Below are 144,179 nucleotides of genomic sequence, written 5' to 3' on the forward strand. Positions count from 1 at the left end.
AAGACCAACTACACTAAGACATATCACCATGAAGTGATGCAGCTTACTTTCCATTTCAACGTAAATTGCATCCAAACAAAGTACAAATACGAGGAATAAGTGCACTGAGTTAAAGAACTTACCCAAATGTACCCATTACTCTTGTGGAGACATGTGTATTGAGATCAGAAGAGAATTTTGCCAGTCCAAAATCTGCCACCTGAGAAAAAGGTTTCAGTCAATGATGATAGAACCACATACTTGGATATTGTTAAACAATCCAAAAAAATAAGAAAAAGAGGAGGCTAGGGTTTCATTGATACTGCACAATGCAATCGAATACAAAAGAATGATTTAACCTAAATACAAAGAGACTATATATAGGCTAAACAAAGGAAGGGAAATAATGAAAAGACTATTCTACCCTTAATAAACATAAAACAAAATAACCCTATATTTCTTAACAGATATCTATTTAAAAAACACTTCAAAAAATACCAGTTTTTCTAGTAGCATATAAATTAAGGTTGGACTTGTGTCTGTGCTGATTCAGATTTTGCAATCTCAAAAAATTAAATTGTGCAATCAAGTACCTTTGCCTCAAACTTGAAATCCAGAAGTATGTTAGCTGCCTTAATATCACGATGAATAATCTTAGGATGACCTGCAAATATGGGTAGATATTATTAGAGTGTAAATCTAAATCAAGTCAACCATCACAATATCATTTGATTAGGTGTACAAAGATTGAGAGAGGTCTTACAATCTTCATGAAGATATGCCAATCCTTTGGCAGAACCTAAAGAAATTTTCAGTCTGGTGGGCCAATCCATGGTCGGTCGCCCCTTTCCTGCAAAACTTTCTATCAGATCCTTGTTACCAGAAATTTTTATATTGGTTAATAGTATCGTGTTAAATAAGCATCCAGAAACCATTAACTTAGAGCATTTGGTGCCTTGAGCATGACAAAGACCAAAACAGTGGTCACAAGAGGATGGAACAAAATACAATTTAAAAGCAGCAAAATTAGTCAGAACTAGTAACTAAATTAGTAACAAATCATTTACCAGACAATAGAAAGAACTTGACACAATAGTTCACACAAACAGTTAATCCAAACTTACCATGTAAGTGAAACTCCAAAGTGTTATTTGGAACAAACTCATAAACAAGCATTCTTTGTGACCCAGCCATACAGTAGCCAACCAAGGAAACAAGATGTTTGTGATGTACTCGGCTGATAATTTCAACTTCTGCCTGAAATTCACGTTCTCCCTGCCCACTTCCAGCTTTCAGTTGCTTGATTGCCACTTCTTTTCCATTAGGTAAGACTCCTTTGTGTACATACCCAAAACCACCTTGTCCAAGGAGGTTGGCATCTGAGAAGCCATCAGTTGCCCTTGATAATTCCTCATATGTAAATGTGCTCTTTGAGAAACCTAAAGAAATGCCTGGTGAAGGTGGTGGGAGTGAATTGTCAGGCCCTGAGTAATTGGAGCCAGAGCCTCCACTACTGCTCATGAAAGGTGGTGGTGGCGGCGGCTGAGGAGAAGGAGAATGAACTGGTGAGTGTGGTGGACGTGATGCAACTGGAGGTGGAGGAGAGGGTTTTGGCATCGTTGTGACAACATGAGCAGCAGGCGGAGGGACATTATGCTGCCACTGATGCTGCTGGCCACCATAAGGGTCAACTGGCAATTATCAAAAGAAAAAACACTAAAAATATTATATATACCACTCAGAGTAGATAATTTAGGTAAGGAACTCTAAAACATTGAAGTCAGGAAATCATGTACACAGAATCTCTAAACTTCTTCAGAGTTCATCAAAGCAACTGGATAAATGATTATAACTTCTTCATAGTATTTGATTTAGTGTATATCTACGCACAAAAGATACTGAATCAAAATCAGTAAGTTATAATTTTAGAGTGATGTCCAAATGCCTTGTAATCTCATGAAAAACTACATGGTCAACTCGAAGAAAAAATAATTATTAGGGGCCCTCAATGGAGGAAAATAGTTAAATGTCTCAATAAATGCAACAAACTGAAAGAGGAATTAGAGAAATGCAGCGGAGAACGATGATTAGCTGATAGTTTAAAATTTATTTGTTTCCACTAACTAATTGAAGGTGGTAAATTTCTTAACAAGAATCACGGGATGTCTTAGAAGAAATAACCCCATAAAAAGCAAGATTGCCTCCATTCCAACCCTTAGACACTGCAGGCACATGCAGCTTCAATCACCAATTTCTATAAAACTAAATTTAAAAGAAACAAATAAAAGTCAAAGGTATGACCGTTTCAGAGATCTATGCATCGAGACAATCAAAAACGATTTTTTTAAAAGAAAAAATAACAATTAAAATTCAGAAATCAAAATAAGACAATGACGACTCAGAACTCCAAAATTCTTAACCAGAAATGAACATCACGGTAAACAAATGTTTTAAATCAATTAAAACTTGAAGCCATTTGAAGGAATTAATGAAAAATATAAACAAAAACTATGTAATTGAAATGACAGGAACCAAAGCACAAACACGAACCTTTAGGGCCAGGAGGTGGTGGAGGCATATAGTAACCAGCCTCATCATCTCTCCTCTTCTTCCTCTTACAACAACAAAGAAACAACAAGCTGACCACCACAAGTATAGCCAGTCCTCCTATCGCTAACCCCACCACTAACCCAGTACTTATCCCACCACCACCACTAGAAGACGACGAACTAGGTGGAGGCGGTGGACTGCGAGCAGTCGGCGGCGGCGGTGTCCCCGAACTTCTTGGAGGCGGGGGTGAGTTTCCACCCGAAGGATTTGACGGTGGAGGAGGAGATGGAGTAGTAGAGGATGGAGGCGGGGGGGTAGAGGAGGGTGGTGTTGGAGGTGAGGAGGCGGCGGGTGGAGTAGCGGCTGGAGTGGTTGGTGGTGGTGGAGATGCGGGAGTGGTGGGTGGGGGTGCAGCTGGAGTGGCAGGTGGTGGCGTAGCTGGAGTGGCTGGAGGAGGAGATGCAGGAGTGGCAGGTGGTGGAGCGGCGGGAGTAGTTGGTGGCGGGGATGTAGTGTTGGTTGAGGGTGGAGAGGTGGGCGCCGGTGTTACAGGGGCGGACCCCGGCGGCGGTGACGACGACATTGGTGGTGATGTAGACGATCTCTCTCAAAATTAAAAGTTTAACTTTTAATTAGAGAGAGAGAGAGAAGAGTTATGGAGTTTGGTTAGTTGGAAGGGATTGTGTTTGGTGTTAGTTTTAGGACAAATGAAACCTATTTCACATGGGAGAGAGAAAAGAGATTGAGGAATTATCGTCTGCTCTGCTTCTGCCTCTGCTTGTTGGAATGTCCAGTCGCCAGTAAGACAAAGTGCTCCAGTGGGACCCACACGATTGGCCCGCGTTTTTCGCAAATATTTACTCCCTTTTTTGGATATTTAATCAAATATAATATTTTTCTATTTAAATTTTAATTGGAAATAAATGAGAGGACCCGACCCGACCCGATGTCTAATCTTCTAAGGTAGAGATAGTGGTTGATTTATTGTGAGGAAAGAAGATCCATCAATATCAATGAGAATCTAAGTCTTTACCAACTTTACCCCATCCATTACGGCATGTGGAAACAAGTTTGTGATTTTAACATTACTGGATTCTTTTGTGATAAACGTGTTAAAACAAGTTTGTTGAATACAGTTCGTTACACACGCTGGTCAAATATTTATAAAATGAAAAAAAAAAAAAAAAAAAAAAAAAAAGGTACAACTGTATAGATTCCAAGTAAAGGTTGATTGTATATTAATATGTATATGTAATTTAAAAGGTTAATTAGCAGATTAGTCAAAAGATTGGGTGGAGTTTAGTTGCAGTGTATGTTACTCTTAAGTAAAAGGCAAACCAGCTGGATGTATTGACGTCTTTCCTAATTATTGTTTTAAAAAATCCCAACTTGATATAATATTTTTTAAATAAAAGGAAATTTTAATACGATAATAGTTTGTTTCAACATTTTCGATTGGGCACCGAAACGGTTAGGTTGGTCCACGTATTCTAAGCTGTTACATTCTGTAATGAATGATTTATTATTAATATTTAAAAAAAATAAATTGCAGAAATGTTATTAGCAAGAATAATTGTTATTGCCAGAATTATTAATTTAGAATTGGGGCACACCTGTTCTGATTCATACCAAATGAGATTAGTGTAATTAGTGAATAAGTAGATTCGAAAAAGTATGGAGAAGATGAGACTTTTCCTTTTTGGAGTGCCGGCAAAAAGGATGGTATAGAATTAGCAGGCTTCTGTTGAACATAAACATAAATTTACATTTGACTTGGACAATATCAACCATACGGTTAATGCTTTGTGATTATTTTTTTAAACATGTTTAGTTATACAAAAACCCAATAACTTTTAACATTTTCTTTTGTTAAACACAAAAAACAGTAATTACAGCTAGACCTGGCAAATGGGCGGGTACGGGTAGGGAATACTTGTTACGAGTAAAATGGGCACGAGTCCGCGAGTCAAATTTTTCTACGAGTCGATATATGCATGACCCGTACCCGCTCGTGCGAGTATAGGTCGACCCGCGGGTTACCCGCATATAATGCTCACAATGCATCAAAACTCAATACTCTCAATGCAAATAATGGTAGTTAAGTGTATTGTCTTGTTTGCCCAAAACGTTTGCTAACTTGGTAAAAGCATTTACCTTTGAGAGTGATTGTTGCTGCTGAGAGTTAGGTGACGTCGTAGTGAGAGAGAATGAGAGTGAGAGGAGAGCAAAAGTTGTTTCGTCGTCGGCCTAGGTTTGGGAGTTGCCGTTCATCGGCGTGACAGGGTGAGAGAGTTCAGACTGAGCTGAGAGTTGCGTCAGAGCAGAATGAGAGTGAGAGGAGAGTTGCAGCAGCTACTTTTTCGTCGGGATGGCCCATGTTTGGGAGCTACCGCTTGTCGGTGTGAGTGAGCACGAGAGAGTTGAGACTGAGCTGAGAGTCGCGTCGGAGTAGAATGACAATGAGAGGAGAACTGCAGCTGTTGTTATTTCGACGGAGGCGGCCTGGGTTTGGGAGTTGCCGTTCGTCGGCATGAGCAGGGGCAAATCCAGCCACTTTTGGCCCACCCTCAAATTTTTTTTTTTAAAATATTAATATGTATAATTTATATATTTTAGCCCACCCTAACAAAAATATTAATGGACAAAAATAGTAATGTATAATTAATTTTTATTTTGGCCCACCCTAAAAGAAATTATTGGATCCGCTATTGGGCATGAGTGAGTGTGAGAGAGTTGAGACTGAGCTACGAGTCGTGTCGGAGCAGAATGACAGTGAGAGGAGAGCTGCAGCTACTGTTGTTTTATCGACGATGGCCTGGGTTTGGGAGCTGTCGTTCGTCGGCGAGAGTGAGCTGTAACCGTGGCTGCGTGAGTGAGCTGTGAGTAGTGTGCTTCGTGAGAGAGTTAAGTGTGTAGTCTGATTAAGTTACGTTTAGACTTTAGGGTTTGTTAATAAATTGTATTTTAAATTTTTTTTTTTTTTTTTTAAATTCAATTACGAGTACCCGCGAGTATTACCTAACCCACCCACAAATTTCACGGGTGGATCAGATAGCTTTGAAACGGATATTTTAGAACGAAGTGATACCCATTTATCCGCGAGTGTGAGCACCCTTTTGCCAGGTCTAATTACAACCTTTTCTCTGTTCAAAAAATAATAATATATTTTACATTTAAAAAGTACATTGAATGACTTTTTCATTTCAAAAAAATTAGATATTTTTTAATATTTATGTAATCAAAATAATTAGTTTGTGGGGTGTAAAATGACGACAGTATCTGAAAAGTGAGAATTGTGGTTGACAGCAAATAAAAATAGAAGAAATGAATAGGCCGAACGACACACCCAAGGTTTGGCTAAACGACAAGTTGATACATAAAAAGTTTTAAAATAACAAATAGGTACCTTTTATCATTTTCTGTTAGTGATTTTCATTTGATAATAGTAAAAAGACTAAAATACCCTTGAAAGTTCAATATTTTAGTTTTTTATAAATTTTAAAATTTCTAAAAAACCCCCTAAGTTTGCTAATTTAACTAAATACCCTAATATATAAAATTTTTATAAAATAACAAAAACACCCCTACCACAGCAGTGTTAGATTCCGACCACCACCGTCGGAATATGGCCGAAAAATTATGTTATGACACAGACCCGTTGGATCTGTGTCGTAACATATTTGGCCAGAAAAGGCCAGATCTACTTCTGGCCTTTTTCGGCCTCGACGGCCAAATCTGGCCTAGATCTGACCTAAAAATGCCAGATCGACGTGTTACGATATAGATCCGACGGGTCTGTGTCATAACACGATTTTCTGGCCAAATTCCAGTCTCGACGGCCAGATCAGCTACGGATCTTGCCAGAAAATGCCAGATCTACGCGTTACGACACAGATCCGATGAGTCTGTGTCGTAACGCAATTTTTCGACCAGATTTTGGCGGTGGTGGCTGGAATCTGGCACTGCGATGGCAAGGGTGTTTTTGTTATTTTATAAATTTTTTATATATTAGGGTATTTAGTCAAATTAGCAAACCTAGGGGGTTTTTTAGAAAATTTTAAATTTATAAAAAACTAAAATATTAAACTTTCAAGGGCATTTTAGTCTTTTTACTATTATCAAACGAAAATCATTAACAGAATCTGACGGAAAGTACCTATTTATTGTTTCAAAACCTTTTAGATACCAACTTATCGTTTTGACAAACCTTAGGTATGCATAAATCATTCTGCCGACATGAATAATGTGAACGTGGGTAGCGTTATTCTTAGTTTCAGAAAGAAAGGGTCCATCCATCACCAGTAATGAGATGGTCACATGCCTTCTTCCATTCTCATAATATTAATCACTGCCATGACATTCGCCTGTCTTGTCTTTACCGAAATTTCATCTCATCTCAACCCTCCAATTATTAAATTACCAAATCAACCCATCCGCTCTTTCGTCATCCGCCTATAATTCTCTTTTTACTTAATAAATATAATCATCTACATATATCTTTTCCTTTATTTTAGAACTAATTAGTAAGACCTATAATTTTATAAACTCCAATATAACAGACAAAAAAAACAAGGTCTAAGCCGTCCATTATATGTTTTATAATAAATTAGCCATGAACTCCTCACTAATATAAATAAAAAATGTATTGAAATCTGGACTAGTCTTATATGGTGAAAGTATTATAATTTTTAGTAATTATAAATCTTTTTCACATTATATTCAGATTCCATAAACGTTATTCTGATTTCTGACCACGTGCATTCATTGACGCCACTTGGCTCCCCCCATTTTTCAAGGCTCAATATCGCAGTCACTACGCCGGGGTGCACAAAATCATCTCACTGCGCTTCAACACAAAAAAAATTAAGTGATTGGGCCATGGGCCTTGAGCCATGTGATATTGGATTGGCAGCCCATATGGAGATGGCTAGTTGCAGTAAAGTTTGTCCAAGATGGAATGACTAAAATTGATTTCATTACTATTTCATCAGGCAATTACATGTTACAAGCATTGGAGTAAAGATTCTTGACTAACTAGAGTAGTGTTCTGGTTTGTATAATCACCTAAAGCAGCGCCTCACCTGAAGTAAGACATTAGGCACTGCATACTTACAATTGGTGTTTTAAGTCTCTAGACCTAAACTTGGAGGTGAAAACACAAATCACCAGCCACTAAAAGCAGTGCTTTGATGTATTGTGAAGGGCATGGGTAGACTTTCAGTGCCTGGGATGTGCTGCTGTGCTTGAGAGAATTATGAAGGCACAACAACAGAAAGAGAGAACACTGATACCCAAGTGGTCTCTGTGTACTCTCCATTGCATCGGTGAATGCAAACTGAGTTCTCTCTCAGCCCAGTTCCGAATCTATCTCTTCAGCAGCTATAATGCCCTCCCCTGGAAAAAAAAGAAAAGAACAGATTGGCTCCTTAGAAGATCTTTTACTACAGGACATAACGAAATTTAATATTTCTGTTTAACTTGATTTCCACATCCATCATTGTCATTCCTCTTAAAAAGGAGGCAAATCCTTAGAGAAAAAAATATGATTTCCCCTACAAATTTGTGTCAAGGATCGAATTATTAATTCATATACGCGTGACAGTTAAGCAGTCAATGCAGCTTGAATGTATAAGCCAGTGTGTCCATGAAGTTGAGATCCCAGCAAATCTCTTTGACAATGCCAGATAGATTCATCACTGAAATATGATCTGTTTTAGTCCTACAGCATCATATGATGTATTTTCCAAGAAAAGATTGCTACCCTGGTCATCAACCCATCGCCCTCGTCGCAACCTGCAGTTACTAAAGCAAGTAATATCCTAGAGGGTCCAGTATTTATATCCTTCCCTGAACCTTTACAACCCGCATCCGAGGAACTAAAGTTCTAGCCACAGTTTCAGATGCCACAATGATGTTAACTTTTGTTTTTTCCTTTGGTTGAGCCACTGCAGAAAAACCGTTTTTCGAAGTTACTGTCGGTTTTAAAAGCAAGAATCATTTGCACAATAAACTATTAATACAGACTGGTGCTTGAACTTACGAAATACGAGTTGACCGTGATGAACTCAACAAACATGAGTGGTAAAGAAATGCCTTTCAAAAATCCAATATGCTTGCAGAATATCGGCTCATAGAGATCTGTGGACCATGCCTGAGATGCTGTGCTGGCACTCCAACTTTAGACGCTTACACCTTCAAAGTGTAGCTTGAATCTGCTAAGACCCACTAGTGGCGCCATAGCTACAGGTTTGATAAGTCAAAAATCATTAATATGTCAAAAAACATCAAAATTCATGAGTTCAATAGCAATTACCAAAAAAAAAAAAATTAAAAATTTTTGAGCCTATTCTCGCAAATAGTAAACTCTAGAACTAAAAATTAACATAACTTACACAGCTGTGAGAGAGTACTAATCCCCCAGACCTCACCATCCATGTTAATTGTCCCCCCTTGGCTTTTTTAGCATCACCACATGCTCTGAGTTGCAGAGGATAGATCCAACTAGGTTTGTTGACAATCTACCATAAAATAATCAGGTGTGAGCTAAATATACTAAGGTAAACTAACCTCGACTTAATCATGCATAGGTAATCACCGTGAAGTAAAATACATAGAAGCATGTCTGAGAACATGTGTTGAAGCATGTATAGCAAACATGCATTAGATACACATATTGTGTTCCACAGAGTCACCATACCGCACAAAGCTAACAAGAGAAACCACAAGGGTTTCATTAAACTTGGATGAGATTGATTAGCCAATGTCTATTATTTATTTATTTTCCCGATAAAGGAGTGGGTTTAGTGCAAGGGTTTCAGACAGGCGATGATTCATTCATCTAGGTAAATAAATGGCAATTAAACGTCAATTGACGTTTCCAGCACTCAAGCCAACTTGCCAGGTTTTGAAGAGAAATCGTATTCACTTAAATATACAAGGAAATGATTTCAAAATGCCATGTCAAATTTAAAATCTAAAATATCGTTCCAAAATATATTCCATACCTGTTTATATATCTTCCAGTAAACTGCAGTAAGGGTCTAAAACCTTTATAGTGCCTGCGTTATTGAGCTGCCAAATTGTTGAAAAACTAAGTAGTAATCAGGAGCCAAGAAAAATTGAGAGACTCAAGCCTGAAATACAGAAGGAGCCAACCTAATTACAACTGCAATTTGCATGTCACATTGAAAAAAAAATATAATCATATAACTAATGCTTGCAGATTGAAACAGATTGGACAAAGTACAATCACTGGAGTCAAACTCATATACCAATTACAGAAACCCAAAACTTCTGGAGATGAAGTGTTCCTGAGCTTGAGTTTAGTCAACAAGAACCAATGAGTAGTTCCCGAAGCTTTGAATAGTTTCAACAGACCAATAAATACTTTGTTTCTTCTCCCATTGGAACAGAATAATATTTTGCAGTGAACACTACAGCTGAAGCATAAAATTGCGTGAAAGGAGGAGAATGAGGTAGGGGAACGAATGAGTCTTGAAGCAGCTAACAATTTGTGAAGAGTCTAAAACAAGACAAAGGCACAATCACTCACCCAAATGTCACAAGCCAAGTTCACTGACAGCGAAATTTGCCACATTTCTGCACAACTCAGCCGGTGGCACAACACATGAAATGCCAACCACCTTGGAATGTGCGAGAATTCTTCCGAGATGAACACCGCACTGTTCATACATTCCTTCAGGTTCTCCCAAGCTCTCTGACAGTTGACTCTACAGACCATGGCTGCTTTCACATTCAAGTGCGGATGATAAGTAATTAGAAGATTATGGTTAATACACCACAGACAACTCAAACATCATGTACTATCAACGCAAATTATAATGTTTTCTAACAACCGCGAGAGCAAACCACTCGATATCCAGAAAGAAGAATTCTCGAGCCAGTTGCTTTCCCTAGTCCTCCTTGTACTAAACCAGCCAGTTAAAACAAGCAACCAAAACATAAAACTTAATTCTCCACTTATCAATCAACTATCAAATATCAATGGAATTAATAACCGTATCCAACTTAAAGTTTTAAGTGTATCACCAATGGCTGTATGACTTATTTTTAGTTTGAATACACTAGATCCACTAATTTATTTGGTTTAATGCACCAGACTCAGATCCACACCTTGTTTTAACTTGGTTCCACAGTTCTACAACTACAATTTCCTTTGGTTTGGTTGACCTTCACCTTCTATAATCCCCGACTACCCAACAGACGAAAAATGGAATGCCATTTTAGAGGGGGCTAGCATAAAAATGGACAGCAGCACCAGAGACTATAAGGGAGGGGGTTCTCCTAATCTTCATCATGTATCCTTAATTCCTATTTAATTAATATTCTTTCGTGTACCAAAGGACATTATGTAAGATAGAATGGCAAATCTATGGAATATCGCTAAACATACGAAATTTATTTTATAAAGAGTGATTTACTAATTATACGAATTCACATAGAATATGTCATTTCTTATTGATCTATATTATGCCACGCACAATAGCAGTCAGCACGTCCTTCGGTTTGACGATTCTGGCAGAACTTTTAGTGCATTTAGCACTCCTAAAATCTGTTGGGTTTCAACACATTTTTTTTTTCTTTTTGGTGAACCCCTCTCCGGAAGCTTACCAAGATTAAAAACACAATCAATAATAACATAACAGCACATGATAAATAGTTGATACTGAGAGTAAGAAGAAGTCGCTTCCGGGAAGACCACATTTTCTTGGTCCCCTTCGACAGTGCTCATCAAGAACCATATTAGCACCTATCATAGTTCCGATAATAAATTCCGCCAAGCCGTCTATACCAAGTCAATGTATTCCCTGGCTGTCCCACCTTCCACAAATTTGCAGACAAGTCGATTTGTCATTTTTTTATACCAGGCCTCTATATATGGTGAGTCGGTTTTCTTAAAAAAATCGACTCACATCAATACAACTATCACACATTACAAAGTGCGTGTAAGCAACCTGACAACAGCAAAACCCAACAGCAACTAATACCCAGTGCTCATCTTGGTCACAATATATCTCCACAATTGTATGCAATGCTGGTTCACAAGAGATGGTATAAAGTTAAAGCTGTAGTGTGAAGCTTCGTGTCAATTAATAAACAAGAAACAATTCTTCAGCATCAAACCAATTTCAACGTCTCTGTTTCTCTTACGTATGATGGCTCGGTGGCTTATGTGATAACGTTAGTAGGTTCTTCACACCAAAATGCCAAAGCTAAGATTATAATTTCTTTGTTTAAAACCAATTCAGCTACATATCGAACTTCAAGTAAACATGCAAGTCAATAAACCGCTAAATCACACAAAAGAACATTAATTGGAAGTAGAAACACTAACTTACCGGATGAAAAACCCCCTCGACTTTAGCCACAGCTTTGCTATACTCATAATTTGACTGTGAATCAGACCCACCAACCCGAAAAATAACACCTTTTAAAGAACTCCAAAACCCATATTCCTTCTTCAATTTCATGTCATCTTCCTTTGTGTCTTTGTCTCCATTAACATCATCACTCTTAAAAGACCTGCACGGCTGCACGTACAACCCATAACGGCCTTTGTGTACATCTAAACCGGAGCGGTAAAAAGCCGGTCTAAGGCTGGTTCTGCGGTGGTCCTTGAAACAGAAGAGGTCTGCGGTTTGTAATTGAGGGCATAAGTGAAGCTTGGTAAGTGTAGCAGTCATAGTAGTAAAATATTAAGCTTAAACAGAGAGTTCATGTGAGTGTTTGATATTCCCAGTATTCTGGAAATGCTATTGATTGGTTTGTAAATATAAGCAAATATAAAATATCTGTAAGAAAGAGGGAAGTTAGATTCGGTAGGAAATCTCGACGGGTGAAGAAACGTGACAACCACACGTTAAGGCAACCTCATCTTTGCACACGTGGCTTTGTGTCGCTTTTGGAGAAGATGACGCTTTTACGCATCAGTTGAGTAATCTTCCTGTGTACTGCCAAGTACCAACTATTTTTGGATGTTCTTACTGTTTAACAAAATTTGATTAGTTTTACTTCGATTTGGGCGTTAAAACCGGTTACCTGATCAGTGTTGAAGAATTAGTGCTCTTCGGAAGTCCATTATCACTCAGCCATGGATAAGTCGAGAGGATGGTATTACATAATACACATATAAAACAAACATACCAAACCCCAATTGCCAGTTCCCCTTCATGAACAATACACCAAGCCATGAATACGAAAACAGGCTTTAATGTAACGCTAAGTTGGTAGAGTAGTTAATGAACTTGAGATTAATTGAAAAAAAAAAAATTAACAAGTTAAGTTTATGATTACGAAAACAGATATGTAAACTTTGGTAAATCACATAAAATTGGTGGTTTTTAATTTGTGGATTTTGTCATGTTGTCTCCAAATTATCAAGATAGCTTGGATTCATAAGGTAGCTTTCTAATTTTCTTGACAGCATCACCATTTGTCCATCCACGTTCACTCAAATTTTATTTATATAAACCAAGGGGAATATTAATTTCATCCATTAGGTTTGCTATAAATATATTTCACCCAATACAATTTGATACTGACAAAAACATCCGGACATTTACTAGACACCACTATCCTCTTAACACAAATAAAATCCATAATCTTTCTAGGAGTAAACGTAAAATTCCCACCCAAGGTTTGACGAAATCCCAAGTTAGTATCTCAGGTTGCATTTATTCCAGATTCTCACCCTTAAAATAAGGGTGTTATCAATTTTTAGGGTTTAGAGGGTACAATTACTATAATGCCCTTAACCCTAAATTAATAAATTATATTTTAATCCCTAAATTAGTAAAATTATAAACTTACCATTTTATCTTCAAATTATGTCAAAAAAACCCTTGGTCACTACACACCCTAGTCAGAAACAGCCTGACCTGGGCTGTTTTCAACAGCGTGAACCCCTTGGTCACCTCCATCACCTTCCCTGTAGTCCATTGTCCAAAACCCCTCTAGTTCTAGACTCATTGGCCCCTCCAATCGTCGGCGCCGTTAGGCTTAGGGTTTCGATGTTTTTCAGCGGATTCCGGTTGATTCCAGTGGCGAAAATCCAATTGGACACCACCATTGCAACCACTGTCTCCAAATCTATAAAATCGCTATGTCCCTAGCAACCGTTTCGTCGCCATTCGCCGGCCGAGAGTTTGTGTTCATTGGCCCTTTTTTGGTGAAGCGGTGGACAGCAAACGGTGAGCTGTTGTGGTTGGGAAGGTTAAGGGTTTTGTAGGGGATGATGCGAGGAGTCAAATGGTGGTGGTGGTTGAGGTTTCGCAGTTCAAGACGATCGACAACCGACAAAAACCAGTCACATATCGCAGCTACAATGGCCAGCGATCAGCCAAGTGATGAGGGGTTGTGAAGGGTATGGCTTTGTAGAAGGGAGGATGGGGGTTCAAATGGTTGTGACAAGGGTGATTTTGGGTTGAAGAATTGCCAAAAAAAGGGCAAAAAATATCTAGGACACCGTCTGCTAACGTGCATCGCCCATGTAAAATGACCAATTTACCTCTTTACCGTTACATCAAATATTTTTTCGTCATTTTAAAGGTGAGAATCTAGAATAAATGTAACCTGGGATACCAACTTGGGGTTTCATCAAACCTTGGGTGCGTTTGGTTCAATATTTCTATCCATATTATCAATCATATTCCCCAAATATTATTTGGCACATTATTCCAGAAATATTACTATATTTTTTAATTACTTTTAGACCCCTTAAACTTATTAATTTCATAGAATACCCCAAAAAAAAGTTTAAAAATTAACAAAAACACCCCCATCAACCCATAATTGCCAGATTTCGGCAACCACCGTCGGTGGTAGCTGGAATCTGTACAACGATCTACACCACAACGGCCACTGGCCTATAGTTCACCGATATGGTCTTTTCCGGCCAGATCTACAGTGGATATGGCCGGAAAAGGCCAGATCTGGCCGTCGTTGACGGTTCTTGGCCATTGTTGACCGAAAACGACGGCTATATCTTTAGCCATCGCTAACGGCCAAAGATGGTCTTCTTTAGCCTTTTCCGGCCGTTGACGACCACATTTGGCTGTAGATTTGGCCTTTTCCGGGAAAAGGCTATATCGACGCGCTACGACACAGATCTGATAGGTCTGTGTCGTAACGCAATTTTCTGTCCAGATTTCGACGGTAGTAGCCGGAATCTGGCACTACAGGTGGTGAGGGTGTTTTTGTCATTTTATATGTTGGGGTGTTTAATTAAACTAGTAAACCTAGGGGTTTTTTTTTTTTTATAAATTTTTGAATTTTACTTCGTAATACTCTCCTATTCAACTACCCAATATTATTCCCAAAATCCTATCCAAAATAATGAACCAAACGCACCCAAGGATATCCTTTGATATAAGAAGTAAAATCATAATTAATTAAAGAATCTAATAGATAAAAGAATATGAGTTGAAATATGCAATAAATATGGATAAAATATGGTCCAAATAAGGAAGAGGATCTCATATTCTCCTAAAATACTCCAATTCTCTTTCAACATGAGTGATATCTCAATATTCATTCGGAGAAGACTCGCACTTGAACACTCATCACTGTATTTAGCGTAAATCTTTTCCGTTACGTTCTTTTACAAAGATAGAAATAGGTGCTGCAGTCAAAGATCATCTTAGAGACAAGAAGTTAACAAATCGAAGACAAAATCGTGAAATTATAGTGTTGTTAAGGGCAAGACAACACTTTCCCAATTTGGAGCAAAATTTGGTCAACAAATATTGAGGATGAAGGTTAAAATGGTATTTTAATAGAAGATTCTCTCTCAAGTGTTAATGTTCAATATTTATGCGTAAACGTAATTGGTTACTTCCAATTATAGATTGATTTGTAAGTATCAATGTATCATGTTGGCTGAAAGCCTGAAACCTTACCAAGGATAAACGGGGTAAAATGGTATTTCCTCTATGGTACTTATTATTATAAATGGAGGACATCCACCGAATGCCGGCGAATGGCCATGTTTTTGGCCTTATGACACATGGCAGAAGTTACATCTCTAATTGACACATGCACTTGGGCCTGGCCCAGTTATTGATTAGCCCAATTGGGCGGTAGACTACTTAATAGCCGCCAATTCTTTATAAACACACACATTCACTCGACTTGGGTTATTACTTATCAGAGAAACAAGGGAAATAACACTCTAGCCCTTTACTCTTGTAGTCCGTATCATATAACACTTAAATAATCTCTTTATTAATTAGGAAAAAAATTTACAGCCAAACAACCTACGCATATCCAAAGTTTGTCGAAACGATAAATTGGTATCCAAAAGATTTTGAAACGACAAATAGATACCTTTCGTCATGTTTTGTTAATGATTTTCGTTTGATAATAGTGAAAAGACTAAAATGCCCTTGAAAGTTTTATATTTTAGTTTTTTATAAATTTAAAAATTTCTAAAAAACCCCCTAGGTTTGCTAATTTGACTAAATACCCTAATATATAACATTTTGATAAAATAACAAAAACACCCCCATCACCCGCAGTGCCAGATTCTGGCCACCACCGTCGGAATCTGGCTGGAAAATTGCTTTACGACACAGACCCGTCGGATCTGTGTCGTAACGCGTAGATCTTGAATTTTTTGGCAAGATCCGTGGCTGATCTGACCGGAAAAGACCAAATCTATGGCCAAATATGGCCGTCGAGGCTGGAATCTTGCCGAAAAATTGCGTTACGACATAGACCCGTCGGATCTATGTCGTAACACGTCGATCTGGCATTTTTTGGTCAGATCCGTGGAGGATCTGGCCGGAAAAGGCCAGATCTAGGCCAGATCTGGCCGTCGAGGCCGAAAAAGGCCAGATCGACGCGTTACGACTAGACCTGGCAAAACGGGTGGGTGGGCCGGGTAAAACGGGTACGGGTTTTATACGGGTGGATTTATACGGGTCCAATATTTTGGACCCGTGCCCTACCCTATACTGGTACGGGTGGACCCGCGGGTGGACCGTTTTTTCTCTCTCCAGCTTTCGGTTTTGACAGTTTCACCCCTAACAGAAGTTGCACAGATGCGCGCTTTCAGAAGTTGCACAGATCAATTACTCATTGTGGACCCAAAGAGAGAGAGAGAGAACGAACTTCATCAAAATTTCATACCAGAGATTGAAACTTTTATATATTTATCAATAAAAGAAAAGAAATTGAAATGATACTCTAAACCAAATACTCATAAATGTATCGCGTTTCAATTCACACATCAGTAACCATTCTCAGCAGCGGTTTTTATGATAGTGAAGATCAGCTCAAGAATCAAAATGATGGATAGAAACAAATGCAAATGCAGAAGATGATAGACAGCTAGGTGAAGGCTATCAATGTGTTTTCTTTTCGCCCATCAATTTAACAAAGTAAGTGGACACACGAAAGAGACAAACCAAAGTACATATTGGATCAGAATCAGATGATAGATAGAAAGAAAAATCAAAGTTGGGGTTTTAGAGAGCTTTCAATAAAACGTATTGGATAAACCGATTCCTTCACTCTCTCTCTTATCTTCTCTGCACCTGCTGCAAAGCAATCAAAAAGAACTGGCAAGAATAACCCTAGCCACGTTCTCTACTGCCATACGCTTTATCAATTCAAGAACCCAATACACAAAATTAAAGTTATGAACCAGAATAACATTTATCTTCACCCACTGCTTCTGCTAATTCCTTGCAGCACTCGAATTGTTTACCAGCGTCAGAGAGAGGAGATGAGCCGACAAGGATACTTGAGTTGCTGAGAGTTGAGAGATGAGATGCGGCCGCCATAGAGTAACTGAGACTGAGAGTGAAAGATGAGAGATGCGCGTGATAAAAAGTAAAATTAGGGATTCCTTTGAAAAACAGGTGCCCGCGGGTACCCGCGGGTTCACCCGTATAACCCGTCAGTTGTATGGGCCGGGCCGGGTACGGGTCCAAAAAAATTGGGTATAATATTTTAGACCCATACCTTATATTTTTTACCCGGGTACGGGCCAATCCGCGGGTCTAAACCCATTTTGTTAGGTCTAGTTACGACACAGATCCGACGGGTCTATGTCGTAACACAATTTTTCTGTCAGATTTCGGCGGTGGCCAGAATCTGAGTCTGTGGGTGGCGGGGGTGTTTTTGTTATTTTATAAAATTTTTATATATTGGGGTATTTATTCAAATTAGCAAATCTAAGGGGTTTTTTAGAAATTTTTAAATTTATAAAAAGCTAAAATATTAAACTTTCAAGGGTATTTTAGTCTTTTTACTATTATCAAATGAAAATCACTAATAAAATATGATAAAAGATACCTATTTATTATTTTAAAACTTTTTGGATACCAACTTATCATTTATGCCAGTTTTGCCAAAAATTTACTGGTTATTCCCCTGAAGGTAAACATTTCCATTGTTTGGTGTCCAAGCTGGACCGGGCACCCCGTTAGTTACCCCAAAAAAAAAAAAAAAAAAATTTACTGTTGATATAAAAGGGAGTTTATTGATATATTTGTTTTAATTGGAGGGATTGGACATGCCAGCTGGTTAATAATTGTAAGACGAGGGGTGTGTAAAAAAAAAAAAAAAAAAAATTTACTGTTGATATAAAAGGGAGTTTATTGATATATTTGTTTTAATTGGAGGGATTGGACATGCCAGCTGGTTAATAATTGTAAGACGAGGGGTGTGTATAATACAGCAGACAACAGCTAATTATCCGCAAATGGCAAATGGGAACACGTGCTCAATATTCTTCCACTCTAACCGAAGTTTCTAATTCTAAACAATAATAGGGGCAATTTGGTCTTTTCATAACTATGGCGGAAGAAGACCGCCCACTGTGTGACAGGAAATTAAAGCAGTGTAAAGATTTGGGCAGAACGTAAGAGTCGGAATCGGAGGCGGAGGCGGGTGATTTATAATTCATTTCCTTCACTCCTCCAACAAAACAACAATTATCTCACTCCCAAATCATTTCAACATAGATTATACCATTAGACATGCAGAGGCATCAGGATCAGCGCTCAAGATCTATCAAGCCCACTACCATTCATACTTGTGCTCAGTCTGGGGATCTTCTTGCCTTCCAGAAGCTACTTCGGGATAACCCCACGTGGTCTCTGTGTACATCTCCATTGCATCTGTGAATGAAAACTGAGTTCGATTTGAGCCCAGTTCCGAAGTCTATCTGCTAGCAGCTACAATGCCCTCCCCTGGAAAAAAAGAAAAAGAACAAGTTTGCTCCTTAGAAGATCTTTTACTACCAGGACTATAACGAAATTTAATATTTCTGCTTAAATTGATTTCCAACACCATCATTGTCAATTCTATCTAAAAAGGAGGCAAATCCGTAGAGAAAAAAAAATGATTTCCCCTACAAATTTGTGTCAAGGATCGAATTATTAATTCATATAACGCAGTTGACAGTTAAAGCAAGTCAACTTGCCAGCATAGAATGATATAAACAAGTCCATGAAGTTGAGATACCAGCAAGAAATCCTTTGACAATGCCAGATAGATTCATCAACTGAAAATATAATCTGTTTTAGTCCTACAGCATCATATGATGTATTTTCCAAGAAAAGATTGCTACCTGGTCATCAAACCATCGACCTCGTCGCAACCATGCAGTGACTAAAGCAAGTAATATCCTAGGAGGGTCAAGTAATTTATAGCCTTCCCTGAACCCTTACAACCCGCATCGAGGAACTAAAGTTCTAGCCACAGTTTCAGGATGCTCACAAATGATGTTAAACATTTGTTGTTCTTTATGGGTGAGCCACTGCAGAAAAACCGTATTTTCGAAGTTACTGTCGGTTTAAAAGCAAAGAATCATTTGCACAATAAAATAATTAATACAGACTGGTGCTTGAAAACTTAATCGAATACATGTGTGACCTGATGAACTCAACAAACATGAGTGGTAAAGAAATGCCTTTCAAAAATCAATAATGCGTGCAGGATACCTCAAGAGTAGATCTGTAAGGACCATGCCTGGAGATGCTGTGTGCACTCCAACTTTAGACCGCTTACACTCCTTCAAAAGTGATGCTTGAAGCTGCCTAAGACACACACTTAGTGGACCCATAGCTACAGGTTTGATAAAGTAGAAAAATCATTAATATGTCAAAAAAATCAAAATTCATGAGTTCAATAGCAATTACCAAAAAAAAAAAAAAATTAAAATTTTTGAGCCTATTCTTGCAAAAGTAGTAAACTCTAGAATTAAAAATTAACATAACTTACACAGCTGTGAGAGGAGTACTAGATCCCCAGAACCTGCACACCATGTTAAATATGTGGCCCCCCTGGTCTGTTTTAGCATCACACGCATGGCTTCTTGAGTGCAGAGGATAGATCCAACTAGGTTTGTTGAGACAATCTACCATAAAATAATCAGGTGTGAGCTGAAAATATACTAAGGTCAACTACCTCGATTAACTGCTAGGTAATCACCGTGAAGTAAAATACATAAGAAAGAATCTGAGAACATGTTTTGAAGCATTGTATAGCAAACATGCATTAGATACACATATTGTTCCACAGAGCACATACGCACAAAGCCAACAGAGAAGAAACCACAAGGGGTTTCATTAAACTGGATGAGATTGATTAGCTATGGCCTATATATTATTATTTTCCCGATAAAGGGATGGGTTAGTGCAAGGGTTTCAGACAGGCGATGATTAACATTCAGTCTAGGTAAAATAAATGGCAATAACGTCAATTGACGTTTCCAGCACTCAAGCAAACTTGACAGGTTTTGAAGAGGAAATCGTTATCACTTAAAATATACAAGGAAAAATGATTTTCAAAATGCCATGTCAAATATTAAAATCTAAAATTATCAGTCACAATAAATATATTCCATACCGTTCAATATCTTCATCAGTAAACTGCAGTAAGGGTCTAAAACCTTATTAGTGCCTGCGTTATTGATCTGCCAAATTGTTGAAAAATAAGAGAATCAGGAGCCAAGAAAAAATTGTGAGACTCAAAGCCTTGAAATACAGAAGGAAGTCAAATACACTAATTACAACTGCAATTTGCATGTCACATTGAAAAAAATATATTAAATAATATGAACTAATGCTTGCAGATTAAAACAGATTGGGACAAAGTACAATCACTGGAGTCAAATCAGTATACCAATTAACTAGAAACCCAAAACTTCTGGAGATGAAAGTAAGTTCCTGAAGCTTGAGTAGTTAGTCAACAAGAACCAATGAAAGTAAGTTCCTGAAGCTTGAATAGTGGTCAACAAGAACAATAAATACTTTGTTTCTTTCTCATAGGAACAGAATAATTTGCAGGATGACACTACAGCAGAAGCATAAAGATTGCATGAAAGGGGGAGAGTGAGGTAGGGGAAACGTAATCAGTCTTGAAGCAGCTAGCAATTTGTGAAGAGTCTAAAATCAAGACAAAAGGCACAATCACTCACCCATAAGTCAAAGAGCCAAGTTCACTGACAGCAAAATTTGCCAATTTCTGCACATCAGCCGGTTGGCAAACATCACATGAAATGCCAACCACCTTGGAATGTGCTAGATTCTTCCGAGATGAGCCACCTACCGCTGTCATACATTCCTTCAGGTTCTCCTCAAGCTCTCTGACAGTTGACTCTACAGACTCAGGGCTGCTTTCACAATATTCAAGTGCGGATGATAAGTGATTAGAGATTATGGTTATAAACCACAGAATCAACTCAAAATCATGTTCTATCAACTGCAAATTATAATGGTTTTCATACAACCTGCGAGAAGCAACAAACCACCGATCTCCAGAAAGAAGAAATTCTCGAGCCAGTGCTTTCCCTAGTCCTCTTGTACTAAAAAGCCAGTTAAAACAACAACCAAAACATAAAAACATCATTCTCCATCTTATCAATCAATATTCAAAGTATCAATGGAAAAATTAACCCGTATCCAACTTAAGTTTTAAGTGTATCGCCAATAAGTTGAGGAATAATATTTTATGGTTTGAATACACTAAGATCCAATAATTTATTTGTTAAGCACCAAGAATCAGATCAAACACATTGTTTAACCTTGGTGTTCCACAGTTCTACAAAAAAATTACAATTTCAATTTGACTTGACCTACCCTTTATCCATCCACGACCCAACAAGACGAAAAATGAAATGGCCATTTGAGAGGGGGTAGCATAAAAATGGACAGGAGCACAAGAAACTAATAAGGGAAGGGGGGGCTCCTAAATCTTCATCATGTATCGCTCTAATTCCTGATTTATTAAATATTCTTTCCTTACCAAAAGGACATTATGTAAGATAAAGAAATGGCAAATCTATGGAATATGCTAAACATACTGAAATTTTTTATAAAGAGTGATTGGTATATTAATACAGAAATTCACATAGAATATGTCATTTCTTATTGATCTTAATACGCCACGCACAATAGCAAGTCAGCCAAGTCATTCAGTTGACGATTCTTAGCAGAACTTTAGTGCATTTAGCACCTCCTAAAATCTGTTGGGTTTTCAAACATTTTTTTCCCTTTTGGTGAAACCAATCGTCAAGCTTTACCAAATTATTAAAAAAACCAATAAAAATAATAACAGCACATGAAAAAATATTGATAAGAGAAGAAGAAGAAGAAGAAGAACCTTCCAGTAATGACAACATTTCTTGGTCCAGCTCGACAGTGCTCATCAAGAACCATATTAGCACCTATCATAGTTCCAATATAATTCCGCCAAGCCAGCTATACCAAGTCAATGTGTTCATCTGACTGTCTCCACCTTCATCAAAATTTGCAGACAAGTGATTGTCATTTTTTATACCAGTGCTATATAATGTGTGTCGGTTTTCTTAAAAGAAATCGATTCACATCAATACACATATCCACACATTACAAAGTGCTTGTAAGCCAACCTGACAACAGAAAACCAACAGCAAGTATAACTCCAGTGCTCATCATTGTCACAATATATCTCCCAATTTGTATGGCAATCTGGTTCACAAGAGATGGGTAAAGTTAAAGCTGAGAAGCTTCGTGTCAATTAAATAAACAAGAACATATTGCTTCAACATCAAACCAAATTTCAACTCTCATGTTTCCTTACTTATGATGGCTCGGTGGTTATGTGAACGTTAGTGGAGTTAAAAAACCAAAATGCAAAGCTAAAATATATATTTCATTTCTTTTAAAAACTCAATTAAGCTAAATAATCGAACTTCAAGTAAACATGCAAGTCAATAAACCGCTAAATCACACAAAAAGAACATTAATTGGAAGTAGAAACACTAACTTACCGGATGAAAAACCCCCTCGACTTTAGCCACAGCTTGCTATACTCATAATTTGACTGTGAATCAGACCCACTAACCCGAAAAATAACACCTTTAAAGAACTCCAAAACCCATATTCCTTCTTCAATTCATGTCATCTTCCTTTGTGTCTTTGTCTCATTAACATCATCACTCTTAAAAGACCTGCACGGCTGCGCGTACAACCCATAACGGCCTCTGTGTAAATCTAAACCGGAGCGGTAAACAGCCGGTCTAAGGCTGGTTCTGTGGTGGTCCTTGAAACAGAAGAGGTCTGCGGTTGTAATTGAGGGCATAAGTGAAGCTTGGTAAGTGTAACAGTCATAGTAGTAAAATATTAAGCTTAAACAGAGAGTTCATGTGAGTGTTGATATTCCCAGTATCTTGGAAATGCTATTGTGTGTTGTAAATATAAGCAAATATAAAATATCTGTAAGAAAGAGGGAGTAGATTCGGTAGGAGATCTGGAGGGCGAAGAAACGTGACAACCACAAGTTAAAGCAACCTCATCTTTGCACACGTGGCTTTGTGTCGCTTTGGAGAAGAGATGACGCTTTTACGCATTAGTTGAGTAATCTTCCTGTGTACTACCAACTATTTTTGGATGGTCTTATGTTTAACAAAATTTGATTAGCTTTACTTCGATTTGGGCGTTAAAACCGGTTCCCTGATCAGTGTTGAAGAATTAGTGCTCTTCGGAAGTCCATTATCACTCAGCCATGGATAAGTCGAGAGGATGGTATTACATAAATACACATATAAAACAAACATACCAAACCGCCAGTTCCCTTCATGAACAATACACCAAGCCATGACTACGAAAACAGGCTTTCATGTAACGCTAAGTTGGTAGAGTATAATGAACTTGAGATTAATTGGAAAAAAAAAAAAAAAAAATTAAATTACGAAAAAAATATGTAAACTTTGGTAAATCACATAAAATTGTGGTTTTTAATTTGTGGATTTTTGTCATGTGTCTCCAAATTATCAAGATAGCTTGGATTATAAGGTAGTTTTTTAATTTTCTGACAGCATCACCAATTGTCCATCCACGTTCACTCAAAATTTATTATATAAACCAAGGGGAATATTAATTTCATCCATTAGGTTTGTTATAAATATATTTCACCCAATATAATTTGATACTGACAAAAACATCCAGACATTTACTAGACACCACTATCCCTAACACAAATAAAATCCATAATCTTTCTAGGAGTAAACGAAAAATTCCCACCCAAGGTTTGATGAAATCCCAAGTTAGTATCTCAGGTTACATTTATCCAAATTCTCACCTTAAAATAACAGGTGTTATCAATTTTTAGGGTTTAGAGGGTACAATTACCATAATGCAATTAACCATAAATTAATAAATTATGTTTAATCCCTAAATTAGTAAAATTATAAACTTACCATTTTATCCCAATTATATCAAAAAAAACCTTGGTCACTACACACCCCGTAGAAACAGCTGACCTGGGCTGTTTTCAACAGCGTCGAACCCCTGGTCACTCCATCACCTTCCCGTAGTCCATGTCCAAAAACCTCTAGTTCCGACTCATTGGCCCCTCCAATCGTCGGCGCTGTTAGGCTTCGTGTTTCGGTTTCTTCGGCGGATTCCGGTTGATTCCAGCGGCAAAAATCCAATTGGACACCACCACTGCGACCACTGTCTCCAAATTATAAAACCGCTATGTCCCTAGCAACCGTTTCGTCGCCATGCAGTAAGAGTTTGTGTTCATCGGCCCTTTTTTGGTGAAGGGTGGACATCAAACGGTGAGCTGCGTGGTTGGGAAGGTTAAGGGTTTTAGGGGATAATGCGAGAAGTCAAATGATGGTGGTGGTTGAGGTTTCGCATTCAAGACGACGACAACCGACAAAAACCAGTCTCATAGTCGCAGCTACAGTGGCCAGCGATCAGCAAGTGATGAGGGGTTGTGAAGGGTATGGCTTTGTAGAAGGGAGGACGGGGGTTCAAATGGTTGTGACAAGGGTGATTTTGGGTGGAAGAATTGCCATAAAAAAGGGCAAAAAAATGTTGGGACACCGTCTGCTAACGTGCATCGCCATGTAAAATGACCAATTTACCCTTTATCGTTACATCAAACATTTTTCGTCACTTTAAGGGTGAAAACTAGAATAAATGTAACATGGGGTACCAACTTGGGGTTTCATCAAACCTTGGGTGCGTTTGGTTCAATATTTCTACCCATATTCCAATCCTATTCTCCAAATATTGTTTGGCACATTATTCCAGAAAATTACTATATTTTTTTAATTACTTTGGACCCCTAAACTTATTAATTTCATTAAATACCCCAAAAAAAGTTTAAAAATTAACAAAAAACACCCCATCAACCCATAATTGCCAGATTTTAGGAACCATCGTCGATGGGTAGCCGGAATCTGTACAACGGCCTACACCACGATGGCCATGGCTAATAGTTCATCGATCTAGCCCTTTCTGGCCATATCCACAGTGGATATGGCTGGAAAAGGCCAGATCTGGCCGTCGTTGATGGTTCGGCCATCGTTGACCGAAAACGACGGCCATATCTTTAGCCATCGCTGACGGCCAAAGATGGTCTTCTTTGGCCTTTCCGGCCGTGTGACGGCCACATTTGGCCGTAGATCTAGCATTTTCCGGGAAAATGTCAATCGACGCGTTACGACACAAATCGATAGGTCATGTCGTAACGCAATTTTCTATCCAGATTCTGACGGTGGTAGCCGGAATCTGGCAATGCAGGTGGTGGGGGTGTTTTTGTCATTTTATATGTTGGGGTGTTTAATTAACTAGTAAACCTAGGGGGGTTTTTTTTTATAATTTTTAAATTACCTCGTAATACTCCCTATTAACTACCCAATATATTCCAAATCCTATCCAAAATAATGAACCAAAAGCACCCAAGGATACCTTCGATATAAGAAGTAAAATCATAATAATTAAAGAATCTAATAGATAAAAGAATATGAGTTGAAATATGCAATAAATATGGTAAAATATGGTCCAAATAAGGAAGAGGATCATATTCTCCTAAAATACTCCAAATCTCTTTCAACATGAGTGATATCTCAATATTCATTCGGAGAAGACTCGCACTTGAACACTCATCACTGTATTTAGCGTAAATCTTTTCCGTTACGTTCTTTTACAAAGATAGAAATAGGTGCTGCAGTCAAAGATCATCTTAGAGACAAGAAGTTAACAAATCGAAGAACAAATCGTGAAATTATAGTGTCATTAAGGGCAAGACAACTCTTCCCAATTTGGCGCAAAATTTGGCCAAAAAATATGAGGATGAAGGTTAAAATGGTATTTTAATAGAACATTCTCTCTCAAGTGTTAATGTTCAATATTTATGCGTAAACGTAATGGTTACTTCCAAGATTTGTAAGTATCAATGTATCATGTTGGCTGAAAGCCTGAAACCTTACCAAGGATAAACGGGGTAAATGGTATTTCCCTATGGTACTTATTATTATAAATGGAGGACATCCACCGAATGCGGCGAATGGCCATGTTTCGCCTTATGACACATGGCAGAAGTTGCATCTCTTATTGACACATGCACTTGGGCCTGGGCAGTAATTGATTAGCCCAATTGGGCGGTTCTACTAAATAGCCCCAATTCTTTATAAATACACACATTCACTCGATTTGGGCTATTAGAGAAAACGAGGGAAATAACACTCTAGCCCTTTACTCTTGTAATCCGTATCATACACACAAATAATCTCTTTATTAATTAGGAAAAAAATTTACTGGTTATTCCCCTGATTCCTGAAGATAAACATTTCCATTGTTTGGTGTCCAAGCTGGACCAGACCAACAAAGCTACGGACACCGAGGAAACTTGCATCGAAATTGTATACCGGCCTACGTGTACCAGGTGCTGAATTTTTTATCAATTTTTTTTTAGTGAACGGCATCCATCAAATTTGGACGGCCGTTCACTCACATGGACTCCATCCATACTATATGGACGGGAGTCCATATACTAGGGACGGCCATCTCCATTTAAAGGATCCCGGTCTCTGAATAAAATACATAAAAAAAATTTGTAAACATTAGGGACGACCGTCCATCCATTATGGACGGGCGTCCGCAAAAAGGGAAGCCCGTCCTTAATCAAAATATGAAAATAAAAAAAAAAATAAAAACTTTAGGGATGGCCGTCCAACTCATGTTTGTATGCCAGTCTCTTACGTTTGGACGGGCTCCATTCTTAAAAAAAAAAATTCTAAACTCTTCTTTTTCGTCTTCATTCCCAATCCTCTCTTCTGTCCACTTTACGTTTCCAGAAGATAATCCATAACATGGAAAGCAATCATCAACATTAACTGCAGATTATATAGGCACACTCTGTCAACTACAAAATTACATATTTATACAAACGGTTTTGCCATTATTATGTGATGTCTCATTGTCTATTTTAATCTATTTTAATTTATTGAATTTGTATGTTTTTGTAGCAGTTTACGTGTAATGAAATTATATGTGAAGTACTACTCAATCATTGGAGCATGCATTATTCGAAATTTAAGGAGATAAATACGTCCACTTACTTGTCTAGGATGAACAATGTAGTATTTTCGGGGTCCTTGAACTTCAAAGACAGCTTCTTCAAGAACCCGCTTATCTTCACCTTTGTAAACAATTGATACAGGCTTCTTACCCAAACCTCGGACATCAGAGACTACCCACTTGCCTAAACTGGTGGAGGTTATATCAGCAACTGGGCACTCCCATCTTCACTATCTTTGCATAAGCAGTTTTTGCAGACTCAACACACCCATGGTTTAGGCTTCTTTAGAACCAGAGAAAATAATGGAACTGCCAAAATGGTAACGCCACCAGTTATAATTGCAGGATTATCAGTTCCAAAACTGATAACGCTATCAAGAATCCCACTTACATCAACATCGGATGTGGAAGAACGTTGACTGCTGCAGTGCTTCTTCATATGTTAAAGCTTTAGCTAAACCAGTATCAAGAACTGCAGATACTAGCACTAAACCCCCATGAACGCTCCTTGTTAAAGACTCTCGAGAAGTTGAGAGTTTGGATAAAGAAGTTGTGGATAGAGATTGGATCTTCTGGGTTCTGTTCTTCTTTCACAAAGAACTGATATAGGATGTGACAGAGCTGGCCTATAATCTGCAGTAATGTTGATGATTGCTTCTATATTATGGATTATCTGCTGGAAGCGTAAAGTGGACAAGAAGAAGAGAGGAGATGGGGAATGAAGACAGAAGAAAAAAAAAGGAGATAGGGAAATGAAGACGAAAAAGAAGAGGTTAGAATTTTTTTTTTTTAAAGTATGGACGGGCGTCCATTCCGGTCCAAAGTAAAGGATTAGCATCCATTCTTAATGGACACCAGTCCAAACATAAGGGACAACCGTCCCCAAGGTTTTTTTTTTAATTTTATTTTTATATTTGATTAAGGACGGGCGTCCCTTATTTGCGGACGTCCGTCCAAAAAAAGGACGCCTGTCCATAATGATGAACGACTGTCCCTAATGTTTAACAAAAATTTTTATTATATTTATTCAGGGGCGAGCGTCCAAATGGGGATGACTGTCCCTGGTATATGGACCCCGTTCATATAGTATGGACGGAGTATGACGAGGGTCCATGTGAGTGAACGACCGTCCAAATTGATGGATGGCGTTCACTAGAAAAAAATTGATAAAATTCACTCGTCTCGTACACGTAGAACGGTACACAATTTCGGAGCAAGTTTTTTGATGTCTGTAGCTTTGTTGGGACCGGACACTCTGTTACCCAAAAAAAAAAAATATTTACTGTGATATAAAAGGGAGTTTATTGACATATTTGTTTTAATAGGAGGGATGGGCATGTTGGTTGATAATTGTAAGACGAAGGGTGATTATAGCAAGTAGCGTTATGAAACTTGTAGGGTCGTTTGGTTCATTATTCTGATAGTTTTTAGAATAATATTTTGAAAAAAGTTAAATTGTGTGGGTATTACGATGTATATTTAAAAATTAACAAAAATACCCCTTATGTTTGGTTATTACTAAACACCCTATAATAAAATATTAAAAGTTAACAAAAATACTCCCAACTTACTCATTAAATACGGATAGTCGACCACACCGTCGAAGGGTGGCTGGAGTCGCTGTATCGGCTCATGACCGGATTTGCTAGTCGTACGTCGATATGCCTTTTTCGGCCAGATCTACGGTGGATCTGGCCGAAAAAAAGGCCATATCTACGACATATATGGCCATTGACAGCCAAATTGGCGTATTTGGTCATCAACGACGACCAAAGATACAGCCGTGTTGATGGTTAATAACGACTATATCTTAGCTGTAGATCTAGCTAGAAAAAGCTAAATCGGCATACTACCGACCAGATTCAATTGATAGGTGAGCTATTATACCAGATTTCGGCCAACTTTCGACAGTAGTGGCCAGAATTTGGTAAATGTGGGTTGTTAGGGTATTTCTTAAAAAAATTTTTAAGGTTGTTTAGTTATAAGAGGGTTTAAAAAGAAATTACTAATTTAGAAGAGACTTTTCCTTTTTGGAGTGCCGGCAAAAAGGATGGTATAGAATTAGCAGGCTTGTGTTGAACATAAATATAAATTTACATTTGACTTGGACAATATCAACCATACGGTTAATGCTTTGTGATTATTTTTTTAAACATGTTTAGTTATACAAAAACCCAATAACTTTTAACATTATCTTTTGTTAAACACAAAAAAACAGTAATTACAACTAGACCTAGCAAACGGGCAAGTATGGGTCGGGAAGACACGGGTCACGGGTAAAACGGGCACGGGTCCACAGGTTGAATTTTTCTACCGGTCGATGTATGCATGACCCGTATATAATGCTCACAGTGCTAATAATGCATCAAAACTCAATGCTCACAATGCAAATAATGGTAGTTAAATGTATTGTCTTGTTTGTCCAAAACGTTTGCCAACTTGGTGAAAGTGTTTACCTCTAAGAGTGATTGTTGCTGCTAAGAGTTAGGCGACATCGGAGTGAGAGAGAATGAGAGTGAGAGGAGAGCAAAAGTTGTTTCGTTGTCGGCTTGGGTTTGGGAGTTGCTGTTCGTCGGCGTGACAGGGTGAGAGACTTCAGACTGAGCTGAGAGTCGCGTCATAACAGAATGAGAGTGAGAGGAAAGTTGCAGCAACTGCTGTTTCATCGAGATGACCTGGGTTTGGGAGCTGCCGCTTGTCGGTGTGAGTGAGCGCGAGAGAGTTGAGACTGAGCTGAGAATTGCGTCAGAGCAGAATGACAATGAGAGGAGAACTGCAACTGCTGTTATTTCGTCGGCGGCGGCCTGGGTTTGGGAGCTATTGTTTGTCGGCATGAGTGAGTGTGAGAGAGTTGAGACTAAGCTAAGAGTCGTGTTGGAGCAGAATGACAGTGAGAGGAGAGCTGCAACTACTACTGTTTCGTCAGAGGCGACCTGGGTTTGGGAGATGTCGTTCGTCGGCGAGAGTGAGTTGTGACCGTGGCTACGTGAGCGAGCTGTGAGTGGCGTGCTGCATGAGAGAATTGAGTGTGTAGTCTGACTGAGTTGCGTTTAGACTTTAGGGTTTGTTAATAAATTGTATCTTAAATTCATTTTTTTTTTTTTAAATTCAATTGTGGATACCCGCGAGTATTATCCGAATTTTACTGTTGAACCAGGTACGAATAGCTTTGAAACAGATATTTTAGAACGGATGAATACCCATCTATCCGCGAGTCTGAGCTTTCTTTTGCCAGGTCTAATTACAACCTTTTCTCTGTTAAAAAAATAATAATATATTTTACATTTAAAAAGTAGATTGAATGACTTTTTCATTTAAAAAAAATTAGATATTTTTTAATATTTATGTAATCAAAATAATTAGTTTGTGGGTTGTAAAATGACGACAGTATCTGAAAAGTGAGAATTGTGGTTGACAGCAAATAAAAATAGAAGAAATGAATAATGTGAACGTGGGTAGCGTTATTCTTAGCCATCACCAGTAATGAGATGGTCACATGCCTTCTTCCATTCTCATAATCACTGCCATGACATTCGCCTGTCTTCTCTTTGAAACGCAAATATTCATCTCAATCTCAACCAATCCCAAATTATTAAACTTACCAAATCAACCCATCCTAGTCTTTCGATCCGCCTATAATTTCGCTTATTTACTTATATAAATATATCATACTACATATAATCTTTTCCTTTATTTTAGAAACTAATTTAGTAAGACCTTATAATTTTATAATATAATCTTACAGAAAACAAAAACAAAGGTCTAAGCCGTCCAATTATATGTTTTATTAATAAATTAGCCATGAACTCCTCACTAATAATAAATAAAAAATAGTATCGAAATCTGAACTAGTCTTATATGGTGAAGAATATTATAATTTTAGTAATTATAAATCTTTTTCACATTATTAATTCAGATTCCATAAAACGTTATTCTGATTTCTGGCCACGTTGCATTGAATTTGACGCCACTTGGCTCCCCACTCATTTTTCAAGGCTCAAATATCGCAGTCAATGCGCCCGGGTGCCAAAATATCTCAACTGCGCTTCAAACCAAAAAAAAATAAAGTGGATTGGGCCATGGGCCTTAGAGCCATGATGATATTGGATTGGGCAGCCCATATGGAGATGGCTAGTTGCAGTAAAGTTTGTCCAGACATGGAATGAAATGAAAATTGATTTCATTTACTATTTCATCAAGGCATTACATGTTACAAGCATTGGAGTAAAGAATTCTTGACTAACTAGAGTAGTGTTCTGTTTTGTATAATCAACCTAAAGCAGCAGCCACCTGAAGTAAGATATTAGGCAACTGCATATACTTACAAATGGTGTTTTAAGTCTCTAAACTCTAAAGTTGGAGGTGGAAAACCAAATACACCAGCCACCTAAAAGCATTGCTTTGATGTAGTTGTGAAGGGGGATGGGTAAGACTTTCAGGTGCCTGGGAATGTGCTGCTGGTGCTTGAGAGAATTATGAAGGCACAAACAACAGAAAGAGAGAACACTGATACCCAAGTGGTCTCTGTGTACATCTCCATTGCATCTGTGAATGAAAACTGAGTTCGATTCTCAGCCCAGTTCCGAAGTCTATCTGCTTCAGCAGCATATAATGCCCTCCCCTGGAAAAAAAAGAAAAAGAACAAGTTTGCTCCTTAGAAGATCTTTTACTACCAGGACTATAACGAAATTTAATATTTCTGTTTAACTTGATTTCCAACATCCATCATTGTCAATTCCTATCTAAAAAGGAGGCAAATCCGTAGAGAAAAAAATATGATTTCCCCTACAAATTTGTGTCAAGGATCGAATTATTAATTCATATAACGCAGTTGACAGTTAAAGCAAGTCAACTTGCCAGCTTAGAATGATATAAACAAGTCCATGAAGTTGAGATACCAGCAAGAAATCTCTTTGACAATGCCAGATAGATTCATCAACTGAAAATATAATCTGTTTTAGTCCTACAGCATCATATGATGTATTTTCCAAGAAAAGATTGCTACCTGGTCATCAAACCATCGACCTCGTCGCAACCATGCAGTGACTAAAGCAAGTAATATCCTAGGAGGGGTCAAGTAATTTATAGCCTTCCCTGAACCCTTTACAACCCGCATCCGAGGAACTAAAGTTCTAGCCACAGTTTCAGGATGCTCACAAATGATGTTAAACATTTGTTTGTTCCTTATGGTTGAGCCACTGCAGAAAAACCGTATTTTCGAAGTTACTGTCGGTTTTAAAAGCAAAGAATCATTTGCACAATAAACTAATTAATACAGACTGGTGCTTGAAAACTTAATCGAATACATGTGTGACCTGATGAACTCAACAAACATGAGTGGTAAAGAAATGCCTTTCAAAAATCAATAATGCGTGCAGGATACCTCAAGAGTAGATCTGTAAGGACCATGCCTGGAGATGCTGTGTGCACTCCAACTTTAGACCGCTTACACTCCTTCAAAAGTGATGCTTGAAGCTGCCTAAGACCACACTTAGTGGACCCATAGCTACAGGTTTGATAAAGTAGAAAAATCATTAATATGTCAAAAAAATCAAAATTCATGAGTTCAATAGCAATTACCAAAAAAAAAAAAAAAATTAAAATTTTTTGAGCCTATTCTTGCAAAAGTAGTAAACTCTAGAATTAAAAATTAACATAACTTACACAGCTGTGAGAGGAGTACTAGATCCCCCAGAACCTGCACCATCCATGTTAAATATGTGGCCCCCCTTGGTCTGTTTTAGCATCACACGCATGGCTTCTTGAGTGCAGAGGATAGATCCAACTAGGTTTGTTGAGACAATCTACCATAAAATAATCAGGTGTGAGCTAAAAATATACTAAGGTAAACTACCTCGATTAATCATGCATAGGTAATCACCGTGAAGTAAAATACATAAGAAAGAATCTGAGAACATGTTTTGAAGCATTGTATAGCAAACATGCATTAGATACACATATTTGTTCCACAGAGTCACATACGCACAAAGCTAACAGAGAAGAAACCACAAGGGGTTTCATTAAACTTGGATGAGATTGATTAGCCTATGGCCTATATTATTTATTTATTTTCCCGATAAAGGGATGGGTTAGTGCAAGGGTTTCAGACAGGCGATGATTAACATTCAGTCTAGGTAAAATAAATGGCAATTTAACGTCAATTGACGTTTCCAGCACTCAAGCAAACTTGACAGGTTTTGAAGAGGAAATCGTATTCACTTAAAATATACAAGGAAAAATGATTTTCAAAATGCCATGTCAAATATTAAAATCTAAAATTATCAGTCACAATAAATATATTCCATACCTGTTTAATATCTTCATCAGTAAACTGCAGTAAGGGTCTAAAACCTTTATTAGTGCCTGCGTTATTGATCTGCCAAATTGTTGAAAAATAAAGAGTAAATCAGGAGCCAAGAAAAAATTGTGAGACTCAAAGCCTTGAAATACAGAAGGAAGTCAAATACACTAATTACAACTGCAATTTGCATGTCACATTGAAAAAAATATATTAAATAATATGAACTAATGCTTGCAGATTAAAACAGATTGGGACAAAGTACAATCACTGGAGTCAAATCAGTATACCAATTAACTAGAAACCCAAAACTTCTGGAGATGAAAGTAAGTTCCTGAAGCTTGAGTAGTTAGTCAACAAGAACCAATGAAAGTAAGTTCCTGAAGCTTGAATAGTTAGTCAACAAGAACCAATAAATACTTTGTTTCTTTCTCATAGGAACAGAATAATATTTGCAGGATGACACTACAGCAGAAGCATAAAGATTGCGTGAAAGGGAGGAGAATGAGGTAGGGGAAACGTAATCAGTCTTGAAGCAGCTAGCAATTTGTGAAGAGTCTAAAATCAAGACAAAAGGCACAATCACTCACCCATAAGTCAACAGAGCCAAGTTCACTGACAGCAAAATTTGCCAATTTCTGCACATCAGCCGGTTGGCAAACATCACATGAAATGCCAACCACCTTGGAATGTGCTAGATTCTTCCGAGATGAGCCACCTACCGCTGTCATACATTCCTTCAGGTTCTCCTCAAGCTCTCTGACAGTTGACTCTACAGACTCAGGGCTGCTTTCACAATATTCAAGTGCGGATGATAAGTGATTAGAGATTATGGTTAATAACCACAGAATCAACTCAAAATCATGTTTCTATCAACTGCAAATTATAATGGTTTTCTATACAACCTGCGAGAAGCAACAACCACTCGATCTCCAGAAAGAAGAAATTCTCGAGCCAGTGCTTTCCCTAGTCCTCTTGTACTAAACCAGCCAGTTAAAACAAGCAACCAAAACATAAAAACATTAATTCTCCATCTTATCAATCAATATTCAAAATATCAATGGAAAATTATAACCGTATCCAACTTAAAGTTTTAAGTGTATCGCCAATAAGTCTGAGGAATAAATATTTTATGGTTTGAATACACTAAGATCCAATAATTTATTTGTTTAAGCACCAAGAATCAGATCAAACACATTGTTTTAACCTTGGTGTTCCACAGTTCTACAAAAAAATTACAATTTCAATTTGACTTGACCTTACCCTTTATCCATCCACGACCCAACAAGACGAAAAATGAAATGGCCATTTGAGAGGGGGTTAGCATAAAAATGGACAGGAGCACAAGAAACTAATAAGGGAATGGGGTTCTCCTAAATCTTCATCATGTATCGCTCTAATTCCTGATTTAATTAAATATTCTTTCCTTACCAAAAGGACATTATGTAAGATAAAGAAATGGCAAATCTATGGAATATGCTAAACATACTGAAATTTATCTTATAAAGAGTGATTAGGTATATTAATACAGAAATTCACATAGAATATGTCATTTCTTATTGATCTTAATATGCCACGCACAATAGCAAGTCAGCCAAGTCATTCAGTTGACGATTCTTAGCAGAACTTTTAGTGCATTTAGCACCTCCTAAAATCTGTTGGGTTTTCAAACATTTTTTTCCCCTTTTGGTGAAACCAATCGTCAAGCTTTACCAAATTATTAAAAAACCAATAAATAAATAACTAACAGCACATGAAAAAATATTGATACAGAGAAGAAGAAGAAGAAGAAGAACCTTCCAGTAATGACAACATTTCTTGGTCCAGCTCGACAGTGCTCATCAAGAACCATATTAGCACCTATCATAGTTCCAATAATAATTCCGCCAAGCCAGCTATACCAAGTCAATGTATTCATCTGGCTGTCTCCACCTTCATCAAAATTTGCAGACAAGTGATTGTCATTTTTTTATACCAGTGCTCTTATATATGTGTGTCGGTTTTCTTAAAAGAAATCGACTCACATCAATACACATATCCACACATTACAAAGTGCTTGTAAGCCAACCTGACAACAGAAAACCAACAGCAAGTATAACTCCAGTGCTCATCATTGTCACAATATATCTCCCAATTTGTATGGCAATCTGGTTCACAAGAGATGGGTAAAGTTAAAGCTGAGAAGCTTCGTGTCAATTAAATAAACAAGAACATATTGCTTCAACATCAAACCAAATTTCAACTCTCATGTTTCCTTACTTATGATGGCTCGGTGGTTATGTGAACGTTAGTGGAGTTAACAACCAAAATGCAAAGCTAAAATTATATATTTCATTTCTTTTAAAAACTCAATTAAGCTAAATAATCGAACTTCAAGTAAACATGCAAGTCAATAAACCGCTAAATCACACAAAAGAACATTAATTGGAAGTAGAAACACTAACTTACCGGATGAAAAACCCCCTCGACTTTAGCCACAGCTTTGCTATACTCATAATTTGACTGTGAATCAGACCCACTAACCCGAAAAATAACACCTTTTAAAGAACTCCAAAACCCATATTCCTTCTTCAATTTCATGTCATCTTCCTTTGTGTCTTTGTCTCCATTAACATCATCACTCTTAAAAGACCTGCACGGCTGCGCGTACAACCCATAACGGCCTCTGTGTAAATCTAAACCGGAGCGGTAAACAGCCGGTCTAAGGCTGGTTCTGTGGTGGTCCTTGAAACAGAAGAGGTCTGCGGTTTGTAATTGAGGGCATAAGTGAAGCTTGGTAAGTGTAACAGTCATAGTAGTAAAATATTAAGCTTAAACAGAGAGTTCATGTGAGTGTTTGATATTCCCAGTATTCTGGAAATGCTATTGATTGTGTTGGTAAATATAAGCAAATATAAAATATCTGTAAGAAAGAGTGGAGTTAGATTCGGTAGGAAATCTCGACGGGTGAAGAAACGTGACAACCACAAGTTAAAGCAACCTCATCTTTGCACACGTGGCTTTGTGTCGCTTTTGGAGAAGATGACGCTTTTACGCATCAGTTGAGTAATCTTCCTGTGTACTGCCAAGTACCAACTATTTTTGGATGTTCTTATTGTTTAACAAAATTTGATTAGCTTTACTTCGATTTGGGCGTTAAAACCGGTTCCCTGATCAGTGTTGAAGAATTAGTGCTCTTCGGAAGTCCATTATCACTCAGCCATGGATAAGTCGAGAGGATGGTATTACATAATACACATATAAAACAAACATACCAAACCGCCAGTTCCCCTTCATGAACAATACACCAAGCCATGACTACGAAAACAGGCTTTCATGTAACGCTAAGTTGGTAGAGTACTTAATGAACTTGAGATTAATTGGAAAAAAAAAAAAAAATTAAATTACGAAAACAGATATGTAAACTTTGGTAAATCACATAAAATTGGTGGTTTTTAATTTGTGGATTTTGTCATGTTGTCTCCAAATTATCAAGATAGCTTGGATTCATAAGGTAGTTTTTTAATTTTCTTGACAGCATCACCATTTGTCCATCCACGTTCACTCAAATTTTATTTATATAAACCAAGGGGAATATTAATTTCATCCATTAGGTTTGTTATAAATATATTTCACCCAATATAATTTGATACTGACAAAAACATCCAGACATTTACTAGACACCACTATCCCCTAACACAAATAAAATCCATAATCTTTCTAGGAGTAAACGAAAAATTCCCACCCAAGGTTTGATGAAATCCCAAGTTAGTATCTCAGGTTACATTTATTCCAAATTCTCACCTTTAAAATAACAGTGTTATCAATTTTTAGGGTTTAGAGGGTACAATTACCATAATGCAATTAACCATAAATTAATAAATTATGTTTTAATCCCTAAATTAGTAAAATTATAAACTTACCATTTTATCCTCAAATTATATCAAAAACACCCTTGGTCACTACACACCCTCGTTAGAAACAGCTCGACCTGGGCTGTTTTCAACAGCGTCGAACCCCTTGGTCACTCCATCACCTTCCCCGTAGTCCATCGTCCAAAACCCCTCTAGTTCCCGACTCATTGGCCCCTCCAATCGTCGGCGCTGTTAGGCTTCGTGTTTCGGTGTTCTTCGGCGGATTCCGGTTGATTCCAGCGGCAAAAATCCAATTGGACACCACCACTGCGACCACTGTCTCCAAATCTATAAAACCGCTATGTCCCTAGCAACCGTTTCGTCGCCATTCGCCAGCTAAGAGTTTGTGTTCATCGGCCCTTTTTTGGTGAAGTGGTGGACATCAAACGGTGAGCTGCCGTGGTTGGGAAGGTTAAGGGTTTTGTAGGGGATAATGCGAGAAGTCAAATGATGGTGGTGGTTGAGGTTTCGCCATTCAAGACGACCGACAACCGACAAAAACCAGTCATATGTCGCAGCTACAGTGGCCAGCGATCAGCAAGTGATGAGGGGTTGTGAAGGGTATGGCTTTGTAGAAGGGAGGACGGGGGTTCAAATGGTTGTGACAAGGGTGATTTTGGGTGGAAGAATTGCCATAAAAAAGGGCAAAAAATGTTTGGGACACCGTCTGCTAACGTGCATCGCCCATGTAAAATGACCAATTTACCCTTTTATCGTTACATCAAACATTTTTTCGTCACTTTAAGGGTGAAAATCTAGAATAAATGTAACATGGGGTACCAACTTGGGGTTTCATCAAACCTTGGGTGCGTTTGGTTCAATATTTCTACCCATATTCCCAATCCTATTCTCCAAATATTGTTTGGCACATTATTCCAGAAATATTACTATATTTTTTTAATTACTTTCGGACCCCTTAAACTTATTAATTTCATTAAATACCCCCCAAAAAAAGTTTAAAAATTAACAAAAACACCCCCATCAACCCATAATTGCCAGATTTTAGCAACCATCGTCGATGGTAGCCGGAATCTGTACAACGGCCTACACCACGATGGCCACTGGCTAATAGTTCATCGATCTAGCCCTTTCTGGCCATATCCACAGTGGATATGGCTGGAAAAGGCCAGATCTGGCCGTCGTTGATGGTTCTTGGCCATCGTTGACCGAAAACGACGGCCATATCTTTAGCCATCGCTGACGGCCAAAGATGGTCTTCTTTGGCCTTTTCCGGCCGTTGACGGCCACATTTGGCCGTAGATCTAGCATTTTCCGGGAAAATGTCATATCGACGCGTTACGACACAAATCCGATAGGTCATGTCGTAACGCAATTTTCTATCCAGATTCTGACGGTGGTAGCCGGAATCTGGCACTGCAGGTGGTGGGGGTGTTTTTGTCATTTTATATGTTGGGGTGTTTAATTAAACTAGTAAACCTAGGGGGGTTTTTTTATAAATTTTTAAATTTTACCTCGTACTACTCCCCTATTTAACTACCCAATATTATTCTCAAAATCCTATCCAAAATAATGAACCAAACGCACCCAAGGATATCCTTCGATATAAGAAGTAAAATCATAATTAATTAAAGAATCTAATAGATAAAAGAATATGAGTTGAAATATGCAATAAATATGGATAAAATATGGTCCAAATAAGGAAGAGGATCTCATATTCTCCTAAAATACTCCAATTCTCTTTCAACATGAGTGATATCTCAATATTCATTCGGAGAAGACTCGCACTTGAACACTCATCACTGTATTTAGCGTAAATCTTTTCCGTTACGTTCTTTTACAAAGATAGAAATAGGTGCTGCAGTCAAAGATCATCTTAGAGACAAGAAGTTAACAAATCGAAGACAAAATCGTGAAATTATAGTGTTGTTAAGGGCAAGACAACACTTTCCCAATTTGGAGCAAAATTTGGTCAACAAATATTGAGGATGAAGGTTAAAATGGTATTTTAATAGAACATTCTCTCTCAAGTGTTAATGTTCAATATTTATGCGTAAACGTAATTGGTTACTTCCAATTATAGATTGATTTGTAAGTATCAATGTATCATGTTGGCTGAAAGCCTGAAACCTTACCAAGGATAAACGGGGTAAAATGGTATTTCCCCTATGGTACTTATTATTATAAATGGAGGACATCCACCGAATGCCGGCGAATGGCCATGTTTTCGGCCTTATGACACATGGCAGAAGTTGCATCTCTTATTGACACATGCACTTGGGCCTGGCCCAGTAATTGATTAGCCCAATTGGGCGGTAGCCTACTAAATAGCCCCCAATTCTTTATAAATACACACATTCACTCGATTTGGGCTATTAGAGAAACGAGGGAAATAACACTCTAGCCCTTTACTCTTGTAATCCGTATCATACAACACTTATAAATAATCTCTTTATTAATTAGGAAAAAAATTTACTGGTTATTCCCCTGAAGATAAACATTTCCATTGTTTGGTGTCCAAGCTGGACCAGACCAACAAAGCTACGGACACCGAGAAACTTGCATCGAAATTGTATACCGGCCTACGTGTACCAGGTGCGTGAATTTTTTATCAATTTTTTTTTAGTGAACGGCCATCCATCAAATTTGGACGGCCGTTCACTCACATGGACTCCCATCCATACTATATGGACGGGGGTCTATATACTAGGGACGGCCGTCCCCATTTAAAGGACGCCTATCTCTGAATAAAATACAATAAAAAAATTTGTTAAACATTAGGGACGACCGTCCATCCATTATGGACGGGCGTCCGCAAATAAGGGACGCCCGTCCTTAATCAAAATATGAAAATAAAAAAAAAATAAAAACTTTAGGGATGGCCGTCCAACTCATGTTTGTATGCCAGTCTCTTACGTTTGGACGGGCGTCTCCATTCTTAAAAAAAAAAATTCTAAACCTCTTCTTTTTCGTCTTCATTCCCCATCTCCTCTCTTCTGTCCACTTTACGTTTCCAGCAGATAATCCATAACATGGAAAGCAATCATCAACATTAACTGCAGATTATATAGGCACACTCTGTCAACTACAAAATTTACAATCTTTATACAAACGGTTTTGCCATTATTATGTGATTGTCTCATTGTCTATTTTAATCTATTTAATTTATTTTGAATTTGTATGTTTTTGTAGCAGTTTACGTGTAATGAAATTATATGTGAAGTACTACTCAATCATTGGAGCATGCATTATTCGAAATTTAAGGAGATAAATACCGTCCACTTACTTGTCTAGGATGAACAATGTAGTATTTTCTGGGTCCTTGAACTTCAAAGACAGCTTCTTCAAGAACCCTGGCTTATCTTCACCTTTGTAAACAATTGATACAGGCTTCTTACCCAAACCTCGGACATCATGACTACCCACTTGCCTAAACTCTGGTGGAGGTCTTATATCCAGCAACTGGGCACTCCCATCTTCACCTATCTTTGCATAAGCAGTTTTTGCAGACTCAACACCCCATGGTTTAGGCTTCTTTAGAACCAGAGACAAAATCAATGGAACTGCCAAAATGGTAACGCCACCAGTTATAATTGCAGGATTATCAGTTCCAAAACTGATAACGCTATCAAGAATCCCACTTACATCAACATCGGATGTGGAAGAACTTGTTGACTGCTGCAGTGCTTCTTCATATGTTAAAGCTTTAGCTAAACCAGTATCAAGAACTGCAGATACTAGCACTAAACCCCCATGAACGCTCCTTGTTAAAGACTCTCGAGAAGTTGAGAGTTTGGATAAAGAAGTTGTGGATAGAGATTGGATCTTTCTGGGTTCTGTTCTTCTTTCACAAAGAACTGATATAGGATGTTGACAGAGCTGGCCTATATAATCTGCAGTTAATGTTGATGATTGCTTCTATATTATGGATTATCTGCTGGAAGCGTAAAGTGGACAAGAAGAAGAGAGGAGATGGGGAATGAAGACAGAAGAAAAAAAAAGGAGATAGGGAATGAAGACGAAAAAGAAGAGGTTTAGAATTTTTTTTTTTTTAAAGTATGGACGGGCGTCCATTCCGGTCCAAACGTAAAGGATTAGCATCCATTCTTAATGGACACCAGTCCAAACATAAGGGACAACCGTCCCCAAGGTTTTTTTTTTTAATTTTATTTTTATATTTTGATTAAGGACGGGCGTCCCTTATTTGCGGACGTCCGTCCAAAATAAAAGGACGCCTGTCCATAATTGATGAACGACTGTCCCTAATGTTTAACAAATTTTTTTATTATATTTTATTCAGGGGCGAGCGTCCTTTAAATGGGGATGACTGTCCCTGGTATATGGACCCCCGTTCATATAGTATGGACGGGAGTATAGACGAGGGTCCATGTGAGTGAACGACCGTCCAAATTTGATGGATGGCCGTTCACTAGAAAAAAATTGATAAAAAATTCACTCGTCTCGTACACGTAGACCGGTACACAATTTCGGAGCAAGTTTTTTGATGTCTGTAGCTTTGTTGGGACCGGACACTCTGTTACCCAAAAAAAAAAAAATATTTACTGTTGATATAAAAGGGAGTTTATTGACATATTTGTTTTAATAGGAGGGATTGGGCATGTTGGTTGATAATTGTAAGACGAAGGGTGATTATAGCAAGTAGCGTTATGAAACTTGTAGGGTCCGTTTGGTTCATTATTCTGATAGTTTTTAGAATAATATTTTGAAAAAAGTTAAATTGTGTGGGTATTACGATGTATAATTTAAAAATTAACAAAAATACCCCTTATGTTTGTTTATTTACTAAACACCCCTATAATAAAATATTAAAAGTTAACAAAAATACTCCCAACTTACTCATTAAATACGGATAGTCGACCACCACCGTCGAAGGGTGGCTGGAGTCGCTGTATCGGCTCATGACCGGATCTTGCTAGTCGTACGTCGATATGCCTTTTTCGGCCAGATCTACGGTGGATCTGGCCGAAAAAGGCCATATCTACGACTATATATGGCCATTGACAGCCAAATCTGGTCGTATTTGGTCATCAACGACGACCAAAGATACAGCCGTCGTTGATGGTTAATAACGACTATATCTTAGCTGTAGATCTAGCTAGAAAAAGCTAAATCGGCATACTACCGACCAGATTCAATTGATAGTTGACTATTATACCAGATTTCGGCCAACTTTCGACAGTAGTGGCCAGAATTTGGTAAATGTGGGTTGTTAGGGTATTTCTTAAAAAAATTTTTAAGGTTGTTTAGTTATATAGAGGGTTTAAAAGAAATTAAATAATTTAGAATAATATTTTAAAAATAAGTAAATCAAACACAAATTTTTTGTTTAAACCAAACGGAGCCGCAGTGTGTGTATAATACAGCAGACAACAGCTCATTATCCGCAAATGGCAAATGGAAACACATGCTCAATATTCTTCCACTGTAACCGAAATTTCTAATTCTAAATAATAATAGGGGCAATTTGGTCTTTTCATAACTATGACAGAAGAAGACTGCCTACTGTGTGTGACAGGAAATCAAAGCAGTGTAAAGATTTGGGCGGAACGTAAGAGTCGGAATCGGAGGCGGAGGCGGGTGATTTATAAATCATTTCCTACACTCCTCCAACAAAACAACAATTATCTCACTCCCAAATCATTTCAACGTAGATTATACCATTAGACATGCAGAGGCATCAGGATCAGCGCTCAAGATCTATCAAGCCCACTACCATTCATAATTGTGCTCAGTCTGGGGATCTTCTTGCCTTCCAGAAGCTACTTCGGGATAACCCATCTCTTCTTAATGAAAGAAATCCCGTTGTAAGATCACATTTTCTTTTCTTTTTCTTTTTTCGTATTATCACCTCCAAAAATTTCACTTTTCTTTTCTCTAAACTATGAACCTTTCATTCTTCAATTGCGTTTAATGGCGCCTGTTTAATTTGTTATGGGTGGATTTTAGGTTGAAATTCTCCAAGATTAGTTAACCTTTGATTTTCTTGTACGTACTTTTATGTTGTTTGACCGGTCAAATGAATTTGATAGGGATTTATGATATAATAAATAGCTTAAACTAGAGGGATTTTCTGCAATCAAGCAAAGACCAAGCTTAGATCTAACGTGAACTCAATTGGGATGGTGTTGGTTTTAGTTTGTATTATTTATGCCATTGTTCTTTAGTTATGGTATAACCAGTAGGAGCCTGTGTCACAAATTTAGTTAATGAGACTGTGGAGGAGATAAATGCCATTGGAATCTTGGTTTTGTTTTGCCTTAGCTTTCATTCAAAATGCGGAAAGGCCTAAATGATTTGGGATATGGACTCCTTATGTTCTTTTCTGTGGCCCATATGGTAAATATGCGTTTCATGAATTCAGATTAATAACTTTTGATAACCTTGTCTCATGGTGATGTGTGATAATTCTGTTTTCATTAGCTATCTGGTTCTGATGTAATCTTAATGCTTATAAGCATATATCGTAATATTTTCCTGTCCTCCAGTTTCTTGGAAAATAAAAGACATATGAACTACATGCATATTATCTTCCAATTTATGTATTCATTTCATTTTTGTTCAAGTGCAGATGTCACAGACACCCCTTCATGTTTCTGCTGGTTACAACAAGGCTGAAATAGTTAAGTTTCTGCTTGAATGGCAAGGAAATGATAAGGTTGAGCTGGAGGCAAAAAATATGGTGAGGAAATTTTTTTTGCTGTATCATTTTTCGGAGTAGAATCTGCGTTCTATATGTGACTTTCTAAAGAATATCCTTTTGAATTAGTTGAGCGTTTATTACATTAGCTTATTTATTTTGGGAGTTAATTTGTTGAATTTTGCAGTATGGAGAAACTCCTTTGCATATGGCTGCCAAGAATGGGTGCAATGAAGCTGCATGCTTACTTCTTGCTCATGGTGCTTTTATTGAAGCCAAAGCTAATGTAATTCCTGGAGCTACTTAGGCCCCCTTTTTGGAGAATTTTTAATTTATTCTGAAATATTGTGGTCAAAGTTTTTATTGAATTTGTTATCTTTTACATGCAGAATGGAATGACACCACTACACCTTTCTGTTTGGTACTCAATCCGAGCTGAAGACTGCTCAACTGTCAAGACATTGCTTGAGAATAATGCTGATTGCAGTGCTGTGGACAATGTAATATGGATTGCAATTATGCAGTGTGTTTTAAGTTTATAGAATATTCTGTCCTGCTAAATAGTAGTAGTTGGTGTAACCTTTGAATTGTAGGAGGGCATGACTCCTCTTGATCATCTTTCAAAAGGCCCAGGAAGTGGAAAGGTGCGTGAACTGTTACTATGGCATCATGAAGAGCAGCGAAAGAGAAGGGCACTTGAAGCTTGCAGCCAGACAAAAGCCAAGATGGATGAACTTGAAAATGAACTATCAAATATTGTTGGTTTGCATGAACTCAAGATACAACTTCGGAAATGGGCAAGGGGGATGCTTTTGGATGAGAGGCGTAAGGCTGTTGGACTGAAAGTTGGCACTAGAAGACCTCCTCATATGGCATTTCTTGGCAATCCGGGAACAGGTAATTGTTTGTTAATTTCTTTTTGATTGCATGAATGCTGATACGTTCGTATTAATTGTCTCATTCTCCATCCATTAATTGTTGTTACAAATTATGATTTTTTGGGTTGTTGCTGGTTTTGCTTTGCTTTTTTTTTTCTTCACTCATTTTTTCTCTTTATTACTTTCTGATTTGATTCCACTGGTGCATTGGGAAGTCCTTGAGACAGTATTTGAAGTTCACTAACTGTTCCTCCTTTTCAACAATTAATTCTGTAATGGTTCATAGACCTTTCTATCTTAGTACTAATCTTTTCTGTTTGTGGTGAAGTTCAATCCTTTTATGTTCTTATGTTAGTATAACTTCGAGGAGTGTGCCAAGTATAATGTTGATGTGTATTTGATGCTTCTCTTCTTTCTTCTGATACCCTCAACTGTATCTTTTTAAGAATCAAGTTTTGGTTTGAGGAGTGGGAAGAATGATGAATAGACATCTACTGACTGATTTATCTTTTCAATTATTTTTTCATGAAATATACATTTTATTATTTATGTCATGTGTTATACTTGTTTGGTTAAATGGTCAGATGATTTTTTCATATCAAACAGGTAAGACTATGGTAGCTCGAATTCTTGGAAGATTACTTTATATGGTGGGAATTCTACCTACTGACAGGGTAACTGAAGTACAACGGACAGATTTGGTTGGAGAATTTGTTGGTCATACCGGACCAAAGACTAGAAGAAAGGTCTGCCACTTAACTTTCTGAAATCACGTTTTTACCTTTTATTGGTACAGAAAACTTTTCTTGACACACTAATATACAATGTATCGTGCACAGATCAAAGAAGCGGAGGGAGGAATTCTGTTTGTGGATGAAGCATATCGCCTCATACCCATGCAGAAATCAGATGATAAGGACTATGGGTTGGAAGCCTTAGAAGAGATCATGTCTGTTATGGACGGTGGAAAAGTTGTGGTCATATTTGCTGGCTACAGTGAACCAATGAAACGTGTAATTGCTTCCAATGAAGGCTTCTGCCGAAGGGTTACTAAGTTTTTTTATTTTAATGATTTCAATTGTGAAGAAGTAGCCAATATCCTCCATATCAAGATGAATAATCAAGCGGAGGATAGCTTGTTGTATGGTTTTAAATTACATTCTTCCTGTAGCATAGAGGCCATTGCAGCTCTTATAGAGAGAGCGACAACAGAAAAGCAGCGTAAGGAGATGAATGGAGGTTTAGTGGATCCGATGCTAGTTAATGCTAGGGAGAATTTGGATCTTAGGCTCAGTTTTGACTGTATAGACACTGATGAATTGCAAACTATCACCTTGGAGGATTTAGAAGCAGGTTTACAGCTTTTATTACGATAAATGTTTGGGATAAAACCGATAAGATAAAGCTTGTAATCATTCTTTTGGCAGTCTGTTGAGGTTACGTTGATGATTGAACTGAAGCAGGAGGTATATTATCCATATACCTTAATTCTTTTACTAGAGTTTGTTGCTATAGTTGCTGCTGGAAATATGGAAGTTGATTCTTTGGAGATTTTTTTTTTCCCTAATATATTGTAATTGATAAATTCAGTTTGTCTATTCACTATTGTTACCCATAAGAATTTTAATATTTTTGAGTTTATTTGACATTGTTGTGATTGTTTTTGTAGACATCAATAAATTTGAAAATTTCTTTGCCAGGATATATGTTTGGCGGTTCATGTAGTTGTTGTAACATGTAACTAAATAAAAGATCATTGCCTAGTTCTTTCGGTAAATCTTCAATATATTCTGAGTTTTACTCATCATTCATCATTCGCGCGTGTGTGTGTGTGTTTGGTGACACATTTTTTACTAACTTTATTTTACAAACGCGACGTGATAGTTTGTAATTTTGGTTGGTATAACCTATTCTGGGTTGACGGAATCTATTGCAAGTTGACATGTCGCATTTGTGTAGAAATGTTTGTGACCGTAATCTTTGATGATTGCATAGTATGGTTTAAGTTTTATACAAAATTGAATCAGCTTTCAGATCATCATCATCTAGATATAAGTCATCTCATAATTTCATATATTATTTGTAAGTGTATTAACTTCGTAAATCACATTTAATTTCAACTATAAAAATGTATTTTGTAATATTTTGGTCAATATTTATAAGACTTGCGTGCAAGCGAAAATCATGATAATAACAAAAATAAATAAATAAAACCAAATAAAAAATTTGCATGGTAGTGAAAGAGTGTGAGAAGCCCAAGCCAAGCCCCTAAAATCTGGTAAAAACAGAAACAGAAGCCAATCCTTTTTGTGTGTGGAGCGAAGCAAGAGTAATGGTCTCAATACTTCCATTTCCTTCCAATTCAACCACGGACTCATGTTCCACCTCTTCTCCTTGCAGGCTCAGATTCAGTTTTTCTTCTTTTAACTTCAAGCCCTCAAACCCAATTCCTTCAAGATTCTTGAAACAAAAACCTTTGAGATTTCCGTCTTTGAATATACTTGCTTCATCTTCATTGATTGAAGATGGCTCTGCGCAGGAGTTTTTAGACAATAATTCAATTGCCGATTTTATGAGATTCAAAAGAGGGAGCCGGAAAGGTAGCGCTCAGTTGCAGACTGCTGTCGTTTCTTATAAAAAGAAGTTCCCTTGGTCTCTTCTTCCGCCTTTTCTTCAGGTACATACACATACAATTTCTTTTTATTTTATTTTATTTCTATCTTTCATTTCTTTTCTTATATATTTTTTAAAATTTGGGCTTTTCAGGTTGATTTAGTTTCAACAATTCACATCGCGGATAAAGAGTAAGTCTGTTTTTTATTGTCATTTGTGCTGGTTTTTCATTTTTTATTTTTTTTTGTTACTTTGATAAATTTAACGTTGTAGATTAAGAAGCTTACCTTTTCAGTTTCAAATTTTAGTAATTGTTTGTAGTCTTTCTTAAATCTTTATAACTTAAAATTAATATAAAAATTCCTATGCCAAGGTATTTTGAAACTCTCCAGAAGGAACTTGAGGACTATGATTGTATCCTTTATGAAATGGTGGCTAGCAGGGAGAGCTTAGAAAACAGAAGAAACCCTGCTGATACAAAGAAGCTCAGAAGTTCGCGCTCACGGGGTTTCAACATTTTAGGATGCATTCAAAGGCAAATGGCTCGAATTCTCATGCTTGATTTTCAATTAGACTGTCTTGATTACCAAGCTGAGAATTGGTACCATGCAGATCTTGATTACGAGACTTTCAAGTTACTTCAGGTTACTCATCTTTGCTTTTCTGATTTCTCTCGCTTTCTATTAGTTTTTAGAAGTTCAGGTTACATTCATTGATTCCTATGCTTACATTGATCTTATGCACAGAGATTTGATTAGGAAAGCTGTCAAAAATACTTGAACTTCTGGCATTCTTAATTCTTATTATATTGGTGGGCTAGGCAGTCAGTGATGTTTCAAGTGCAATGCAGTGCCAAAAACGAATTAAAAAGAATTTTCCCTTTCTTTAAACATATTTGTCCTACTACTTCTGGCTATTTAGGAAGGATTTTTTTTTTGCTTTTAAGGTTATATATGTTCCTCAAGTTTTGGTGATTTTGTTTATCTATGCTCTGTTTGTAAAGGTAGCTGACTGCCACATCTTATTATACTCTTCTATTGTTCTTTCAGCTTGAAAAAGGTGAAAGCTTCTTCACATTTGCAAGGGATATGACTCTCAAATCAACTAAAGCTATGGTGCAGCCTTCGATTCCAGAAGACCTTGGTCCTTGGAGATCCAAGCTTCTATGGGCTTCACGTGTGCTTCCTATGCCCCTTGTTGGCCTACTCATCATTGGAAGTGTCTGCACGGATGTGGGAAGTCAGCCATCAGAATATCCAGAGCTGGAAGCATTATCTAGGCTTGACTTTGGTGCAGCTATGAAGGTTTTCCTGGCAAAGCGACTTACGTCTGAGTAAGTATTGACCAGTTAATTTATTTCACTTACATAGGTGTGATAGTTCCTTGCTTCAAGGTGTGATTATTAGAGCGATATATATATACCAATTTTTCTGGTTTTGGAATGACATATTGCTATAAAGTCATTCTCTTCGCTCATTATTACGTGGCCTTTGTAGTTACTGATCTAGAATTGATGCTTGCTATTGCTGAAAAACCATTTTTAGAATGTTTAAATTTGTAATTAGTTATCCGAAAGGAAAATTTTATTATGGTGATATTCTGATTTTACTAAGAACATTTTTTCCTCATCTATCTGTAGTTTGGTGTTTAGGTGGGATCCAACAGTTGATCATTTCACCAAATAAATGTGTTATCAATTTCAGATTCTAACCCATTTGATTTCTCCCGTCTGCCACCTTCAAGGTTTTTTATGTTTTGATTCTTTGGTTTAAATGCTGCATCAATTTTCGATTGAGGCCGCTAATTTTCATTTACATTATACATTGCATCAATAGCTAGAAAAAAGGATGGGGAAGGAAATTGACTCCAATTGTGTGTTAGGATTTTGTTATATTTGGTGAATCTTTTCCGATTAGAGAATTGAGCAGAAGTATTCATTATACAGGTTCACTCAAGTGACAGCAGAGGTAGAGGAGAGTTCAGTTATTATTGGTGAGAGAAATAGGGCTGCCATTGAAGCACTTAGAAGAGCAATTGATGAGGGCCACAGTAAGATTGCCATACTGTATGGTGGTGGCCACATGCCAGACTTGTCGAGGCGGCTAAGGGAGGAGTTTGACTTGTTTCCTTCCCAGGTTCAATGGATAACAGCTTGGTCCATCAGAAACCGAGACTTGAATAGCAGTTCTCTCCCATTTCTGAAGACAATGGCCGAAGTTTTAGGTTGGCCATTGAATCGCTACCAAACTTTAGCACTGCTCATTTTTTCATCAGTCCTTGCGTTGGATCTCTGGTTTTGGGAACTGTTTTTTGGCACTACAGTTGACTGGATCTCCCAAATTGCATCCGAAGTTTATCAATATGTTGATAGTGCACTAATGATGTGAAATTTTACATCGACTTTATTTGTATATTTATAATCATTAAGGCAATATGAGTATGCCTCTGTACATATTTTAACCATCCGTAATTTAAGGTACAGTTCATTATTTTTCAGGCCAAAGTTATGAAAAGTTGCGTAAATTGTCTGATTCAATTGCATTCATGCGTCTTGTCGATGGAGTTTGTTGGGTTAAACTTGAACAGCCTTCAAATATTCGATTTTGAGGATTTTACCAGAATCATAATTGTCTTAAATAAGCACAAAACATAAATGACATTCGTTCGAACAAGAAACACAAAGATATATGTTCATTCAAATGCGTACGGTAACAAAGAGAAAAAAGCATAATAACGAGAAAGCATGTCATACTGCAACTCATTTCAGCTGAGGCAACGACTAAAACTAGAAGCCAAACTGCATAAATTTCTTCCAACCTAAGACAAAGCTGAAGCTCTCTTCTTCCTGGAGGCTGCCTNGCTATTTTTAGAATGTTTAAATTTGTAATTAGTTATCCGAAAGGAAAATTTTATTATGGTGATATTCTGATTTTACTAAGAACATTTTTTCCTCATCTATCTGTAGTTTGGTGTTTAGGTGGGATCCAACAGTTGATCATTTCACCAAATAAATGTGTTATCAATTTCAGATTCTAACCCATTTGATTTCTCCCGTCTGCCACCTTCAAGGTTTTTTATGTTTTGATTCTTTGGTTTACATGCTGCATCAATTTTCGATTGAGGCCGCTAATTTTCATTTTACATTATACATTGCATCAATAGCTAGAAAAAAGGATGGGGAAGGAAATTGACTCCAATTGTGTGTTAGGATTTTGTTATATTTGGTGAATCTTTTCCGATTAGAGAATTGAGCAGAAGTATTCATTATACAGGTTCACTCAAGTGACAGCAGAGGTAGAGGAGAGTTCAGTTATTATTGGTGAGAGAAATAGGGCTGCCATTGAAGCACTTAGAAGAGCAATTGATGAGGGCCACAGTAAGATTGCCATACTGTATGGTGGTGGCCACATGCCAGACTTGTCGAGGCGGCTAAGGGAGGAGTTTGACTTGTTTCCTTCCCAGGTTCAATGGATAACAGCTTGGTCCATCAGAAACCGAGACTTGAATAGCAGTTCTCTCCCATTTCTGAAGACAATGGCCGAAGTTTTAGGTTGGCCATTGAATCGCTACCAAACTTTAGCACTGCTCATTTTTTCATCAGTCCTTGCGTTGGATCTCTGGTTTTGGGAACTGTTTTTTGGCACTACAGTTGACTGGATCTCCCAAATTGCATCCGAAGTTTATCAATATGTTGATAGTGCACTAATGATGTGAAATTTTACATCGACTTTATTTGTATATTTATAATCATTAAGGCAATATGAGTATGCCTCTGTACATATTTTAACCATCCGTAATTTAAGGTACAGTTCATTATTTTTCAGGCCAAAGTTATGAAAAGTTGCGTAAATTGTCTGATTCAATTGCATTCATGCGTCTTGTCGATGGAGTTTGTTGGGTTAAACTTGAACAGCCTTCAAATAGTCGATTTTGAGGATTTTACCAGAATCATAATTGTCTTCAATAAGCACAAAACATAAATGACATTCGTTCGAATAAGAAACACAAAGATATATGTTCATTCAAATGCGGACGGTAACAAAGAGAAAAAAGCATAATAACGAGAAAGCATGTCATACTGCAAGTCATTTTAAACATCAGCTGAGGCAACGACTAAACTAGAAGCCAAACTGCATAAATTTCTTCCAACCTAAGACAAAGCTGAAGCTCTCTTCTTCCTGGAGGCTGCCTTGGTACTGAAAACAAATTCCAAAAAAAAAAAAAAAAAAAAAAAAAAAAACCCACTTGCTAATATGAGAAAATTTATATAAAAAATCAAACATCATGGTCTGGATATATATATAATGCTACAGACACGATAATTTACACCAAATTTTTATACTAACGTATGTGTCATCTAGTTAGACGCAACTACGTTAGAGATCACTTGTCTTTTATGAATAAACAGTCATCTAATAATTATGGACGATTATATATTATAAATAAACGACAATCTACTAATTTAGACAAATTCTTATAACAGACTCCCCTCTATACCCATTCATAAAATTGTTAATATTAAAAGACGCTAAGATGATGGGGCGGTCATCCATCATCATATGGACAAGAGTCGATTTACTTTGAACGAAGATCTATAATTATTTGGAACCTCATTCATAAAATTGTTAATATTAAAAGATGGACGCTAAGATGATGGGACGCCCGTCCACGCGTCCATCTTTTAATATTAACAATTTTAAATTTATTTAATGTTTAAATATTTCTCTATATGACATATTGAATACAAGCATTAATTGCACTAACCAGCATTGAATACAATATGATATAACAAGTTTGACACCAACCAACAAGGCATTAATTGCACCAGTTTTACTGAAAATACTGTATGCAGAAAAATAGATGCTTGTCAATTTCCTTTCTTAATTTTAATATGCAAAAATTTCAGGACGGTAGACATCCATTATTATATTTTTAAAAATTGATGGACGGACATCTGTTCGAGTTAGACATCTGTTTATTAAATTTTCATTCATATAATATGGATAAAAGCCTATTATTATTTTTATACGAGATAGATGAACGGTCACTTATTTGTGATAAACGATTGTTTATTAAATATAGATAAACGTCCATAATTATTAGACGATCATTTATTTATAGAAGATGTATTTTATCTCTAACGTGATCACCTCTGACTGAATATAATATCTTTTAGTATAAATATTCGATACAAAAAATCAATGTCCCTAGCATTATATATATATATACCTTCTCTGAAGTTGGCCTTGAATCTAATGGCAACATAGCGAAGATACCTCATTCTTCCGGTCCCTGTAGTCTTCCTTCGAATTGCCTTGGTGTTCCAATTATCTAATTAAACAAATAAAAAAAATAAAATTCTAAGAATTGAAAAATAAAAATAAAACAAGTGAGTAAAGTATGAGAAGATTGGGTCACATTTTCTAACACGACTAGAAGGAAAACCACAAGCTGCACAGCGACTCTTCCGAAGATGGAAGCTACGACGGCTACACCGCACGCAGAGCGTGTGAGTTTTGTTCCTTCTCTTCCCGAAGCTTGCAGTTCCTTTGCCCTGCGTCAATCAACACCCAGAAACAAATTAATTAAATCAAAATTTATAACTTGCTTCTTTACATATATGCTACTAGTGCATTTGTTTTAAGAACAAAAGTAGAAGACGAAGAGATTACCATTTTTCTGTTCTTATTATTATTATTATTTTTCGGTTTTTGAAGAAACCACACAAATTTTGAGGTGATTTTGTGTTGGGAGAATTCAGTTGTCAGCCTTGAGAGCTGACTCGTGTACAGTTAATATTGTTTGTGGCGACACATATTGAATGAGTTAGTCTTTAAGACTTCGGGACAATAATTCGTTTGTGTGATTCATAGTGCTAAGATGGAGACATAAAATACGGCCACTCGTCCTAAAGCCAGAGAGAATTCAAAGCCTTGCTGTTCTGAGAAGTTTCAAGAACTACTCGATGGACAATCGATCGTCATTGACAATATAATTTAATATACATACACTTGTTAGCCTGTTAATTGTTAAATTGGGTCATCTTTCTTATGACTTAATCTACAATTATGGGTGATGGTGGGGTGTAGCAATTAACAAAAATACTCGTAAAGTTGACTATTATTATACCGATTAACTGATATTAATCTAGTGTTTCGGTTTGTGGATATTTTGTTCTGACTTTTCTTGTTTTCATTCTTTGTTTGTTCGTGAAACCAGAGATAAAAGTTTTTTACCCCAACAGCAGTGAAATAACATTTTTTTTTAATTAAAAAAAAAAACTACAGTCTCATGTCTTTCTGTGTACGTGGCACACGAAAACTTCGTAAATAAATAATCTTATCTGTTTTGTTTACCAATAATGCTACGGATATCGGGATTCTACATCAAAATCTTATACTGGCTTATGTGTCCCGTGACTCACACCAGATATATTTCACGTTCAAATTTTTTTTTTTTTCTAGTGAATGGCTATTCATCAACTATGGACAGCCGTTCACTTATATGGACTCCCATCCATATTATATGGATGAACATTCCCATTTAAATGACGTCCGTTTATTAATAAATAGAATAAAAAATATAAACAAAAATTAGGGACGTCTGTGGCCGTCCCTAAAGATTGGACGGTCTTTCATATGTTAATGGACACTCGTTCATTAACAATCGTTTTTAAAAATTAAAAAACATTTAAGGACAGTCGTTCATCAGTTATGGACGGCCGTCCCTTAATTTTGGACATGTGCCCGCAAATAAGAGACACTCGTCCATAATGTAAATATAAAAATTAAAAAAAAAAAACTTTGGACGCCTGTCCATAACTTGTGGATAGGCGTTCCTAACGTGTGGTCTTTAGGGACGGGTGTCCCTAATGTGCCCGTCTTTAACGTCCATAACTTTCGGATCTAAAGAGCTACTCAAAATTATTAACCGCATGTGGGGTCAAGAAGATCGGCCTTCTTCAAGCATGTCCCTTATCTCAGCCTTACATGCTGAGCTAGAGAGAGCACGCTTGCAAGTCAATCAGGTTATCCAAGAACAGCGCTCGGACCAGAATGAAATAAACTATCTAATGAAGTGTTTTGCTGAAGAAAAGGCAGCATGGAAAAACAAGGAGCAGGAAGTGGTTGAGGCTGCTATTGAGTCCATTGCAGGGGAACTTGAGGTAGAAAGAAAGTTGAGGAGACGGTTTGAAAGCTTGAACAAGAAGCTTGGCAAAGAGCTAGCTGAGACTAAAGCATCGTTTCTTAAGGCAGTGAAAGAACTTGAGAATGTGAAGAGAGCGAGAATGGTTATTGAACAAGTATGTGACGAGTTAGCCAGAGACATTGATGATCAAGCTGAAGTGGAAGAACTTAAGAGAGAATCTGTTGTAGTTCGTGAAGAGGTTGAGAAGGAGAGGGAAATGATGCAGTTAGCTGATGTATTGCGTGAAGAGAGAGCTCAAATGAAACTCTCAGAGGCTAAATATCAGCTTGAAGAAAAAAATGCCGCTGTTAATAAATTGAGGAGTCAACTTGAAGCTTTTATGGGAGCCACACGTTGGGGACGCCCGTCCAACCAAAGTTCTTTTTAATTTTTATATTTACATTATGGACGGATGTCTTTATTTTTGGGTGCTCATCCAAAATTAAGGAACGATCATCTATAACTAATAAATGGTAGTCCTTAAATTTTTTTAATTTTTAAAAACGATTGTTAATGGATGGATGTCTATTAACATATAAACGTCCGTCCAATCTTTAAAGACGACTATCCATAACTTATGAACGATTGTTCTTAATTTTTGTTTATATTTTTTAGTCTATTTACTGATGAACGAACGTTCTTTAAATGAGGTTGCTTGTCTATAGTAAATAGACTCTCACCCATATAATATGAATAAAAATCCATATAAATGAACGATTGTCCATAATTGATGAGCGATCATTCACTAAAAAACAAATTTTAAACATAAAACATGTCTAGCATAAGTCACAGGACATATAAACCGGTGTAAGATTTTGATATAGAATCCCGATGTAACATTATTGTTTTCATGATATATAAGGACCTTTCATTTCGTTTCTCATTGGATACATTTTTCTTCTCCTCTGGTCCACATTATTTAATTTTATAAACAATTTAATACACACCCATCAACCCTCCACGTCGCAACATCTTCGATGACACGTCACCAATCACTGACGCAGCAAACACGCGCCACTTTATCACGCATCCTTGATGACTAATTATACTCCCATAAGCCTGGAATTTAGACGCCAATAAAACGGTAATTTTGTTGAAAACAAAACAAAGGATGTATCCCTGCATCCGTTATCAACTTATTCTTTATTCACTTAATCCTGACCCTTGATTTCTCATTATAACCGCAATGAAAAGGACAGTATCTCTTCACCGTAGACATTCCAACTGCCCTCCTTGCAATTACTACACGCTCCGATGTTCTCGGTGATTCGTTTCAGTCCATTTTTAGTCACCGTTACATATATTTTCTAATCTTGTAAAATCACTTCAACCTACCATTCATCTCCACCGTCAAATCATTACGTGCAATTCAAGTAACTCTGATTCGCGAAGCGTGTGATAATACCCCAACCTGAGTAAAGCCTGCTGAACTCTCCTGTAGAAAAAGAAGAAAAAAAAAGGGGATATTCTAAAGATTTTCTCATCTACTATTCTCAGAGAAATGGAGTTTGTAAGGACGACGGTGATTCGAGGTCTGTTAAACGGAGGGAGAGCCGGCAACCGGTACATTTGGACGGCGGTTGCGAGACGGCAGCCGGAGGTTATGGAGAGAAACGGCATGTCGTCTGCAGTTATGCAGTGGAGGAGGATGTTGAGCAGTGGCGGTGGAGCTGAAGCGCAAGTGAAAGAGAAGAAAGAGGAGAAGAAAGATATGGTTATGTCCAGTTATTGGGGAATTTCAAGGCCAAAGATCACCAGAGAGGACGGCACTGAGTGGCCATGGAACTGCTTCATGGTATCATCACGCTCATTTTTCGATTTCTTCGTCTAAAAAATTAATTGTCATAATTATTCTCGAATATTATTCGAAAAATAATTTTAAATATTAAATATATTAAGATATAATTTAAATTTTCTTGAAAATTATTTTGCTTACAAATTAAATGACCGTCAATTTCTCATTTAGTTGTGTAGATTTACCTAAGGCTCTTTGGAAAAATCAAATTAACATCAAATTATGAGGATTTTTATGTTTTTATCAGTAAACGTAATAATGTGACTAAGACGACAATTGTGGTATTAAAAAGTTACTCTTATTATGGAAAATTTTAGAGTGATTAATGATAAGATTAACCTCAAAACTCGTAAGGTAATGACATGTAGTAGCACTATTAACATTGGACATTAAATTGATCACTGTTTAGTAGGACATTTTACAAATTCTTTTAATCATATTCTTGTTAATCAATGTTGAGTTGATTTTATTGGTGTTGAATGTAGCCATGGGAAACTTATCAGACAGATTTATCAATTGATTTGAAGAAGCATCATGTACCAAGGACATTTCTGGATAAATTTGCATACAGGACTGTCAAAATCCTTCGAGTTCCAACTGATATCTTTTTTCAGGTCTCTTCTTATACTACCATAATTATTATCTATCATGTGTATCTAGTTTCATTATGTGTTTTATATTTCTGGGAGTAAGCTATCAAAATATTGTAACTTCATGTATATGATAAACAAATTTTGCCATTCATATTCTTCTATTGTGCTAGATACGGCAGTTTGATCACTTCTATAATGTATATGTTTTACTTTGATTTCATATTTTTTATGCCTCTTAAACTACTGCCACTCACTCCAAGTTGATGCAATTACTCAAGCAAGACAGTCCTTTTTTAGATTTGATTAGTAATGGTGAGCTGTGATATGCAGAGACGTTATGGGTGTCGGGCGATGATGCTGGAAACAGTGGCTGCTGTGCCTGGAATGGTTGGAGGGATGTTGCTGCATCTGAAGTCTCTCCGGAAGTTGCAGCAAAGTGGTGGTTGGATCAAAGCCTTGCTTGAAGAAGCAGAGAATGAGAGGATGCATCTCATGACCATGGTGGAGCTTGTGCAACCAAAATGGTATGAGAGGCTGCTGGTACTTACTGTGCAGGGAGTCTTCTTTAACTCATTCTTTGTGCTTTATGTACTCTCTCCCAAACTGGCACATAGAATTGTTGGGTATTTGGAGGAGGAAGCTATACACTCCTATACAGAATTTCTCAAGGATATTGACAGTGGTGCAATCGAAAATGTTCCAGCCCCAGCTATTGCAATTGACTACTGGAGGCTTCCTAAGGATGCCACTCTCAAGGATGTTATCACTGTGATCCGTGCTGATGAGGCTCATCATCGCGATGTCAACCATTTCGCTTCTGTGAGTTTCCTTTCACACTGGTCTTGCATTTTTGTTTCTTATACATAATCTAGATTCTAATGAAATGTTATTTATCAGCTATCTTGACAATGTTTTAAAAACGAAATGTTGGGTGGGTGCCAATTTTTTGATAAGTGGCAGATTTGGAATGGTTTTTCATTGAACTTGGGTCTGGGTAGATCTTGCATCACTTTCATTGACCTTTTTGCTGATATGAAGTATATGTCACCTAAAAAATAATAAGCTAAATTACCAAAAATTAAATGGTTATGCAATATATGTGTGCTTGTTAGTTTTGGTTGTTTTAGGATTTGACAGTGTGGTTGGGCTTGCAGGATATACAAGTTCAGGGGAAAGAATTAAGGGAAGCACCGGCCCCTCTCGGTTACCATTGAGGCATATATCGCTGCACAGAGTACAATGTCACTTTTGTTTATGCTGAGAATAGTAGTACTACTGTAGGAGTCTGGAATATAAACATAATTACTGAATAGTATTCTGTATTGTATCTGCCAAACAAAAGAAAACAATTGTTGTATGTTGTGGACTATAACTTGATTGAATTTTACAAGCATTAAAGCTATAGACGGTGCTTCCTTTCGGCTTCTTAAAACATATTTGTGAATGTGGAAGAGAATCAAAATCGGAGAACAATTGACATATTGGATGTGGGATGGAAATGTCCCAACAAAATTTTATCTTTGTAAGTCATAAATTAGGGCTATATATATTACAAAATGAATCACCCCTAAGCAGAGATCAGTGCTTTTGCATATTGTTACTCTTTGATTACTGATGTTTATGAATATAAAATGATAAGGATAAGCATAAAGATTGATAGATAGATAGATCTAGTTGATGAAATCTATCAATTTATGAAACAAATTATTCTTAAAACCAACGTATCAATTCTAGTCTCAAGTTATTCAAAAACCCCAACAAAATGATTTAACAAAAAACTTCTCGTGCAATCTCTCAAATCCTTTTGTATTCCATTTAACCAATTCTCTAAATCTGAAACATAAATTAATAAAATTCAGTCTGACACTATCATAAGCATAGTCACAAATGTAAATCAATGAAAACAAACCAATTTAATATCATTTATTATATATAATCTATAATGGAAGAATTGATCTACATGGGAAATTAGAACACTTACCCCACTAGGAAGGAACACAGGCCAAATGCACTCACTAATTTCTTCTTCATACTCGTCTTCTTTTCAACCTTTCTACCATCTCCAAATGTTTCCTTTCAACCATGATACAAACCATTGTGGTTTTCTTGTTGCAAATATATTATATCCCATAGAAAAGCCGATCACTAATGCACATCCATAACCCATTAGATTGACTTTCTAATCAAACTACACTGAAATATTGTCTGCTTTAAAGAATACCATCGGCGTTGGTTCTGATGCCTCTAATGCTACATATTTTTTTACAATGGAAATCCACACAACCCCAAGTTCCCAACATAAGAATCATTTTTGAAAGGTATTAAATTGATTTCCTTGAGGTATAGGTCCAACAAGTTGTTTATAAGAAATGTTCAACACGGAACGAAATGTCAAACTTGTGAATTGTTTGAGAATCTCTCCAACTAGATTGTTTGAAGAGAGATCCAATGATTCAAGTTGAGTCAATTTTTCTAAAGGATGATGGAATGTGATTTCTAAGGCGGTTGTGAGAAAATTGATCACTTTGAGTGAGTTAAGCTGATGTGAATCGGGTCATTACACTTGTTAATATCATGAAGGAACCAAATGGGACTAATGGTATTCTTTTAGCCCAAGAATGGAGGACCAAAGGATAGGGATGGATCGGCCCAAGAGTGTTTGTGTGCTCAAAATGAGTTTAAGAAGCCCAATTATAGCCCCAATTCCCCAATTGGTGACTTTCTCAACTCTTGGACGGGACTGGATACCCCTTGGCCCAGGCCCAAGCCCGACCTCATGGCAAAGGCCCAAGCCCATCACGGGTATGACAGGTAAAGCCCAAGTCCGGTCCGACGGGCTTTTTGTAACCTCAAGCCTGACCCAAGCCCGCCCATTTTTATAATGTAAATTTTTAAATATTAATAAATTTTCAATTTTTAATTCTAGAAACAATTTTTAAATATTAATTTATTTTTTAATACTCACCAAATATATGAATAACTTTCCACAAAGTGCATCCATCCATCCATGTAGGGTTTGAGAAAAATGAGTATATATATGTAGAATAATCTTGTAATTAAATATATAGTATAAGGGTAATTTAGTATAATTAATACTAAAATTGTCGGGTCGGACCGGGCCTGGCCTGAAGACATACCTAGGCCCGGCCTGAAGACATACCTAGGCCTGGCCCCTACCCAAGGTTGGGCTTTAAAATCAGGCCCATGCCCCAGCCCAAGCCTGCGAACATCGGGTAAAGCTCGACCTTTTCGGGCTGGGTACCCGGAAATTTCAGGCCCATTGCCATCTCTAGATAAAACTAAGACATATATAACTTATTTTATAAAGGGTAATACTATACTAACAAACGAATCTCATAAATTTTTTTTCACAAACCAATGTGACACCTAAGTTAGGACGAATAATAATTTATTCATAAGGAAAAACTGTTACATTCATAAGGAACAAATGTTCTCATAAGGAACATCCATTCCTTATGGAACAACCATTCCGGAACGATTGTTACTTCTTATGGAATGATGGAATGACTGTTCCATCTTATGGGAATGGTTGTTCCATAAGAAGGAACACCCATTCCTTATGGGAACAGTCATTTTTTTATGAAAGAGCGATTGTTCATCCCTAAGAACGGTTGTTCCTTCATCATGAATGGCTGTTCTTTATGAGAGAACGATTGTTCATCCCTAAGAACGGTCATAAGAAATGACGAAGAAATGATCGTTCGTCCCTAGCCATTCCTTTTATGGATGGTCATTTCTTGAGTCTAGTCAAAATCATTTTGTGCCTTGGGTGTGGTGGGGCTGTCAAAATCATTTTGTATCTTGGGTGTAGTGGAGCTGCCAACTCAACTGTCACGTCAAAGTTTTTGAGAGAAGTTTGCTAAATTCATTTGTCAATCTATCTTTATTCTTTTATAAGTTTCCTTTACAATTTTGGGTTTTTTGTTGAAATTTCTTGAATTATCTTGTCTTTTCGATTTTGTTGGGATAATGTTCATTCTCGTATATTAAAAAAAGGAAAAAAAAAAAAAAAAATGTGTGCAAGTGCAACCACCATTATAGTTGATAGTTTTAAAAATTAAGACACATGTTGACATTCTGGAACTAAATTCAATTCAAATTAATATTGCATTAGGATTTGGAATTTTCTAATATATTTCTATATAGAATTGTTTTTCTTTAGGAATAGGAAAATAAATTAGAAATAGTGTCTCATGTATACCTATGAAAAAGGGATAAATCCTAGAGTTATTTAATTGAATAAAACAGAACGCAAAACTATAATTAAAGAATGAGAGCCACCAAAGAAAGGTTAAGGAAGAGAGAGAGTGCCAATCAGTGAGGCTTGTGAGAGACTAACTCTTGTAATTATTATTCTTCTTCATAGTGAAATTTTGTAACGATAAAATAGATCTAATTCTCATACGAAGAGTGAGTATCACTATAAATCTTATGCTTATGTGTATGATTTATTTATTTGTCATTTGTTTACTTTATTTTTGCTTTTATGAAGATTTAAGATTTGAAAGTACTGTATCTAATTAAATCCTCACTGCATAATGTGTACCAGGCCAGGATGATAATCCTCAGGTTATTGTGTTGTTGTTACTGACTGAAATTGGGATTATTAGAAAGTTTTGTAATTGTGAACCAATTTATTTTCAGTGGCGGAGGTGCTCAATCAATTTCCATTTCCTACCTTCCCATTTCCCAACTCCCAATCCCAATATCCCACTTAATCCTGCTATAATATTTATTAAAATAAACCCTAAACTTCTTGTTCTGCTTTTTCACGTGGGAGTTTTCAAAAATATCTGTAATAAACTCCAATAGAATCTTGACTTGTCTTTTGTTGTATGTAAATATGTAATCGCCAGAACGGAATATTTTTCTGATTAATGTCAGTCATCAACCAAGGCTGACACCAATCTGTGTCGCGCTACCCTCTATTGTGCTTTATTATTATTTTTTATTTTTTATTTTTTTATAATTAAAGTGTTTAAATCAGATTATACTCCTTTTAACTAATCTTTCGAACACTTAAAACTATTAATTGGATAAAATTTTTAGTTATTATCTCTATTAACAATAGAAAAAAGACACGAACTAAAAATATCTTAAGTAATGAGTAATGTTACAGTTTTCGAAAAAAACACACCGAATTCATGCATCGAATGACCTGATATAATCCTGACTATCGATTAATATTAATTCATAATTAATCAACAGTTAGGATTATATCACGTTATTCAATGTATGAATTCAGTGCATTACTTTCGATGACTATATTATTTTCTCTTAAGTAATATATCAATAAGTTTATATCAAATCATTAAATCACCCAAATATAATTGTTAAAGTGTTTATTGCAACAAGAGAGAATGAATAATCTTGAAAAACAACTATTCAAACGACGTCAAAGTTACGTTTGAAAAAGTTTGGACGAAAAATATCACTATCACAATCCGATTCACAATATTACCTACTCTGTGGATTAGATGAATATCTAAAGAGAACATTGTCTTTGATAGTTGTGTTCATATTTGATGTTTTTGACAGATTGTGACATTAATGATTACTCATCTCAATATAAAAACTTTGTCGCTGTGCATATAATGACGTATAACTGCTACTCTGGAAGAATCTAAAACTAGGTTAAGTTTAATCAGTGGGGGGATTACCTCGCCGAGATTGAAATACCAGACAGAGAAGCAGCCTGGGCCTAATGTTAAAAAGAAAAGTGGGATTGGATTGGAACACACTTGAACAAAGTCGACTTGGAAAGAGGATACAGTTTAAGGCTTAGAAAAATGCCACCTTGCATTTCACATTTAAATTGATCCAGATGGCAACCAATTTGATGCAGTAAAAGCCGACGCAAATCCACATGAGTTTCTTCATGATGACGAGGGTAAATATTATCTGGAATTTGCACAGTTAGCTCGGTTACTGATAGATAGTGTGAATCATGAGGGACTGAGAAAATGCTGATAACTTTGTCGTGTATGGTTGGATAAATATATTTAGAAATGAACTCATGCTGCGCTCTTGGTAGGTCCATATATATCCTTTTGCATTTATTTATAGATTCATGAAATTAGGAGGCGTGCCTGGTTTTCCAACTTTTCCAGAAAGATGCTTTAATAAAGTAAGAAAAAAGTTGGGTTTTCCTTTTATCTTCTTTTCCATTTCTTCTGGACGAGTATAAAGGGCTGACCCTGAACAAATTCGTGTTCAGCACACGCCCTCAACATTTTCTTTATTTTGAATTCAATGTTTTATATTTAGCCTTTTGATTCCAGTCATGCAATTCAATTCTGCTAAACACCCAGAAAAGTGCCACTACTACCGCCTTCTTCCGGATTCAGAGAAGAAAAATGAAGAATCACTGCACGAGGAGGCATCTCAAGTTAAATCTCGAAAACAGAAGCCAGTTAGACTATGTGATCCTGTTAATAGAAAGGATCGTTTCAATAGATATGCTCTTTCGGCTGCCATTTTGGCTTCCACAAACTCTATTCTATTGGGCTATGGTGAGTTTTATTCCTTTGAATGTTTCTGTCAAATTTAATATATTTTTGAGAAAGAAATACAACTCAGTATGCCCAAATAAAATTCTATAAATTTATCAATGTGCAGATATTGGGGTAATGAGTGGCGCAGTTCTTTACATCAGGGACAACCTCAAGATCACATCAATTCAAGTTGAGATCTTGGTTGGTTCCCTGAATGTATGTTCATTGATCGGTTCACTTGCAGCCGGTAAGACTTCTGATTGTATAGGAAGGCGTTACACCATTGTCCTTGCAGCAGCCACATTTCTGATGGGTGCATTACTAATGGGATTTGCACCATCTTTCTCGTTCCTTATGGCTGGAAGATTAGTGGCAGGCATCGGAGTTGGCTACTCCCTCATGATAGCTCCGGTTTACACAGCAGAGATCTCTCCTTCCACCGCTCGAGGCTTCCTCTCTTCCCTCCCCGAAGTCTTCATTAACATCGGAATTCTACTGGGTTACATCTCCAACTACGCTCTATCAAACCTTCCAGAAAATATAAACTGGCGACTGATGCTTGGATTTGCAGCATTGCCTGCAATTGCTGTTGCATTGGGTGTCATGGTGATGCCAGAGTCCCCTCGATGGCTCATCATGAAAGGCCGGTTTGCGGAAGCAAAACTGGCTTTGATAAAAACTTCAAACTCTGAAGAGGAAGCTGAATTCAGACTAACTGAAATGATGAAAGCCGCTGAACCTACCTCTTCGTCAAACAATTGGCGCGGTCAGGCTGTTTGGAAAGAGTTATTATTAAGGCCTTCTCGGCCCCTTCGCAGAATTCTCATCGCCGCCGTCGGTGTTAATTTCTTCATGCAAGCTTCAGGAAATGACGCTGTTGTTTATTACAGCCCGGAAGTATTCAGGAATGCCGGAATCAGCAGCAGGAAACAGCTTGTAGGCGTTACAGTTATCATGGGAATTGCCAAGACATCCTTTGTTTTTATATCGGCTCTTTTCTTGGATAGATTTGGTAGGCGACCTTTAATATTACTGGGCTCTAGTGGGATGGCTATCTCATTAGCTTTACTGGGCCTAGGCTCGAAGTATCTTGAGCAGTCAAATGGCAATCCCGAATGGGCTATTGCTTTGTGTGTGGTGGCTGTTTGTGCTGATGTTTCTTTTTTCTCAATTGGGCTTGGGCCCGTTACATGGGTCTACTCATCGGAGATATTTCCGACGAGGTTCCGGGCCCAAGGTTCAAGTCTAGCAATTTCGGTTAACCGGTTGGTGAGTGGGATAGTGGCCATGACATTTCTAAGCATTTCAAGGGAGATAACATTTGGAGGAATGTTCTTTGCCCTTGCAGGGATAATGGGAGTGGGTACAGTTTTCTTTTATTTCTTTCTACCTGAAACGAAAGGGAAGAGCTTGGAAGAGATTGGGGTACTCTTTGAAGACAATGTCAATTGAAATCAAAGAGGATCTTGCTACTTAGAACAGGCCTTTTCATTCATTGAGTTGGATGTTGTAAGTGAAAAAATGCTGCAAAGAGAAAGATTCTTTCTTCTTTTTGGGATACATGAAATTTACTCTTTCCATTTATATGATGATTTTCTCCGTATATGTTAAAATGTAAATGATTTCTTTTCACTGTTATACTGTTTTAGAAATGATTTTGATAAAGGAAACACTAGAAACTGACCTAAAATAAATATAAGAGGGTCCCTAATTAAATTTGGAACGAGGCCTAATCCGTTAAAACTAAGGAACAAATTTTTATTTTTTTTGGTAACCAAGACATCTAAGTTAGCTTACGTACACCTCAACTAATCTTTGAGGTCTATTGAATACCCTATAAGTCAAAAGGGCTAGATAAGCCACAATATTATTGTGGTAGGTGATTTCAAAGTTTGAATTCAATAACTCAAGAAAAGAAACAAACCTCCTTAATCATTATGCCAATCTTTTGGGGTTAAAACTAATGAACAATTGGCAATTTTTCTTTCATTTATTACAAATTTTAGACGAATCTCTTGATTTAGCAAAACTGATTCTTAAGGAAGATTACAGATTTTAGAGGAATCTCTTACTTTAGCAAAACTGATGCTTGATCGCGCAAACTTCTATAAATGTATTCTCTAAAGTTAACCTCTAATTCTTGAAAATCAAATACCATCCTTCTTTTAGGTAACGAGTATAAAAGTTTTGATGCTTGATCGCGCAAACTTGTATAAACATATTCTCTAAAGTTAACCTCTAATTCTTGAAAATCAGATACCATCCTTCTTTTAGGTAATGAGTATAAAAGCAATCAAATGGCATATATATATATATATATATTATATATATATTATATATTTATATATATAATATATAATATATATATATTATATATATTGTGTGTGATTTTTCCACCAAGTTCGGGATATCGCGAGGATATAGCTCGAACTGGTATCAACTCGATTTCATCGGTTGTCTGAATCAGCATAAGCTCGTCGATATTCAGCTCGACCCAGCACAAGTTAGTTGCGAACAACCCAAATGATCACTCAATCAATTCCTAGATAACTTCAGATCCTAGATATTGCAGGGAAGACTGGATCAACATCAATCTCTGCGCGATCATAGCACCCAATCGTGAGAATATCCGAATTGCATTTCGAATCAATTGTAATCTCTTTATTTTTGCTCTTTCCTTTCTGCAAATCTTGTATATAAACCTCTTACAACGATGAAAAAGGGGTTACAAAATATTCATATAACTCTAATTGCAAGCTCTCATAGCAAATATAAACACAGTGGACGTAGGCTCAAGAGTTTATCTCACCGAGCCACTTTAAAAATCTCTTTGTTATTTACATTATTGCATTCGTCATTTTTCATCGCTGATTACCCGTAATCACGCACATATCGGTTCCGATCCCACCAAGGTCGATCAGACCACTCTAGTTGGTGCAGATATCTATATCAACATTTTGGTGCTAGAAGGAGAGCCGAAGCTCCGTCAACATCTCAGATATTCTGGCAAACAGTCACAGCAACCAACCCAATCCAGGCCCACAATGGTGCACACCAGATCAAAGACCACCACCGGAAACCTTGAAATGTGGAAACCACCCACTAGGAAGTGCAACATGATGCCATTGGATGCCGACCTCCTGTGCCGCCAACTTAACACGTCACAAACCACTAGGGGGCAGGGACGTCAAACCCCAAGAACGGCTAGCTGGTGGAGATGATTAGAACAATGGTTGCACAGGCAGTGCAACAAAATGTCAACGAGCTTATGTTGGGTCGAGCAATCATGACATTCAGCTTGACCCAGCACAAACTAGTCGCGAACAACCCGAATGATCTTTAATGTAACGCCCCACTTGAGGTACGCATTTAAGATTTGTTGTATTGCTTAAATGTTCATTGAGTCAGCTTCAATTGAGTTGTATGTTGAGTTGGTTGAGTGTTTGCCTTGAAATTGGTTGAGACTTAAGGGATCTTGGAAATACAGTCTTCGCCACGGCGACGTTGACTTTGTAATTTCGGTGTCGGTTCTGTCAGTTTTCGCTGGGGCGATAGAATTGCTTCGCCGCGGCGACGAGACGGCAGAAAAGTTTTCTTGAGGTTTCTAGAGAATTCTCCATAGGGGCAAAATAACCATTCTACCCCTAATTAGCAGGAAAAGTGGGGAGTAAAATGTAAGAAAATTTCATAGAGAATAGGTTAGTGTGGGGGTGTGAATGTAATGAATAAAAGGATATAGATGAAATTTCTAAGAAATAACAAGGGCAAAATGGAAAGGAAGGTTATAATATGAGCTAAAAAGGGTTAAGTGACATAAACCCTTCATTTTCATTCAGTTCCACCGCCATACCCATTCTCTAACTTCTCTAAATTTTCCTTCAGTTTTCCCACGATTTCTAAGGAGTTTAAGAGAGCTTTTGGGTAATTTTAGTAGAAATTTCATCTCAAGCATCCTAAGGTAATGATTCTTGCTTTAGATGTGAGTTTTGCTTATAGTTATATTGAAGTCTTATATTGTTATTATTGTTCTTGTTATTGTTTTAGGTTGAAGAGAGAAGACAAGACAACAAGGGGAAGGATAAGTGATAGAGAAGTCACTTTTTCACAAAGTAAGTAAATCCAACCAAGTTGAGATTTGAATAAGCTTTTGAGTAGAGATTGAGTAGAGATGTATGCATGTATAAGTATGTAGTATGCTTGATGAGAAATTTAGTTGAGATAAGTAGCTATTTTTTGGTTGTTGGATACACTTCATGTATGAGAAGTGTTTTAGTGTGTATAGAGAAGTAGAGATTTAGATGAAGTTTTGGGAGATGTTGTGTAAACCGATTTGGAAGTGTTTTCTTTGACAGGGATTATGGTAATATGAGGGAGTTTTCTCCCATTTTGGATGGCTAGAGAATGAAGTAGAGTAGTAATTAGAGTAGAGTTTTTTATATGCACATGAGTTGTTTGATGAAAAGCCTAAGAGAAATATGAGTATGATTAGTCAACCTTAATTCTTGCAACATGGCATCTTGGCATCTCCTAATTGCATTAATGAGCATATACCACCCATGTGCATTTACTTGTGTTTTGGGTAATAGCTTGAGAGAGAGTAAAGACTTTTGAGTATAAGTTACATTATGAATACTAATTGGAGAAAGAGTAGAGAATGTTGAGAATAAGCAACTCTAGTAGTAAAGAGAAAGAGAGATTGAGCACTAGAGAATAAAAGAGAGAAAAGAGAATAGAGTAGGTTGTGCGATGGGGAACTCGTGAGTAATGGGTAGAGTATTCCCGCATGTACGTAGCATTGAGAGAGCGGCATGAGTATGAGAGAGAAAAGTGGTGTAGCCCGTGAGAGTACATGCGGATGAGGGCTATACTCGAGAGTACCCGAGAGAGAGAGAGTTTATACACTCACATGGCCAAGGGTTCTGAATCCATGCATAACCTAGTCCGATCGACTAGAATGAGGAGAAGTCACGTAGAGCGGGAGCAAGTCCCGACCGTGCCTCCGGTAAGATGAGGTTGTGACTACTAAAGAGAGTTAGTAGAAAAGAGTTATGAGAAAGAGAAAATAGAGAGAAGTATAAGAGAGAGAGAGTAAACGAGAATTATAAGGAAAGAATTAGAGAGAGAGAGCTACGGGGATAAATGAGTAGAGGATTTGCTTACTGAGCATTAGTTGTGCTCACCCCGTTGTTTTCCATGTTTTTGCAGGATCTAGCTGAGGACACAATCGGATAGGCGTCGGCAAGCGAAGGGAAATGGCTATACTGTCCACCTTGGTTTGATCTTTTGTACATGATACAACTTTTTGTAAAAGAATGTATATGTTTAATAAAAGAAAAATTTGGGCCCAACCTTTTTATGCTATTTTATATGTCTTTTATTATGTACATGTTTTATGAATATTTGAGTAGAAAAGCGGCTATTACATTCAATCAATTCCTAGATAACTTCAGATCTCAGATATTGCGGGGAAGACTGGATCAACAGCAATCTCTGCGCAATCACAGCGCCCAATCGCGAGAATATCAAAATTGCATTTCGAATAAATTGTAATTTCTTTATTTTCGCTTTTTCCTTTCTACAAATCTTGTATATAAACCCCCCATAACGATGAAAAAAGGGTTACAAAATTTTCATATAACTCTAATCGCAAGCTCTCACAGCAAATACAAATACAGTAGATGTAGGCTCAAGAGTTTATCTCGTCGAACCATTTTAAAAATCTCTTTGTTATTTACATTATTGTATTCGTTATTTTTCATCGCTGATTACCTATAATCCCGCCCATATCGGTTCTGATCCCGCCAAGATTGATCGGATCACTGTAATTGGTGTAGATTTCTGTATCAACATTATATATATATATTGTAAAACCAGTTTGGTTTACAACAAGAAGTTAAGTCATTTTTAATGTTTTCAAGGCAATATTACACTTATAACCTAATTTTATAAATTTTTTTCTTACAATTTTGGCATGATAGTTTGCAATGGATCTCACCTAATCAATTACGAATTTTACCTAATTAATTACGAATTACCACGTTAAAACTGTGAGCCAATATTTATTAATGTTTTAAAATTCTGAAAATGCTTTTTCAATGAATCAACTTAATTTGATTAAAAAAAAAAAAAAAAAGATAAGATTAAAAAGGTATCTAAAATGGATAAAAGAAACGTTTGGAAGAGTGCCACTCATTAATGGCAAATCCTGCGTGCAGATGCTGTGTGCAGTTAGAATGTACGTGTTGTTCAATCCTAATGCGAAGCCATCTATTTACAGGTCATGCAATTTATATTTAATCCTATGCCCACATCACATATACTCCATCTCTCTCACCCAACTGATATCCTACCCTCCATTTTCAAATCTTCTTCGGCAGAAATTTATCTCAATTTTATCCAGAGAAAGTTGTAGTTGATAGAAGTTGTAATGGAGGTGAAGCCTAATGCACTTGAATCCAACCAACCACCCCGAAAATCTGGTTTCAACAAGTACGTCCTCCTCTGTTCTCTTTTGGCCTCAACAAATTCCATCCTTTTAGGCTACGGTGAGTGAACGCAGTTTCCTCCTTTCCTTTCTTGTCTTCTATCAATTCAATACGCCTATAAAAAAAAATTATTAACAATTTTATTAATACTTGTTTGACTGGGTAGAAGTAGATCTCTGTTAATTTTAATTAATTAAAGAAGTGGTATATTTGCAGATACTGGAGTGATGAGTGGTGCAGTCCTTTATATAAAAGATTACATGAAAATCAATTCAGTGAAGGTAGAAATTTTAGTTGGTAGCTTGAATGTATGTTCACTAATTGGGTCATTGCTCTCAGGAAAAACCTCAGATTTGATAGGTAGGCGATACACCATCGTTCTTGCAGCAATGACATTTTTAGTAGGTGCAATTGTAATGGGACTAGCACCAAACTATGGAATTCTTTTAGCCGGCCGTCTTCTTGCTGGAGTTGCTGTTGGTTATGCCCTCATGATTGCCCCCCTTTATACATCTGAAATTGCTCCCCCTTCCAAACGTGGCTTCCTCACTTCCCTTCCTGAGTTCTTCATTGTGATGGGTATCCTCCTTGGTTACATTGTCAACTATATCTTATCAGATCTCCCACCAAACATCAATTGGAGATTAATGCTCGGAATCGCTGCTCTGCCTTCCGTTATTATTTTATTTGGGGTTATTATAATGCCGGAATCTCCTCGTTGGCTTGTGGGTAAAGATAGAATCGATCAGGCAAGGGAGGTTTTGATCAAAATTTCTGATAGTCCGCAGGAAGCTGAATTCAGACTTGAAGAAATTGTCAAAGTTCATAAAGAATCTAAAAACAAAAATACGAAAGGAGTATGGAAGGAAATTCTGATACCAACTCCCGCCGTTCGTCGGATGCTTGTGGCGGCTATTGGTATAAACTTTTTCATGCAAGCTTCAGGCAATGATGCTGTTATATACTACACTCCTCAGGTGTTGAAGGCCGCCGGGATTCATAACAAGAAATTTATGTTTGGGGTGAATGTGATAATGGGACTATCCAAGACTGGATTTGTGTTGATTTCAGCTATATTTTTGGACCGTTTTGGAAGGCAGCCCCTTTTGTTCATTGGCACAACTGGAATGGTTGTGTCATTGGCTGTATTGGGCGCGGGCTCAAAGGTTCTTGAAAATTCTACCGATAAGCCATTGTGGGCTATTGTGATGTCCATAATTGCTGTTTGTGCAGATGTTTCATTCTTTTCTATCGGACTTGGGCCCATAACTTGGGTTTACTCTACAGAGATATTTCCATCCAAAATACGTGCACAGGCTTCGGGCCTGGCTATCTCGGTGAACCGGTTGGTGAGTGGGGCGGTGGCAATGTCGTTTTTGTCAATTTCGGAGGCTATCAGTTTTGGAGGGATGTTTTTTGTGCTTTCGGGAATAATGGTGGTGGCTAATATACATTTTTATTTCTTTTTACCTGAGACCAAAGGCAAGACTTTAGAGGAGATGGTGAAAATCTTTGAGAAGAATGATTCAAAGCAAGAAACATAGTGGGTGTGTTTGGGTTGATCATCAGCATTTCCAACTCAATGGCAACAACACATTTAAGGCTATTGTCTTCATCAATAAGATTGCTCATTTCAGTATTTTCTTTTTCTTGATAATTAACTAGGTTTAAAAGTAGCTGAGTAGCTATTGTAAATGTACTAGATCATAGAAATTCAGAATCTAGTGAAAATTTGTGCTAATGTTTCCTTTGTGTTTTAAATTCTTTAATACCATAACAAGCATAAGCTAAGAACTTATTCATATGATCATCTAGTGAATGTAAATAATTTGGAAATGAGATCAGCATTATTATTATTATGTGATTTCTATACTTAATAGATTAGTATTTTATTTCAATTGTCAACTACCTTTATAATTCAACTGAGCTACCTCAGTTTTTGGGCTCTAGAACTGTTGGTTGTGTAAGAGTCCTATTGACGACTCCTATTAGTTTTTAGGGGTTACTCAAACTCAAGAACTCATTAAACCTCTTTTTATTCTTTTATCATCAGGTCACATAGTGATAGTTGAATTATTTTTTCTTTCAAAGTCTGAAAACAGTGAAACTCAATATTTTGCCATTATTTGTACTTCTTTAAATGATTAAAGACAATTATTTCTGTTATAAGTTAATTATTATTTCTGTTATAAGTTAATTAAACTCATCAATTTTCGTATGTATTAAAAAGATAAATCAATGTCATTAATTTGTCAACTTCTAGCAAAGTTGGATGGGCTGATGATGCACTACAAAAGAATAGTCATCTTCATGACTATATAAATCAATTAACTAGGAATTATATTTATAATTTTCTTTTGCTTCACCCTTGGCCTTCCGAGTTCCGACTGTGAAATTGTTGACTGCACAGAAAGCTGCAGAGATACGTCTATGCAATTGCTTTTTCCTAACAAAGAGACGAGAGCAATGAAGTACCCGGTCCGAAGCTGAAAGCTCTTTGTTGAACTGCCCAGTCTGTACGCATATGTTAAATCATGTCTTCTTTTACAATACTGTTGTGCTTTTTCTTCTTTCCCTCTCAAAACATGCATGTTGAATTTCTTTCTAAATAGTTTTTATGAAGGAACGAATGTACAAGGGAAAAGAACAGGAACATATATATGGTCGACAAAGAAAGACAAAAAACTCTTGGGCACGGGTCCTGAATCAATTCTGATCCATTGCAGTGCTTGCACTATATTGACTTGCTGCATTTAGCAATGCTGTCATTCACTTTCTTTTGACCCCATCACTTTTCCTTTGTGTAGTGCTTAGCTTAAAAAGGAATACTCACCTGTTTGTTTCAGCACAGTTGATTCCATGCACATGTTCCTTTCGTTGCCCTGAATCTCAATAATCAAAACATAAGGGCCAATCATTCCTGGCTTTCATTTTGAAATTCCATTATACGGCCAAACCCTCAATCTTATTTTATTAGTCTTCAAATCAAGATGCATGCATTGATGAAGAAACTGATTATTAGTGTCTTACATTAAAAGCTTGCCTCGCTTAAAATTTGGTCTAATGCCGTTGTCTCGTCCTCGCAAAGTATATTTATGTACTCGTGTAATTAATTAGTGTCATATACAGAGATGGTTAGGTTAATCTTATAATTAACGAGGTGATCATGATGAGTGGTGGAAAATCATGTTGACCAGTCATAACCCAGGTGGCAAAGCACAACTCTTTGTCAAACTCTATCTCTAAAAAGCAAGATTGGAAAATCAAATTATGGGTTTGAAATTTTCAGAGCCTCCGAGTAATCATAGCCAAAAAATCAAGGCAGGAAAAAAGTAGGTCAGGAAATCTATATCCAGACGCATTTGTTTCTTCTTGTCATTATGCAAACTTCAATCTTGAAAAGCTGAATCCAACAACCCAAATCTGTCTGTTAGCTCTTGGTGGGGCGTGTCAAGTAAATGAGAACGAGCTTCACTCTATCATATGGTGTTTTTGTATTGTTGGAAGCTTCTGATGACTTAGAGATGCTATTGGGGAAGTAGCAAACCCAAAGAGAGAAAGGGCACTTGAGGCTTCCTTGACAATTTAACGTTGTATTACTTATAAGGGTTTACTCGACTATGAGCTCTTTGTTTATGGGGAATAGAGATTAGAGATCTTAATTTATATATAAGGAGTACGCTCTAAAATTCAACTTCTCGGTGTAGCCAAAACTTAAAGCTCTTTATTTGTCATTTAATTAACCTGCATCTTCGATCCAGACATGAGTGTTTAGACAAGTTTTTGCATATAATAAACTATATAAATATATATAGATCATTAAAACATTGAAAAGGTGACTCAAAAATTTTGACAGTATCAAACAAGGAAAAGGGGACAATATTGCCTTTGTCATTCACTCTAAATCTCACATTTCAAAATATAATACTCTTTTTCCTGCACTATTTCAATACACCAGTTCCCACAAACATGCATACATCATATTTATATTCTTTTCGTGGGTTATCAATAAGAGAATGGGGATGTAGAGAGATGATTTACTCGCATGCTTAAGACAATAAATAACACCGAGGGCAAGTTGCTTTCATCAGTTGATTTTCTCAAGCTTCTTTTTAGTGCTTTTGGTTTTGGGCACAGCAACTTATGCAGACCCTCGCTTGCTAGTTGTGTTTAATAGGCTATGCAATGTAAAACAGTTGAGTCTCTTCAACAAATATATTTTACATCGAATGAACATGTATTGACGCATGATTTCGATGTGATTAATACAATGGTGAAGTAAATTTGTAAGCTAGCAGCTGGGATGACAGCAATGGGCAACAGTGCTTAAGAAAATACCCCCATCTCTATGCTTAACTTGATGCATGTATAAGCGTGTCACTTTCACTGGAAGAGGTGGTTCACCTCCCAAGGAGAATCCACACCCATAATTACACAAGAGAAAAGGCCAATATATTTCTGGCAGCTTATATTTTAACAAGAATGTTAATTGTGCATATATGAATATAATAATAAAAGATGTCATCAAGTCAAGGCCCGTATGTCAATTGTTATACTATTATTAGAGACTGTAAATAGCATTAAGTGTGAAGAATATATATATATTATTCTCCCTTTTAATGTTGTGTGACAGAACAAATTAAAGGTTGCTTTACATCTCGTAACCCGCATTTTATTATTTTCATACAGACAAAAATGATATTTTATTTATTTTTAGTCAAATAGAAATTTACTCTTCTTCTCGAAAAAGTCTTTAACATATCTTTTAAGAAGCATTTAATCGAATGTAAAGAAAACAAATAATCAAATAAATTGAGCTAAAAAGATACAATTGGAATGCTTTCTATAAAAACAAGATTGAGTTATCAGCATTCTTTTTTATTTTTGATGACCCCGTAGTTTTAGTTAGCTTATTCATACTTCAACTAATCATTCAATATCTTAGAATCATTTATCAAGTAAGAGTTTCAGTAACTACCCATATTAGTAACCAAGAAGAGACTCGAACTCATAAACCTCTTGAGTTATCAACATTCTTCGTTTCTTCAAATGAAATAAATAAAAACGAAATCAGGTAGTTTTAATTTACATGCCATCCATTCATTTTCTTGACTTTCAAACAGTTCAATCACATAAATTTTTTATTTTCTACGTTTTTTCAACGATAATTTTCAAAAGCTAGCTAGCTGCATGTTCATACGCTCTCTATAAACTAATGAAATATGAAAGCCGCATTATAATCTAGCATCCTAGACTTATTATTGGGTTAATTATAGTGACACATGGATACTACAACTGTACAACATGCATGCGTTTCTCCGCAATTTGAATTTCAAATAAAACCCTAAAGTCTAAAGCCCCATTAGCAGTTCGCTTAAATACTTGGTCCCTCCCTCTATGTATTTATGTCAGTAATGAAGCTAGTCTTTGGCATTTAGTGAATTACGATGCATTGAAGCAGAAGATATCTCTTGAGTCATGCATTTAGGTAAGCAACCCTTCTCAGTATTATGTTGCTTCACGATATATAATATATTGAAACAAGGATTCATTCATTATCACATTATTAGAGCCTCAAAAACAGGCATTTCCAATAAAAGTTTCGTTCGAATTGGAAAGTGAAAAAAGCTTAACAAATTGTGATTTTTTGTATAATTAATAGTGAATAGTGGAGAAGAATAATTTCAAATATAATTTTATTTTAAGAAAAACTGACCAATGTGTTTTCTTTTCTTCCACTTTGTTTTTCCTCAAAAAAGGACAAAGGAGAAGACGAAAAACAGCAGAAAAGCATAATTAAATACTCATTAAATTATCATTCAAAGGACTTCCACTTTCGGTTTCTCTCTTATTTATATATCCTTAATTTTATTTCCCTAACAGGCCGCCATCTCTCCCTTCAAATTTCTGTTTCTCTGTTTCTCTCTCTCTCTCTCTCTCTAATGGAAAACCGATTCAAGTTACGAATCTCCCGCATGTTTCGTGCCTCATTTGGCTCGTGCCGGTCCCGAAACATATCGGACGTGATCGAAAAAGCCGTTTTCTCCCCTCAAAAACACAAAAACTTCCACATGATAGAGCCTTTATCTCCAAAAGCTCGACCCTTCCCTTCCATTTGCAAACCTAGATGCCCAGAAGCAACTAACATGATCGTTGATCAAGGTTGCTTTGACACTCTTCCCAGACGTAAAGTGTCAGAGCAATACTCTCCTTTCGTTTTAGCAGCTAGTGATGGACGCATGTGCCCTCCTGCCTCGCCCATCTCGCCACTGAATCCATTTTATTATGAGTATAAACAGTTTGGATTCAAAGAGAAAGAGAAAGATTCTTCGAAAAACAAGAAAAAGAAAAGGAGCCACGTGAAAAAGACTAGTAAGAAGAGAGATAATAACATGTGTACTTTTAGCTCATCTTCTCAAGATAGTTTTAAATATGGAAGTTGGTGGTTTAGCAGTGATGATGAAAGAGAAGATGAGTCTGAGACGCTTTTCTCTTCAAGAAGTCTCTCTTCAGACTCCTCTCATGAGTCTATCCAGCACCAACGTTCTCGCCGGAAAAAGCGTGGAACTCGCCGTCAAAGAGCCGCTTCGAAGAGTAACGATCAAATAGGTATGTTGCCACTATCAGAAGGAAAAGTGAAAGATAGCTTTGCCGTGGTGAAGAGTTCAAGTGATCCATATAATGACTTCAGGACATCAATGGTCGAGATGATTGTGGAAAAGCATATATTTGCAGCCAAGGATCTTGAGCAGCTCTTACAGTGTTTTCTATCTCTCAACTCGTATCATCACCATAGGATTATTCTTGAGGTTTTTACAGAGATTTGGGAAGCTTTGTTCACTCTCTAACTTTTTTTTTTTTTTTCAAAGAAAACTCTAGTTGTTTTTTTCTAGTTTGTGTTTAATTAATGAAATATTGTAGTTTAGAGTGTTTCTAACTTAAACTTTAATTACTAATGAATTATCTTTACATTTCCTCTTATTATTTCTCTCTTTTCTTTCTGATTATTTTATCAATTTTTCGTAATAATTTTAGGTTACAAATCTCCATGCTATTACATTGATGTGATCTCTCATGTTGGATCTTCTTCTCTTTTTTGTCTGTGTTTCTCTTTGTCTAACCATGGATTTTACTTCGAGAGATCTGTGTTTGAAAAGAATGAACAGAAAAAGGAGAAAATCTATCAAGTCTGGAATCAAATAGCTGTTTTTTTTTTATGCTTTTGATGAGGAAAATTTGGTAGCAATTTCTTTTATTCTTTTGAAAAATATTGATGAGACAAAATGTCATGGATTTTTCAGAAGGCTTTAGAGGTTGAGTAGACTTTTCAATTTGAAACTTGAAAAGATAGCGATAGTAGCGGTTGGTTTGATTGGAAAACAAATAAAGTTGGCGTACCCATTTTCTTGTATGGATGGACTTAAGTTTGGCCTTTTCACACAATTCCGACAATAGATAATGGGAATTTAAATCCCTTAATTAATCTTTTATTATTGTAACTATGTAATTTGAAATTAATGTACAAACATCATATTCAAACTCAAAGAATGACCCACTTGTAGACAGTCCAAATGAAGGAGATGCTTAACCAAATATAGATACATAATTAATTAATAAATTTAGATTACTAACTACTATTGATATGTTTAAACAGTATGTTAAATTGCAGAAATTTGGGAATTACGGATCATGCATGTATAAATAGTTTCAGCTTATAAATAATCACTAGGTGACATGACGGTTAAAAAAACAAAAGCAAGTTTCATGAATTCTTGAGTTCGAGTTCTCCCAGACACTAGTAGGAGTGGTCACCAAGGCTCTTACTCGGTCAATAGTTTCAGGGTTTTGAAGAATTAGTTGAGGCGTGCTTAAACTGACTCGAACATCCCAATGATAAAAAAAAAAAAAAAAAAAAAAAGTTATAGCTTATAAGGTTAATCCATTTTGTTTGCAATCTTCCATTTTTTGTCGATTTAACTTCTTGGTCAAACTCACATGGAAATTGTTCACTCGATGTCCTAATTAATTTCTCAACCTCAGCAAGATTTATCCGTGTATTGCTTAGAATCCAATCCAACCTAATACCAATCAGCAATTTAAATACAAAATCTCCTGTATTATTGTTTTGTAATTAGAAGATGTACAGGTAGATAAAAACGAAATACAGCAGAAGCTTATACTAAGAAGTTTGAACGACCAAAGATGCTTCTTTCAATCATTGATGCATGACTCCTTAACTTTTCTCACAGCCTTTAATCTTCATTTATATTCAATTACAAATTAGAACACTAAAATATATCATCTGTTACTGTTAGTAATGCAGCACAATTCAAAACCAAAAGACAATGACGGGACATCCATATATATATATGATTAAAAGAATCAAGGTGCATTATTGGCAAGATGCCTGCAGACAAAAGAAATCTAAATTGTTTAATTTTTATTTTATAAATTGCTCAGTACGTATATAAAAGAGACCAAATATGTTATTCAAGTAATCAAAGTGTTTGGTACATCCAATTTTGTTGTATTATTAACCAAAACAATTTATTTAATACAATCCCCTTGTTTTTAGTACATGGAAAAAGAGGCAAGACAAAACCAATTAACACAACCCTCCCACCCAAACATCGAACAGGGTTTTTGTTTTGTAACATAGCGTGTCATTCCAACCTTTTCCAACATTTTTTCAAACTTGAAACACAAAAAGCATATAGAAATATGACTTATTACTAGATTAATTTAATTTCTGGCTGTAGTAAAGCATGTGGGGGCAGGTTTAGGTATACATTTTTAGGCTTGAAATTCAAAGGAAAATGCTTTTAACAGGGAAGAGATTTTAACACAAGAAAAGCTTTTGAAATTGAAAGGTCAAATATACTAGTGTGTGATGTACAGAGATATGTCTGTTTCATATATATAATAGGTGTGGTGGCCAAGAAAATTGAAAAGACAGAGAAGACACAACGGAAGAAGAAAGTATAGTGCCAAAACTGTTAGAGGTTTTGCAGTGAGGATGTGTACCAATGCCTGCATTTGTATTGTATAATTCTGTATATATACATACGTAGAAGAGCAGTGTGGATGTAGCATTTAATGCGTTTCTGTAATTGATGGTAATGCTACGTTCTTATTATATAGTTGATGGTGAACAGTGAAGTGAGGTTTCCTTTTCGTAAAAATCTGAGTCTGAAGACATTTACGACAAAACTGTGGACCAATTCCGATATTGACAAAGGAATTCCCCGATAGGATGAATATTAAAGAATGTCTGATACCGGCTATGTTTGATCTGTTCATTGGGTTAGCACATCTCTTTCTCATTAATTGGCGCATTTTTTGGGTTATTGAGCCCCCAAATTCCCTTATCTTTTCCTCTACCTACATTCTACACTTTTTCTCAAACGCCCTAGTGAGTTGCAAACACGTGCTTCAACTCGCACGGTCCAAACTCCATAGGCCTGTGTGCCACAATTTTGGGCTGCCTGGGGCTTCATTTTCTCTAGTGCCATGCCAGCACCTTCAACAACGATTTAAAAGGGGGAACGAGGCAATTTCTCCAACTTTTTATGTCTAAATAACACATTTGTTAAGTTTTCTGAAACGGGGGCCTCCTCATTGAAAAAAAAAAAAAGAAACAAATAGATAAAATATACAGTATTGGGTCACACAAAGATTAAAATATAACTGATTATTTGAAGGAGATGGTTAATATTAGAATAAAATATAATAGTTTTATAAATTTAATTAATAATGGGGCTTACAAAAGATTTGACGAGACTTAAATAACACCTCTAAAAAAGTCATACTGATTGCTTCTGATGACTGCAAACGAGGTCGTTGGAAAGCCCCCAATAGCCCCATCTCATTATTTGAGTACATGATGACTTTCTGGGTTCTGTAAAGACCAAGTCCACGTTGTAGCATTGGGCTTTTGTCAAGCCTTCTAAATACCTGAAATTGAATAGAATCGGCTACTGTCAATCTGTGAAATAATATCATTGGTTAAGCCACAAACCACAACTTTGATTTAATTTATGGGCTATCTCTTTGCTTCTATTTAGCTGATAAGGATATTGCAAAATAAAGTACAGGAACTTTTATATACAAATTGATATAAAAGGAGACAAGTATCTTATTAAACAATAATTATATGTTTTTCATTTTCTGGGAAGACAATTAATTGATATCAAAGAGTACTTTTACTGAGATTAACATAAAATAAAAAAGAATGTAGAAAGTGTAGGAGAATGACAGTCTTTCCGCAATGTGATGAACAAAAGGAAAAATAAGAATAGAGAGAGACGTTTGGGAGGGTGGTTTTGTTTTATGTATTATTAGTATTACAGAAAAGTCATCAGGAGTAGTTGGAGAAGGAGAGAGTTGAGGCGTGGGGGAGTGGCTAACCTTAAGCAAGAAGCAGGGAGTTGTTAAAACGAAATGAAAAAGAAAGAGCCGTGAGAGCGCCGCCTAGGTCACACTCGATGATGAAGACTAGTTCCAACTCCAGGACGTGTGGCCTTTTGTGTATGGTCTTAAAACTCTTCAATGCTACAATTTGTTATAATTCAGATCCTGCAGCTGTTCTGTAGTCACAGTCACCGCCAATTCTTCTGCTCTCCATTGACAATAGTACTCCATCTCCATCCATTTGCCAAACTATATTCTACATTAACACCATTCTTATATATTTTTACTTTTAAATGCAGGCCAATAGTCATTGGATTCAGAATCATACCTTACAATTTTTATAAGAACTTTAAAGTATAATTTGATGGATTTACGTGCGGGTAAAATTACTAGTTTTATATACAGGAAGATTAGAATTGATGACGGAGACCCAGAATAGGAATCTTTGTAGGGTAAGGGTAATACCCTGTCCCTGATGTGTCAGGTTAACAACCAATTAATTCTACAGCTAAACACTCAATATCTCTTAAATTTTATTGGTAAGAACCGCGGAACAGAAAATGAAAATAGGACAAAAAAGGTGAGTGGTCTAAACGTTAAATTAATTTCTTCAATCTTAAAAGAATTGTTCACTCAAGTCTCATCAAAGTTAATGTAGCAGCTGTTAGATGTTTGTATTAGATCAGTTATTAACTAGAAAAGAGATTTATTTTGTTATCAACTTATCTGGTACTGGCTTTATATGGTAACGTATTGCTATTACCCTCTTTATTTATTTATTTTTATGGTCGGTGTGTTTGAATTAACTTATATGCATATCAATTAAACTTTCAAAACCTTGAAATTATCGATCGGGTCAGAAATCTAGTAGCTATCTTTATTAGCACCTAAAGAAAGACTTAGAACTTAGAACTTAGAAACTTTTGAATAATCACACAAGAGTTCCTATCAAACTACTTGATCACCTAAAGATAGTTTATTATCCTCTTTATTTATTTACTTTTTGATGATCGATGGTGTTTGAGTCAACTTATATGCACCTTAACTAGACCTTCGAGACTTTGAAACTATTGATCAGATAAGAATTATAGTAGTTACCCTCTATTAGCATTCGAAGAGAGACTTGAATTCAGAAACTTTTGAATAATATATACAAAAGTCCCTATCAAACCACTCAACCACCCAGAGATAGTTCATTACTCTCTTTATGTATATTCTCTTATCATATCATTGACAAATACATATTAATTAGAAGTTTTTTTTTTTTTGGGTAATAGAAATATATGAACTAAAAAATTGTTAAAGTATATGGAATCTGATTAATAAGAATTTGTAATGTTATCTCGATCGATCCAGTCCAAAATCAATTGCTTTTGTAGAATTAGAAAAGGGCATTTTTTAATGAGAGGATTGATAAGTCCAGCTAATTGCGTGATTGACGGGATGATGATTGTCTCATCTCATTTGCCACTAACCATGAATATTATACTTTAGTTATAAAACAGCTCAGATCATATGGGAATTGAAATGTGAATTTAGAAACAGCCAAATAATGGTTGAAAGTGCCAGACCAAAAGAATTCAATGTAAGTAAAGCACCATTAGTGGGGTCAATCCTCTGCGTTGTGTTATTTAATTAATTCTCCACTTTTTTAAAGGGTAAATTTCATCATCCAACTTTTTACACTGGTGTAAGTCAAACAATTAAGGGAGAAAATACGATCAAAATACAGTTAAATATGTAATGTACTTATAGTATAGATAAACAAGTAAAGGCAATCAATGAGATTAGCTAACCGAGAGAACCAATTCAACAACCGCACCCGCTCCTTTCTTTCTGCTAAAGAGCTTACACACCAACTCCACATTCAAAGAAAAAGCAACCAAACCATATATATATATACATATCATCACCAATATACTATCACAAGTTTTCATTTTTTTTTCCATGAGAGAGAGCATTGTGGGGACTCCTGGCCACCAAGAACAAAACACAGAGACAAGAAGGGAGCGTGTCAAGAAAAAATAACATAAAGTTGAACTTGAACGTCCTAAAGAAGGAGGGATATGACTTGACTCTTCTCTCTTTTTGAGTTAAACAATCTTCAACTATTTAATGACTCTCCAACGTCTCTTATCTCTATAAAGAAATCTTCACTGACCTCACCACCAAGAGAAGCCAGAGAGATTGATCGTCTGTGACTGAACGGCTACTGCTCTTCTTGGCTTTTGCAGCAGGTAAGAGATTAAAAATAAATTAATAAAGAATATTTCTTACTTATTCCCCTTAGAGCCACCAATGCTGCTAAGAAAATCCATTTCCAACACCAAAAAATTCTTTCAGAAAACCATGCAAAATTTGAAGTCTTTCTTTTCTGCCACTGATCATTACGAAAGAATACCCAAAACCCCTCCCTACAATCCAAAATCTTTTAATTCTGTTGGCGTTGAAATGGATATCCAAGCCAGTTACAAAGAACTTGACAAGTTTTACACTGACTTCACCAACCAATGGGAGTCAGAAAATGGGAAACCGAAGAAGAGATCGGAGAAGAAGAATAATATAGCATCGTCGCCAATGAAACAAGAAAAGGAGGTTATAAGCGGGAGTTTCATGAAGCTTACAAAGTCAAGTCCACTGAAGAACGACAAGGATCAGATCATACCTGGAAGAGAAACGCATCAATATTCTAAACAGAAAAAACAAGAAGATTTAGATGCATGTTCTGCGGGTACAAGAGAAGAAAGGAATTTTTTATTAGTGGAAAAGCTAAAGGAGCTAGAGATGATGGATATGAGCAACGTGGATCATTTGTTAGACATAGAAGAGGTTCTTCATTACTATTCTCGCCTCTCCTGCCCTGTTTATGTCGACATTGTTGACAAGTTTTTCATGGAAATGTACGCAGAATTTTTCAGTTCCTCGGCAAACGCTCCAACTCATCATAATATCAGTTCAAGGCCCAAGCTACGATCAGAGAGATTATAGAATTTTCTCATATCATCCACTGACTCCAAATTTGATGCGAGAAAAAAAAAAAAAAAAAAAAAAAAAGAATTTGGCTTTAACAACATTCCTGGTTGTACCGCTTTTTTATTTTTCATTGTTTCCATTCGTGATTGTTGCCGAGTCTACCCTCGTTTACAATTTCTGCTGGTTGTTAATTTTTTGATTTAATGCAAAAAATTTCCTAAAAATTTTAATTGTTTTGCGTTTCTTGATTAGTGCATTTAACGGTAGTTGAAGAGTAAAGTATAGTTAATTATCTTATATTGTTTCTTAATATGATAAAGCCCAGTTAAAATTTTGGTGATTGTTTAGAAAATAACATATTTTGCACATAATGAACTCTGCAAGAGATTCATTATATTGAGGAAAAGGTGGTTAATTGCAAAGATTGAATTAGAGATTGCTTAATTCTTTCATTTCTTTATCATTAATTTTGCCTGGAAAGTCATAATGAAAATAATTGTTTCCTTGTTTATTTGTTAATGATAAAGTCCCGGTACATACTAAGCACTTTTTTCCAGCGATAATATATTAGATAGTAACCCCGGAACTACCATGAAAACCAGTAACCACTACAAGAAATCTCGGTTTTTACAACTTCACAATTACAGGTTTTAAATATAAATGGTGTGATTGTTTAGTATTTACAGCATTTCAAGTATGAAATGCTATATATTCACATATTAAATGTAAAAATGTTATAAATAAAGGAGAGTGAAATGAACTTTTAATATCTTTTATCTTTACAACTTTTCCAGATAAATTTTAAGAAAGGTTCTAAGTATTTGGAGGGGAGACCAAGGAGATAATTCTCAAATTTCATCTCCCATTTATATCCTTCATATTACTTCCCTTTGCCTTTCTAATCTCACTTTAACACTTTCTTCCACAATTGTCTCCTTGAATATTTCTCCAAGTAAGCAAGAGAAGTTAGGAACTTGAATCATCAGTGAATCTGGCCGGCTTTCATAGTCACGGCGGTGTCCAGTCAAAATCACTCCAGCCACCAGATTAAGTTAAGATTTCTTCCTCTGTTTCCCAACAAATTATCACTTATCTCTCCGATCAACCGAATCTCTAACATTGACTTCTCAATCTGTCTTGATCTTGCTCTCTTTTATTCACGGTCTTCTTTAAATGCTTCTTTGAACTCCTCCAGCCACACTAGCTTTGTATTGATAATAGTTTGAGTTTTGTTGATATAAAAATCTGCACCAACCAGAGAATTCCGATTGATCATGTCAGAATCGGAACGGATGTGCACGTGATTTAATGAAAATAAGCAATGTATGTAAAAATACAATAAAGTAAACACAATAAGAGTTTTAAAGTTGTTCGGCGAGGTTAACTCTGAAGCCACGTCCACTGTTTTTGCATTTGCTGTGAGACCTTACAATATAATTCCTATGTGAATTCGTAACCCCTTCCTCAACGTTTGAGGGGGTTTATATACAAGATTTGTACAAAGAAAAGAGCGCAATTAAGGGGATTACAACTGATCTGAATCGCAATTCTGATATTCTCACGATTGGGCGCTGTGATTATGCAGTGATCGCTGTTGATCTAATCATTCCCATAATATCTGGGATTTGAAGTAATCTAGGGATTGATTGAATGATTATCGATCAATCATTGTTGCCGAGCTAGTTCTAGGTTGAGCTATATCCTTGCGAAGGCCCGAGCTTGATGGAAAAATCACACACAACATCTGCCCCCTAATGTTCGATGCTCGTTTCGGGCTTCGAAGATTATTGCTCGATTTGACTTCAAGCTTGGCCTCATCAGCAGGTCTCTGAGTGTAAGTTCGATCAAGCTTCCAAGGTCGACCTTATGTCTGGCCGACGTACTTCATGCTTGGATCTTTACTCTCCATGTTACCTATCAAAACTCAGAATATGAAAAGTTAGCGCAAACATGTAATTTTTGCGTGGTCGTGTCGCATTTAATGCAGTAGCCTTTGGTTGTCAAGTTTCGTCGCGTGTGGGCGACCACAAATGTTCACGCGTAAAGTCGAGGCGACGTGTGGTGACAGTTATAATTACAATAGTCTAACAATTCATCGCTCCTCACGGATGGTCGACACATGGCCACGTCTGAGGGCTGAGATTGCTCGACGAATAAAGGGTTAGGATCAATTATAGGTCGATGGCCATGATTGAACCTCGCTCTTTCGTCTCCTATGCAAACCGCTATAAAAGGTGGCGAAAACTATCAAAATAGTTACTCTGAAAGTTCTCTGACTCTCTTGCTCTTTTCGCCTCGCCGTTGTTTCTACATCGTCATGGTGGTCTTTCCAGCAAGTTGTTTTGCATTCCTCATTCCGATAAGGTTCTTTTCCCTTTCCTTTTCCGTTCTTTGCATTTTTTTGCATCAAAGGGTAGCCATTATAGTGGCCATATTGTGTTTTTTAGGGTTTTAGTAGGGTTTTTGGGTGCATCTCCAGTGGTCTTGGGATTTACAAGGGTTTAACATCATGGCCGCCGGTGCCCTGGGTAGGTCGCGTGCATTCGTCGTGTTGCGTAAGCTACCTCGGGGGCCTGAAATGGAAGCGAGTGTAGAATGGTTGCTGATTTGTTTAAGCTCTGACACATGCTCGCTTCTTTCTCAAGTATCTGTAAGCAAACTACAGCCATGTCTTCCTCCAGCAGTCGTACGATAGATCACATATTCAATTCGTCGGTGGGCTCGGCAGCTCTTGGGGATGTGACCCCCGAGGTCTCCAAAGAATTCGTTGCCTGAAGCTCAGACCCTGACACTACGGGCTTGTCTGACCGCGCTTCGATCCAGTTGGCTCACTCTTAGCTGTCCTCAGCTCATAGGTTGCGAAAGGAACCTCAATCCTCGATTACCATCGAGGATCTAGAGCGCATAAAAGCGGTCTATGCGTCGCAGCTTAACCTGATGGTCCCGAGGGAGCACTTTCGGAAGAACCCTCTGTCTGGATGGGTGGCGATCTTTGAGACCCTTCTCAGGTGCGGGGCGTCCATTCCCCTGCACTAATTCATTGACAGCGTGTTAAGGCGATTTGACATCGTTCCTCTCCAGTTGTCTACTAATTCATACGTGATCATCGTCGCAATATACATCGCATACATGATCGATGATCTAGGCGAGCCATCCATCAAGGAACTCGTCCATCTATATATGCTAAAGAAAGGGCAATACCAAACATATTAGCTTTCCAAGGTGAGGAAGATACGTCTCACTGGGCTGGTCGACGTCTCGAAGAAGGTCTCTCATTAAGACTCACAGTACATCTTTTATAAAGCCTGAGAGACCGATGTCTTCGCTGCAGAAGCAAGTAAGGTTTTGACTTCCAATGTGCACGTGGATTGCCTTTGAGCTTTGTGCTCCATCAAACCGAGCTATTTTGTTTGTGCAGTTAACGTCAAGTAGAATTTCCTTTCGGCCCGAGCTTACAGAGGCTCCAACATTTTAGTAATCTTCCTGATGACCAACGTAATGTCAACGAGCTTCTCACGCTTCCTCATTTGAAGGCGTACGGCTTTTGTCAGGACGAGGCAAGATTCCTTACGATTTTAGAAAAAGGTTAAGTTGTTACTTGCTCGTGTTTACTTTCCCGTGCAAATAGGTCACTAATTTGTTTGCCTCTTTCCTTGCAAAGATGTAGGCTAGAAAACCCAAGGGCCTTAAGAAAAAAACGGCGGCCGTCGAAGCCACCGACTGCTTTGACGATGAAACAGCTCGACAAAATAGCTTGTGGACACTACCGGCTCAAAGCACATCGATAGCGAGATTGGGGGAGGCCTAAGCGCTAAAAAGCCCGTGACACCCTCTAAGGCCGTTGGCAAGAAGAGCGTTGTTGAGCCCCAAAAAGGGCCAACGAAGAAGACGCCCGAGCTAACTGGAGGTTCGAGAAAACATAAAGCATCCGAGCAGCATTATGGCTCGAGGAAGAAGAAAGCAACCGAGACTCAAGGGGGCTCAGGCAAGCAGAAAATGGCCGAGCAGAAAGTTGGCTTGGGCAAAAAGGTTGCCATGCATGCTAGCAGCCTTCAGAGAGTAGCGACCAAAGACTTGGCCAAGAAGAAGTCTGCTCTTGCGGGCGAGACAGACACTGCCGGGGGGAGTAAGTATGGATTACTCCGGCCAAAAAATAAGAAGATGGACGAGGCGGCCCATGCTACGGTTGATGAGATGATCGACCAAATCCCCGATCACATTGGCCTCAGGGCCGCAGTGGCCAAGGATGTTGTCACCTTACGAACTTACACGGCCATTAGGGATGTTGCACCCATTGAGATGTTGGGCTTGGTATGCAGCTTCACGGCAAAGGTACTGGTAGCTTGCTTCTTTTCTTTTTTACTCGTATGTTATCCCTGCTTTTTGCTGATTCTCTTTTATTCTCTCTTTAGGCTGCCTTGGCAAGCAGACTCTTCTATGATGAGTGCTACGACACTTTGGAGGGCACTCATCGAGGATGGCAGGCAGTGGAGACAGTGAAGGAGAACGCTTTAGCCAAGGTCGAACTTGTAGAGAAAGAAAATGAGACAAAGCAGGCTGAGCTCAAACAGCTTAGAGGGGAAGTTGCGACCTTCCAGGTCAAGGAAAGGGAGTTCCTTGATGAACTCAAAGTGAGCGAGGTTGCTCGGGCCAAAGCTGAAGCTAAGGCCATAGAGGTCAAAAAGACTTTGGCACAACAGTTGGGTGCCAACAACAAGCTGAACTCTGAGCTATCATCGACTCAGAAGGCTACTGCGAGCTGGGAGGCCAAGTTCAAGCAGTCCTCGCTTGACCTTGCCCAGGAGGTGGTAGGTCACCAAGAGGCCGAAGCTGATGTCAAGCCGCTCGGGCTTCAAATTGAAGAGCTGAACGAGACCATTACTGCTCGGGCTTGGGAGACATCCGTCTTCCTTGTTAAGAAGTTATGGGAAGTCCATCCTTTAACCAACTTCTCTTTTCTTCCGTGAGCTTACTAGAAGGAAGTTGAGAGGATGAAAGTGAAAGCTCGAGGAGAGATCTATGTTTACTCAGATGACTCCGAGAAAGACGGCGAGGGTCAAGAGGAAATCGAGGAAGGCGAGGAAGAGGCCAAGCCTCGGATCGAAGTCGAGGATTCGAATCCCCTTACCACACTTCCCCCAATCGAGGCTGCCAACCTTGGAGAGGAAGTCATCATTCCTCCTGTCGACGAGACATCTCTCCTCCTCGATGACGACCTTCCCGGATAGATCGAAGATGAAACTCCTACGCCCCTGGCTACCTGAAACATCATCTTTTTTGTTTTTTGTTATTGCCCCAGGCTCGAGCAGTAATGGTCTCATTCAGCTCCTTAATTTGAAGCTCGAGCTACCTAACATCAGCTTGGGCCTCCTGACAACCTACTGCCTTCTGAACAAGGTCAAGCGAGGACTATTTGAACTTGGCCTCCTAACTCGAAAAGAGACCTATGTTTACTCGGACGACTCCGAGGAAGAGGGCTAGGGTTAAGATGAAATCGAGGAAGGCGAGAAGGAGGCCAAGCCCCGAATCGAAGTTGAGGATTCAAATCCCCTGACCATGCTTCCTCCAACCGAGGCTGCCAACCCTGGAGAGGAAGTCGTCGTTCCTCCTGTTGATGAGCCATCTCTCCCACTCGACGACGACCTTCCCAAATAGGTCAAAGATGAAACTCATGCTCCCCCAATTGCTTGAAACATCATCTTTTTTGTTTTTTGTTATTGACCCTCCCCCCATTTGAAGAATGTAATCAAACTCAATCAATATAAGAAATTTTTTATCATTTCCTCATCGATCAATAATTATCATTTTTCTGCGGAGTCATTTCATCGTCCTAGTTGGACTTGTAATATAAAATCCGAATTTGCTCTAAGTCATACGTAGCTTGCTTCTTAAGGAGCTTTTTCGGATTTATGCGAGGAAATCTTATGCGCTGATCAACTTTGATTTTAGACTTATCATCCTTTTTGAGTTTTTTAGTCGCTAGCTTGAGGCTGATTTCTCTCAACGTGTTTTTTCGTAAATTTTTTCAAGTTGAACTTCATCGATTTAGGATGTTTCATCCTTAAAGAGTTTGATTTTGGCGTGGCCTTTTCGAGATAAGCTGCATTTTTTGGACTCTTGACTCTGAGTTTTCTTTTTGGGATATCATCACGTAGGACGCGATTTATGGATCTGTAATTAAATGCTAATGAACTAAAGGCGTTAATTACGGACAAAGACGATAGTGAATAATATCTCTTTTATTGATCAAGTGTTTTTGCCGTACAACGAATATAGAACAGTGAAACCCGAGCTGCTTATTGGTAATACCTTCGCAAGTGCTTGGCATTCCAAGCTCGCATTATCGCTTCGCCATTGCGTTCCAGGTGAGAAGATCTTGGTGCGAGCTTTTTGGAGATCCTAAAATGACCTTCCCATTTGGGCCCAAATACCCCCAAGTTCGGGTTTTAGATACCCTAGACGACCTTCCTAAAGACTAGATCGCCCACCTCAAAGTCTTTGTTTTTTACTTTGGTATTGAAGTATTGTTTGGCTCGCTGTTGATACGAGGTAAGCCTTAACTGAGACTTGACCTGATGTTCTTCGATCAGGTCTAGTCTCAGGCAGAGAAGGTCTTCATTTACTTCTTTGTCAAAGGCTTCTCTTTGGAATGAACTGATTCCCACTTCAACTGGGGCCATTGCCTCACACTCGTATGATAGAGAGAATGGGGTTTCACCTGTCGAGCTCTTGGCCATCGTTCTATAGGACCATAGAGCTTTTGGCAATTCGTCGGCCCATCTTCTTTTAAGATCATCGAGCTTTTTCTTTATGGTGCGCTTGATTACCTTGTTTACAACCTTTATTTGCCCGTTGGCTTGGGGCTGATAAACGGCGGCGAAACTCTGCTTGATGCCGAGCTGCTCGCAGAAGGTCCTAAAGTCTTTACTGTCGAACTATTTCCCGTTGTCGGTTATTATTGTGTGGGGAATCCCAAACCAAAAAATTATGTTTTTATAGACAAAGTCTTTTAGCTTGTTCGACGTTATTGTTGCTAGGGGTTCAGCCTCTGCCCACTTGGTGAAATAGTAAATGATAACTACTGCGAACTTTAAGTCCCACTTTCCTTGAGGCAAGGGGATGATAAGGTCGATGCCCCAGATCGTGAATGGCCAAGGGTTTGTTAGAGTGGTCAATTCTTGCGATGGACCTCGTGGGATATCTGTAAATCTCTAGCATCTGTCACACTACAAACATAGTCCACTGCATCTTCATAAACTGTTGGCCAGTAATATCCCTGGCGAAGCACCTTGTATGCTAGAGATCTGCCTCCTATGTGGTTTCTACAAATTTCCTTGTGGATTTCTCTCAGAACATAGTTCGTGTCTTCATGGTTAATACATCGCAGTAACGACACATTGAATCCACGCTTGTATAATTTATCATTGATGAGTGTATATCGAACTGCTTTTGTACGAACTGTTCTGGCTTCAGTTCTCTCATCTAGTAATGTTTCATCCCTTAAGTAAGTGGTGATCGCATCCATCCAACCGTATCTCTGACTCGTAGCTAGGTCTGATTTTTGTGGAGCGGTGATGTTTGGCTTTGGTAGGAACTTGACTAGTATGGACTTAATCTTCTCTTGGCCCATCGTTGTGGCTAAGCGAGCTAGAGCATCTACTTGCGAGTTCTTCTCCTTTAGGATCTGGAGGACAATAGAGCACTTAAATTACTTGAGCTCGGTTTCCACCAACTGGAGGTAGGACACCATCTTGTCTTCTTTTGCTTGGTATTCCCCGGTAATTTGGTGGATTACAAGTTGTGAGTCACTGTACACCTTGATGGATTCTGCCCCCATTTCCTTGGTAAGGCGTATTCCTGCGAGCAATGTCTTGTACTCAGCCTCATTGTTGGAGGCGGCGAACTCGAATCTTACCGCGGCTCTGATTGAGTTTCCCTTAAGACTTTAGAGCAAGAGCCCCACTCCTGCCCCTTTCTTGTTCGAGGAACCGTCTACATACAAGGTCTATTGCCATAAGTCGTCGAACTTCAGCTTCTGTTGTTCTACATCCTTAGTGGTATCTGCCCCCGACGGGCTTACTTCGCCTTCTAGCTGGTAGGAGAACTCAGATATAAAGTCTGCCAAAGCTTGGCCTTTGATCGCTGTCCTTGGGATATATTTGATATCGTGCTGACTCATTTTCATTGTCCATTAAATCAATCTACCCGATGCCTCAGGCTTCCACATTATCTTCTTCAGATGAAAGTTTGTTAACATATGGATGGAGTGTGCTTGGAAATAAGGTTGTAGCTTTCTGGCAGCGACGACAAGGGCGAAGGCAAGCTTTTTCATTTCAGGGTATCTCGTCTCTGCGTCGAGCAATCTCTTACTCACATAGTACATCGGTCATTGAACTCTTCCCTCTTTGCGTACCAACGCTAGGTTGACGGCAGACTTTGATACTGATAAGTACAATAGCAATGGCTCACTTTGGATAGGTTTCGATAGTAAGGGAGGCTGTCCCAGATGTCTCTTTAGCTTTTGGAAAGCTTTCTCATACTCCTCTGTTGATTTGAAACATTTCTTCCCTTTCAAGGTTCCGAAGAAGGGTAAGCATCTATATGTGGCTTGGGAAACAAATCTACTGAGTGCAGCCACATGCCCCGTCAAACTATGTACCTGTTTGATACTAGTCGGGCTTTTTATATCGAGGAGAGCTTGAATCTTCTCCGGGTTGACTTCGACACCCCGCTGGTTCACAAAGAAGCCCAAGAATTTCCCCGAGCTCACTCTGAAATCACACTTCAAGGGGTTGAGCTTTATCTAGTACTTTCTGGGGATGTCGAACATTGCCACCAGATGCTCGACATGGCTGTCAGCGACCTTAGACTTGATGAACATATCGTCGATTTAAACTTCCATAATCTTGCCAATTTGGTCGGCAAACATCTTGTTCACCAGGTGCTGGTAAATCGCCCCAGCATTCTTGAGTCCGAATGACATGACCCTGTAACAATAAATTCTGCGGTTAGTAATAAAGGAGGTATGCTCTTCATCAGGCTGGTACATTGGGATTTGATTGTATCCCGAGTATGCATCCATAAAACTAAGAAGTGCATTCTCATCTGTTGCATCTACTAGCTGATCGATAAGCGGAAGTAGAAAGTTATCTTTAGGAAAAGCTTTATTTAGATCTGTAAAGTCAACGCAAGTCCGTCATTTGCCATTCGACTTTTTGACCAAGACCGGGTTGGCAAGCCAATCTGGGTATTTGACTTCCTTGATGAAGTTAATGTTCAGGAGCTTATCAACTTCATCCTTGAGCGCTTTAGAGTGCTCTGCATCCATAGATATTATTTTCTGCCTTATTGGCCAAGCTTTAGGATTGAGGTTCAACCTGTGGCACATTAACTCGGGGCTGATCCCTACCATGTCCGCATGCACCCACGCGAACACGTCGAGGTTTTTCTTTAGGAAGCTCTCCATATTATCGGCCACCTTGCCACTCAAGCCACTGCCGACCTTTAGTACACAAGTTGAGTCTTCCTCGATGACCCTTATCTCTCGCAATTCTTCTATCGGCCTTGTTACGGGCTCTTCTATATGGACGCGAGGATCTATGATATCCTCGAGTGGTCTGGGGTTCGGCTTAGATTCTGCGATGATCATTGTCCTTGTGTGCAGCCAGTTCTGCGTGGCATTTATAGCTCGGTTGTAACATTCCTGAGATTCCTTGGTGCAACTCTTGATCATTGCGACTCCTCCGGTAGTCAGAAATATCATTGTTTGGTAGCGCACTGATGTGACCGCGTTTAAATCATCCAAGATTGGCCTTTCGAGGATGACGTTGTATATGGTTGGGCAGTTTACCACTAAAAATTTGGTCATCACTATTCTGACCTTTGGCTCTACCTCTAGGGTTACCGGATGGTCAATTGGGCCCTTGGGAACTAGGTTGTTCCAGGTAAACCCATAGAGCGACGAAGGGCATGCTCACAGGTCCTTTTCTATGAACCTCATTCCTCAAAAGGCTCCCAAGAAAATAATGTTTGTTGCGCTCCCATTGTTGACCATCACCCTTAATGCTCTTGCATTGCTGATTCTAGTCGCGATTATGATCGTGTCATAATTGTGGTGAGGGGTTGCTTCGCACTCATCTACTATGAATCCTACTACTTCGCTTTCCTGTTTGGGTCCCTTGGGCAACTTTTATTCGCAGCTCATTACCCGGGGAACCAAGTTCGTTATGGCTTTCCGAGCATATTGCTCGCGAGCACGTCTTGAGTTCCCTGCTATGTCAGGTCCTCCGTAGATCATTTACATGAAGACCTCATTGGGATTTGGCGGAGCTTGCTGTGCTGGGTTCTAAGCCTGACTTGGGGCCTGGTTACTCTGCTCACTAGGATTGTCGCGAGCTGGTTACGCCTTAACGAATTCTTTTAGATGACCTCTTCTTATCAGGTCTTTGATGGCATCCTTTAGAGCTCAACAATCATTTGTGTTGTGCCCGATGTCCCTGTGGTATCGGCAGTACTTTGCCGATCTCTTCTGCCTGGAGCCCCCCTCATCCTTTCTGGAGCGGGTAGACTATTTGCCTCTTGGGACACTTCGTAGATGTGGGCAACATCTTAAGTGAAGGGGGTATATTTTGCATACCGCAGGAAAGGCTGCCTGTCCCCACGATTATCTATTCTCTGTTTCTTTTGGAACCTATTACGATCCCTGTCATTGCGGTCTCGGTCCCCACGATTATCTGATAAGTAATCTTGTTGCCTGTTCGGGGCCCCCTATGTCGAGCTTCTAGCCAATGTTGCCAGCAAGCTTTCTACCTGTTGGTATTTTGCAGCCATCTAATAGAATTTGGCTATGCTTACATGATCTTTGCTTTAGAGCTCTTTCCATAGCTCCGTGTTCAGCCTTATCCCTACGATTAACAAAGTTCGGATGGATTCTTCGGGGGCATAGACGAACTTTGCCTGCTCATTCTGGAACCTCGTTAGGTACGAGGTCAGCGTTTCATCTCTCTCTTGACGGATGTTACTTAAGTAGCTGAGCGGCATTGCGAACTGCCTCCTCGCTTGAAATTGTTGCAAGTACAGCGAGAAGAATTGTTGCCGAGAGTTGATGGAGTTCGCCTTGAGCCTCTTGTACCACCTCTTGCACCTCCGACTAACATGACTGTGAAGCATCAGCATTTTGCTAAGTCACTGACCTGGTGTAGCTCTATCAGGTCATTGAAGTTGTCGAGGTGGTCTCTAGGGTCCCCTCTCTCATCGAACTTGCTTTCTAACACCCTGAATCCTTGCGGAAGCAAGGCCTGGTGAACTTCTTCTGTGAAAGGGGAACTCACTACTTCTTCCGTTAGGTGGTTCTAGCGAGCTTTTAGATCGTCGAGCATTTTTAGCATGCGATCTAAATCTTCGTTGTGGTTACCCTAGCTAGCTTTGTTAAGTCTTAACTCGAGCAAATGAGTTTGCAAGTCTGTTGCTTGTGAAGCTCCTCCGGCGTGTGCGTTGATGTGCGAGGTCGAGTTATGAAGGCTAGGCTGATAGGTGCTATCATGCTCGTCAATGCGTTGCTTGCGATGTTGGTCGTAACCGAAACATCGGTCATTGCCAGACTGACGCATGTGACTTGCTTCGCGAGCCTGCGATGATCGATCTTATCTTGGGCATGAGTTAATACTTGTACACTGATGTTGGGGGTACTGTCGAGCTTCTCGATGGTGCCTATTGCCTTCACTTTCTCTTTGTGGTTGCTTCCCTGGCAGCCTCCCGGGGTTTGTTTGGCCGCGGGACTTGCACTCGTGGGCGAAGTGCTGTCTGCGAGGTTGGGGGTGTTGATCGCCCCTCGACGCTGACGAAATGGACCGTCCACCTGCAGAATTCATACCTATTGGGGTTGCATTGGTGAAGTGTGGCTGGTCGAGGTTTCGAGCACTCAGTTTCTAGTTCCACAACTCGGCCATGTTCTGTTGCACCGCCTGTGCAACCATCATGCTGATTATCTCCATCAGCTGGCCATTTTCGGGGTTTGACGTCCTTACCCCCTGATTGTTCGTGGTGTGCTGGGCTGGCAGCACAAGTGGTCGGTGTCCAACGATCTCCTATTGCACCTCCTGATGGGCAACTTCCACGTTTTTTAGGTTTCTAGTGGTGGTTTTTGATCTGGTGTACACCATTTTGGGCTTGGAATAGGTAGGTTGCTATGGATGTTTGTCGGAATCCTTGAGATGTTGGTAGAGGCCCTCCTTTTAACACCAAAATACTGATACAGAAATCTGCGCCAACCAAAGAATTTTGATTGATCCTATTGGAATCGGAATAAATGTGCGCGTGATTTAATAAAAATCATCAATGTATGTAAAAATGTAATAAAGTAAAGACAATAAGAGTTTTAAAGTGGTTCGGCGAGGTTAACTCTGAAGTCTACGTCCATTGTTTTTGTATTTGTTGTGAGAGCTTACAATATAATTCCTATGTGAATTTGTAACCCATTCCTCATCGTTTGAGGGGGTTTATATACAAGATTTGTACAAAGAAAAGAGCGGAATTAAGAGGATTACAATTTATCTGAATTGCAATTCCAATATTCTCGCGATTGGGCGCTGTGATTGCGCAGTGATCGCTGTTGATCTAGTCATTCCCGTAATATCTAGGATCTGAAGTAATCTGGCGATTGATTGAATGATTGCTCGGATTGCTCGTGACTAGCTCATGCTGGGTCGATCAATCATCATTGCCGAGCTAGTTCTGGGTCCAACTATATCCTCACGAAGGCCCGAGCTTAATGGAAAAATTACACACAACAAGTTTAATTAATATATTTGATTGGTGGGAGGTGTAAAGAAGTAGAGTTGAGAGTTTGATATTTACAATCTCTTATTGAACCATAGCTGTATTTTTTTTTTTTTTTTTGGGTACCCTGAGTGTTCAGGCCAACTTGTGCACACTTCAACTAATTCTCATGGTTCATTGAACACTTTATAAGCAAAAGACCAAGTAAGTCACAATGTAGTAGGTGGCCCTAAGGTTTGAATTCAGGAACTCAAGGAAGGGGGCAAACCTCCATGCCAACCCCTTGGGGTTACCATAATTGTATATTGTTTCTATAATTATCAATAAATGAGAATAAATTAGTAATTAAGAATTCATAATGATAAGAAAAAGGATTGTTAGCACTAAACCATCATAGTACTGTATTTGCCGGGCTACAATGGTGTTTTTACTGGTATTAAAAAAAAAAATTATATATATTATGCCATAGAGCATAGACTATATAATAGCTTTTAAATGCTTCTGAAATTGCTTTTGGAATGATTTGTTATAGCCTTTCTTGCAACTTTTACTAAATGCTGTAAATGATTCTTAAAATTTAGAGTTTATATAAGAATTAAAGGTTAAAGAATAAACAAAAATATAAAATAGGGAATGAGTGTAATTAGAATTTATAGTGTCATTATGGTTAAACTTATCAAAACAAAAATACATTTAAAACTACGGGATACTCATCAATTTCATGGGAGTTAAAAATCACTTCTTATATGTTGATGCAAAAGTACACCAACTTAAGTGATCCGATCGGCTTTTGTTGAGATCAAAACTGATGTGTACGCGATTACGGGTAACCAACAGTACATAAATAGAAAATGCAGTAAAATAAATAGCAAGAAAGTTTTTAAAATGGTTCCGCAAGTTGCACTCTTAAGCCTAAGTCCACTGACTCCAAATTCTGATGAGAAAAAAAAAAAAATAATAATAATTTGGCTTTAACAACATTCCTTCTTGTTACCGCGTTTTTATTTTATTTTTCATTTGGTTCCATTCGTGATTCAGTTGCCGAGTCTACTCCTCGTTTACAATTTCTGCTGGTTGTTAATTTTTTGATTTAATGCAAAAAATTTCCTAAAAATTTATTAATTGTTTTGCGTTTCTTGATTAGTGCATTTAACAGGTAGTTGGAAGAGTAAAGTAGTAAAATTACCTTTATATTGTTTCTTAATATGATAAAGCCCAGTTGAAATTTTGGTGATTGTTTAGAAAATAACATATTTTGCACGTAATGAACTCTGCAAGAGATTCATTATATTGAGGAAAAGGTGGTTAATTGCAAAGATTGAATTAGAGATTGCTTAATTCTTTCATTTCTTTATCATTAATTTTACCTGGAAAGTCATAATGAAAATAATTGTTTCCTTGTTTATTTGTTAATGATAAAGTCCCGGTACATACTAAGCACTTTTTTCCAGCGATATTATATTAGATAGTAACCCCCGAACTACCATGAAAACCAGTAACCACTACAAGAATCTCGGTTTTTACGACTTCACAATTACAGCTTTTAAATATAAATAGTGTGATTGTTTAGTATTTGTTGAAATAAAGAGAGCTTTGAGGAATCATATGATTGTATATTTTTGTGTGTCTCAACTATACAAAGGAGGTCTCTATATACAATGGAGAAGGCCGAAGTTAATAAGGAAAGACAATATATGGAAAGATTCTAACCTAGCATAATTACAGGAAAAATCAAATATTCTGGGGATATTATAAGATACTAATATATATACTAACAATATTCTAGGAATATTATAAGATACTAATATATATACTAACATCCCCCCTCAAACTCTTGGTGGCGAAGACAACTGGTGTTTGGAAACAAGATCACCAAGTTGACCAGGTGGATGGGATTTCGTGAAAATATCCGCAAGATTATCTTCAGAAGAAACTGAATGTAATTGGAGGACACCCCGCTGAAGATGATGGCGGATGAAGTGACAATCAATCTCAATATGTTTATGACAATCAATCTCAATATGTTTAGTACGCTTATGAAACACATCATTATGCGCAATCTGGATGGCACTACGATTATCACAGTGAAGAGGAGAACTTATTGATTGAGGAACACCCATATCTTTCAGAAGCCAACGTAACCACAAAATTCAGATTTTGTATTAGCAAGAGCGCAATACTTAGCCTCAGTGCTAGAATGGGCAACAATAGACTGTTTCTTAATACACTAGGAAATCAAAGAAGTACCAAGTAAGAAACAATAACCAGTGGTGGAGCGACGATCAGTAGGATCACCAGCCCAATCTGCATCAGAATAGGCTTGTAGCTCCAGAGAGGAGTGGGATGAGAAGTGTAGACCATGAAACATAGTACCCTTGATGTAGCATAGAATTCGAAGAACCGCAGCAAAATGGGTAGATCGAGGTGCACTCATAAACTGACTGACCAGATGAACAACATATGAAATGTCAGGCCTGGTGACAGTAAGATAAATGAGACTGCCAACTAATTGTCGATAAAGAGTTACATCTACAAGTGGAGAACCGTCAGTGGCCAGAAGCTTAGTATTTTACTCAAGTGGACTAGTGGCTATCTTGTTGTCTATCAACCCAGCTTTGGAAAGTAAATCAAAGATATATTTTGCTTGAGTGAGATAATAACCATCCTAATTTGAAGTAACTTCAAGGCCTAGGAAGTTGTTAAGATGTCCCAAATCTTTCATCTCAAAATTCTGACTAAGAAAAGTTTGAAGATCTCGAATACCAGTAATATCATGACCAGTAATAATCATATCATCTACGTAGAGAAGAAGAAGGATAGTACCTACCCCAATAGTGCGAAGAAAGAGTGCATAATCATATGGGCTAGAAAGAAAGCCTTGTTAAGAAACCACTAACTGAAATTTCTCAAATCATGCTCGAGGAGCCTGTTTGAGCCCATAAAGTGCGCGATGAAAACGATAAACTTTATTTTGAGGATGCTCATAGCCAAGTGGAGGTTGCATGTAAACTTCTTCAGTAAGATCACCATTAAGGAAGGCGTTTTTAACATCCATTTGAAAAAGTTCCCAACGCCGGACAGCAGCAACTGCAAGTAAAGATCTGACAAAGGTAAGTCTAGCAACAGGAGCAAAAGTCTCCTCATAGTCAATCCAATACTCTTGGGTCAACCCCTTAGCAACAAGTCGAGCCTTGTAGCATTCAACTGATCCATCTGCTCAAGTCTTGATTTTATAAATCCACTTGCATCCCACTACAGTTTTACCATGAGGCAAGTCCACCAGATCCCAAGTATGTGTTTTGACAAGAGCATTCAATTCATCAAACATAGCTTGCTGCCAAAGAGGGTCAGTACGAGCCTCACGATAATTGTGAGGTTCGTGGAGGGTGGCAAGGACAGAGAAACAGTGATAATCACGAAGATGAGTAGGAGGAACACTTACCCGACTGGAACAACGAGGTTCAGGGAGCGGAAAAGACGGAGGAATGGGTGGTGTGGCAGGTGGTCCATCAAACGCATCAACTGGATTGGGTGCAGTAGTGGAAGAATTGTCTGAGGAGCTCGGAATCTCTGCAGAAGAGTCATAAAATATAGCAATAGAGGGATTAGTGAATATGAGTGAGTGGTTAGAGGAGGAAGGGGAGAACGTGGATATGCTAGTAAATGGCTTGTGTTCCCAAAACTCCACATGATGAGAGACTTGAAGACATTTGGAGATAGGATCATAACAACAATAACCTTTTTGAGTTAAGCCATAACCAAGAAAACAGCATAACCAAGAACGAGGTTCAAGTTTGGTTCGTTCATGAGGAGGAAGAGTAACAAAACAAGCACAACCAAAGACACCAAGTAATGAATAGTTAGGAACCGTACATAGAGAAGCTCATAAGGAGATTTGTTGTGAAGTATAGGTGACGGTACCCGATTGATTGTGTACACAGTAGTAAGAGCGGCTTCACCCCAAAACTTTTCAGGTAAAGAAGCAAAAAGTAAAAGAGCTCTTACAGTATCAAGGATATGACGATGTTTTCGTTCGGCATGACCATTTTGTTAAGAGGTATAGGGACAAGAACGATGTGATAGTGTGCCTTGTTGATTCAGGAACTCAAGGAGAGTTTTGTCATTGTATTCCATGGCATTATCTGAATGAAAAACTTTAATGGTACGAGAAAATTAAGTTTGTACCATTTTGTGAAAAGTTTGGTAAACACGAACAAGCTCAGATCGATGCTGTAACAAGTACAGCCATGTATAACGAGAATAATCATCAACAAAGATAACAAAATAACGAGATCCCCCTCAGTAGGAGTGGGTGCAGGACCCCAAATATCAGAGTGAATCAAATCAAAAGGTGCAGTCGAAAAAGAGTCACTTATACTAAAAGGTAAATGAGTTTGTTTGCCATGTTGACAGGAAACACAATCAAAAGACTCAAAACCTATAGAACCTAGGTGACCTTGGGAGGCCAAAAGACGAACACGAGGTATAGAGGCATGACCCAACCGAGAATGCCATAATTGGGAAGAGATGGCAGGAGCAACAATGGAGTGAGACAAATGGGATGGAAGCTGCAAAGAAGCAAGCTCGAACAGACGTCCAATCTTACTGCCTGTCTCAATGAGTTAACCCGTTTGTGGATCCTGTACATCAACACCAGCATCAGAAAAGATAAGCTGAAGACCTAATTCACAAAGTTGACCAACTGAAAGAAGATTTAAGGATAACTTGGGAACAAGATAGGTGTTGTCAACAGATAAGGTAGGGGAGGAAATGGACCCAATGTGACTAACCGATAAATGAGAACCATCAGTAGTATATATGATAGGATTGGGTGACAAAGTAAATTTTTGTGAAAAAATGGTGGAATCAGAGGTCATGTGATTACAACATGCAAAATCAAAAAACCAAGGAGATGTACCTAAGGTGATAGACAAAGCACTAGAAGACCGAGATAAAACCTGATGAATAAATGCCTCAATGTCAGTAGCAGTGAGAGTAGTGGACACTGAAGAAGGCTCAACAGCAGACTCAAGAGCAGAAGGAGCAGTTGGAGTCGGCAGCAGCTTGCAACAAAGGGGCCGAGACTGATTTTTGTTCTACAATTTTTAACATTCCGTAACAAAGTGACCTGGACATTTGCAGTATTTACAGAAGATAGTCTTTGAGGAATGAGAAGGGAAACGGCCCGAGGCTGGAGAAGATCCAAAGGTAGTCTTAGGGATGGCAGCAACAACTGAATCTGGAGTTTGCATCTTCATGGTTGAATGACGATTTTCTTCAGAAATAAGTTCAGTAACTGCAGTCTCAAGAATGGGAAGAGGTGTGCGATGCAAAAGAGAGGCCCGAGTAGATTCAAAATCCTCATGAAGCGCCATCATAAAATGCATAAATTTACGACGATCACAATAGGTTGGAAACAATGCAATGTCATCAGAACATTTGAATTGAGGATCTGCAACAGACAATTGTTCCCAAAGATTATTAACTTGAGAATAAAAATCAGCAATGGACTGACTTGATTCCTGACGCATCTGATAAGGCTTAGTCTTAATCTGGAACTGCAACGAAGCATCATGAGTGCAGTTGTATCGTTTAGCAAGAAAATCCCAAGCAGCTTTACCATTACCAAGCTTGGGAAGTAGGCTATTGATGAATGGAACAGAAGTATTGATAAACCAAGACAATATTTTATAATGAATATTATGCCAATCTTCAAGCGGACATGCAAACTTATCAAGACTCTCACCATCTTGTTGCTTGGGGGCAAGAATATCACCAGAAACATAATGCCACAATTTTCGTCCTCTAAGAAATATTTTCATATTTTGAGCCCACATATTATAATTTGAGCCATCTAAAATGGTATCAATAGGACGAACAATGGTATCAAGGGTGGGAGAGGAGTGAGACATACTGGTTTTTTTTTTTTTTTTTGGAGATGTGTGGCACATGCAGAATATTCAGGAGGCGCGTGGGGGCACGTGTAGAAGCGGATCGGGAAAATCTTGACATAGAAACACCGATAAAATTCTCAAGACTCCATTTATGATCAGATTTGATAAAAAAAGGGAGCAAAAATCGAATGTAAAACCTCAAAAATCCCACTGTTAGTGTAGGGAAAGCCAAGGTTGGTGCGGAAGGAAATATCAATGAAACGGCTTGCACAGACAGGAAGATCAGTGTAGTGGCTTTGATATCATGTTGAAATAGAGAGAGCTTTGAGGAATCATATGATTGTATATTTCTGTGTGTCTCAACTATACAAAGGATGCCTCTATATATAGTGGAGAAGGCCAAAGTTAATAAGGAAATACAATATATGGAAAGATTATAACCTAGCATAATTACAGGAAAAATCAAATACTCTAGGGATATTATAAGATACTAATATATATACTAACAATATTCTAGGAATATTATAAGATACTAATATATATACTAACAATATTCTAGGAATATTAGAAGATACTAATATATATACTAACCGTATTTACAGCATTTCAAGTACGAAATGCTATATATTCACATATTAAATGTAAAATGTTATAAATAAAGGAGAGTGAAATGAACTTTTAATATCTTTTATCTTTACAACTTTTCTAGATAAATTTTAAGAAGAGTAATGCTACAGCCACCGAAGGTTATACACTGAATTTATGCACCGAATGACGTAACAAAATTCTGACCGTTGATTAATTTTAACTTAATATTAATCGACGGTCAGGATTTTAACATGTCATTCGGTGCATAAATTCGATATATAACCTTCGGTGGCTGTATCCTTTCCATTTTAAGAAAGGTCCTAAGTATTTGGAGGGGAGATCAAGAAGATAATTCTCAAATTTCATCTCCCATTTATCTCCTTCATATTACTTCCCTTTGCCTTTCTAATCTCACTTCAACACTTTCTTCCACAATTATCTCCTTGAATATTTCTCCAAGTAAGCAAGAGAAGTTAGGAACCTGAATCATCAGTGAATCTGGCCGGCTTTCATAGTCACGGCGGTGTCCAGTCAAAATCACTCCAGCCACCAGATTAAGTTAAGCGTCTTCCTCTGTTCCTACCAAATTATCACTTCTCTCTCTGATCAACCGAATCTCTAAGATCGACTTCTCAATCTGTCTTGATCTCGCTCTCTTTTATTCACGGTCTTCTTTAAATGCTTCTTTGAACTCCTCCAGCAACACTAGCTTTGCATTGTTGATAGTTTGAGTTTAATTAATATATTGATTGGTGGGAAGTGCAAAGAAGTAGAGTTAAGAGTTTGATATATACAATCTCTTATTGATACCATAGCCGTATTTTTTTTTTTTTTTTTTTGGTACCTGGAGTGTTCAAGCCAGCTTATGCATACTTCAACTAATTCCCATGGTTTATTGAACACTTTATAAGTAAAAGACCAGGTAAGTCACAATGTGGTAGAAGACCCTAAGGTTTGAATCCAAAAACTCAAGGAAGTGAGCAAACCTCCAGGCCAACCCCTTAGGTTTACCATAATTGTATATTGTTTCTATAATTATCAATAATTGACAATAAATTAGTAATTAAGAATTCATAATGATAAGAAAAGGATTGTTAGCACTAACCATCATAGTACTGTATTTGCCGGCTACAATGGTGTTTTCAATGGCATAAAAAAAAAAAAAAAAAAAATTATGCCATAGTATGACTATAATAGCTTTTAAATGCTTCTGAAATTGCTTTTGGAATGATTTGTTACGGCCTTTCTTGCAACTTTTGTTAAATGCTGTAAATGATTCTTAAAGATTTAGAGTTTTATATAGAATTAAAGGTTAAAAAATAAACAAAATATAAATGAGAAAGAGTTTAATTAGAATTTATAGTGTCATTATGTTTAACCTTATCAAAACAAAAATACATTTAAAACTACGGGATACTCATCAATTCATGGGAGTTAAAAATCACTTCCTATGTGTTGATGCAAAAATACACCAACTTAAGTGATCCGATCGACCTTTGTCAAGATCAAATTGTTGTGTGCATGATTACGGATAACCAGCAGTACATAAATGGAAAATGCAGTAAAATAAATGGCAAGAAGTTTTTAAGTGGTTCGGCAAATTGCACTCTTAAGCCTAAGTCCATTGTTTTTGTATTTGCTGTGAGAGCTTACAATCAGTCCTAAAATATTTGCTCTCCCCCTTTCTCATTGTTGGAGGGGGTTTATATACAGATTTTGTACAAAGGAAAGAACGAAAATAAGAGATTACAAATAAGTTTGAAATGCAGTTCTGATATTTTCGCGATTGGACGCTATGATTGCGCAAAGATTGCTGTCGATCTGATCATTTCTGAGATACTCGGACTTGAAGTTATTTGTAATTGGTTGAACAACTGTAAGGATTGGTCGCGACTAGCTTGTGCTAGATCAGTTACATCTCGACGAGCTTATGCTAGGTTGTACAATCGTAGAGTCAAGCTGATTCTGGATCGAGCTATAACCTCGCAATTCTCCAAGCTTGAAAAAAAAAATCACACACAACATTATTAAATATTAATTTGTATCAAATCATATTGTAAGTGAATCTAAACTAGAAACCAGAGGCTCTCATGGACTGGGCAAGGCAGGGCCCAGGAGTAGCCGGGCCATCTAAATGACATAAGATATATGACGAATCGTTAGAAGTTACAGGCCCTACAATGGGCTGATTTGAGGCCGAATAAGCCCATTTAGAATTAATCCGTGCTTAATATCTAACTAGAAAATAGATCTCCTATTAACCGTAAAATTAAAGATAAATGGAGAAAATGCTGTTTTTTTTCGTATTCCTCTTGTTCTTATTTCATACTTACAGCATTATTAGGAGGAAATTTACTATTATCGAGTACATAGATATATGGGTGTTTTTAGTATATGGAAAAGAATATGCCGGGACCGGAGATCAACCATCCAAACTAATTTACAGCAGAGTTAACAGTCAAGGTTACAGTATTGGTAAACAAAAATTAGGAGGGTGATGAATTCAAAGTGGAGGTGGTTAACTAATAATTTTTTTATCTTATGTATTCTTTTACCATACTACAGAAATGGTTCATGAGTGATTGTGAATGACTAGCTAGTTTTGCGATAAGGTCAAATGTGGTTCACCTTGCCCTTTTCATTCCACTGAAATATATCTTCCAAATACAAACTGGGAAAGGCCGATAGCGTTTTTGAGCAATACCAAATATATATATATCGTCTTTCCAAGAATATGTGATATAGAGCTGTAACATCTCAGAAATTAAGAGTGAAGTTTCTTAGTTTGCAGTAACCATGATCAGGATGTGGAGTAGACAAAGATAAATTGGTGTCCACTATCATGCCTTAAGCTGGGATTGGTGATTCAACACTCCAAATAACTGGGCGCGAGGTGGGAGCTTCTATACCTTGAATTGTGTCAAAAGAAAAGGCAAAGTAGTACTCCAAGAATTAATGTGAAGACTTTTAGAAAAAGTTTTGAGTTCTCCACTCATTTACTTGATCGACCCCTCAACGATTCTCAACTACTCTAATCTACTTGGAGAAGCAAACAAAACTGCACTACCAAGAAAAGTGATCAAGTGGGTTGAGCAACTCTACCCTTTATACAATCATATATTTTGCATTTGCGTATAGAGCTTTCTAGACATGTTCGAATATTACTCATCACTTGCAATATTGAAAAGAGAAAGAGATCAATAAAGTTCCATCTTTTCTCTCAATTGTCACTTTCTAAGCTATGGGAAAGAGGGGGAGAGATGGAATAATTTGTAGGGACGGCTCTTCTTTACCCTCACGGTAATATTTTGGGATGCATCATAAGATATTGACACTTCTTTGCATTGTTTCATAATTTAGCACATTCTTTTTATGCATGCATGCCAAGTTATCTTTAATAAATATTGATTTGGGAATATCGTTTTTTTGGATCCAGGGCATGTCTTGTGGTAGAATGACATTGTCTTTGTGTTTCTTTGTTTGCTCTTTTCCTCTTGTCTCTTATCCTTTACGTGCTCAAGATAAAGAATAAGAAGAGATTAGGTTCTCAGTCTTTTAAGTTTGTGTTTTGTTCCTATTCTAGGGCTTATCCTAAGGTAGGATGACCAGTTTTTTATAGTCTCTCTATACATTCTTTCTCTCTTTTAATGATACTAATTACCTATAAAAAAACTAAAAAAACTATTGTCTCTTATCCCGCAAAATTTCGATTGATCATACTTGATGTAATGATTTCTATATACACCAAGAAAAAGGATTGACTAGTGGAATTTGTTGTGCCAAAAATCACACTGATGTCAACACCACCAATCAGAGTTCAAGAAAGTTTTGTGTTGTTCAGGAGCTGTCACATTGCCCCCAAAAGATAATGTGGTATTATCTGTCATCAACTCAAAGCGCCTCCAAGAAATATTTTATATCAATCCTATCCCGTTTTAAGATAAGAATTAAGGAGTAGTCCCCACGTGTCATGCAAAAGCACTCATTACATTGACCTCAAAAATATAAATGGGCACATCTCTTCACGAAAAGGGGAGGCTGGATATATGAGAGTTGGGCATAGATTTGAGCTTCATTATTTTTCTCTGTAAACAAAATATTTCTCCATCTTTGTATGCCTCTCGAGCAATATCATAGAGATAGTCAAAGAATAATAAAAGAACAGTGGACGTAGGATTTGCTTTGAGCATCCGAACCACTTTAAAAATCATCTCCCATTTATTTACTTTATTTCTCATTCACGTGTAATTTTTAAGTCAGCTTAGCACTTTGCACGTGTGAGTAGTTGGTATCAAAAATCAAGCATCAACAGTTTGTCGCTAGAAGGAGGGCATGATTCACATCAACTCTCCATGTTTTTCCAGCAAGCCTTAAAATCTTCACGTCATCTGATGTGGAGATCCAAGCAGGATAAAGTCTAAATCTGGCAATGTGATAAACACAAGAGTTGTAGCTCTTCAAGTTATCTTTTCAATGGTCTAAGAATCATCCAAATCCAAAATTTACAGCTCAAGTTATCGTCAAAATACTGAAGCATGTTCCACATATGAGCTCTCAGATCGTGTGGTCAGATTGCAGATTGCACGCTCAGATCATTTTGATCTTCAACTACAGATCGCTAATCTTCAACCCTCAGATCGCGTGGCCAGATCGCATCGCTGATCTTTAGCTTCATATCGCGTGGTCAGATCGCATATCGCACGCTCAGATCGCTCTGATCTTTAACTACAGATCGCTGATAAGGATTTAGGAGTGGTCCCCATGTGTCATGACAATTTTATATCAATCATATCCCATTTTAAGATAAGGATTTAGGAGTGGTCCCCACGTGTCATGACAACTTATAAAAGCACTCATTACATTAATTTCAAAAGTATAAATGGGCACATCTGTTCACGAAAAGAGGAGGCTGGATAGATAAGAGCTGGGCATAGATTTGAGCTTCATTATTTTTCTCTGTAAACAAAATATTTCTCCATCTTTGTATGTTTTATAGGCAATATCGTAGAGATAGTCAGAGAATAGTAAATAACAGTAGACGTAGGATTCGTTTTGAGCATCCAAACCACTTTAAAAATTATCTCCCATTTATTTACTATTTCTCATTCACGTGTAATTTCTAAGTCAGCTTAGCACTTTGCACGTGCGAGTAACTGGTGCTAAAAATCAAGCATCAATAGAATTAATGAGGTGTTATTTTGTCTTTGTAATAAAATCAAGAAAAGGTGTATAGAGAAAGTGGAAGTTCACTTAATATAAATGAGATTAAGAATTCCAGGAAAAGCCGGGCCGATACAAGATATTTGACGAATCGTTAGAAGTTACAGGCCCTACAAATGGGCTGATTTGAGGCCGAATAAAGCCCATTTAGAATTAATACCGTGCTTAATATCTAACTAGAAAATAGATCTCCTATTAACCGTAAAATTAAAGATAAATGGAAGAAAATGCTTTTTTTTCGTATTCCTCTTGTTCTTATTTTCATACTTACAGCATTATTAAGGAGGAAAATTTACTATTATCGAGTACATAGATATATGGGTTGTTTTATGTATATTGAAAAGAATATGCCGGGGACCGGAGATCAACCCATCCAAACTAATTTACAGCAAGAGTTAACAGTATTGGTAAACAAAAATTAGGAGGGCGATGAATTCAAAGTGGAGGTGGTTAACTAATAATTTTTTTATCTTATGTATTCTTTTACCATACTACAGAAATGGTTCATGAGTGATTGTGAATGACTAGCTAGTTTTGCGATAAGGTCAAATGTGGTTCACCTTGCCCTTTTCATTCCACTGAAATATATCTTCCAAATACAAACTGGGAAAGGCCGATAGCGTTTTTGAGCAATACCAAATATATATATATCGTCTTTCCAAGAATATGTGATATATAGCTGTAACATCTCAGAAATTATGAGTGAAGTTTCGTAGTTTGCAGTAACCATGATCAGGATGTGGAGTAGACAAAGATAAATTGGTGTCCACTATCATGCCTTAAGCTGGGATTGGTGATTCAACACTCCAAATAACTGGGCGCGAGGTGGGAGTTTCTATACCTTGAATTGTGTCAAAAGAAAAGGAAAAGTAGTACTCCAAGAATTAATGTGAAGACTTTTAGAAAAAGTTTTGAGTTCTCCACTCATTTACTTGATCGACCTCAACGATTCTCAACTACTCTAATTTACTTGAAGAAGCAAACAAAACTGCACTACCAAGAAAAGTGATCAAGTGGGTTGAGCAACTCTACCCTTTATACAATCATATATTTTGCATTTGCGTATAGAGCTTTCTAGACATGTTCGAATATTACTCATCACTTGCAATATTGAAAAGAGAAAGAGATCAATAAAGTTCCATCTTTTCTCTCAATTGTCACTTTCTAAGCTATGGGAAAGAGGGGGAGAGATGGAATAATTTGTAGGGACGGCTCTTCTTTACCCTCACGGTAATATTTTGGGATGCATCATAAGATATTGACACTTCTTTGCATTGTTTCATAATTTAGCACATTCTTTTTATGCATGCATGCCAAGTTATCTTTAATAAATATTGATTTGGGAATATCTAAAATGGTCATTTCAAAAATAAAAATTTCAAAATAAACGTCATATCTCAAATTCACCCCACCAAAGGATCGGTGATTTCAGGCCAGTCCGGCCTATTCTCAGCGTAGTTGATCCCCCCCACCAAAACCACACACACACCACCATTACAATCCCCTCAACCCCCACATCAAAACCCTTAACTTCCCTATCTGTTTGAACCCCCAATCGACGGTTGCCGCTCTTAGTTTTGATCGAGCATTTAATACAAATTCCAACTGATCCCAACACTGGGAACCACCCCGACACCACCAATAGCATCACCAGCTTGTCCCTACCAAAACCCTCAACATCGCTGATCACAATTGCTCGCCGATCGCCATCGCCTCTACCTTAGGGTTTCACTTGGTGGTCGCACCTTTCCAACCAAATTTCGGTCGATATTTGTGCCAAAAATCACTCCTGACACCACCCATAGCACCACAGGCATCCCCCCTCCAAAACCCCCAACACTCCCGACCATGGTTGCCTGCCAATCGCTGCTCGCCTCCCCCCTTGGGATTTTGCAAAATTTTTGCTTTTGGGTTGATTCGAGTTTGATTTGGAGTTTGTTTTGGAAGGAGAATGATTGGTTTTGAAGTGTTTTTGGTTTTTTGATTGATTGTAGCTTTTTTCCAACCATTTCACCTCACCGCCGACCACCGCCAGCCTTACCATTAAGATGTGGGGGTTATTTGAGAGAAATTTGAGATGTGGGGGTTGAGAGAAAACTAACAATGTTAATTTAAAGGTGGGAATTTGTAATTTATGAAACCAATAGTGGAAACTTGCAAGTTTGCCAAACCTTGGGTGGGTAAATGTCGTTTACTCAAAATAAAATAAAGAACAACGATATGTGAAGAATATCACACACTCATAAACACGATATTTATGTGGTTCAGCATAACTCGCTTACATCCACAAATGAGAGAATTCTACTATAATTTCATGAACACGATACGAGAGTGTATAACACCATCGACCTATAAGGCGGGAACTCTACCAAATGGTGTTTAACACCATCAACCCGTTACATAGGCAAACATTCTATTCCTATGGTGTTTAATATCTCTTCTCACATCTTATCATTCACTCTTTCACATAGTTTCTCTCATAGCAATGAATTTGTTCTAACCCATTTATCATAAGCATAATAGGACATTCTTTTTCTACTATGATTCATATTTCAAATCCTATTTTAATTTCATTCTCCTGCTTTCACTCAGAGTAAAGTTCTAAACCAATTCTATTTCCCTAAATCAACTCACAGTACAAGGAAAACAAATATTCCCAAACTCAAACTCCTAAGATAGGTTTAACTCAAACTCAATATCTGCATCAACAACCAAAATGTGTTCATATTCCAACAATCTGCATATCAGTACTATAGTATTTCTTCAAAGCTGAACTTCACACTCCAAGGCTACTCATTAGGAGCTTCAACAGTTAGTTTCTTCTTCAAATTAGCAAATTGAGTAGAAGACAAAGCTTTAGTCAAAATATCTGCAATCTGCAATTTAGAAGGCACATATTGTACTATAATCTTCTAGTATTTTCTCTCGTAAAAGGTAGTCAATTTACTAGCTTATTGCAAAATATTCTCCAGTGCAGGTTAATTGAAAGAATGAATTCTTATGAATATATAGTTTTAGGATATTAACTTCATACCAACCTTGGAGGGATCGATTTAATTTCAATTTGTTGTAGTTGTTGTTGAAATAAAGAGAGTTTTGAGGAATCATATGATTGTATATTTTTGTGTATTATAAACTATACAAAGGAGGCCTCTATATATAGTGGAGAAGGTCAAAGTTAATAAGGAAATACACTATATGGAAAGATTCTAACCTAGCATAATTACAGGACATTATAGCATAATTACAGGAATAATCATATATTCTAGGGATAGTATAAGATACTAATATATATACTAACATCCCCCCTCAAACTCTTGGTGGCGAAGTCAATTGGAGTTTGGAAACAAGATCACCAGGTCGACCAAGTGGATGGGATTTCGTAAAAATATCAGCAAGATTATCTTCAGAAGAAACTGAATGTAATTGGAGGACACCCTGCTGAAGATGGTAGCCGATGAAGTGACAATCAATCTCAATATGTTTAGTACATTCATGAAAAATATCATTATGCGCAATCTGGATGGCACTACGATTATCATAATGAAGAGGAGAACTTATTGATTGAGGAACACCCATATCTTTCATAAGCCAGCGTAACCACAGAAGTTCAGATGTCGTATCAGCAAGAGCGCGATACTTAACCTCAATGCTAGAACAGGCAACAACAAACTGTTTCTTACTACGCCATGAAATCAAAGAAGTACCAAGTAAGAAACAATAACCAGTGGTGGAACAACGATCAGTAGGATCACCAGCCCAATCTGCATCAGAATAGGCCTGTAGCTCCAGAGAGGAGTGGGATGAGAAGTGCAGACCATGAAACAGAGTACCGTTGATGTAGCGTAGAATTTGAAGAACCGCAGCAAAATGGGTAGATCGAGGTGCACTCATAAACTGACTGACCAGATGAATAGCATATGAAATGTCAGGCCTGGTGACAGTAAGATAAATGAGACTGCCAACTAACTATCGATAAAGATTTGCATCTGCAAGTGGAGAACCGTCAGTGGCCAGAAGCTTAGTATTATACTCAAGTGGACTAGTGGCTATCTTACTGTCTGTCAACCTAGCTTTGGAAAGTAAATTAAAGGCATATCTTGCTTGAGTGAGATAATAACCATCCTGATTTGAAGTAACTTCAAGGCCAAGGAAGTAGTTAAGATGTCCCAAATCCTTCATCTAAAAATTCTAACTAAGAAAAGTTTGAAGATCTCAAATACCAGCAATATTATCACCAGTAATAATCATATCGTCTACATAGAGAAGAAGAAGGATAGTACCTGCCCCAGTAGTGTGAAGAAAGAGTGCATAATCATATGGGCTAGAAAGAAAGCCTTGTTGAGAAACCACTTACTGAAATTTCTCAAACCAAGCTCAAGGAGCCTGTTTGAGCCCATAAAGTGCGCGACGAAGACGACAAACTTTATGTGGAGGATGCTCATAGCTACTACATGTAAACATCTTCAGTAAGATCACCATTAAGGAAGGCGTTTTTAACATCCATGTGAAAAAGTTCCCAACGCCGGACAACAGCAACTGCAAGTAAAGATCTGATAGAGGTAAGTCTATCAATAGGAGCAAAAGTCTCCTCATAGTCAATCCCATACTCTTGGGTGAACCCCTTAGCAACAAGTCGAGCCTTGTAGTGTTCAACTGATCCATCTGCTCGAGTCTTGATTTTATAAATCCACTTGCATCCCCATGCAGCTTTACCATGAGGCAAGTCCACTAGATCCCAAGTATGTGTTTTGACAAGAGCATTTAATTCATCAGACATAGCTTGCTGTCAAAGAGAGTCAGTACGAGCCTCACGATAATTATGAGGTTTGTGGAAGATGGCAAGGATAGAGAAACGGTGATAATCACGAAGGTGAGTAGAAGGAACACTTACCCGACTGGAACGACGAGGTTTAGGGAGTGGAGAAAACTAAGGAATGGGTGGTGTGGTAGGTGGTCCATCAAACGCATCAACTAGATTGGGTGCAGTAGTGGAAAAACTGTCTAAGGAGCTCGAAATCTCTATAGAAGAATAAAAAAATAGAGCGATAGAGGGATCAGTGAATATGAGTGAGTGGTTAGAGGGGGAAGGGGAGAACATGGATATGCTGGTAAATGGTTTTTGTTCCCAAAACTCCATATGATGAGAGACTCGAAGACGTTTGGAGATAAGATCATAACAACGATAACCTTTTTAAGTTAAGCCATAACCAAGAAAACAGCATAACCGAGAACGGGGTTTAAGTTTGGTCCGTTCATTAGGAGGAAGAGTAACAAAACAAGCACAACCAAAGACACAAAGTAAGGAATAGTTAGGAACCATACCATAGAGAAGGCCATAAGGAGATTTGTTGTGAAGTATAAGTGAGGGTACAGGATTGATTGTGTACACAACAGTAAGAGCAGCTTCACCCCAAAACTTTTCAGGTAAAGAAGCAGAAAGTAAAAGAGCTCTCATAGTATCAAGGATATGACGATGTTTTCGTTCGGCATGACCATTTTGTTTAGAGGTATAGGGACAAGAACGATGTGACAATGTGCCTTGTTGATTCAAGAACTCAAGGAGAGTTTTTTCATTGCATTCCATGGCATTATCTGAACGAAAAACTTTAATGGTACGAGAAAATTGAGTTTGTACCATTTTGTGAAAAGTTTGGTAAACAGAACAAGCTCAGATCGATGCTGTAACAAGTATAGCTATGTATAACAAGAATAGTCATCAACAAAGATAACAAAATAATGAGATCCCCCCTCAGTAGGAGTGGGGGCAAGACCCCAAATATCAGAGTGAATCAAATCAAAAGGTGCAGTCGAAAAAGAGTTACTTATATTAAAAGATAAATGAGTTTGTTTGCTAAGTTGACAGGAAACACAATCAAAAGACTCAAAACCTATAGAACCTAGGTGACCTTGGGAGGCCAAAAGAATGAGGTATAGAGGCATCACCTAGCCGAGAATGCCATAATTGGGAAGAGATGGCAGGAGCAACAATGGAGCAAGACAGATGGGATGGAAGATGCAAAGAAGCAAGCTCGAACAGACATCTAATCATACAGCCTGTCCCAATGGGTTGACCCATCTATGGATCCTGCACATCAACACCAGCATTAGAAAAGGTAAGCTGAAGACCTAATTCACAAAGTTGACCAACTGAAAAGAGATTTACGGATAACTTGGGAACAAGATAGATGTTGTTAACAAATAAGGTAGGGGAGGAAATAGACCCAATTTGACTAACAAATAAATGAGAACCTTCAGCAGTATATATGATAGGATTGGATGACAGAGTAGATTTTTGTGAAAAAATGGTGGAATCAGAGGTCATGTGATTACAACATGCAGAATCAAAAAACCAAGGAGATATACCTAAGGTGCCAGACAAAGCACTAGAAGACCGGGATGAAACCTGATGAATTAATGCCTCAATGTCAGTAGCAGTGAGAGTAGTGGACACTAAAGAAGGCTCAACAACAGACTCAAGAGTAGAAGGAGCAGTTGGAGCCATGTCAGCAGCTTGCAACAAGAGAGCCCGAGACTGATTTTTGTTCTGCAATTTTTGACATTCTGTAACAGAGTGACCTGGACGTTTGCAGTATTTGCAGTATTTGCAGAAGACAGTCTTTAAGGACTGAGAAGGGAAACGGCCCAAGGTTGGAGAAGATCCAAAGGTAGTCTGAGGGATGGCAGCAACAACTGAATCTGGAGTTTGCATCTTCATGGTTGAATGACGATTTTCTTCGAAAAAAAGTTCAACAACTGCAGTCTCAAGAGTGGGAAGAGGTGTACGATGCAAGAGAGAGGCCCGATTAGATTCAAAATCCTCACGAAGTGCCATCATAAAATGCATAAACTTACGATGATCATGGTAGGTTGCAAACAACGCAATGTCATCAGAACATTTGAGGTGAGGATCTCAAGCAGACAATTGTTCCAAAAGATTATCAACTTGAGAATAGAAATCAGCAATGGACTGACCTGATTCCTGACGCACCTGATAAAGCTTAGTCTCAAGCTAGAACTGCAACGAAGCATCATGAATGCAGTTGTATCGTTTAGCAAGAAAATCTCAAGTAGTTTGAGCATTACCAAGCTTGGGAAGTAGGCTATGGATGGATGGAATAGAAGTACTGATAAACCAAGACAATATTTTATAATGAATACTAGGCCAATCTTCAAGCTGACATGCAAACTTATCAAGATTCTCACCATCTTGTTGCTTGGGGGCAAGAATATCACCAGAAACATAATGCCACAATTTTTGTCCTCTAAGAAATACTTCTATATTTTGAGCCCACATATTATAATTTGAGCCATCTAAAATGTTATCAATAGGACAAACAATGGTATCAAGGTTAGGAGAGGAGTGAGACATACTGTTTTTTTTTTTGGTGGTCAACGGTCAACGATTCAACAGGTGGACTTGGGTTGGACTTTGAACCGAATGGGCTAATTTATAGAAGAAAAAAAATGGGCTGGGAAGGCTTACTTGGATTGAGCTTGAAGTTGGCTGTAATAGGCTTGATATTTCTGCTCGAGATGTGTGGCACGTAGGGGCGTGTGCGAAAGCATATCGGGAAAATCTTGACATAGAAACACCGATAAAATTCTCAAGACTCTATTCATGATCAGATTTGATAAAAAAAGGGAGCAAAAATCGGATGTAAAACCACGAAAATCTCGCTATCAGTGTAGGGAAAACCAAGGTTGGTGCGGAAGGAAACATCAATGAAACGGCTTGCACAGACATGAAGATCAGAGTAGTGGCTCTGATACCATGTTGAAATAAAGAGAGTTTTGAGGAATCATATGATTGTATATTTCTGTGTATTATAAACTATACAAAGAAGGCCTTTATATATAGTAGAGAATGCCAAAGTTAATAAGGAACTACACTATATGGAAAGATTCTAACCTAGCATAATTACAGGAATAATCATATATTCTAGGGATATTATAAGATACTAATATATATACTAACAGTTGTCTATGTCATCAAGCTAGATTAGGACATTTAAAGTACTTCTATATATATACTACGGAACTCCTTTGTTGCAGTTTATGACCATAACATGCTCTCTTTATTGTTTTTTTCCTGTCTCTTCATTGCATCGATGTGAAGCTAAATATGAAACCTCTTTTGAGAAACAATTATTTAAGGTAACAAGTGGTTTCTTCAGAGTTAAATATAATGTGATTTGGGACGATTTAAAGGTGCAAATGTTATAAGCTAAGATAAAAAAGACAATATTTTATGGATAAATAACTTGGTATTAAGTGTTACAAATTTATGATGCAAAACCCTCAAAAAATATGTGAATGGAGGGCGTGACTATAACGGTCCTAAGACAGTGAAATTTATTGTGGGGTAAGTTCTAAACCGTATGAAAGACGTTACGATCTAGGCACCCTCTTGAACTTGGTATCAAGTTTTACTAGTTTTTGATGCGCAACCCAAAAAAATTAAGATAATGGATGTTGTAACTACAACCTTTCCAAGGTAGCGATTCCTTGTCACAGGTAAGTTCCCACCTGCACAAAAGGCTTTACGACATAGTTAACCTCTCGGAAAGAGGCTCAGTGAGGTTGTCATGTCTATGAAGATAAGAACTACTTGGTCCTAGATAATATCCTGCTGATTAGCATATTTGATATATTCCTATAATTAACATTAGAAATGTTTATCTTGTCATTTTTTTTTAATTATTTTAGGGAAGAGAAATTGGAATTAATAAGAAAAACAAAAGAGAGAATCCTTGTTTTCTGATGGCTCCTTCTTCAAAAGTTCTGATCCCTTAAACTCGAATTCGGAATCTAGATTGGACCATCATTTTACCTCGTCATGGCAAGTGAGAAAGAAATTTATCTAGTATTAGAACTCCAGAAGAACAACAAAACCCTAGTGCCTTACGGAAACTGAAACTAATCCTCATAGAGAATCAAAGTTATTACAAGGGATGTAGAATTGTTTTAATATAATGGAGTCTATCAAAATTTTGTTGATAAAATTCAAACTCCAAAAACCTTGAGTTGCTTTTATAGATAGTGTTTTGGGCTTGAGTTGAAGATGCAAATGGTGATATATGGTATTAGCCTTGTGATCTTGAATAATAAAAAGTTCAGTTGGATTGGAGAAATAGATGTATTTGATCAATTGATCCAACATGTTTCGGAGTTTAAGAGCTCAACCGTTGTTGACATGGCCAAGCTCATTTTAGCTCTTAAAAGATTCACAAATGAATTTGGCATTGATATAATTTCAGATGATTATTTTGTAGTGTTTCATGATTCAAGTTAGCTTTTCTTCAACCCTGATCTTGGAATTGAGCTGCAGTTATGTAACGCTCACATGGAGGTACGTAATTTAATTTATGCTCTTATACATTTAGTTGATTTTTGCTAAGGTTATTTTAAGGAAAATGTGAAGAAAATGCCTTAAAATTGCATTGAGGGTAAAATGATCTTTTCACTCAAAATTAGTTGAAATTGTGAGGAGTGAAAAAAGATAGAATTTCATGGAGAATGCAATAAAAATGAGGGCATTATGGTAATTGACTAAGGGACATAGATGGAATTTTAAAGAAAGTGCAAGGGCAAAATGAGAAACTAATATATAATTTTATGTTATATCAAGAATTGAAGAGTGAAACCCTAGCCACTCTTCAACCCATTTCACACCACCTTCTCCTCCAAATCCTCTCAATTTCTTCACTTCTTTTTCAAAAGAAATTCATAGATCTTGGGTATTTTTCAGTGGATTTTTAATCTCAAGCATCTATAGGTAAGATCCTTGCACTAAGAAGTGATTTTTAATTTTTAAAGTGTCGAATTTTGATGGTTTGTGCTCATAGGATTTGAGAGGTAGAGAGTTTGATCAAAGAAGATTCTTAAAGGGTTGAATTTGCTCATATCAAAGGTAAGTAAATCCTACCCTAAGTATGATTTAAGTTATGTTGTGTAGAGAATTTTCTTTATGTATATATATGTGTTATATGTAGAATTGTTGATGAATTTGGTGTTGAATAATGATTAGAACCTATGCATGAGAAGTTGTGTTGGTGGATTGATACTTGATGAATGTTTGGATGAAATTTGGAAGAATTGAAGTGAAAATTTAGAAGTGTCTATTTTGGCAGATTTGGTGTTAATTATGGAGGATTTTATTCCAAATTTTTGGTGCCTAAAAGAGAGATAGAAGTGTAGCCAAATTAGTGTTGATTTGTGCACATGAATTGTTCGATGAAATGTCAAAGAGAAGTGCATGTATGAGTATGATTATGTGTTACTTTGGGATGAGTTTGTAGATGGTAGAGAATGACATGTTTGCATTTCATAATGCATAACTGCATTTAAACATGTGAAATTAGAAAGAATTATAAGCATGAAACCATCTACATGCATACATATTCATAAGAGCATGAAAAAGCACTAAAATATGTTAAAGAGAAAATAGAAAGAAATGAGAATATTAAAGATATTCAAATCTGAATTTTTCGTTAAATAAGTGTAAAAAGATAAAAAAGAAGAGAAGGTTGTTGCGATGGGGAGCTCGTGAGTGACATAGCCCCACATGCACGCCGCCTTTAGTGAGCGGCCTCAAAATTAAGAAAGAATAATTGTACAGTCCGTTAAAAGTGTGTGCGGATGAGGACTTACCCAGAATTAGAGAATTCACTCACACGGCCAAGGCTCCAAATCCATGCCTTAACCGAGTCCGATCGGCAAGAAAAGAATAGAAAAGAAAGAATAGAAAGAAAGAAAGAAAGAATAGAAAGAAAGAAAGAAAGAAAAGAAAGAATAGAAAGAAAGAAAGGAATAAAGAAACAGAAACAGAAAACAAAATAAGAAAAATAGAAAAGAAAATGCATAATTTATGCATTTGTGCATTTGCATCATGTATATGCATAATACAATGCTCATTATTATAAGTAGTGAAAAATTAGAAAATTGAGAGAAAAACAGAGAGCAAAACCGAGAAAGAATGAGAAAGAATAGAGAAAGAACAAAGAGAAGAACAGAGAAAAAATAGAGAATAATCGGGAAATGAGATGTAAGGAAAGAAAATTCAGAACTTAAGCAACGGAGAGAGAAGGGTAGCATAGCGGGTTTATTTACTGAGCAATTAGTGCCCACTTCGTTGTTTTCAATGTTTTTGCAGGTAATAGGTGAGTTGCAGTTGCCCGGAACGTCATGCAGTGGAAGGGTTGGGCTACACTGTCAAGTTGTTCTTTTGAGTATATTTTGTAAATATCTGTATATAAAGAAAAATTAAATATGAGCCATACTTTATTACTCATTTATATGTGTATTTTCTTATATATATTTTTAATGAGTTTTACTAATTATAGAAAGAAAGTATTACAAGTTAGTAGATCTTTGATTTCCATCTCAATGGAAATTATTCTATTTGTCTATTTGTCTGTATGCTGAAGATTGAATCAGTATTTTTATTTTTATTTTTTTATTCATTTTTAAATAGTTTAGTTATTTAGGTATGGTGTTATTTATGTGCTGAAATTTGTGGGCGATTAATGCATGTGTGACTATGTTCAGTTTGCGGTTAAGTGGTTTTAGATTTTAAGCTCTATTTGGTAGGGCTTATTTAAGTAGAGTTTATTGAAATAGAGCTTATGAGAATATAGTTTTTATGAAAATATTGTTACTTGTTTTGTTAGGAAAATGTAAATGAGCTTTTTAGTAATTATTTATCAAAAATGGTTTTAATATACAAGAATATATCAAGTTAAATTCATAAAATAGAATAGATATATTTTTTAAGTTTCAACACTTCAAATAAACTCAAAAAGATCTTACGAGAGCTCAAAATTTCAACCTTCCATAAACGTTAAAATAGTTTATTTAAAATTATAAGCATTTTTCAATTACAACAAGCAGTCTAAGAAAATTTCAAAAGGTTTATAGCTTAAATAATCTTTTTCAACTAATAAACAATCACAACCAAACCTGCTCTTACTCTCAATCATGGAAACAAGCACATTAAAGCAGTGTTAGGATCATTCTACATATTAGAATAATTCATTAAGTTTCTTTACATACCTTTTTATGATAAAAAAGTAATAAACTTTAGTAAGTTTCATACTATTTAATAAGATTACGATTTTAAATTGCTTATAACATTGTAACGCACATCGTGGTACGTAGCTTTACGTATTCCCTAATACTCTTAGTTAATTTTGTTAAAGGTATCTTGAACCAGTGTGAAGAAATGCCTTAAAATTTATTAGGGATAAAATGGTCTTTTCACTCCATAATTAGTTGAAAAAGTGGGGAGTGAAAAGAGATATAATTTCATGGAGAAGTAATAAAAAAGAGGGCATATTGTAATTGACTAAGGGACATAGATAATTTGTAGAAAGTGCAAGGGCAAAATGGGAAAGTAGAAGAATAAATGTGATATTTTGAGTTCATTCTTGAAAACTTTATCATTCTCTACTCCCACGCCAATTTCATCTCCAAATTCTCTCATTTCTTCATCAAATTTCCAAGGCAATTTAGAGGATTTTTGGTTGAATTTTGGTAGTTATTCATCCTAACCATCCAAAGGTAAGAGTTCTTACAATATCATGTGAGATTAATTTTAAAGTGTTGAATTCTTATAGTTATATGCTTAGGTTTAAGAAGAAGAGGAGATTACCCAAAGAGAGAGTTTCTAGTGTGGAACTACCCAAGATCAAGGTAAGAAATCCAACCCTAAGTTTGATTTGAGTAAGTTTGTAGAGATTTGTACATGTATGTATGTGCTTATGTTTTTGAGAAGTTTTGATTGATACTTGATGATAATTAAATTCAGCCATGAGAATGTAGACTTTGCCTATATGGTGATTGATGGAAGTTTGGGATTTAGAAAGAGTTTGAGCAGACTTTATAGAGAGTAGTTTTCTGGCCAGGTTTAGTGCTGATTTAATGGAGTTTGCTCCAAATATTGGTAGCTTGAGAAAGAAGTAGAAGTGAAGCCAAATACAGTTTGAGTATGCGTGCGATTTGTTTGATGAAAATCCTAAGAGAAAACATGTACACATGGTTGCCCTGTCATAGCCGTGACCTTCTGAGTGATTTTTGGGCATCTACCAATTGAACTGGTTGAGAACGAAACTAAAAGTTGTAGCCTATCTCTAATTTTAAACCAAGACCAAATCGTACAACGATGTGTATAACTCAAGATAGGCCTTCTTGAAATGACCTGTGCAGAAGACTACCTCAAAATATTTTTTAGTCTAATATCTATGATTGATTTCAAGTATGGGAATGTTGTTGGTAGAAAATACTAGTTCCTAATGATATTTTTATATGCCATAATGATTCTCACATTCTCACATTTGTATTGAAAGAATAGCGAAGAATGAGATAGTTCCATGCACATACACATGGGTGAGAATAGTAAAGAATAAAGAAAAAAGAAGAAAAGAATTAATTGTTAAAAAGATAAGAGAAGAAGTTGTTGCGATGGGGAACCCGTAAGTGACAGAGAAGAATAGTCCACATACACGCCACCTTCAGTGAGCGGCCCAGAATCAGAAAGAAGTAAGTGTACAGTTCGTTAGAAGTGTATGTGGATGAGAACTGTACCAACATAATTACCTACATGCACGCCGCCTTTAGTGAGCGGCCTCAGAATCGAGAAAGAAGAGTTGTACAGTCCAGATAGAAGTACATGTAGATGAGGACTGCACCCACTCAATGGCCAGGGTTCCGAATCCATGCCTTAACAAGTCTGATCGCCATAGAAAGAAAGAAAAGAAAGAAAGATAGAAAGAACAGAAGGAACACATAAAAAGAAAGAATAGAACACAGAAAGAAAAGAACAGAAAACAATGAAAGAAAGAAGAGAAACAGAAAATAGAAAAGAAATTGCATTCTTTATGCATTTAGCACATGCATCATGGTATTCATATTATTCAAATTAGTTTTCTCAATTGTGCTTACATGTTAGTAAGTGAGAAAAAGAATAGAGAAAGAACAGAAAACTAATAGAGAAAGAACAGAGAGAAAGAATAGAAAAGAACAGAGAAGAAGAGAGAAGTGTGATGTAAGGAAAGAATTCAGAATATGAGCAACGGAGATAGAAGGGTAACATAGCGGGTTTACTTACTGAGCAATTAGTGCTCACCCCGTTGTTTTCAATGTTTTTGCAGGTAGTAGATGAGATGCAGTCGCTTGGAATGTCAAGATGCGGAAGGGTCGGGCAACACTATCGAGCTTCTTGAGAAATTTATTTACACTATGTATAGTTTTGTATATATAAAAAAAAAAATTGAGCCCATTATTTTATACTCATCTATATGTATATTTTTGTAATATATATATTTAGTGAGTTTTACTATTTATTTTATGAGTATACTAACTAGAGAGAGAGTCATTACACACATTTATATATATATATATATATATGAATTTTCTTTTACATATCTTTTTTATGATAAAAAGTAATAAACTAATGTTATCTTAAATCTTTAAGCTTTACAAATTTACAGCTACACGCAACAAATGGAAATAATAGAAAAGATACAGAAACAATTTAAATTATTAATCTAGATCTATAGAAGTGTTGGGAACCATCTCTCTAATCCATTAAATGTAGGCTATATTACTCAAAGCCAAATATATTACGAAATTAATTTGTTTATTAAATAATTTTATGTCCAATAAACATACAAATATCAACAGAAATTCATCTGCCTTATAAATATTGTTATTTGGCTCTCTCATTTGTTATTTTGGAGTATATAAATGAATTGATAAGTGTTTGTAGATAGCTTTACGATCATGAATCTGGGAGTATACGTTTAATGGGTTTAAGAGTAGTTTACATTTTTTTTTTTTTTTTTATTATAAAATTGTAAATAAAAGGATTTTAATTTGGGACTTCAGCTTTATGCATATGATGACCAAGTTGAAGCCTTTTCTTCAAACATTTTTAAACCTTGTGAGAGCAAATCAAAGACATAACCGCTTGATTAACCACTGGTGGGTAGACATAACCGTCTTAAAAAACTTTGATTTCATATTACTTTAATAGCCGAAGCAACAGAAAAAGGGAGCTTCCCTATTAATGCCTTTTCAGAACTTTTAGAATTTGTTAACAACAATTTTTAAATAACGTAATTTATATCCCAATATTGAACAATCCTGGCAATTTTGTTCATGGTCTAGTGAATTCATATTTGAATGAGTCATCCCTAATTGTAGCTACACTTTTCAAATAAGATCATTTTATTGTGTAATATCTTGATTGTTTGACTACCTCTGTATATCGGTAAGAAAATAATCAAATATGATTCATTCTTAGATGACAAATAACAACCAAAGGGTTAATTTCATCTATCCGAAAGATTGTTAAGTTTAAGTATTAAGCACCCAATAATTTTAAAAAACTATTAAATATCCCTCTAAAATTAACATAGATCCCCTTTGAAAATATTAAATAAAATAAATAATGTTGGGTAGAGAGTTGGAGATTTAACTCACGTTAGAGAGTGTGGTTACTCATTTTAAGTGCAGCGGAATATTTACCGAGTAGATTAAATATTTCCAATTTGAACACATCAAATACAAGTGCAGAAAATAAAGAACACAGTCATATACGTGGTTTGGCTAAATCCACCTTTTGCTTACATCCATGGGACCTTGTCCAAATCGAAGCAATCCACTAAGTTAAAAATACATTACAAGATATAGTTCAAAGCTGATCTAAGTTACAGTAAAAAGAATTCCCTATTCAACTTTACACTTACCACCACACTTTGAATCATTAACGTGTAGCAACTCCTTGGAACTTCTTCACGCCAGGAACACACCTGTGAACAGCTTGTGAACCACCAAGCTTCAAGCACCGATGCCACGCACCAGCATCAGCAAAGGAACCACATTCAAAGAGTCATCAATAATGTGTTTGATATGGTGAGGTTTTAGCACAAATATGGAAATGAACCTTGAACCTTAAGAAAGAAAAAATACTCTAAGAAAATCAGAGTACAATGAAACAAAATGTCAAAAAGGTTCTAATTCATGCACGCAAGAAAAAGGTGTTATATAATGAAAGATTTCTTGCTCAACAATATAGTGTCAGGTCAGCAAACAAGGGACTAACGCATGTTTGTTCAACTAAGGAAAGTTTTCCTTCTTTTGGTTTGAACCACAAAGCAAATCAAGAAAAGTACTTTATTCTCTAGGATCACTTAAGGATGTTATGACACATGTAAAAAGGTCCTAAAAAGTGAGAGATAAAGATAAACAATATCTTTTTCACTTATCATACATGCAACTCATGCTGGGTTGCAAATATTTGAATCGAGAGTGAAAGCACAAACTGTTGTACACACACACTCTAAATGAAACAAGCCAAGACTCAAGTCTAGCAATTAATGCACACGCATAACATATGTGCACACATACAATTCATAAGTTTGACAAATATGAGTTTTGCAACCCCCTTTGTCAAACTTATGAACAAAGAACATAAAAGGATTAAGCGCAAACTTGATTTAATCAACCAATTAAACCTGCAGATTTGCAAAAATAACTTACAAACAAAAATAACCAACAAAACAACACAAATGTGAACTCAAAGTTGGCACATAAAACAAATAGAACATCAAAGTAAGATAACTAAAAGGTTTTGTAAAAAAAAAAAAAAAAAACAAAACAAAAACAGCAGCAAGCAAAATAACAAACTCACCCATGGAGAGATAACAGTTCAAAGTTTAGCAAAAAATTAAAATTATTAAAATCACTCCCCCATGCTTCTTACTCCCCCTCTTTGTTCATAAGTCTTGAGGATTTTTGAGAGGGTAAGGAAGAGCGAACAGCTTTCCTCTTGGTTCTGCGATTTGGAGGGGCAATGATGGTGACATGAGAGTCCTCCACTTGAACTTTTGGAACAATAGCAAATGAGGTGTCAGCAACTTCATCTTAGACTGGAGGAGCATCGTGAGTGCGCACATGGGTATCATCTTGAGTAGCTGCAGTCTGTTCTTCATCTTGAATCATAGTTGCATCAACCTCAGTAGGCATGGCAGCAGTAGGAGGGGAGCAATTGGAGTAGCAGAAGGCACCTCATTCTGACCAACAAGTTCTATCAAAACAGGGGAAACATGTTTCTTCTTCTTCTTTTGCTTTTTCTTCAAATCGGCCTTCAATTTGTCCATTCGAGAATTGAGGAAAATGTGAATTTCCTTCACATACTAGAGAACAGTCTCCATTGAAGTTTCCAAATCTTGCATTGCAACAAAAAGCTTCGACTGCCAAGTGTTAGTTCTTGTTTGATCAGTTGAGGAAGTTGAGGGCAAGTTCCCTAAAGGCTGTCTAAAAGACTTCTTGGTGATAGTCTTTATCTTCAAAACAGGTTCCACTTCATAGAACTTAGGCTTGTAAGTGGAAATGATCTTGTAAATGAATGAAAGAAAACACATAATCTGCAAAGAATGAGTGGATTGCGTTGCCACCATAACATTAGTAAAAATCAACTCAGCCAAATCAATCTTTTTCCCTAGAGCAATTCCATAGAGGAGTTGTGCTTGTTCTGGTTGAACAATTGAATTGTGCATGGAAGGTGACTAGCTGGTCAAAGACATCTTAAACAACAATTTGTAAAGTGGTGTGAGCACATCGGGTTGCAGACCACCAGTTCTAGGCCATATTGCAACAGAGCCATTAGTGATAACCTTGATAATTTTGTCTAAATCTAAACTCTTCAAGTTAAAGTTCTTTTTGCTCTTCTTCAGACCAAGAGCATCCCTAACAACATTCTCAGTAAACATGACCCAATGTTCTCTAACATAGACTCTATCATTGTGCTCATTTGAATTCGGTTCAGCATTGCCCAAGCCAAAATTGACGTAAAACTCTTGAACAAGAGTTTGGACAAGGGCAGTCAGGCTTGTAATGGTTCTTAGCCATATTTTTTTCTTCATCATGGCATGGAATTCATTAAAATCTTCTAACCTAACATTGGCTTCACTCATAATTGTCTTCTTGACAATGTGGCTCTTAAATCTAGTTTTAGCAGCATGTAGAACAAATGCAGAGATGTTACCAGATGAGGATTCCTCCACAACATCCTTTTCGTTCTTCTTAGCCAACTCTGTTGGAGTCAGAGGTTTTGAAGGTGCGACTTTTCTAGAAGCCTCCTTGCACTATCTGAGAGTGGCTATCTAGGTGTTGTCAGAAGTGCTGTCAGATGTTGAAGGAGATTTTTTCGGCGACTTCTCTAGTGAAGCAAGGGCTGACTCCTCTTGTGGGGGCTCCGAGTTTTGGTGATCACTGGAAACATAGGGTGAACTAGGGGTGGTTAAGTGGTTTAATTCATTATCTTGACTTCCCTCTTTAGAATCTGAATCACTTGCTAGAGGAGTAGGGTTTTTCGACGGCATTTGACTACGCAATCTAGCCTTCTTCATTAGGAAGAATCCTTTTCCCAGAGATCCTTCTTTTCTTTTTGGGGTCCTCCATTGGTTTCTTTCTTGAATCCATGAGAAAAAAAAAAAAAAAAATCAGTGAGAAAATTTGAGAGAAAAAATCGTAAAGGCTGAAAAAACCTCAGGTAGCGCAAAATAGTTATGGAATGTGACGACTGACGTGCAAATGAATTAGGGCTAACATTTATGGTAGGTGTTGATTCTGAAGCCCTAAAAAGAGTTATGCCAAAATTAGAACTCTATCCTAAGTGAGTGTACATATGCAATCGTGTGAGTGCACAGCATCCCAAAAGAACATCATAAATTTTCAAAAGACTGGACTTTATTGAAACAATTTTTAACAACATAAAATTAAAATGATGAAATGCTTCACATGAATTTTTGAAGGTCAAGACAGTCAATCTGTGCAAATCATCCTAATAAATCAAATTTTCAATGTTAAAAGGCACAAAAACTCATACGGAATTTGTCAACATAGTGCAATCAAAACAACACTTCCTCAATCACACACTAGTGAGATAAATTTCCAAGAGCTTGTCTTAGTGCGTGATAGTGTCCTTAAGGGGGTAAAATGACACATTGGTCGATTTTAAATTTTGCAAGAGAATCTATCTCTTCCCTCATGCCCTACTATATTTTGTATTTTTCTTTTTCAACATAGAGAATAAAGATTTTTCTTTTCATTTTGATCAAATGACAAATAACTCTCATAAATGTAACCAAGATGTAGCTTTCACACTTGCAGGAAGGTAGTCCTCTTAATGGTAGATTTTCCAAAATATTGAGGTCTCTACAAATCAAAAAATTGCTCAAAATAACTTTCACACTTCAGGCAAGGTAGCTCTTTCATAATGGTGACAAAAGTGGACTATCAACTCATGATGAGATAAGGTCATGTTATTGAGAGAGTTTCAGTGGACACAACATACTAGAGTTACCACACAAGTAAGAGAAAATAAATAGAGATGGCAATGGGCCCGACATTTTCGGGTACCCGGCCTAGCCCGGCTCAAAAAGGTCAGGCTTTACCCATTGTTCTTGGGCTTGGGCTTGGGCTTGGGCTTGGGCCTGGGCCTGATTTTAAGGCCCGACCTCGGGTATGGGCCGGGCCTGGGTATGCCTTCAGGCTCGGCCCAGCCCGACAATTTTAGTATTAATTTTCCTAAATTATCTTTATACTATATATTTAATTACAAGATTATCCTACATATATATACCCATTTTTCCCAAACCCTAATCTCATCTTATTTAATGAGTATTAAAAAATAAATTAATAGTTAAAAACTATTTTTAGAATTAAAAATATAAAAAAAATTGAAATTTATTAATATTTAAAAATTCAAATTATAAAAATGGGCGGGCTTGGGCCGTGCCTAAGGTTACAAAAAGTATCATACCCGTGACGGGCCCGAGCCGGGCTTGGGCCTGGCCCAAGGGGTACCCGGTCCTAGCCCGGCCCATTGCCATCACTAAAAATAAATGACAATTAGAGGGCTAGCACATATCAAAGAATCTTGACAAACAAAGATAAAAGTAGCATGTTCATGCTTTATTCATTAACAGAAATGAAAAACTATTCAAGTTGAAGTAATCCAATGAACTTCCTCAAGAAAACAAAAATGTCATAGTCATGTTCTTTTGTAAATAAATCAGCCAATTGGATTTTGTGTTCATGTAAGCAAGTGCGATTATGTTCTCCTCAACTAACTCTCTAATGAAATGATGTCTTATGTCAATGTGCTTAGTCTTAGAATGTTGGACTGGATTCTTAGAGATGTTAATGGCACTCGTGTTATCACAAAAAATTTGTCACACAATCTTGACCAACACCATAATCATTCAACATTTGCTTTAACCATAAAATTTGAGTGCAACAACTTCATGCGGCCATGTACTCAACCTTAGCAGTGGATAAGGGAATTGCATTTTGCTTCTTGCTGTACGATGTGACAAGATTGTTTCTAAGATAGAAACATCCACCTGAAGTGCTCTCTCCATCATCCAAACTTCTTGCCCAATCTGCATCACTGTATCCAACCAAACACCTGTTAGAATCAAATGAGTACCAAAGGACAAAATCACATATACCTGAAACATATTTCATGATTCTTTTCACTACATTCAAGTGCAACTTAGATGGATTAGTTTGAAACCTAGCACAAACACCAACACTAAAGCAAATATCAGGTCAGCTTGCAGTTAAGTAAAGAAGACTTCCTATCATGCTTCGGTACATCTTATTGTCTACCTTTTTACCATGTTCGTCTTTGCACAGCTTAAGGGTAGCACTCATAGGGTTTTGCATTCTGAAGACAAAATCTTTTTAACATGTTTCTAGCATACTTTGATTGAGGAACAAACATGCTATTATTCATTTGTTTAATTTGAAGGCCAAGAAACATATTCAATTCCCCTACCATACTCATCTCAAACACATTTTTCATCAGGCTAATGAATTCAAGTGCATGTGAATGAGATGTAGAACTAAACACAATATCATCAACATAAATCTGTACACACATGATCTCATTGTTAGCATGCTTCATAAAAAAAGCTTTGTCGGCATTACCTTGTTCATAGTTATGCTCAAGAAGGAAAGTTGCCAACCTTTCATACTAGGCCCATGGGGCTTGTTTTAAACCGTAAAGTGCTTTCTTCAATTTGAAAACATGATTAGGTTTGTGGGGGTCTTGAAAGCCAATCGGTTGTTCAACATACACTTCTTCGGTGAGCATTCCATTCAATAAGGCGCTTTTGACATCCATTTGGAACAATTTGATCTTGAGGCAGCACGCAACAGAAAGCAACAAGCAGATTGATTCAAGTTGAGCAACAAGGGCGAAGGTTTCATCAAAGTCGATTCCCTCAACTTAAGTATATCCTTGAGTTACAAGCCTAGCTTTATTCCTAACAACATTACCAAACTCATTAGTTTTATTTTTGAAAACCCATTTGGTACCTATTATGTTGATTTCCTATGGTCTTGGTACAAGTGTCCACACACCATTCCTTTTGAATTTTTCTAGCTCTTATTACATGGCCTCAATCCAGTTTTAATCTTCCAAAGCTTGCTTGGCATTCTTCAGTTCTACAAGAGATACATAACAAAGATGGTTTTAGTAAATGGTCCTTTACACGCAGCGGAAACAAAAAAAAAATTAATGTAGAGATCGTTTACATGAGCCAAGATCAAGGGTATAATTTTACAATTCATATTAAATAAAATTTGCAAAAAAATAAATCTGAGTTTAAAGAAAACAAATGCACGTTGGAGGCTCCTCCAAATTTGTCGACGAATGTTTTGCTACCGATCCAAGTGTAGGATCGAACCTGCGTAGTCCACACGAAGACAATCTCAAAAAGAACCAAAGAGGGATTTGCTAGATCCTCTTTGGCTTCAAGATTAAGAAGAAAGCAATTCAAAAAGGAATTTGATTTAGGCTAAAACCCAAAACTGGCGTGGGAGGAGATGGGGCTGCTGTGTGTGTTTTTAATTTCAAGAGAAATCAATTAATTCATTAATTAACACACACACTTTTCTTTTTATAGTTAATCAATTTGCCCTAATCCCATACGAATAGGCTTGGGCTCCAACCCAACGCCCCATGTTGCCAAACACTCCCAATTTAATATTTTATTTTTCCATCATTATCTCAATTAAAATCAATTAATTATATATTTAAAAATATTATATATATATATATATATAGATATATATATATATATATATATATTTAAATATATATTAACATTTAACAATAATGATAATATATTTAAATATGTGCGAACACACATTTAAACGTAATTTCACTTATTTAATTTTTCTAACAAATTAAATAAAGGCTACGACCTCAGCAAATTTAATTGCACTGTGAAATTACCAAAATACCCTTTCGCCTTAAAAGACGAAAACGCCCTTCTTTCTTCTTGGATCTTAAATTGTCTTCTATGTGTGTGACCCATAGGCTCCTCATCATATCAGCAGTGTATAGTATCGCAATTAACACCAATTAATCGTCTCACTAATACACAAACCAAGATTGGCCCTTAGCAAGGTATCATGGCTAGCCGATAGATTCGGATTCAGCAAAGTAGCTACCTGTCAACGATATGGTTACCGTGCAATTCGATCCTTTCATCATACGTTATCTCGACGAGACGAAGGCATAGAAATAGTGTCAACCTTCGGTTACTCTCGATATTATTTTTTCAGTTTCTGGACCAATGACCCGTATTAGAAACTAGATAGAGCAACAACTCAATCCCACTGTGTCCACAGTTTTAGTGTCATTGCCATATACTGAATTGCGCCGTGAGATAACTTTCTCCCATACCCAGGAGTGATGAATCCTCTGTCAATCCACCATAGTCTTGATACACTCCTTGATGCAGCCAATCGCCACCGTATTGACAGCTCTGAAAAGAACTGCATTAGGCTAGTGTCAAACTACACCAATCGGTGCACAAGGCGCTCCGATGATCTCAAGTCTAAGGATCACATGCACCACCATTCGTTAGAGGATTTGTTCCATAGACACTGGGGTTACCATCCATATGGAATCCTCTGGTGGGTCAGTCCAGTGAACTTGCTGCAGTGTAATCGTCTATAGCAAACACCCATGTGTTGCACCAGGTTGTCACTAAACAACCTTGACAAGTGAGATCAGTCACTGTCTTTCGACAGGGTCGTTCAACACTATGATAGCTTTACTGTATTATCTATGCCCTTACTTCAGAATAATACTGGGGCTATCAAGATTTGAAACACTTGATACCCTCGTCATGCTTCTACCATTCTAAGGACATATATCAATACATATTACAATAATAATGATTTACGCGATATAGTATAAAATGCCTTTTATTGATTAATGAACATTATTACAAAGAGTCAATTCCACAATAATTGATTGGCTCTAGGGCACCTACTCCAACAGATGGTTAATTTCATTTTGTCCTCTCCTTCTAGTACGCATTACCTCATTTGGATCTCCAATCACGGTTGAAGGTGGATGAGCTTTTTGAACCCATGTTGGTGGATCTTTTCTTTTTTGATTTCTCCTTTGAATGCTTTCATCAAAAAGATCAACAATCAACTCTATCCCTTCATTTTGCAATGCTGAATTAGCAGATGATTCTTTGCATGGAGTAGATCCTATTGCTACAGCACCGGAAGTAGCTGACAGTATATTTGACGAAGGTTTAGGTTTAGGAGATCTTCAGAAGTGTTCACATCATCTTGTGTAGGCACACGAGGAACATATATGTCTTGAATTTCACATTCTTGAGAATATTCTAAAAATCTTATGCATCCCTAAACACAACATTAATGGATTCTAAGACTTTTTTAGCACGCATGTTATATATAGATCCCAAATGCATAGCTATTAGATGAATAACCAATGAAAACTCCTTAATCACTCCTAGAATCAAACTTACCTAAATTCTCTCTATCATTTAAAATGTAGCATTTGCATCCAAACATAAGAAAGTAAGAGAGATCAGGTTTCTTACCTTTCCACAACTCATAGGGAATTTGAACAGTACCTTTTCTAAGGTAAACTCAGTTGGAAATATGACATGTCATGTTGGTAGCTTCTGCTAAAATTCTTGTAGGAAGCTTTTTGGTATTAAGCATCACTCTAGCCATCTATTGAAGCACTTTGCTTTTTCTTTCCATAACACCATTTTGTTAAGATGTTTTTGGTGCTGAAAATTCATGGAATATGCCCTACACATCACAAAAATTTGCAAAATCTGCATTCTCAAATTCCTTTCCATGGCCACTCCTAATTCTCACAATTTTTGTAGTCTTTGAACTCTTCTCAACAAGAAACCTTTTAGCCAATTTCTGAAATGCATTGAAAGAATTAGATTTCTCACGCAAAAAATCAATCCAAGCATACCTTGAAAAATCATCAACACAAATAAACACATACCTCTTACCTCCCAAACTCTCAGTTTGCATAGGACCCCTTGAATCCATATGGAGCAATTCTAAAACACATGAGATATTGAGATTTGATAAAGCTTTATGAGATATTTTGGTTTGCTTACTTTGTTAATATGGACCACACATATTACTGTTGGAAGTTCAAGTTTTGGTAGTCCTTTAACCACTTCCTTTTTTGAAAGTCTTACCAAGTCTTTGAAGTTCATGTGACCAAGTTTCTCATGCCACAAGTTTGTGGAATCTATTTTTGGGTTAAAACATGACACACAGTTAGAAAGCAAGTAACAACTAGCTCCATCAAGTAGAGAGACACCTTTACCATTCAAGATTTGACACTTGTCCTTTGAGTATTGAACCAAAAAATCTTTGTTACAAATTTAACTAATACTAATCAAATTAGCTTTCAAACCATCAACAAGTAAGACATCTTTCAAAATAGGAAAATCAGGTAGCACAATTGACCATTTGCCAAGAATTTTACCTTTCTTTCCATCTCCATAAGCGACATGTCTACTTTCAACATATTCAAGTTCAGTCAAGAGAGATTTATTACCTGTCATATGCCTTGAACAACCACTGTTTGGATACAAAATATCATTTTGAAATGCAAGCAAAGAAGTATGAGACTTAAAACAGTTCACATCAGCCTTAGGTTTCCAAACTCTTTTGGAAGAAAAACCATTGTTAGCATTATAATTCACATCAGCAACAAAACTATGGTTTTTAAAAACTTTCTTCCAATAAGCAATGAACCTGAAGAATTTGGGTTTGATGTGACCTTTCCTATTACAAAAATGACAAATGGGAATGAATTTTGATACCTTCGTAACTTGTCTCACAACAGCTCCTTCAGTAGGAGTTTCGATGGCCTTCACAAACGTGTTTGCACCAGCTTTTGATGTGCTAGCACCAGGACTGACGCCTAAACCATATCGATCTCCAAAGGATTTTCCTTGACCAAGCACTTCATCAAGCTTAAGAGAACCTGTATTCAACTTATCAATGAGGGCATTAGCCTTAATTAGTTTAGTAGTAAGAACAACAATCCTTTTGGACAAGGCTTTCTTTTGCTTCAACAAAGTAGCATTCTCAATACTAAGAGATTGCAACTTTTTCATAACCTTTAGCCATTGGTCATACATTTTATCATATGCCTCATGTTGCTCAGCATAGATATCAATAATGTCATTCGAAACTTCACTCTTACCATCTTCTTGGTTCATAGTGAAGGCTAAAACATTCTCATCATCACCTGAATCATCATCATCACTCTCATCATGCTCACTTTCACTCAAAGTGGCAGCCGTGGCTTTACCTTTCTTCTTTTTCAGTGTGTTAGCACACTCACATTGTATGTGCCTAAAGCCCTCACATTCAAAACACTTTATAGCTTTATTTTTCTTTTCTGTTTCTTTTGAAAATTTCTTTGTAAAGGTACCAAGGGTTTGATGGGCATAAGACTTTTCCACAAAAGGTTTTCGGCCATAACCACTATTATGAGGGATTTTCATGTTTTTCTTTAAAAACTTTGCAAAATTCTTTGTAAGTAAAGCATAATTTCCATCATCCAATTAACTTAAATCACAATCATGAAAAGGATCAGAATCAACCTCATGTTTGAGAGCCAAACCTTTGCTCAGTTTCTGTTTTTCCCAGCATTACAGATTCAACTCATAGTTTGGAGAGAGCCAATGAGTTCATCAATGTCTATAGCATCCACATCTTGGCATTCTTCAATGGTGGTGACCTTTGACATAAACCTCTGGGGCACAGAACAAAACACTTTCCTAACAAGTTCAGCATTAGAATACGTTCTTCCCAAAGCAAAACACTCATTAGAAATATCACAAACTTTACCATAAAAATCAATTATACCCTCTTCCATGTTCAAATTTTCAAAATCAGTGACAAGTCTTCTAAGCCTATTTCTTTTAACAGTACTAGTTCCCTCATTCTTGACTTAAAGCCTATCCCAAGCATCTTTAACAAGCACACAATTAGCTATGATTTTCATTTTGTTCACATTAACAGCATTAAAAAGAGCATGAAGTGCTTTAGAGTTATGATTTGCCAAAGTTATCTCATCAGTATTCCAACTAGTAATAGGTTATGGTCTAGACACTTCATTTTCAAAAATAACTAGAGCTGTCTAACCATTCACAGCCATAGACCAGACTCTTTCATCTATAGACTTAAGAAAAGTACGCATGCTAGGTCTCTATGTGTAAGAATTAGGTCCTTCTAATAGAGGTGGTCCATAAGTAGATCCTCCTTTAGTAAAGAAATTCATAATGAAAAAACAATCAAATAGATGCTAACACAACAAACAAAAGTGCACACACAGACACACAACAGATCTAAAATGAAAATGCGACACAAACCTGGTTTCCTCCAACAGTCAAACACTCAGATGCACACGAAAATAATCAAAGTAAGGATCAACTAAAGCAACTTATCAGAACACACTCTAATACCACTTGTTGGAAGAAAGTTGGAGATTTAACTCACGTTAGAGAGTGTGGATACCCATTATAAGTGCAGTGGAATATTTACCAAGTAGATTAAACATTTCCTATTTGAACACATCAAACACAAGTGCGAAAAACAGAGAACATAGCCATATACATGGTTCGGCTAAATCCACTTTTGGCTACATCTATGGGACCTTGTTCAGATCGAAGCAATCCACTAAGTTTAAAACACATTACAAGATATAGTTCAAAGCTGATCTAAGGTACAGTAACAAAAACTCTCTATTCAACATTACACTTAGCACCACACTCTAAATCCTTAACGTGTAGCAACTTCTTGGACTTTCTTCACGTCTGGAACACACTCGTGAACAGCTTGTGAACCACTAACACCGAACCCACACACCAGTATCAGCAAAGGAACCATGTTCCAAAAGCCATCAATAATGTGTTTGATATGGTGAGGTTTTGGCACAAATATGGAAATGATCCTCAAACCTTAAGAAAGAAAAAATACTCTAAGAAAATCATAGTACAATAAAACAAAATGTCAAAAAGGTTCTAATTCTTACACGCAAGAAAGAGGTGTTATATAATGAAGGATTTCTTGCTCAACAATATAGCATTATGTCAACCAACAAGGGACTAGCGCATGTTTGTCCAAATAAGGAAAGCTTTCCTTCTTTTGGTTTGGACCACAAAGCAAATCACGAAAAGTACTTTATTCCCTAGGACCACTTAAGGATGTTATGACACATGTAAAAAGGTCCTAAAAAGTGAGAGACAAAGATAAACAATATCTTTTTCACTTTACCAGACATGCAACTCATGCTGGGTTGCAAATATCTTAATCGAGAGTGGAAACACAAACTGTTGTGTGCACACACTCTAAACGAAACAAGCCAAGACTCAAGTCTGGAAATTAGTGTACATGCAGAACATATGTGCACACATACAATTCATAAGTTTGACAAATATGAATTTTCCACAAATAAATTAAAAAAAAAAAAAACTCCCAATATTTCAGGGCACTTGATAATTAAAAAATAAAAATAAAACTTTGCATACCCACTAGAGACTTAAACGATCTCTCAGAGAGCAAATGAAACTAACCCATTGAAAATAATCATACCTTAAAATTCCATATTTTGCTTATTCGACTATCCTTTCAAGGACAGTCGCTACATGCCATATGCAATCTAACATCAGTTACATTGGCTTATTCATTATGAACTTTCCACCCTACATGCCACCACTAATTTACACTAACAATTAAAAAAAAAAAAAAAATTCATTATGAACTTTCCACCCTACATGCCACCACTAATTTACACTAACAATTAAAAAAAAAAAAAAAAACCATATTTCTTCAATAATAAAAAAATTTGAAAACTATATTTCTTATATAATGCAACCGTTAACAAACAAAATTGTAGCTGCCACTAGCATTCTGTAATTTAACCTCCACTATTTTAGTGTATATTCAACTATACAACTAAAAAAAAGTATAACAAAGAGATCAGTCGACATGGACACTTGAACAAGTAGAGTTTAATGTTTTTGATGCCATGAAGCGCTCATCCAAACTAGGTACATGTTTTGAGATTAGTGTCCTTGATGACATAGTGACTATGTTAGTAAATAGGATGCTTGTGGCCGTTTGCCTACTGCTATAATCACTGTTAGTCTTAATAGTTAGTTAGCCATTTCAGTTAGCAGTCTGCTTCTGAAAACTCTATAAAATAGTTCATCATTGTACACTTACTCAACTTTAATCAAATACAAGCATTTTCCAGAATTTTCTTTCTGTTTTTCCTCTATATTTACTCAAAACATCACATGGTATCAAAGCCATTGACCAACGTCGACAATGGCTAATCTTCACTTATTTTCCTCCTTGTCCAATAATTCTGAAACAAATACAAACTACAAATCTAGTTCTAACTCAGTCAATTTCGTGAATTCTCACTCAATGTCATCGTTGGTGCTTCCAATCATTTCTCCTAAACTGAAAAGAGACAATCATCATTTTTGGAATTCACAAGTTATGTTTGCTGTTGGATCACATGATCTTGAATATCATCTCACTGGTTTGCTCCTTGTCCTGCTCAATTCATTAAGCTACAATTTGAAGATACAAGCTCAAATTCAGCTATAACAACAAAACCTAATCCAGAATATACACTTTGGAATAAGGTCGAAAAGTTGTTAGTAAGCTGGTTACTTGGTTCTATATATGAGTCTATGTTTAGCATTATATCAAAATGTCAATACTCTACTAATATTTGGCTTACCTTAGAGAAAGAATTTCTCGCTAAGTCAAGGTCAAAAACACTGCATGTTAAAAGCTTGTTACAAAACACTAAAAAGGAAAGCCTTAGTATTCATGCTTACTTTGTTAAAATGAAAGGATATGTTGAACAATTATTAGCGAGTGGAGTCATATTTTCTGATGAAAAGTTGCTGAATTACATATTAGATTGTCTTGATTCTGATTTTGGCGCTGTTGTAGTCAATATAACTTCTAGGTTAGAATCAAGAATGGATCCTATTTCAATTTAAGGAGCACAAATTGTGTTGCAAAGACTTGAACTTAGGTTGGAAAAGGCAAATTCAGTAGTAAATTTAGTTGTATAAGCTGAATTTCATGGAGGCTCTGTCAATATAGCTAATCTTTCCTTTGAAAATACAAGCTCAAAATCACAAGCTAGACAGTTACAAGTTTTTGAAGGTTTATCTCAATACAACAATTTACATAATTTGCAGACTCCTGCAGTTCATGGTTTTACCTCTACTCCTCACAAGTCTATCAATAGTCAACTTCAATTCTACACCACTGCACCACAAAATTAGTTCTATGTTACTACACCCCAAAATCAATTTTATCAATAGCACTTTGTTGGTGGCAGAGGCAGAGATCGAGGAGGAGGTAGAGGCAAATTTATATGCCAAGTCTATGGCAAAACTAGACATCTTGCCTTGAACTGTTATCACATATTTGATGTTAACTTCACCACAAATAAATCACTAGATAAGACCAATGTTGTGCCACTGAAGTATTCTAGACCACCATAATAATTTTCTGCAAATACTCATCCATTTCCTATCAGCTCAAACCTAAACCCACAGTCCAATTACAATACTAGTTTTTTAGCTCCAACCCCAAATTACTCCAGTTTTGGTGCACAAAATTCACCAACTCAAACTCAAACTGACTTCTTTTCTCAAGCTAATCTAGCCTTGGGTCAGTCCTCAGTTAACAATCGTTCTCATATAGCCTCTCACATGCCCAATCAAGCACTCTTAGCTTAAGCGTAATAATAGATTCATCTTGTCTCTACTGCCAGCTATGTAGCTACACCTTCTACAATATAGGATGCCTCCTGGTTTATAGACTCAAGGGCTACGAATCATGTTACTTCAGATTTATCTCAGTTGACCATGAACTCCCTTTATATAGGCACTATGCATCTTCTGGTTGGGAATGGTGAGTTGCTACCTATCTCACACACTAGCTTTAAATCTTTACCTTGCTCTTCTAGATCTCTTTATCTTAAAAATGTTTTATGTGTTCCTTCTATTACAAAGAATCTCCTAATTATATCTAAATTAACAAAAGACAATAATGTCATTGTTGAATTTTTTGCTAGTCATTGTGTGATTAAGGACAAGCATTCCAAGGTTGTACTTCTTCAAAGAAGATTTAAAGCTGGTCTATATCAGCTTCAAGTTCCTAACGACCATCTACTTTTACTTTTATACATGTATTGTATTATGTGTATTTTCTATAAGTATCCTAGTATAAAGGAGTTATTACATTTTTGGTATCAGAGCAAAAATTTTGGAATTTGACAGTGTACTATTCTCATCACCACGACGTCCGATAACCGACTGTGTGAGTTAATTCTTTCCTTACTCTAAGTGTTTCTCGAATTGACCAAATGTGATTGCTTTGTAGATGAGGCGTAGTAACCAAAATCGTGGTAAGAGTGTGACGAATAAGGGAGAAACCTCAAACCCACCAGAACCAACTCCTCCTGCTCTCGATGAGACGAGAGTTTGAAATATTGTACAGCATATTAGGAGAGAGTCAGGGGAGAGTTGTACCGGAAAGAACCGAGACCCCTATTAGAGTACCGACCTCGAGACGAGAAAGAGATGGGCCGGTACCTCAGATAGTACAAAATAGAGTTGAGCTAGTTTATGGTCTTCCCGTCAGAGTTTAAGGATACTATGGACCCGGTAGTAGTAGAAGAATGGTTCAGGTCCGTAGAAGTACCACATCTTTGTTTCCCATGACGGACCCGGAGAAGATCCGATATGCAAGTTTCTTATTTTGGGGTGATACCCAAATTTGGTGGGAATTAATGGAAGAAACCCATGATGTGGCAGTGATGACTTGGGAAGAGTTCAGACAAGAGTTTGAGGCCGAGTACAGAACAGAGGACCGGGTTCATGAGAAGGTCCAAGAATTTATCAGCTTGCAATAGGGGTCTAGTACCGTGAAGGAGTACTTAGTGAGATTTAACTCCCTTGCAAGCTTTGCACCCGGAATAGTTAGTACTCCGACAGTGAGAAGAGACAAGTTTGTCCATGGATTAAAGCTAGAGATAGCTCGGGATATAATGACCAGCTCTGATCACCCTCGAACTTATAGTGAGGCCTTGAGGCGAGCAATGAGGGCGGAAATCTTTGAGAATAAAATTCCCCCAATAGGTTCCTCGACAGGAGGACCAAGTGAGCCATCCTCCGCCCTGCAGAGAGAGAAATTATAGGGTGTGAAAAGCAAAGAAATGAAGAATAATAAGAAGAAGTTTCAGTCTAGGCAGAATAGAAGAGATTGGAGGAGTAAACGGCCCAAGACGGAAGGGTTTCCCCTTTGCCCCAAATGTGGGAGGAACCACCCAAGAGAGTGTCTGAGGGACCAGAGGGTGTGTTATAGGTACCGATAACCAGCGCACTTGATGAGAGATTGTAAAGCTCCTCTTCCACCACCAGCACAGAGTTCTGGAGGTACTACTAATGCCAGAGTGTTTACAATGGCACAAGGTGAAGCAGAGGCCAGTCCATCAGCCGTTATTGGTCAATTATTATTTGATGTTGTTCGTTTATATGCCTTAATTGATTCAGGAGCCACTCATTCTTTTATATCTTATGGGATAATAGAGAGGTTAGGTTTGAAACCTACTAGAGTGAGTCAACCCATTAAGATAGAGTTACCCGATGGGGTTAGTGTTCTGAGATGTTGTCAGGAGAGTCAGTGGTCATCCAGGGTAGAGAGTTAACAATTGATCTGATAGTTTTTGATATGCCTGATTTTGATGTGATATTGGGCATGGATTTCCTAAGGAGGTACGGAGTAGAAATTGATTGTCGGAAAAAGAAAGCGAGATTTAATCTCGATAATGGAGATAAGTTTAGCTTTGGAGAGGGCCATCAGTTGAGCATGTTGATTAGTAGTGTGAAGGCTAGAAAGATGCTGAGAAATCGGTGTTTGGGATATATTGCCCATGTAGTGCAGAGTGGTGATGTTCCACAGTCAAAGATTCAGAGGGTGCCAGTAGTTCGAGATTTTCTAGAAGTGTTTCTGGAAGAGTTATCGGGTTTACCTCCAGAAAGAGAGGTTGAGTTTAGTATTGAACTAGCACCGGGAACAGCACCAGTATCGAAAGCCCCTTATTGAATGGCCCCAGCCAAGCTTCAGGAATTAAAGAAGCAACTCCAAGAGCTTTTGGATAAAGGCTTTATCCGACCGAGTCATTCTCCCTAGGGAGCTCCAATTTTGTTTGTGAAGAAGAAAGATGGGTCACTATGGATGTGTATCGATTATAGAGAGTTGAATAAAGTGACAGTGAAGAATAAGTACCCGCTACCTCGTATTGATGATTTGTTTGATCAGTTGAAAGGAGCCGCAGTATTCTCTAAAATTGATTTGAGGTTAAGGTATCATCAAGTAAGAGTGGCTGAGCAAGATGTGGCTAAGACTGTCTTCCGTACAAGGTATGGGCATTATGAGTTTGTAGTGATGCCGTTTGGCTTAACTAATGCCCTAGTAGTTTTTATGGACTTGATGAACCGGGTATTCCATGATTATTTGGATCAGTTTATAGTGGTTTTCATTGATGATATCCTGGTTTATTCTAAGTCAAGAGAAGAGCATGAGGAACACTTGAGAATAGTGCTGCAACGATTGAGAGAAATGAAGTTGTATGCTAAATTTTCCAAGTGTGAGTTTTGGCTTGATCGAGTGATATTTCTGGGCCATATAGTGTCCAAGGAAGGGATTTCAGTGGATCCGAGTAAAGTGAAGGCAATCCTTGAATGGCAGAGGCCGAAAACATTAAAGGGGTCAGAAGTTTCTTAGGCCTAGCAGGTTACTACCGGCGATTTGTAGCAGGGTTCGCCCAATCGGCTAAACTATTGATAGCTCTTACCAAACAGAGAACTCCTTTTGCATGGTCAGAAGCATGTGAGGAGAGCTTTCAGGAATTGAAGAAGAGGTTAACGACAGCTCCTGTATTAGTGTTACTGCAGGAGGGTGTAGATTATGACATTTATAAAGATGCCTCACTGTAAGCACTTGGTGCTGTGTTAATACAGTTAGGTAGGGTGATAGCATATGCCTCTCGGCAATTGAAAGAGTATGAAACGAGATACCCTATGCATGACCTAGAGTTGGCAGCCGTGGTGTTTGCACTAAAGATTTGGAGACATTACCTTTATGGTACCAAGAGTAATATCTACACCGATCATAAGAGTTTAAAGTATTTCTTCACTCAGAAGGAGCTGAATATGAGACAGAGAATGTGGTTAGAGCTGGTTAAGGATTATGAATATGAGATCAAGTATCAATTGGGGAAAGCCAATGTAGTAGCCGATGCCTTGAGTAGAAAAGCTTATTTGTCTCGGCTCACTAAGCAGAAAGAGTTGATAGAAGAGTTGTGCAGAGAGCAAATTGAAGTGATCCCGAGAAGGATTGCCAGGTTAGAGGTTCAGTCTACTTTAATGGAAGAAGTCAGAGAAAAGCAAGTGGCCGATGAGTGGTGTCAGAGAATAGGTCAGCAAGTGCATGAGGGCAAGACAACAAAGTTTCAAGTAATAGATGGTGCCTTTTATTTCAGGAATCGGGTGTGTATTCCTCAGAATGATGAGTTGAGGAAGAGAATACTTACAGAGGCTCATGATGCACTGTACACTGCTCATCCTGGAGCAACCAAGATGTATCAAGATGTAAAGCAAGGCAATTGGTGGCCAGGTATGAAGAGAGATATTGCAGAATTTGTAGCTAAATGTCTGGTTTGTCAGCAGGTGAAAGCCGAACACCAACGGCCATCAGGCTTGCTTCAGCCACTGAGTATTCCAGAGTGGAAATGGGAGAGCATCTCGATGGATTTTATCACAGGTCTCCCTAGAGTACAAAGAGGGTATAATGCAATATGGGTGATTGTGGACAGGTTAACCAAGTCGGCCCATTTCCTTCCAGTAAAGGAGAGCACCACTACGGACCAGTTGGTTCAAATTTACATTAAGGAGATAGTCAGGTTGCATGGTGTGCCCAAGACAATAATGTCAGATAGAGATTCCAGGTTTGTTTCAGCTTTCTGGATGAGTTTACAGAGGAAGTTGGGTACTTGCTCGGCATTCAGCACTGCCTATCATCCTTAGACGGATGGCCAGACAGAGAGAACGAATCAAGTGCTAGAGGATATGTTGAGAGCTTGCTGTATGGATTATAAAGTATCCTGGCATGAGATGTTACCCTTGGTGGAGTTTGCCTACAACAATAGTTACTGTCATGACTCTACTTTGGTGATAAAAAGACCCTATGTGTAATTAAATTGAAGTTATATTGAGACAATTAAGAGAAATTATGAATTTATGTTTAAAAATCATATTTTGAGTTTTTCTTACTAATTTGGCATGTTTGGATTGAAATTTGAGATTGTGTAAGTTGATATTAGGATGTGATTTATTTTCTAGGGTTGATGTTGTCTCATTTATGCCATTCAGGGGTCAAATTGTCATAATCTTGGGGTTGATTTTGTCACTTTCAAACATGTAGGGACCAAAGTGATAATTTGCATTTTGTTCTATAAAAAGAAGATGAAAAGTCGCGTACAGGGGAGGCTGTTCACCCAGTTTTCCGGCGAGCTTCGACGACCCTTTGTCTCCCTCCGGCGACGATTCATCTCCCCACGCACCGATCCGTCATCAGCCACCGCAAACCACCACCGTGAAACATCACGCAGCCGCGACGATTCATCTTCCACCACCATGACGTTTCGTCTTCCAGGTGAGATTTTGTCATTTTCCGGTGATGTTTCAGCTCCCCAAGAGTCGATCTTCACTCTCCACGGCTGGATCTACACTTCCCAAGCTTCAACCGCCGTGAAAACCACCGGAATCCGCGATTTTGCCGTCGCGCCTCTTCATCTTCTAGCCCAGATCCTCCTCACTTCCGACGACTTCTCACCTCCCCAGGACCTGATCTGAACTCCCCATCACCAGAGCTTTCTATCGGTATCTTCGGATCCTATTTCTGCCATCGTTTTTCGGAAGACCCGTCGAAAAATTAGCATTTTCCGGCGAGTGCGGCTGTTCGTATTTCGGGCTGTTCGTTGGTCGTTTTCGGCCCTTCTTCACATCATATCGCTGTCGGTTACCTCCTCTTCGCCATGATCATCTCCGTTTCCACCGTTTCAGCCTCCGTCATCACCACCATGAGCGGCTGAGTTCCCGGTTGTCTATTACGGTGTAGGCGAGATCGAGATTGACTCCATTGATCCCCTCATCAGCTCTTGACTAGTTGGATGAGCCTGAATGTTGGACATTTGGTTAAGTTTCTTGTATTCAGATTATATTTGTTTCCGTTTCAGTTTGTTTGCGATGCTTTAATATTATTTTGATGCTCGACGAGTTGAATTGATAATGTCCATTGAGAACATTTATTGATATATAACTTTTCGCATAATTGAATGTCAGTTTGAGATTATTGAATGTTGATTATGACTTTAAATTGCTTCGGTACTGATTGCAATCAAGTTGTAGTAGCGTTTAATATCATTTCTACTAGGAATGCATTTGTTGTGTAATTAGTTGATTGGATGATACAGGTTGATAGGTTGTACTTGTTAACGTTGTACCAACTAGTGGTGTTTAAGGGTTTAGCATTTTTCGGTTAGTCAATGATAGTCTTTAACCAATCGATCTGTAACTAAGACGACGGGGAGACAGG

At 37.4% G+C, this 144,179-nt stretch overlaps 12 protein-coding genes and 1 pseudogene across 13 annotated transcripts in view; 8 read left to right on the forward strand and 5 right to left on the reverse strand.

Annotated features, from left to right (window-relative positions):
- Positions 1-3,271, reverse strand: part of LOC116116478 (proline-rich receptor-like protein kinase PERK1) — a 4,631-nt gene extending 1,360 nt beyond the window's left edge. The window contains exons 1-5 of the mRNA XM_031402543.1: positions 2,530-3,271; positions 1,104-1,670; positions 743-829; positions 573-643; positions 123-199 (exon numbers count right to left, since the gene is read on the reverse strand). Of these exons, the coding sequence (XP_031258403.1) occupies positions 123-199; positions 573-643; positions 743-829; positions 1,104-1,670; positions 2,530-3,112 (1,385 nt within the window). The 5' untranslated portion in view covers positions 3,113-3,271. The remainder of the gene's footprint in view (positions 1-122; positions 200-572; positions 644-742; positions 830-1,103; positions 1,671-2,529) is intronic.
- Positions 3,272-18,576: 15,305 nt separating this feature from the next.
- Positions 18,577-23,638, reverse strand: LOC116116466 (annotated as a pseudogene).
- Positions 23,639-31,528: 7,890 nt separating this feature from the next.
- Positions 31,529-36,576, reverse strand: LOC116116473 (probable chlorophyll(ide) b reductase NYC1, chloroplastic). Of its 2 annotated transcripts, XM_031402537.1 has the most exons (10): positions 36,100-36,574; positions 35,720-35,798; positions 35,448-35,583; positions 34,557-34,631; positions 34,242-34,437; positions 33,661-33,729; positions 33,018-33,157; positions 32,737-32,859; positions 32,359-32,551; positions 31,530-31,974 (listed from the first exon to the last, which is right to left on the reverse strand). In XM_031402537.1, the coding sequence occupies exons 1-10, from the start codon at positions 36,442-36,444 to the stop codon at positions 31,789-31,791; spliced, it is 1,542 nt and encodes a 513-aa protein (XP_031258397.1). In that variant the 5' UTR covers positions 36,445-36,574; the 3' UTR covers positions 31,530-31,788. The 2 variants fall into 2 exon arrangements, with proteins under 2 accessions (XP_031258398.1, XP_031258397.1); XM_031402538.1 differs by lacking the exon at positions 34,557-34,631 and having other exon boundaries at positions 31,529-31,974; positions 36,100-36,576.
- A 3,752-nt stretch (positions 36,577-40,328) lies between these two features.
- LOC116116467 (rhodanese-like domain-containing protein 4, chloroplastic) lies at positions 40,329-42,929 on the reverse strand. The gene is made up of 3 exons (XM_031402532.1): positions 42,885-42,929; positions 40,789-41,420; positions 40,329-40,558 (listed from the first exon to the last, which is right to left on the reverse strand). Exons 1-3 carry the CDS (start codon positions 42,927-42,929, stop codon positions 40,555-40,557), a joined length of 681 nt encoding a protein of 226 aa, XP_031258392.1. The 3' UTR covers positions 40,329-40,554.
- An 89-nt stretch (positions 42,930-43,018) lies between these two features.
- LOC116116482 (protein CfxQ homolog) lies at positions 43,019-46,696 on the forward strand. Its single transcript, XM_031402550.1, has 7 exons — positions 43,019-43,327; positions 44,092-44,202; positions 44,348-44,446; positions 44,550-44,660; positions 44,754-45,057; positions 45,645-45,784; positions 45,878-46,696. The coding sequence occupies exons 1-7, from the start codon at positions 43,190-43,192 to the stop codon at positions 46,412-46,414; spliced, it is 1,440 nt and encodes a 479-aa protein (XP_031258410.1). The 5' UTR covers positions 43,019-43,189; the 3' UTR covers positions 46,415-46,696.
- A 573-nt stretch (positions 46,697-47,269) lies between these two features.
- Positions 47,270-50,165, forward strand: LOC116116472. Its single transcript, XM_031402536.1, has 5 exons — positions 47,270-47,715; positions 47,805-47,842; positions 48,025-48,295; positions 48,701-48,984; positions 49,597-50,165. Exons 1-5 carry the CDS (start codon positions 47,371-47,373, stop codon positions 50,036-50,038), a joined length of 1,380 nt encoding a protein of 459 aa, XP_031258396.1. The 5' UTR covers positions 47,270-47,370; the 3' UTR covers positions 50,039-50,165.
- Positions 50,166-54,522: 4,357 nt separating this feature from the next.
- LOC116116468 lies at positions 54,523-55,504 on the forward strand. The gene is made up of 2 exons (XM_031402533.1): positions 54,523-55,192; positions 55,455-55,504. The coding sequence occupies exons 1-2, from the start codon at positions 54,523-54,525 to the stop codon at positions 55,502-55,504; spliced, it is 720 nt and encodes a 239-aa protein (XP_031258393.1).
- Positions 55,505-55,979: 475 nt separating this feature from the next.
- Positions 55,980-58,620, forward strand: LOC116116474 (ubiquinol oxidase, mitochondrial). The gene is made up of 4 exons (XM_031402539.1): positions 55,980-56,634; positions 57,120-57,248; positions 57,558-58,046; positions 58,382-58,620. The coding sequence occupies exons 1-4, from the start codon at positions 56,341-56,343 to the stop codon at positions 58,439-58,441; spliced, it is 972 nt and encodes a 323-aa protein (XP_031258399.1). The 5' UTR covers positions 55,980-56,340; the 3' UTR covers positions 58,442-58,620.
- Positions 58,621-63,435: 4,815 nt separating this feature from the next.
- Positions 63,436-65,295, forward strand: LOC116116475 (polyol transporter 5-like). Its single transcript, XM_031402540.1, has 2 exons — positions 63,436-63,760; positions 63,867-65,295. Exons 1-2 carry the CDS (start codon positions 63,532-63,534, stop codon positions 65,192-65,194), a joined length of 1,557 nt encoding a protein of 518 aa, XP_031258400.1. The 5' UTR covers positions 63,436-63,531; the 3' UTR covers positions 65,195-65,295.
- Positions 65,296-70,169: 4,874 nt separating this feature from the next.
- On the forward strand, positions 70,170-71,851 carry LOC116116469 (probable polyol transporter 6). Its single transcript, XM_031402534.1, has 2 exons — positions 70,170-70,287; positions 70,444-71,851. The coding sequence occupies exons 1-2, from the start codon at positions 70,170-70,172 to the stop codon at positions 71,769-71,771; spliced, it is 1,446 nt and encodes a 481-aa protein (XP_031258394.1). The 3' UTR covers positions 71,772-71,851.
- A 4,271-nt stretch (positions 71,852-76,122) lies between these two features.
- On the forward strand, positions 76,123-77,104 carry LOC116116476 (transcription repressor OFP8). Its single transcript, XM_031402541.1, has one exon. It carries the CDS (start codon positions 76,170-76,172, stop codon positions 77,073-77,075), a length of 906 nt encoding a protein of 301 aa, XP_031258401.1. The 5' UTR covers positions 76,123-76,169; the 3' UTR covers positions 77,076-77,104.
- Positions 77,105-82,581: 5,477 nt separating this feature from the next.
- On the forward strand, positions 82,582-83,683 carry LOC116116477. The gene has a single exon (XM_031402542.1). It carries the CDS (start codon positions 82,936-82,938, stop codon positions 83,623-83,625), a length of 690 nt encoding a protein of 229 aa, XP_031258402.1. The 5' UTR covers positions 82,582-82,935; the 3' UTR covers positions 83,626-83,683.
- An 8,817-nt stretch (positions 83,684-92,500) lies between these two features.
- Positions 92,501-93,478, reverse strand: LOC116116470. The gene is made up of 2 exons (XM_031402535.1): positions 92,837-93,478; positions 92,501-92,731 (listed from the first exon to the last, which is right to left on the reverse strand). The coding sequence occupies exons 1-2, from the start codon at positions 93,476-93,478 to the stop codon at positions 92,501-92,503; spliced, it is 873 nt and encodes a 290-aa protein (XP_031258395.1).
- Between the last annotated feature and the right edge of the window lie 50,701 nt (positions 93,479-144,179).

Source organism: Pistacia vera, unplaced genomic scaffold (genome assembly GCF_008641045.1).
Source record: "Pistacia vera cultivar Batoury unplaced genomic scaffold, PisVer_v2 Contig777, whole genome shotgun sequence".
NCBI classification, from domain to species: domain Eukaryota; kingdom Viridiplantae; phylum Streptophyta; class Magnoliopsida; order Sapindales; family Anacardiaceae; genus Pistacia; species Pistacia vera.

What these genes read in the sequence shown, in the direction of transcription:
- LOC116116473 (XM_031402537.1), bottom strand. Translation starts at nt 36,444, where the DNA reads ATGACTGTTACACTTACCAAGCTTCACTTATGCCCTCAATTACAAACC. An exon ending in TGTTGGTTTTCTGTTGTCAG is followed by an intron (nt 35,584 to 35,719) that starts GTTGGCTTACAA and finishes ATTTTGATGAAG; the next exon opens with GTGGAGACAGCCAGATGAAT. An exon ending in CTTACAGATCTACTCTTGAG is followed by an intron (nt 32,552 to 32,736) that starts GTATCCTGCACG and finishes GTTTTTCTGCAG; the next exon opens with TGGCTCAACCATAAGGAACA.
- LOC116116467 (XM_031402532.1), bottom strand. Translation starts at nt 42,929, where the DNA reads ATGTGTTTCCATTTGCCATTTGCGGATAATGAGCTGTTGTCTGCT. An exon ending in ATAATGAGCTGTTGTCTGCT is followed by an intron (nt 41,421 to 42,884) that starts GTATTATACACA and finishes TCCATAATATAG; the next exon opens with AAGCAATCATCAACATTAAC.
- LOC116116482 (XM_031402550.1), top strand. Translation starts at nt 43,190, where the DNA reads ATGCAGAGGCATCAGGATCAGCGCTCAAGATCTATCAAGCCCACTACC. An exon ending in TTATTGAAGCCAAAGCTAAT is followed by an intron (nt 44,447 to 44,549) that starts GTAATTCCTGGA and finishes TTTTACATGCAG; the next exon opens with AATGGAATGACACCACTACA. An exon ending in ATTGCAGTGCTGTGGACAAT is followed by an intron (nt 44,661 to 44,753) that starts GTAATATGGATT and finishes TTTGAATTGTAG; the next exon opens with GAGGGCATGACTCCTCTTGA.
- LOC116116472 (XM_031402536.1), top strand. Translation starts at nt 47,371, where the DNA reads ATGGTCTCAATACTTCCATTTCCTTCCAATTCAACCACGGACTCATGT. An exon ending in ATTCACATCGCGGATAAAGA is followed by an intron (nt 47,843 to 48,024) that starts GTAAGTCTGTTT and finishes TCCTATGCCAAG; the next exon opens with GTATTTTGAAACTCTCCAGA. An exon ending in GCAAAGCGACTTACGTCTGA is followed by an intron (nt 48,985 to 49,596) that starts GTAAGTATTGAC and finishes TTCATTATACAG; the next exon opens with GTTCACTCAAGTGACAGCAG.
- LOC116116468 (XM_031402533.1), top strand. Translation starts at nt 54,523, where the DNA reads ATGTGCCCGTCTTTAACGTCCATAACTTTCGGATCTAAAGAGCTACTC. An exon ending in AGCTTTTATGGGAGCCACAC is followed by an intron (nt 55,193 to 55,454) that starts GTTGGGGACGCC and finishes TATATTTTTTAG; the next exon opens with TCTATTTACTGATGAACGAA.
- LOC116116474 (XM_031402539.1), top strand. Translation starts at nt 56,341, where the DNA reads ATGGAGTTTGTAAGGACGACGGTGATTCGAGGTCTGTTAAACGGAGGG. An exon ending in GGCCATGGAACTGCTTCATG is followed by an intron (nt 56,635 to 57,119) that starts GTATCATCACGC and finishes TGTTGAATGTAG; the next exon opens with CCATGGGAAACTTATCAGAC. An exon ending in CAACTGATATCTTTTTTCAG is followed by an intron (nt 57,249 to 57,557) that starts GTCTCTTCTTAT and finishes TGTGATATGCAG; the next exon opens with AGACGTTATGGGTGTCGGGC.
- LOC116116475 (XM_031402540.1), top strand. Translation starts at nt 63,532, where the DNA reads ATGCAATTCAATTCTGCTAAACACCCAGAAAAGTGCCACTACTACCGC. An exon ending in CTCTATTCTATTGGGCTATG is followed by an intron (nt 63,761 to 63,866) that starts GTGAGTTTTATT and finishes ATCAATGTGCAG; the next exon opens with ATATTGGGGTAATGAGTGGC.
- LOC116116469 (XM_031402534.1), top strand. Translation starts at nt 70,170, where the DNA reads ATGGAGGTGAAGCCTAATGCACTTGAATCCAACCAACCACCCCGAAAA. An exon ending in TTCCATCCTTTTAGGCTACG is followed by an intron (nt 70,288 to 70,443) that starts GTGAGTGAACGC and finishes GTATATTTGCAG; the next exon opens with ATACTGGAGTGATGAGTGGT.
- LOC116116476 (XM_031402541.1), top strand. Translation starts at nt 76,170, where the DNA reads ATGGAAAACCGATTCAAGTTACGAATCTCCCGCATGTTTCGTGCCTCA.
- LOC116116477 (XM_031402542.1), top strand. Translation starts at nt 82,936, where the DNA reads ATGCTGCTAAGAAAATCCATTTCCAACACCAAAAAATTCTTTCAGAAA.
- LOC116116470 (XM_031402535.1), bottom strand. Translation starts at nt 93,478, where the DNA reads ATGACCAAATTTTTAGTGGTAAACTGCCCAACCATATACAACGTCATC. An exon ending in CAGATTGGCTTGCCAACCCG is followed by an intron (nt 92,732 to 92,836) that starts GTCTTGGTCAAA and finishes CTTATCGATCAG; the next exon opens with CTAGTAGATGCAACAGATGA.